The sequence below is a fragment of the Somniosus microcephalus genome, chromosome 14 (genome assembly GCF_052327205.1).
Source record: "Somniosus microcephalus isolate GS21.2 chromosome 14, FLI_Smic_1.0, whole genome shotgun sequence".
Lineage (NCBI taxonomy): Eukaryota > Metazoa > Chordata > Chondrichthyes > Squaliformes > Somniosidae > Somniosus > Somniosus microcephalus.
The window spans coordinates 100,302,191-100,446,369 of NC_141000.1; the positions used below are offsets into that span (position 1 = coordinate 100,302,191).

The window sequence follows — 144,179 nt, forward strand, 5'->3', positions numbered from 1 at the left end:
GGAGATGAGGGCCACTCCCATGGGTGTAGAGGGGCATGTGGTGGTGCATTTTGGACCTTCTGGCATCCTGTGCAGCTCTTTGTCAGGTCCTCGATTTGCTGATTGATCCCCGGCCACCACACATAAGCCCTAGCAAGGCTTTTCATTTTCACCCCTCCCAGATGACCTTCGTGAAGCTCATTGAGCACTCTTTCCCTTAACTTGGGTGGAATTACCACTCGGGATCCACACATCAAGGTCCCCTGGCATACTGACAGCTGTTCTCTTCTGGATGAGAATGCTGGCAACAGTGAGTCGCCATGTGCTGGCCATCCCTTCACCGTCAAATCATATACCCGAGACAGTGTCGGGTCATTTCGGGTCTCCTTCTCTATACCAGCGTTAGTTACTGGCAAGCATTCAATTATAGTCGAATGAAATATTTCGACAGGATCCACTGCTGGTGCTTCCTCCGCAGTAGGCAGTGGCAGGCGTGATAGCCCATCAGCATTTCCATGCTGTTTCGTGCTCTTATACTCGATTTCATATTGGTGCGCCCCTAGAAAAAGGGGCCATCTTTGTAGCCGTTCCACAGTCATCACCGGAACGCCCTTCTTTGGATTAAAGATGGAGACAAGTGGTTGGTGGTCAGTCAGCAAGGTGAACTTCTGCCCGTGCAGATAGTGATTGAACTTTTTCACTCCCCACACTAGGCTGAGGGCCTCCCTGTCAATCTGGGCGTAGTTACGCTCGGCTGACGTTAGTGGCCGAGACGCAAAGGCTACTGGCCTCTCCGAGCCGTCCGGGAATTTGTGCGACAGCACCGCTCCAATGCCATAGGGTGATGCATCACACGCCAACCGAATTGGTAGTGCTGGGTTGAAATGAGCCAACACCTCTTTTGATGTGATCAATGCTTTGCTCTTCTGGAAAGCTCGTTTACATTCGTCACTCCACTTCCATGGTACCCCGTTTGCAGTAGGGTGTTCAGTGGGTGTAGTACGGTAGACAAATTCGGCAAGAACTTATGGTAGTAGTTCACCAGCCCGAGGAACGACCTCAGTTGTGACACATTTTCCGGTGCTGGAGCGTTGACTACTGCCTCAATCTTCAATGGAGGCTTATGTAACCCCTCTTTATCAATAACGCGGCCACAATACGAGATCTGCTCCTGGAAAAACTCGCATTTGTGGCGATTAGCTCGGAGCCCATATTCCTTCAATCTAGTGAGCACCTGCTCCAGGTTGGCGAGGTGATCACTGTCATTTTCGCCCGTGACCAGGATGTCGTCCAAATAACACTGGGTCCCTGGAATCCCTTGCAGGACTTGTTCCATTGCCCTTTGCCAAATAGCCGGAACTGATGCTACCCCGAACACCAGCCGGTTGTATTGGTAGAGACCTTTATGAGTGTTGAATGTGAGGTACTGTTTTGAGGCTTTTTCTACCTCCATTTGCAGGTACGCCTGGGCCAGATCAATCTTAGTGAAGCGTTTCCCTCCAGATAGCGAGGCGAAAATATCTTCAATCCACGGAAGCGGATATTGTACAGTGTGAAGGACTGGGTTCACTGTCACCTTAAAGTCCCCACAGATGCGAACCTTCTTTGGTTACCCAGGCGTATTACTCAACGACCTCTTCATTACAGGAATGATGGGTGTAGCCCACTCGCTCCAGTCCACTTTGGACAGTACTCCTGAACGTTCCATACCTTCCAGCTCTGCTTCGACGGCTGGGCGGATCACATAAGGTACCGGTCTGGCCTTAAAAAACTTTGGGCTTGCATTATCCTCTATTTTGATTGTCGCTGTTATGCCTTTTAGTGTTCCGAGTCCCTGCTGGAACACTTCTTGTGCGTCAGTTAGCATTTTTGACAGTCGTCCAGGTGTGACGTCGTCATCCTTTTTGGCAGCTACAGTCAGTGCTTGTATGGAATGCCAATCTAGCTGTATCTTCTGGATCCATTCACGTCCTAGTAGTGGTGGTCCTCCATCTGGCAATACATATAGGTCCATTTTTGGTGTTTCCTTGCCGTTATATATAACGTTCACCCTTATTTTTCCTTTGGGGTAGACTTTTTGCCCCGTGTACGTCTTCAAGACAATCTTTGTATCTCTCAAGGGTATATGTGAGAATAGCCGCTTGTCGTCCCTTCGGTTTATGACTGTTAGGGCTGATCCTGTGTCCAATTCCATTTTCACTTGGACTCCTGCTACCTTGAGCGTGACCCAGATAGTTTGGTGATCCTCCATTTTGATCACATTATGTAGTTTCAGACAACCCAGCTCCTTGCTTCCGGAGTCTGTATCACTCTTCTGTTCGTCTGAACTACTTTCCGTCACCTTATGTACCTTTTTGTACTTCTCCTGTGGAGATTTCTTGCTGCTGGTTTTCTTTCCCGACCTGCAGACTCTTGCTATGTGTCCTACTTTTCCACACTGTCTGCACACTTTGTCCTTGAACTAGCAATCATTATGGTTGTGTGTTGTTCTGCCGCGGCGATAGCACTTCACTGTTCCGTATGACATTTCATTTGTGCCATGTTCTTGCGGTCTTCGTTGTATCTCTGCCGCGCCCCGTGCTGCTGCTTCGTGTGATACTGCAATGCTGAAAACCTTGTCCAGCGTAAGATCCTTTTCTGATAGAAGCCGTTTCTGGGTTCCTTCACTTTGAAGCCCACACACAAACTTGTCCCTTAAAGTATCTGCTAGTCCCGTTCCAAACTGGCAGTGTTTCGATAGCTTGCGCAGTTCCGTTAAATACTCAGCATTACTTTCATCTTTATGCTGGTTCCTTTTGTGAAACTTAAATCTTTCTGCTATCAGCAGCGGTGTGGGGTTTAATTGGTCCTGTAGGATTGACACTATGTTTTCAAAATCCTTTTCTGCTGGTTTCTCTGGGGTTACTAGGTTTCGTAGTAAGCCATACGTTTTTGCACCCATTGAATTCAACAATACCAGCGCTTTCTTGTCATCTGGCACTTCATTCGCCTTGCAGTATACTTCTATGCGTTCGACATATGTCGTCCAATCTTCGACTTCATTGTCGAACGCTGTGATACTGCCACTCTTCGGCATTTTTGGGTGTGGTTAGACTGGCTTAAAATGGCGTCTCCCGCGCTTTCCTTTCTTCCCCTCTGCGGCTTAAAATGGCGTCTCCCGTGCTGCTGCCAACGCCGCTCTCGGCGGTCCTCGTGGCAAATGGCGACGCCCTGTGGGTTTCGTGCGCTGCTCCTGCGCTGCTGCCAATGCCGCTCTCTGCGTCCTCGTGGCAATGGCAGCGCCTCACATTTTCCTGTGCGCCTCTCTCCCCCGTTGACGCTGCTCGGCCCTTGAACACCAGCTGCGCTCTGCTCTCTCTCGCCTCTCTCCCTCGTTGACGCCACTCGGTCCTGAACACCGGCTGCACCCTGTGCGCTCTGCCCTCTCTCTCTCCCCCGTCGATGCTGCTCGGCCTTTTTCTGTGCCGCTCGGTTGGGCTCTAGCCCATCGCTGTCTGGGAAGTGTCTGCGCAGTACCTGTTGCCAGCCCGTTTTGCTGGACCACCGTGACTGGAAAGCCAAGCCTGGCTCTCGACAGCCTCCCCTGCGATGCTCAAATCTCTGCTGGATGACTGGGCGGTTGCCCGTGGTCGACGCCCGTGCTTCTGGACTCGACCTTCTTCCACTGTTCTCCAGGAGCGAATCCCTGGGAGGTGATGCAGAGTTGCAGGTAGGTTCAAACTTGCTCGTCGCCACTGTTACGTCCGTGTAATAATAAGAAAAGGACTGCAGAGAACGGTACAACAGGTGTTTACTCAACGTGGTTCAAACTGCAACTGAAACAACAGATTACTACTCAGCATTATATACAGGTGTGGTCACTGCCGGTACTACAGTATACATTAGCTGTAGAAAGTAGTTCCCCCCTTAAAGGTACATACATTACAGTGGCGACCTCTTGTAGTTTGCTGCGGACTGCTGTATCAGGGAGGTGACCAAGGCTCGATATCACATTCCCAATGAACAGAGCAAAGCAAAATGAGAGAGCACTAGACTTCGCCCACATTGTAGGTTTCCCCAGGGTTCAATGTGTCATAGACTGCAATTGCCCTGAGTGATTGTTGGAGAGTTAAGAGTTAATAATCAAACTGAACTGTGACATAATAAAACTCACTACGCACTTGGTTTGAGTATAAAGCAAGGCTTTAATCAACTTGTTTCAGAACATGGAGGTCTAGTTGTACTTCACTAGTTCCTGCCTTACAAAATGTCCCTGGCAAGCTGGGCCCGCGCCCGAGTATTTATACTCCTTGGACGGCGCCACCAGCTGGCCGTCCAATGTTATTTCATGAGTAGTTTCTTTATGATGATGAGATTTATGACAAACTGTATAACTGATCATGCAGCAACAGGCTTTCTAGGGATAACAGGAGAACAATGGCGTACCTATGAGCATTCTGTTCTGCTCCAGATCTCCCTTATCATCGACAAGGAACGGCTATGCAAGGAGATACATGACTGGAACATCAAACATGATTAATATATAACTTTAGTGATTAGTGTAATAAGCATAGCCAGAGGGATTAATTAACCATAGTATAGAATGGATGTCTGTTACAATTTAAGGAAATAAGCTGGCCTGGGGAAGGTCTGAAGAACAGATAAATCATAATGTCTTACCAGTGAAATACACTTTTGAAGTGAACAATTAGGATATAAGGAGGATTTCCAGGGCTAAGTTAAATAGTTGGAGCGAGAGGAACCCAAATTGCTACCCTTTGTACTGTATAGACTGATCACCTATGCTGCATGAATAAAGTTTGTTCCATAAACTTAACTGTGTCGTGAACGTCTTACTCAAAGTGTGTTTCTGTGGACCACAGCTGGAGAGAGGTTGACTCAACAATTGGTGCCATGAACTCGTCCAATAAATATGCAAACGGTGAGTATAATTTAATGTCGACAGTGGGTATAACTAGTTCCTGGGAACCACGGTCTAAGGAATAGGATGGAATCAGACAAGATACAGGAAACTCTTTTTTATCCGGCACCGACGGGACCGCTGTGCTGCCGGTTGATCAAAAAGTCCGGATTACAGAGAGGTATACTTACTAAGGTACGAGAGCCCCGTATACGGCCACAGATCCAGGCGTCCCTGTTGCATGGCAACAGGTGCGGGAACCCCTGTTACACGGCCACAGATCCAGGAGCCCCGGTTACACGGCCACTAATATGAAGTAAAACTTACCTGAACCTACTCCTGAATTTTGCCGGTTAAGAGAGATTTCCGGTTATTTAGGTGCCGGTAAAAAGAGAGTTTCCTGTAGAAGGTTTCTTGACCAAAGTGGCCCAGTTAAAAAATTTCAGACCGGTTTAGAGGAAAAGGGGGACCCTACTGGTTTATCAAAGAGATTCTTAAAGGGTGCTGGGAGGAGATAGAAAAGGCGCTGGAAGAAGTGCGCCAGCAGAACCAAAAAGTCCGTAGCCCCTGGAATGAAAAAGAAACCAGCAAGATGTTTTTTAGAGTGCGTGGCTCACTTCTGTGCGCAGAGAAGTGAGACCAAAGTAGGTGATCTAATAAAAGAAGATGAACAGTCTGAGGTGTTGTTCATGGATTCCGTAAAGGAAGCCGAGGATGAGAAACTGATGCAGACACGGTTAGAGATGAAAGTAATGGGAGCAGCTTGCTTATAAGCACTTAACATTTCTGTAGGAATGGGCTGTCTCAAAACTGATAAGATGTGAGAGTTGTAAACATGGTCTAAAGGGATACGGAATTGGAGTTGGAATGTTGAAACCAGCAGTGGGAGAAGCAGTCATACTGGTTCCAGAGGGTGAACTGAGAAAATGACTGGGACTCTTGACTGGACCCTCAGTGTCCCTTCCCCCTTTGCTCTATGTCAGTACACACATAGATACATAGAAGATAGGAGCAGGAGTAGGCCATTCGGCCCTTCGTGCCTGCTCCGCCATTCGATGAGATCATGGCTGATCCTTTAATTCAGTATCCCGTCCCCGCCTTCTCTCCGTAACCCTTAACCCCTTTTGCCCGTAGAAATATATCTAATTCCCTCTTAAATATATTTAATGAGCTGGCGTACACTGCCCTCTGTGGCAATGAGTTCCACAGGTTCACCACTCTCTGAGTGAAGAAATTCCCCCTCATCTCTGTCCTAAATGGTTTAGCCCTTATCCTTAAATTATGTCCTCTAGTTCTGTTCTCACCCGCCAAGGGAAACATTCCTTCTGCATCCAGTCTGTCTAGACCTGTCAGAATTTTATACACTTCTATGAGGTCCCCTCTCAATCTTCTAAACTCCAGTGTGTACATCCCTAAACTACATAGTCTCTCCTCATAGGTCATTCCCGCCATTCCTGGTATCAGCCTGGTGAATCGCCGCTGCACCCCCTCCATGGCAAGAACATCCTTCCTCAGATGAGGCGACCAAAACTGTACACAGTACTCGAGGTGTGGTCTCACCAGTGCCCTGTACAGCTGCAGCAAGGTATCCCTGTTCCTGTATTCTAACCCTTTTGCTATGAAGGCCAGCATACCGTTTGCCTTCTTGACCGCCTGTTGCACCTGCATGCTCGCCTTCAGTGACTGGTGTACAAGAACACCCAGGTCTCTCTGTACTTCCCCCTCTCCCAATCTATTGCCATTTAAATAATAATTTGCCCTCCCGTTCCTGCACCCAAGGTGGATAACTTCGCACTTGTCCACATTATAGTGCATCTGCCATTTATCCGCCCAATCGCCCAGTCTGTCCAAATCGCTCTGGAGCTTCCTGGTCTCTTCCTCTGAGCCCACCCCCCCTCCTAGTTTAGTGTCGTCTGCAAATTTGGAAATGCTGCATCCGACTCCCTGATCCAGGTCATTAATGTAAATTGTGAACAGCTGGGGGCCCAGGACAGATCCCTGTGGTACCCCACTTGTTACTGCCTGCCATTCAGAAAATGAGCCGTTTATTCCAACTCTCTGTTTTCTATCTGACAGCCAGTTCCCTATCCACGCCAAAACTTTCCCCTTTATCCCATGAGCCTCAATTTTCCATGCTAATCTTTTATGTGGGACCTTATCGAAGGCCTTTTGGAAGTCCAGGTACACCACATCTACTGGCTCTCCCCCATCTATTCTACCAGTTACTCCCTCAAAAAATTCCAATAGATTAGTCAAGCACGATTTACCCTTTGTAAATCCATGTTGACTCTGTCCTATCCTGTCCCCATTTGCTAAGTGCTCCGCTATTTCATCCTTAATGATGGACTCCAGCATTTTGCCCACAACTGATGTAAGGCTTACAGGTCTGTAATTACCTGCTTTTTCCCTACCCCCCTTTTTGAATAGTGGGGTAACGTTAGCTACCCTCCAATCCATCGGTACTGTTCCCGAGTCTAATGAATTCTGAAAAATCATCCTTAGTGCATCCGCTTTCATATACCAACAGAGAAAAGCATTAAGAATTGTGCAGGAAGTAACAGGCTTGGGTGAGGACATGGACTGTGAGCTTGAGACTTTGGGGTCGATTTTCTGCCAGCCGTCGGGCGGCTTTCCAGGCGGCCGGGGGCCGAAAATTGCCGAGAAAGCGGGTCGCGAGCCCCTCCCGCCTGATTCCCTGCCCCGTCCGACTTTTGGACCGCCGTTTCTCCACGACCCGCTTCAGTCCCGGCTGCCGCTGACGGGACTGGTCGTCGGAGCACTAATGACCAATTATTACCTTGTTGAAGTAGATTTTCCGGGGCCATTGCGAATTTGGGGCTTTCCCCACCTGACGACACTAAACTAGGAGGAGGGGTGGGCTCTGATGAGGATGTCAGGAGGCTACAGTGCGATTTGGACAGGTTGGGGGAATGGGCAGATACGTGGCAGATGCACTATAATGTGGATAAATGCGAGGTTATCCACTTTGGGGGTAAAAACAGGAGGGTAGATTATTATCTAAATGGCAATAGATTGGGAGATGGGGAAGTGCAGAGGGACCTGGGTGTTCTTGTGCACCAGTCACTGAAGGAGAGCATGCAGGTGCAACAGGCGATCAAGAAGGCAAATGGTATGTTGGCCTTCATATCAAGGGGGTTCGAGTATAGGAATAGGGATACCTTACTACAGCTGTACAAGGTGCTGGTGAGACCGCATCTGGAGTATTGTGTACAGTTTTGGTCGCCCCATCTGCGGAAGGATGTTCTTGCCATGGAGGGAGTGCAACGGCGATTCACCAGGCTGATACCTGGAATGGCGGGAATGACCTACGAAGAGAGATTAAATAGTTTGGGCTTGTACTCACTGGAGTTTAGAAGATTGAGAGGGGATCTCATCGAAACATATAAAATTATGGCAGGCCTGGACAGGCTGAATTCAGAGAGAATGTTTCCAATGGCCGGGGAGCACAGAACCAGGGGCCACAGTCTAAAAATAGCGGGCAAATCATTTAAAACAGAGATGAGGAAGAATTTCTTCACTCAAAGAGTGGTGAGCCTGTGGAATTCCCTGCCACAGAGGGCTGTGAAGGCTAATTCAATAAATATTTTCAAGAGAGAATTGGATATATTTCTGAAGGCTAAGGGGATTAAGGGTTACGGAGAAAAGGCGGGGACGGGGTACTGAACTGGTAAGATCAGCTATGATCTCAGACGAAGATCAGCCATGATCTCATTGAATGGCGGAGCAGGCTCGAAGGGCCGAATGGCCTACTCCTGTTCCTATCTCTATGTTTCTATGTTTCTCTATGAAACACGCCTGCGGGGAACCCTGCTGATGAGACCTGGCGTGAAAACAGTTGGCTTGCTTGCTTGCAGCTGCAGGTCAATCGGAGAAGCTGTGATTTAAAGGGACAGCACTTGTATGTTGAAGGACCTTGTTGTTGCAGGTTTGGGGCTACTTCTTCAAGGCTTAGGCACAGCTGTGGAAGGTTGGAGTCTCACACACTTCTCCAATGCGATCTCCTGGGAAGCCCCTCTCGCCACCCTCACTCAGCGCTTCCTCAGCGGAGGCATCTACGAGAAGCATGGGACGCCTTTTTTTCCTTCCCTTCTTGCCATTAGAGGATCTCCAGCAGCAGAGGCAGCAGCCACAGAACCAGGAACAGCAGGATCAGCAACAGGAGCACCAGGCTGCTGCTCACTCACCTGAAGCTGCACAGGCCAGAAGGGGCCTGTAGTGTATGTAATCTGTACCACCTTAAGAGACTACCTTAAGGTGATGGACTACTTTCTGATGGCTCCTGTATATTGTAGTACCGGTGGTGACCACACCGGTATATAAACCCTGTGGAGCAAAGTGTATTCAGTTCAGCCCTGACCCTCAGTTACTAAAGACCTGTTTAAGTATTCTGTTGTCTGTGTCCAGTTATTCAGCATAACTACATTTGAAAGCACAGACTCAACAGTGGCGACGAGTCTGATCGTACCTAGCGGCAGTTTTGCATCCAAGGAAGCTTCGTCCTCAGAACGGGCGTCGAAAAGGGGCATCCGCCCTCAACATCCTGCTGAGCACTGCATCGCACGGGAGGCCATCGGGAACCCGGGTTGGTTTGCTGGCCACGAAGTCCACCATAAGCAACAGGCAGTGATCATCCCTTCTACGACAGCGGCGGGTAAGCCCGATCGAGCGGCACGGAGGGGAAGTCGGCCGAGTTGTCAGTGGGAGAAGGGGAGGGGAAACGAAGAAAAGGGCGGAGAACACGACCGCAGCCGGTGTCAGGGGCCGGACTGCAATCGGGGCAGAGACGCGCAGCAGCCAGAAAAGCGTTGATGTCCACGAGGACCGCGGGAGCAGCGGGGAACAAGAGCAGCAGCATCGGGGGAAATAAAGGACCGCTGGGAGGCGAGAACGGCAACAGCACGGTAATCGCCATTTTAGTCGGCGGGGGAAGAAGACAAGCGCGGGAAAAGCCGCCAAGCGCAGGAAGCCGCCATTTTGAAAAATAAAATAAAATAAAGGAAACTCAACAAGGATGCCAAAAACGGGTAACATCACTGCTTTTGATAGCGATGTAGAAGATTGGGCTACTTATGTGGAACGCGTTGAAGTTTACTGTACAGCGAATGAGGTACCGGTGGATAAGAAAGCACTAACCCTATTAAACTCGATGGGTGCGAAGACGTACGGGTTATTAAGGCACCTTGTAACACCAGATAAACTGGTAGGAAAGAGTTTCGCGGATATTGTTACTATCCTGCAAGAGCATTTAAACCCCACGCCGCTGCTGATAGCGGAACAATTTAAATTTTACAAAAGAATTCAGCTTAAAGAGGAAAGCAACGCTGAATTCTTAATCGAACTGCGCAAGTTATCAAAGTACTGTCAGTTCGGTACAGGACTAGCAGACGCTCTGAGAGATAAGTTTGTGTGTGGGCTACTAAAGGAAGGAACCCAGAAGCGACTGCTAGAGGAAAAGGATCTTACGCTGGACAAAGCTTTCAGCATTGCAGCATTGCACGAGGCAGCAGCACGAGGCACTGCAGAAATGCAGCAAAGGCCATCGGAATTCAGCACCAATGAAATGGCATTGGGCGCAGTAAAGTGCTATCGTTGCAGAAGGACAACGCATGACCAGAACCAGTGCTGGTTCAAAGATAAGGAATGCAGGCAATGTGGCAAACTTGGTCACATAGCGAGAGTATGCCGGTCAGGAAAGAAGACCAGCAACAAAAAGTCGCCGCAGGAGAAGTACAAAAAAGTACACAAGGTGACAGAGAACAGTTCGGATGAACAGAAGACGGATTCAGACTCCAGCAGTAAGGAACTGGGTTGTCTAAAAATACATAATGTGGGTAACACAGCAGACCACCAAACTATCTGGGTCATGCTTCGGATAGCAGGAGTCCAAGTGAAGATGGAATTGGACACTGGATCGGCATTGACAGTCATGAAGGTTATTCTCACACATTCCCCTGAGGGATACGGAGATTGTATTGAAAACATACACGGGACAAAGAGTATACCCCATCAGAAAGATAAAGGTAAAGGTGGTCTACAATGGTAAAGAAAGTCAGGGAATGGACTTGTATGTGTTACCTGAGGGAGGTCCGCCACTACTGGGACGGGAATGGATCCGGAGAATAAATGTGGACTGGCATTCCTTACAAGCACTAACTGTAGATTCCTGTAAAGAGGACGACGTCAAACCTAAACGACTGTCCAAAATATTGGACGATGCTAAGGAGGTGTTCCAACAGGGACTGCGAACACTGAAAGGAATTACGGCAAACATCAAGGTTGAAGAACATGCAAACCCAAAATTTTTCAACGCCAAACCGGTACCTTATGCGATACGACCTGCTGTGGAAGCAGAGCTGGAAGGGCTAGAACGTTCAGGAGTACTGTCAAAGGTGGACTGGAGCGAATGGGTGACACCCATTGTTCCCGTCATGAAGCGTTCGTTGAGCAACAAGCCGGGGGAACCTGGGAAGGTTCGCATCTGTGGCGATTTCAAGATCACTGTTAATCCGGTTCTTCACACGGTGCAATATCCGCTTCTGCGGATTGAGGATATCTTCGCTTCGCTGTCTGGCGGGAAACACTTCACCAAGATAGACCTGGCGCAGGCGTACCTACAGATGGAAGTTGATGAAGCGTCACACCAGTATCTCACGATCAACACACATAAGGGCTTATATCGGTATAATAGACTGGTTTTTGGAGTGGCATCGGCTCCAGCGATTTGGCAAAGGGCCATGGAGCAGGTATTACAGGGAATTCCAGGCACACAATGCTACCTGGACGACATTCTGATTACAGGAGATGATGATGAGGAACACCTCGCGAATTTGGAGCAGGTGCTCACCAGATTGAAAGAATATGGACTCAGAGTTAATCGCCAGAAATGTGAGTTCTTTCAGAAGCGAATCTCGTACTGCAGCCACATCATTGACCAGGAGGGGCTTCATAAGTCACCTGACAAGATCGAAGCTGTTGTGAAAGCTCCCGCTCCGGAAAATGTATCCCAGTTGAGGTCGTTCCTTGGGTTGATTAACTATTACCACAAGTTTCTTCCAAATTTATCCACGGTGTTACACCCGCTGAACACTCTTTTGCAAATGGGAGTACCATGGAAGTGGAGCGAGGACTGTAAGCGGGCTTTTCAAAAAAGCAAGGCACTGATCACCTCTAAGGAAGTGTTGGCTCACTTTAACCCAACGCTGCCTATTCGTTTAGCTTGTGATGCTTCTCCATATGGTATCGGGGCAGAGCTCTCACATAAGTTGCCAAATGGCTTGGAAAGGCCAGTCGCGTTCGCATCCAGATCATTGACCTCCGCAGAGCGCAACTATGCTCAGATAGATAGGGAGGCTCTCAGCCTCATGTGGGGAGTTAAGAAATTTAACCATTACCTGCAAGGCCAAAAGTTTACGCTGCTGACAGATCACCAGCCGTTGGTTTCCATTTTTAACCCTAAGAAGGGTGTTCCGGTTATGAAGGCGCAGAGGCTTCAGAGATGGTCCCTTTTCCTAGGGGCACATCAATATGATATCGAATTCAAAGGTACAAAGCAACATGGTAATGCTGATGGGCTGTCGCGCCTGCCACTACCTACAGCGGAAGAGGCACCGGCAGTTGACCCTGTCGAGATATTTCACTCGACCATCATCGAATGCTTACCAGTCACCAATGCGAGTATTGAGAGAGAGACCCGAAACGACCCGACACTGTCTCGGGTCTACGATTTGACAGTGAAGGGATGGCCAGCACATGGCGAACCACTGTTACCTGCATTCTCAGCCAGACGAGAACAGTTGTCCGTCTGTCAAGGAACATTGATGTATGGAACAAGGGTGATTATTCCTCCTAAATTAAGGGAGAGAGTTCTGAAGGAACTGCATGAAGGTCATCTGGGGGGAGTCAAGATGAAAGGCCTTGCTAGGGCTTATGTATGGTGGCCAGGTATCGACAAACAAATAGAGGATCTGACTAAAAGCTGCTCAGGGTGCCAAAAAGTTCAAAACGCACCTCCAATTGCACCGCTGCATCCGTGGGAATGGCCTTCAACCCCATGGCAACGTGTGCATATCAACTTTGCAGGTCCATTCATGGATTCCATGTTTTTGATAGCAGTAGACGCACATTCTAAATGGCCAGAAGTGATTAAGATGTCGACCACTACCTCTGAAAAGACGATCGCAGTTCTAAGAACCATATTTGCAAGGAATGGGTTGCCGGAACAAATATGTTCAGACAACGGACCACAGTTCGTGTCAGAAGAATTCCAGAAATTCATGAAAAAGAATGGGGTGAAACACTATACATCTGCCCCATATCATCCGGCTGCCAATGGGTTGGCCGAGAGATTTGTACAAACATTCAAAAAGGCGATAAAGGCCATGAGCGAAGACCATATTCCACTACAACACAAGGTGGACAATTTCCTGATGGCATATCGAAACGCCACGCATGCAGTGACAAATCAAAGCCCTGCCATAATGTTCTATAACAGGAGGTTGCGGTCCCGGTTGGATTTGTTAAAACCCAATGTGTGTAGGGAAGTCGAAAACAAACAATTCCAGCACGTAAATAACAAGGCCACTCGGAGTTTCGAAATAGGACAACCAGTGTTGGCCAGGGACTATAGGAATGATAAATGGCAATCCGGAACAATTCGTGCCCGACAAGGACCCTTGATGTACACGGTAGACATTGGTGAGAACGTAATACGACATCATGCTGACCAACTTGTGGAATCGAGAACAAGGGTCGACCCCATGTCTACAGCAGAGACACCAGTTGAAGAAGTTATTGAGCCTGTAGCATCTACCTCAGACTCGAACGTACATGATGATGTTCAATCCATAAGAGATGAAATGGATGAGTCACCCCAGCAACGAGAACCAGAGACCCCTGAAAGGCGTTATCCGGCCCGGATCAGGAGGCCTCCTCAGAGACTGAGGCCCCGATTTTCGGGCAGCTGTCGGGCGGCTTTTCATGCGGCCGTGGTCCGAAAATCGCCGAAAAGGCGGGTCGGGACCCCCCCGTCTGATTCCCCGCCCCGTCCGACTTTCGGACCGCCGTTTCCGCGCACCCCACTTCTGTCCCGCCCGCCGCTGGCGGGACTGGTCGTCGGAGCACTAACAAGCAATTATCTGCTTGTTGAAGTGGATTTTCCCGTGCCGTTGCGAATTTGGGGCTTTCCCCACCTGAAACCCGCCTGCGGAGAACCCCGCCGATGAGAGCTGGCGTGAAAACAGCTGGCTTGCTTGCTTGCAGCAGCAGGTCGCTGAGGGCTGAAGATATTTAAAGAGGCAGCATTTGCAGGCTGCAGGACCTTGTTGATTAAGGCTTGGGGGAACTATTTGAAGCCTTAGGAGCAGCTGCAGAAAGTTGGAGCCTCACACACTTCTTCAGTGTGAGCTCCTGGGAAGCCCCTCTCACCACCCTAACTCAGGACCTCCTCAACCGAAGCATCTGCTAGAAGCATGGGAGACCTTTGGCACCTTCCCTTCCTGGCATTAGAGGATCTCCAACAGCAGAGGTGGCAGCAGCAGAACCAGGAACAGCAGGATGAGCACCAGGAGCACCAAGCTGCTGCTCACTCACCTGAAGCTGCACAAGCCAGAAGGGGCCAGCGCTTGGAAGTGGCTTGAGAGCACCTTGCTGCGCTTTAGGGGGCCAGTGGGACCCGTTTCTGCACTGGCAGTCCTACTCAGAAGGACTTCCATGAAGATCTGGTTTCTCTGTTCAACAGATGGCCAACGCTCCTCAAGAAATGTCATTCTCTTATGAGCACTCACCATGTTTTCCGTACCCTGGCGACTTATCTCCTCCATGGAGGTTGCCAACCTTTCCATGGTGCTGCGTTCATGCACCAATGACTCCACAAAGGCTCTGCTCATGGTCGCTATGGACTCCTCCATTCGCTCCACACTCGCAGCGACCCTGGAGACAAAACCTGCCAGAGACTCCTGCATCTGTGCATGGAGATCCATCACCTCTTCTCTTGCGGATGGACCCAGAGGCAGAGGGTCGAGATGCAGCGCAGCTGAACTGAGCTGGCAGAGCCCTGCGCCCTCCGACGAGGACTCTCCACTGCTGTCCCTGTCTCCAGAATCTGCTGAGGCTCACTTGTCAGCTGTGAAACACCAGGTGACAACATTACTCTATGTCCCAAAGGTCCCCCCGAGGTGTGAGTGTCTGCGCTGGTGCTGGGTGCGCTTACTTCTGCTGACGCTGCACCCTCAGAGGTTGGAGCTTCCTCTGAGGAGTCTGGCTGCACAGCCTCTTCCTCCTCCACAGTGAGGACGGGGGCTCTGGATGGTACTGTGGGAGAGTAAAGGAAGGAGTTAGAGATGTAATGCCAAGGTTCCTCTGGTGACTCCCAGCGAGTTGGCATCTGCTGACACCTGCATCCATGCAGCATTGGTCTCAGTGGGAGGCCTCTTTCTCCCTGACCTAGGGAAGAGGACCTCCCTGTGGGCCCTAACCCCATCCAATAATGCCTGCAGTGAAGCCTCGTCGAATTTGAAGGCAGCTCGGCCTCTGCCACTGGCAGCAGCTGGTGCAGGCTCCTCTGCCATTGTGTATGGTTCGTTTGGAAGCCTTCAGAGGATGCAGTGCTTGCTGTGGACCTTGAAAGCACCACGAATGATGACATCATATTGTGGGGAATTCTGACTCGAATTGGACAATTAGCAAGGCTGTCCACAGGCTGGGAATTAATTGGCCACTTGAGGGAAAATTGCGTGGAGCTGGCTGACACTTTTTTGTGTGTCAGAAACCCCACATTTGGGGAAACCCGACGATTTCCCACACAAGCCCAAAATCGGGGCCTTTGAATCAGTACAGAATGGGTTTAAGTAGCAAACTTCAGAAATTGAAAATTGGTTTAAGTGAAATAGGATAAATGAGTCTATGATGGTGTAAAGAAAGAGGCTGGGTAAGGTCCTCTCACTGTTCTACGGAAGTTCTTTCGCTCTCAGCATACTGTCTCTTTAAAAAGCCTGTGTGAATGTTTTGGTGCCACTGCTGTGCCTCCGCCCTCTTTCTCCCTTTTGTGTAAGAATGTTACAAACATTTTGTTTAACTGTGAAGGCTAACTATTTGTGATCGGAGAACAATATTTTGTTATCTGGGGGAACTGGTTCAATACGAGGCATCAACTTTGACCTGGTTTGGTGCCTCTAAAGTTTTGGGACATTTGAGGTGGTCCTGCTTGTTTAATCATCTTGGTTGTACTGGAATGTGCTAGCTGTTCGCAAACTGACAGCACCCTTTGACAGCATCTTGCGATTGACTGTGGTCGACACAAAATGATCAGGAGAAAAAAATAATGATTAAAGGATCTACTGTTATCTCTATGACAGCAATCTGAAGACATTGGGCCTGAAATTGCGATCGGAGGCTTCCGATTTTATTTTTCTATTTTTTAAAACTCTTATGCTGGTAAAAGCGGGCTATTTCCAGGCATAAGAATTCCACGGCCTTTCAGCGGGTGGAAGTTGGGCAAATAGCACAACTCTCCACCCGTGGAGGCCCTTTTCCCGGGGATGCGGAGGATCTGTCAAGAAGATTCTTGACAGATCACAAGTGCCAGGTTTCAATGCATGCGCTTCGCATGCCTAAACCCGGCACTTGCGCAGCCTCTACGGGCACGTGCGCACCTCGTATACACCCGCATGGGTCGCAAAACATGGCCCATTATGTAGTTGGATTGTACTACAGAATTGTTCTACAGAATGTTTAAGTCAGAGTAGAGAAATTTATTTTATTATTGTATTGGGGTCTTTGCGCAAGTTTTAAATGCAGAAAATCTATATTAAAAAAAGTAAAATGGAGTTTGCTTCTTTCTGATTTGGCAAAAAAAAATTCAAGTTTGCTTGAAAGCTGTGTGATGCCACCTGACGCTGACTGATGATGTCTGGGTCCATCTTCTTTTTACTGCAAGGTTGTGGGTTCACAGTCCCACTCCAGGGACTTGAGCACATAAAGCTAGGCTGAAACTCCAGGGTAGTACTGAGGGAGTGCTGCACTGTCGGAGGTGCCGCCTTTCGGCTGAGATGTTAAACCAAAGCCCCGTCTGTTCTCTCCGGTGGACGTAAAAGATCCCAGGGCACGACTTCAAAGAAGAGCAGGAGAGTTATCCCCAGTGTCCTGGCCAATACTTATCCCTCAATCAACATCACAAAAACAGATTATCTGGTCATTATCACATTGCTGTTTGTGGGACCTTGCTCTGCGCAAATTGGCTGCCGCGTTGCCCACATTACAACAGTGACTCCACTTCAAAAGTACGTCATTCTCTGTAAAGAGCTTTGAGACATCCAGTGGTCGTGAAAGGCACTATATAAATGCAAGTCTTTCTTTCTTTTTGCAAAGAAGTTAGCCCTTCTACAGGATTTAAATTTTTCTAGTATCAAGTTAACTCTGCTTAAATCTTCACTAAAACAACATTTGCATTGCTGAATGTAAACATATATCATTATTAAATTTAAGTTTCTTAATTTGAGTGGCTATTTCCCCACGGCGACAGAAGGAAATCAAGAATTGACAAATGCACTTTATGCAATTAACCCATTGGTCTTTTAAGAAGAGCCACAATAGATTTTCCTTTTTTTTTCTTTTACACAGGTGAACACGATAGTTTTTCGGACCGCATGAGTGCTGATGGTGCAGGAGTACCACAAGCGGTTCTTTTACATAAAAGTGGTTTCACCGAGATACAGAGCAACCTTTGCTGGAAAAGTGTTGGTGCAGGATAAGATCCAGTAGTGTTAAAAATTTAAGAGCTTGGGCTAGAAATTACGTAGCACCCCAGTTGCTAACTTTTGAAAAGTAGAAAAAGTAGCACCAGGCGCTAATGATTCTCTCCTGCCGGGAAATTGAGCTTTAGCGCTCCAAGAGGGAAGTGGAGCGCTAAATCAAGCACTAACCATTTCTCTTAGGGCGCTAAAGTCCGTGAGCGGGGCAGTAGCGGCAGAGCGCTGAACAATATGGAGCGCATTGCTAATGGCATCAGAGGCTGTTTCCCGCGTTTAAAGGGAAGGGCCAATGATGATGCAAAACCTACTTGTCGGCAGCTCTGCATTGCAAGGCGACTTGGGCGACTGCCATTACAGCCCCAAACACTCTCACAAAGTGGAGGGCTTGAACATCTTGCAGCAATGAAACATCAAAAACTTTGAGCAGGCACCAGATTGGTGCAAATAATAAAGTTTGGCCAACCTGAAAACCATTCCCTTTAATTAGCGCTCCCTAAGCGGCCAGCCGAGTTGACAACGTCTCCTCTTCCTGCCGTTGTTCCGGGGCGATAACGGGGCGCTGCGTGCTTTATGACATCACGATCTGTGAGGCGCTAGAGGCCCAGGCGGCAAACTGGCACTGAAGCTCGTGAGCATCGCTGCATTCACCGCACCCGGTCGCTAACCTTAGTGCCCCATTAGCGCTCCCCCAGGCGCTAATAGGAGGCACTAACCAACTAAATTTCTCCCCCCTTATCTGCAGATATTGGTAGTGTAGTGTCCGAGGATCAATAATACTCAGACTGCAGGAGAACAATAAAACAGGTATTTACTGAACAGAGAGTAATTCAAGACTGAAATACAGAAGCCTGCTATGGCTTTATATACAGGGGTGGTCACTGCCGGTACTGCAGTATAGAATCAGTTCTTCTCTTAAAGGCACATACACAACAATTCCTCCCCTTTTAGATAAACAGTACATAACATTCATTTAACAACTAAATAATAACTAATTACAATTACAATTTTCTCTGTACTATATACATCAACTGAAATAATAATTTATAAGTTCAGTCTTTGAGGAGGCTTCCTGATCCTGACTGGATAGCGCCTTTCTCGAGTATCCTGTTCTTGCGGCGGAGTTGATTCTGGCTCATTGTCATTGGTTGGCTCGTCAGCTTCCAATACCACTGCTTCTGAGGTAGACGCAATCTGTACTTCGGGTTGATTACCAGGTGCACCTGCTCGTGGTATGGGTTTGGCTTGTTCCTGTGACTCTAGAATCTGGTCAGCATGGCGTCTCACGATGCTCTCTCCAACGTCCACTGTGTACATTAGTGGTCCCTGCTGTGTGCATATCGTTCCTGGCTGCCATTTTTCTGTTCGGTAGTCGCGGGCCAAGACTGGTTGCCCTATCTTGAAGCTCCTGGTTGGCTTCTCATTTATGTGCTGGAATTGCTTATCCTCAACATCTCGTCTTATGTTTGGTTTGAGCAAATCCAGGCGACATCTTAGCCTTCGGTTGAAGAACATTATGGCTGGAGCTTGGTTGGTGACTGCATGTGTCGCATTCCGGTAAGAAAACAAGAAATTATCCACCTTGTGTTGCAGTGGTATGTCGTCATTATGCATTGCATTTATGGCCTTTTTAAAGGTCTGAACAAACCTCTCAGCCAATCCATTTGTGGCTGGATGATATGGGGCAGATGTGTAATGCTTCACCCCATTATTCCTCAGAAACCTCCGGAAATCCTCTGACACAAACTGTGGCCCATTGTCGGAGCAAATCTGTTCTGGCAAGCCATTCCTGGCAAAGATGGTCCGTAGGACTGCAATAGTTTTCTCCGTGGTGGTGGAGGACATTTTGATGACCTCTGGCCATTTCGAATGGGCATCCACAGCGATTGGGAACATTGAGTCCATAAATGGACCAGCAAAATCAATGTGTACCCGTTGCCATGGAGATGAGGGCCACTCCCATGGATGTAGCGGGCCTGTGGTGGAGCGTTTTGGACCTTCTGGCATCCTGTGCATCTCTTGGTCATATCCTCGATTTCTTTATCGATTCCCGGCCACCACACAAACGCCCTGGCTAGGCTCTTCATTTTTACCCCTCCCAGATGACCCTCATGAAGCTCATTAAGCACTCTATCTCTCAACTTGGGTGGAATTACCACTCGGGATCCACACATCAAGGTCCCCCGGCACACTGACAGCTGTTCTCTCCTTGGCGAGAATGCTGGCAACAGTGAGTCACCATGTGCTGGCCATCCCTTCACTGTCAAATCATAGACCCGAGAGAGTGTCGGGTCATTTCGGGTTTCCTTCTCTATACTTGAGTTTGTAACAGGTAGACATTCGACTATGGTCGCATGGAATATCTCCACAGGGTCCACTGCAGGTGCTTCCTCTACCGTACGCAACGGTAGGCGCAACAGCCCATCAGCATTTCCATGCTGTTTCGTACCCTTGTACTCTATGTCGTACTGATGTGCCCCTAGAAAAAGTGACCATCTTTGCAGCCGTTGCGCTGTCATCACCGGAACGCCCTTCTTTGGGTTAAAAATGGAGACCAGGGGCTGATGATCAGTCAGTAGGGTGAATTTCTGCCCGTGCAGATAGTGATTGAACTTCTTCACCCCCCACACCAGGCTGAGGGCCTCCCTGTCAATCTGGGCGTAGTTACGCTCGGCTGAGGTTAACGAGCGCGAAGCAAAGGCTATTGGCCTCTCTGAACCATCAGGGAATTTGTGTGACAGCACCGCTCCGATGCCGTAGGGAGACGCATCACATGCTAACCGAATCGGTAGTGTTGGATTGTAGTGGGCCAATACTTCTTTTGAAGTGATTAGGCATTTACATTTCTGAAAGGCACGCTTACACTCATCACTCCATTTCCATGTTACTCCAGTTTGCAGTAGGGCATTCAGTGGGTGCAGAATTGTAGATAAATTCGGCAAGAACCTATGGTAGTAGTTCACCAACCCGAGGAACGACCTCAGTTGCGACACATTTTCCGGTGCTGGAGCCTTGACTACAGCCTCAATCTTGTCCGGCGACTTATGCAACCCTTCCTCATCAATCATGTGGCCACATTACGAGGTTTGTCTCCTGAAGAACTCGCATTTGGGGCGGTTGGCTCGTAGCCCATATTCCTGTAATCTCGTGAGCACCTGCTCCAGGTTGGCAAGGTGTTCACTGTCATTTTCGCCCGTAACCAGGATGTCGTCCAAATAACACTGGGTCCCCGGGATCCCTTGCAGGACTTGTTCCATCGCCCTCTGCCAAATAGCCGGGGCTGATGCTACACCGAATACCAGTCGATTGTACTGGTAAAGGCCTTTGTGAGTGTTTATCGTGAGGTATTTCCTAGATGCTTCTTCCACCTCCATTTGTAGATATGCTTGGGCCAGATCAATCTTTGTAAAGCGTTTCCCTCCAGATAGTGAGGCGAAAATATCTTCTATCCGTGGAAGTGGATATTGTACTGTGTGCAGGACTGGGTTCACAGTTACCTTGAAGTCCCCACAGATGCGAACCTTCTTCGGTTCCCCAGGCGTGCTGCTCAATGATTTCTTCATTACAGGAACGATGGGTGTGGCCCACTCGCTCCAGTCCACCTTGGACAGCACACCCAAATGCTCCAGACTCTCCAGCTCTGCTTGAACGGCTGGGCGGATCGCGTAAGGTACCGGTCTGGCCTTAAAACATTTTGGGTTTGCGTTATCTTCGATTTTTATTGTTGCCGTTACTCCTTTTAGAGTCCCAAGTCCTTGCTGGAACACCTCTTTCGCGTCAGTTAGAATTTTTGACAGTCGTCCAGGTGTGACGTCATCATCCTTTTTATCAGTCACAGTTAGCGCCTGAATGGAATGCCAATCCAATTGTATTTTTTGGATCCATTCACATCCCAATAATGGTGGTCCTCCATCTGGTAGTATATATAGATACAGTTTCTGTGTTTCCTTGCCGTTGTATTCAACTGGCACCCTTATTTTTCCTCTGGGGTAGACTTTTTGCCCCGTGTATGTCTTCAATACAATGGACGTGTCCTTCAAGGGTATGTGTGAGAATTGCCGCTCATAGTCTCGTCGATTCATGACAGTTAGGGCTGATCCTGTATCCAATTCCATCTTTACTTGGGACCCTGCTATCATGAGGGTGACCCAAATGGTTCGGTGATCCTCCTTTGCGATCACGTTGTGTAACTTTAGACAACTTAGTCTCCTGCTCCCGGAGTCATTATCACTCTCCTGATCTTCCGAACTACTGTCTGTCATTTTTTTTACTTTCTTGTACTTTTCCTTAGGAGTTCTTGTAGTGTTGGTTTTCTTTCCCGACCTGCAGACTCTTGCTATATGTCCCATTTTCCCGCATTGTCTGCATACTTTGTCCTTAACGCAGCAGTCCTTCTGTGATAGTAGATTGGCGGTTAGGATCAGATCAGCCATGATCTTATTAAAGGGTGGAGCAGGCTCGAGGGGCCGATTGGCCTACTCCTGCTCCTATTTCTTATGTTCTTATGTTCTTATGATCATGGGTTGTTCTGCCGCAGCGATAGCACTTTTCTGCTCCATACGCCATTTCGTTAGCGCTGTATTCTTGTGGTTTCTGTTGTATTTCCGCAGCTCCCTGTGCTGCTGCTTCGTAGGATACTGCCACGCTGAAAGCCTGTTCTAGCGTCAGGTCCTTTTCCGAAAGTAGTCGTTTCTGGGTTCCTTCACTCTGGAGCCCGCAGACAAACTTATCCCGTAAGGTGTCTGCCAGTCCTGCTCCGAATTGGCAGTGCTTCGATAACTTGCGTAGTTCCGTAAGATAGTCAGCATTGTTCTCATCTTTGTGCTGGTTTCTTTTATGGAACTTGAATCTTTCTGCTATCAGCAACGGTGTAGGGTTTAGGTGTTCCTGTAAGATATTAACAATCTCTTCAAAACTTTTCTCCATTGGTTTAGCTGGGGTAATTAAATTCCGCAATAGGCCGTACGTTCTCGCGCCCATCAACTTTAATAATACCGACGCCTTCTTTCCATTGGCCACCTCATTGGCATTGCAGTACACTTCAATTCTTTCTACATACGTGGTCCAGTCTTCTACCTCATTGTCGAAAGCAGTGATACTGCCACTCTTTGGCATCTTGGGTAATTTAAAATGGCGCCTCCCGCGCTTTTTTTTCTTCCCCAATGTAATAAAATGGCACCTCCTGCACTTTTCCTTCTTCCCCAATGGAATAAAATAGCGCCTCCCACGCTTTTCCTTCTTCCCCTTGCTGCCACGCTGCTCCTAGCGTTCTACAGGGTAATGGTGGCGACCCGCGGCTTCGGCGCATCTCACTTTTCCTTCCCCGCGTTCTATCCTCTCCACGCTGCCCGGTTCTTGAGCAGCGACCGCGCCCTGTGCGCTCCACCCTCTCTCCCTCTCTTTTCCTCCCGACGACGCTGCACGGCCCCTTTGCAGAGCCGCTCGATCGAGCCCGAGCCCGCCGCAGTCCGGAAGGGTCAGCGCACTACCTGCTACCAGCACGACTTGCTGGAACACCTCGACTGGGGAGCCAGGCCCAGCTCTCCACAGCCTCCCCTGCAACTCTCCGATGGATCCGTGGGCGGTTGCCCGCGGTCAACGCCCGCCGTTCTGACTTCGACCTCCAAGAAGCTTCTCTTCAGGGAAAAGATCCCCGTGAGGTGAGGCAGTACTGCAGGTGAGTTCAAACCTGCCCGTCGCCAGTGTAGTGTCCGAGGATCAATAATACTCAGACTGCAGGAAAACAATAAAACAGGTATTTACTGAACAGAGAGTAATTCAAGACTGAAATACAGAAGCCTGCTATGGCTTTATATACAGGGGTGGTCACTGCCGGTACTGCAGTATAGAATCAGTTCTTCTCTTAAAGGCACATACACAACAGGTAGAATGGTAACAAATTGGACAAAGAGCAACAAGGCTCAGCTTTAACCCATTCAATGTCATTCCTTATCTTCCGAGACAGGTTGCTTGGGGGGGGGGGGGGGGGCTGGTGCTGTAATATAAGAGTTACATCCAAAAATAAGTACAACACTTCTGTCGTCTTGGTAAAATCACCAAGCCTGGGCATAATTTGTTTGTGAAATTGAAATTGAAAAGATAAATTGATGTGGGATGCTGTCCCAGCACTCGAGAAGGGGAAAATTGTCTGAACTTTAAGGAAATAATCACATTTTATTTTCTAAAAATAGTCCAGTCTATGTGGTTCCTGCCCAATGCTGTGTATCAAGGAAGAAAGATTTGGGGGAGGAAATAAAATTGAACAATTATCAGTCCAATAATACCAGTCTAGTTTGAGCCTATTCCTGATGTTGAAGAGCGAGACTTGTATTAAAGGTAACTAACATCTCTCTCTTGCAGACTGGATTGCTCTCTGGAATTGGGATCATTTTGAAAAGATAAAATGGACTCAGGCACAATATAGCGGGATTTTTTTGGCGGGGAAAGAGGTCCAAGGAAAGTTTAAGTAAATTAAACAAAAACGTGTTGATAACTTGGACCAAGTTGGGATCTTTTTTAAGTGGTAATAATAATATTGTATTGGAGAGTAAAGTTGCTGTGGGACTCATGAATGAGATGGTAATAAAATGGGATGTGTAAAATTGGATGAGATAAAGTGATTGAGGATACAAGACAGAAACAAAGAAATGGCACCACCAAATGGGAATTTTTCTACAGTAATTTTCTTAGGTGATTATGGGTGAATTGGAACTAAAAGGGTTAGGGAAAGATGTGTGAGTGCATCCATGAGTAACATAAATCACCTGGACTAACAAAACGATACCAAAGTACATTCGAATTAACATCAGGAAAATATAGGTGAGAATGGCTGATTGATAGAATTCTCTAGGAGGCATTTGTGTCCTTGCCTATACAGAACAATGAGGAAAATGCATTTGATAGAACGGCCACTCCCCGAGACATTGGGACCATGCAGAGGAGCTAAGCAAAGACCTCCCCAATCTTTTGATAAGATAACCTGAAAGCCCAGAAATGGCTTGTATCTGGTGTCACATGTGTCATGATCTTGGGATACCGTGTGTGTGCAAATGTGATAGGCTGCGCATGGGGCAACTAGTAAATGGAATGCATGATGAGGGTGGATAATGGTAAAAGGAGGGCTGGAGTACCTTTTAAGTCCATGATTTCTTGATCATGTGGTACACTGTAGCTTTGTGTACGATATATTATGATTTTCTTTGTCTGTATTATGATATATAATGGCCCAGAAATTCGGGTTGGGGGCTTCCCGCGGGTGCAAGCCCCCGATCTGCACTTACCTTGCGCGCCGGCCGTTGAGCTCTGGGCCCCCGTGGAATTCCGATCCGGGGCCTGGTCCAGCTGCCGGCGTGCAGTGCTTGCGTATCCCAGGGGCGTAGTTAGTTCGATACGTCCCCTAGGATCACGTGGGCCATGGGGAGCCAATCGGAGCAGGGAATGCTCCATTCATAAGTCTGACAGGAGGTGCTGTCAAGACTTATAAATACTACGGCCCCAAAATAGCACTAAATCTTCAACAACAACAAAAAATCACATTTTTTAAATAAACTATAAATTACATGAAATAACTATTTTAAACAATAATTTAAATTTAAAAAAATAATAATTTTATTTTCTAACGGGGCTAAAAATAAACTTACCTTGCTTTAAAGTATTTAAAAATAATGAACCTGTGGAAAAGATGTTTTAATTTTAATTAATTTACCACTTACTTTGTGAAAAGCAGGCCTTACACCTGCTTTTTACATTTCTAACTTTTGCAGGCTTACCCTCCCGGGAAAACCTGGAAAAAAAAACAAAGTTCGATGCGCACGCACAGCCTCCCCCGCACACGCGTTCGACCTCTGAACCCCTTCGTTCAGAGGAACGGAAGTGCCGGTTTCCCGCGCATGCGCAATGCATGCAGGAAACCGGCACTTCCATTGGGCCTACGGGTGAGTACCCCGTGCGTACTCACCCGTGGAGACCCGAAGTTCTGGGCCAATATTAACTCAATGAAACTTAGATGGGAAGATCAAATGGCTTGTGATAGGTATGTGATGCTAACGAGATGAGGTCCTGAGATAAGCCCATGCGGGGGTCACTAGGAGCTGCTGGAGATCAAGACTGAGAAGAACCATTTCCTTGGATTACTTCTGTGTTTTAAAAACCCGAACATTAAATGACTGACAATGTATATGAAACAATGTAATGCTGACATTGAAAAGGGGACATCTACCCTTAGGAATCATGAAAGGTGGGAGACACTTTACAACATAGGTCAGCACCCATGGACTAGAATAAAACTGTATATGCAATCCACCTCACTATAGGAGAATACATAAGAAGAAATAAAAAGTGGTGGATATGTTGGACACATTGGAGAGTTAGGCCGTAATTTTCTGCAGGTAGGCGAGTTGGGGGCAGGGGGGCCTCCAAGGTGGGTGGGAATTCCAGGAGGCCGGGTTTCCCGCAGGCCTAGCCGACTTTACCGGCAGGGCCTGATTTGCATAGGAGGCCTCGGATTCCTGCCCGCAGCCAGCCAGATTGAGAAGCTGGAGAAGGAGCGAGGGTTCGGTCCGGGGGAGGGATCGCGGGGTCGGCATGGTCCGGGATTGGTTGCGGGGGGTGGGTCGGCACTGTCGGGGATCTGGGGAAGGTCAGGGGTCAGGGATTGGGGGGGCGCTGGACATGGTTGGGGACCGTGGGGGGATGGGGTTGGGGATCAGGGGGTTGGAGAAGCGGCGGGGGTAGGGGGGAGGCCGGTGACCATGGGGGGGTCACAGATCACAGGGGGTCGACAGGGTGGGGGGGTTGGCAGAGGATTGGTAAAGATCGGGGCCAGCCACCGTAGGATTGTGGCCAGCCTCAGCATCATTGGTGGGGTGGGATGGGGGAGGCCTCCTCGTGGGGATCAGAGGCCTGGGAAGGTAATCGGAGGCCTCGTGAGGAGGTCGCCAATCGCGGTGGGTGGCGGGGTTATGTAGGTCCCTGAATCCAGGAGGTTGGTATAAAGACACTTACCTCCTGAATGCAGCAGTCCCCACCTCGGTTTAACTGCCGTGTTTCACAAATTGTGTGAAACCCGTTCCCAGGCAGTTAAAAACAAAATGGAAGGGAAAATAGAATCTTCCAGCCTCATTACAATATTTAAAGTGAGGTAACGCCCCCTGAGAGAGGGTTGGTCGACCGCCCTGCCCCCATCCCACTCCAGTAAAACCGGAAGTGGGCAGGTTTGAGGCGGGATCAGTTCGGAAATCCCACTTTTAACACTTTAACTGCCCTCACACTCCAAACCCACCTATTCTTTTAGGGGAAAATCACGTCCGAAGAATTAATAATCAAACTGAACTGTATAACTATAGCTGGTCATGGAACAACAGGCTTTCTAGGGATAACAGAAGAACAGTGGGGTACCTGTGAGCAAGAGCTGGATGAGTTCTGTTCCACTGCCGATGTCTCTTATCATCTGCAAGGCATGCCTGTGCAAGGAGATACATGACAGGAACAACATCAAGCATGGTTAACGTATAACGTTAGTGATTAGTGTAATAAACATAGGCAGAGGGATCAATTAACCATGGTATAGAATGGATGTCAGTTAAAATTTAGGGAAATAAATTGCGGAAGCTCCGAAGAACAGATAAATCCTAAAGGTCGGAATTTTATTTACCCGGGTGGGTCGGGTGCGGCCGGTCGCCATGGCGGGCCTCGATCCCGTTGCTTCAATCCCGCTGCAGAAATCGACTTTGCGCTAATGGGGCCTATTAAGGCCGCCCTGCGTTGTACCCGGCCCTATTAAATGGTGCGGGTCTGATGATGTCATCCATGATGTGTTTTCAGCCAGGATATTTAAAGGAGCCATGGCCACATTGCATTTGAAGGTTCAACTAGGAGTGTGCCGGCAGCACACTGAAGGTTTTCATTGCTCCAAACAGTTGGAGAGGTGGCTGCACAGAGGCAGAGGGCTGCATCTAGGTTCTCCAATGAGTCCCTCCATATGCCTGTGGAGGACGCAGGGAGGTCCTCTTCCCTTCCAATGGGCAGAAGAGACCTCCCCAGGAGACAAAAAGAGCCTGTCTCCAAATTGCAGAGGAGGTCAACAGCAGGGATCTGCTCAGGAGGACCTGGGTGCAGTGCTATAAATGTTTCAATGATCTCATGAGATCAGGAAAGGTGAGTACAAAGCCACACTCAACTTCATCCTGCTGTGCCTCTCATCACATCCCCATCACTCTGCCTTCCCAACCCTACTCCTGCACATCCTTACTCACACCATCATACCTTGCACGTCCACCCATCCCTCTCTCTCTATCTACATTATCACATCCCCATCTGACTAGCCACCCCTCACACTCACTCTCATCCTAATGCAATCATACCAACTACCAACACACAAGGAGTCACTTGGCTTTGCCGCCCCACTCCATCATTGTCTCCCTTTAAAGATGTAAAGCATCAATTCCTTACACTCATTCCATCCCTCTCACTCAACCTTTTCTTCTTTCCCTCCTTGCAGGAGAAGAGAGTGCACAATAAGAGGGAGAGGGACAGAACTGGAGGTGGTGCGTGATCATTTGCCATGCTCACAACAGCAGAGGAGGCTGCGTTGGAAGTATCGGGAGTGGCCGAGCAGCTGGAGGTTGGAGACGGAGAGAGGGGGACATCTCAGCAACCTGGTGATTGAATTACATATCATACAACTACATGGCATACATCAGTCTCCGATATGGGGACTGATGTCAGCAGCCACTGAATGGTCATCATGTGCATAATGGTATGTGTACCCATTCTTCATATGACATATCTAACTCATCTCTTTACTCTCCCACAGATCCATCAAGAGCCCCGCCCACACTGTCCAGGAGGAAGAGGAAGATGACTCCTCAGAGGAGCCTCCAGAGACTGAGAGCGCAGCGTCACCAGACATGATCGCACCCAGCACCAGTGCAGAGACGCTCACCTCGGTGGGTCCTACACGAGGTAGAGCAGTGTTGTCACTGGGCCCGTCACAAGTGAGCAAGAGAAGATGGTGGAGAAAGGGACAGCAGTGGAGACTCCTCGCTGGAGGGCACAGAACGCTCCCAGCTGTGCTCAGCTGCATGCAGATGCTGAGCCTTGGGGGCCATCGAGAAAGTGGGCGATCCTGGAGGTGCAGGAAGAAGTGCAGGAGGCTCTGACAGGTTTTGCGACCACGATGTCTGCAAATATTCAAAGAATGGAGGAGTCTATCTCCAACATGAGCACTAACGTGTCGTAGGTGATGGTGACTATAGGCTCTTCCATGGAAAGGATGGCCACCTGCATGGAGCACATAGTCTCTATGGAGAATAGATGGCTATCTATGGAGCATAGATGGCAGAGGCTTATAGACCTCCTCTCTAGGAGGCATGTCAGCGTAGACGTGGGTCCTCATGGCCTCACTGATGTGCAGCAAGGTGCTCCCCAGCTCCTTGCTAGCAGGGAAATGCGGGTGGCCCATGAGAGGGATGACGGTGAGAGGGGAGAGGGAAGTGGAGGCTCTTCTCAAAGTGCTCACACTTCTCCCCCGTTGCCACCTGCTCAGTCAGAAGCCCCGCTGGCTCTTCGGATCGCAATGTCCGAATCTGTCCCTGCACAGTCGCAAGTGGAGCAGACTTTGGCGGGGCCATCACAGGCTCCAAAACCCAGATAACATCAGCCAAGAGTGTCTAAGCAGTCACAGCAGGGAAGCGAGCAGGCTGCCTCTACCTTGGCTGAAGCCATAGGGGTAGCATCTCGTAGAAGCACGCGTAAGAGAAAGATGACACACAAGTAGATTCACAAGGGTAGCCAGTTGCGTGTTTTAGTCAATGTTAATGTCAAGTTTCCATTAATGTATTGCCAACCATAAAAATCTTTATTTTCACTCCTTTCCTGTCTTGGACACATTTGTGTGCACCTTTGGAAGTGTATAGTGAGTTACAGTGAATGGTGAGACATAACGAAAGTGTGAAAGGAATGACTTGGTCATTGTAGGGATCCTACATGTGGCTGTCATATGGGTGTACTGCGTAAAGTTAAGTAAATCTGGCCATGATGAGGCCTGGCCTCCCGGGCAGCAATGTGCTCGGGTGCTGGTGGGATCTGCACTGTAGGTTCCTCCAGCTCCTGCACCTCATCTTCTAGCTGATGCTCCTCCTCATCCTCCTCATGCAGCGCTAATCCTCGCTGCTGCACTATGTTGTGCAGGGCGCAGCAGGGCACGGCCATTCTGGAGAATCTGGCTGGTGTGTGCTGAAGGGCTCCTCCAGATCTGCCAAGGCATCCGAAGCGCATTTTCAGCATGGCTAGTGTCTGCTCTATGACACATCTGGTGGAAATGTGGCTTTCATTCTATCTCTCCTGGGCCTCAGTACTTGGCCTCCTCACGGGTTTAATGAGCCACCTCTTCAGTGGATAGCCCTTGTTTCCAAGCAGCCAGCCAGTAAATCTGTTTGGAAGAGCGAAGAACTGAGGGAGGGTGGACTGGCGCAGCACGAAAGAGTCATGTCAGCTGCCAGGGAATTTGGCACACACATGCAGGATCATCTTTTTATGGTTGCAGACGAGCTGCACATTGAGGGAGTGGAAGCCCTTGCAGTTCACAAGCACTTCTGAGTGATGTGGGGGTGCCTTGATGGCCACATGAGTGCACTAACTTCATCAGTGGCAAAGTTGATATAATTGGCTGAATTGTCAAACAGGGCATCGGTGACCTGTGTGATGCATCTGTGGGCGGCCGACTGTGAGATGCCGCAAATGTCTGCTGCAGATCCCTGGAAGAAGCCTGAGGCGAAGAAGTTGAGGGCGCTGGTGACTTTAACAGCCACTGGTAAGACGTGTCCACCCGCTCCTCTGGGCTGCAGGTCTTGCTCCAGCAATCTGCAAATGTCTGCGACGACCTGGCGCGATAACCTGAGCCTCCTTTGGCACTGCTGCTCAGCCATGTTGAGGAAGCTCATCCTCTGCCTGTGTACCCTGTATTGGGGGTATCGCCTCCGGCGCGGTGCAGCCCTGCACTGATGTCCTCTGACCTGTGCAGCATCAGGTGGTTGAGGAGAAGGTTGGTGGTATTGTTGTTGGTGCTGCTGGTGTGCCTGGTGCTGCTGGTTTTGGGGCTAATCGTGGTCCGATTCTGAGGACCAAGGCGACATAGTATAACCGGCACCCATGCTGATGGAATAGATGGCAGGTCAAGTAGAAATCAGAGGAGTAAGCTGTCAATGGTGTGATAGGTTGTAACAATGAGGTGAGACTGGATGGCGACTTTGCTGGAAGCACTTTCAGCCAGTAGAAAACTAAATGTGTGCTGGGAATGCAGTCAGCAACAGCTTCTGCCTGAGGAAAGTGACCAGCTGTGAGGTGGGAGGTTTGAAAGTACATTTCATGCTGTCATCTAATGGCCACTCAACTCCCACCTCAGGCTGACAGACGTGGTTCCCGAGCTGCGTGAATCCCGTGGGCAGCCAGAGAAATTCAAAATGTAGGCTGAAAAAGGCGCTTAATGGTCTGACAAGTACCTGTTAATGAACCTGAGGGACAGGTGTGTGGGGGTGGGATGACACCGGGTGCCTGACCCGCTGCACCTCTTTCAAAATTTTCCACCTGACCTGCCTCCAATCGCGCCCGCATGGACCCCAGAAAATTCCAGCCAAAGTCTTACCTGTAAAATGTATTTTTGAAGTAATCAACTAGGATATAAGAAGGTGTGGCGGAGCCACTGAATGACTCTGGGCAACTGTATATAATTCCTTTTAATGGTGTTCTAACACCAGCCTAAGCCAGTACCATTGTGTTAGACATTACTGTGTTTTGTATATAGTGTTTGTATGTACGGGGCGTGGCCCCTTTAAGAGCACGGGAAAACGTGGGCAAACGCGATGACGTCACGTTGCAAACCACGTGTCTGCCCAGGCAGTCCTCGTGGAATCTCCATCTTGTTAAGACCTGTTCTCGTGGTTCTCCTGTATCGATCTCAACAAACGGCTCAAACTCGTTTAGTCTTACATTAAAGACCTGTTTGTTTGATCTCCTGAGTCGACCTCAGTTATTAGTTAGGAATTCGACGATTCCTACAAAGGAGGGTTTCCAGGACTAAGTTAGGTAGTTGGAGCGAGAGGAACCCGAATTGTTACTCTTTGTACTATAGAGACTGATCACCTATGCTGTATGAATAAAGTCTGTTCCGTATACTCAGCTGTGTCCTGAACATCTTACTGGAAGCGCGTTACTGTGAACCATAGAAGGAAGGAGATTGACTCAAAAGTGATCCCCAGCACAAGCCTGATATCTTGCTGAATAGAAAAGGATACCACTCCCTGAAAGTGCAACTTGTTTGTCACCACTGGCAGCGCATCATGCAGGTCTGTGCTCAGATTCCTGGCAGCAGTCCTGATTCGTTCCTGCTGTGCTAGCTCTCTGTGCTGCTTTTATTCCGCCCAGTCCGTCAGGTCACAGGCTGGCTACTTAGCGACAAGGACTATCCCCTTCAGACATGGCTCATCAGGAACATAGTGGTTATGTTACTGGACCAGTAATCCCGAGGCCTGGACTAATGATCCAGAAATGTGAGTTTAAATCCCACCATGGTAGCTGGGGAATTTTAATTCAATTAAATAAATCTGGAATTTAAAAACTACTGTCAGTAATGGTGACCATGAAACTATTGGATTGTCATAAAAACACACCTGATTCGCTTATGTAGGAAATCTGCTGTCCTTATCTGATCTGGCCTATATGTGACTCCAGACCCACAGCAATGTGGTTGACTCTTAACTGCCCTCTGTGGCTCAAGAAGGTGGCTCACTACCACCTTCTCAAGGGCAATTAGGGATGGGCAATAAATGTTGGCCTTGCCAGTGATGCCCACATCCCATGAACAAATATTTAAAAAATCAGGAAACTAGGCACAGAGCATGCCGTCACCAGAAATATTATAGAACAGACCATTGGCGTGTTCAAGCAATGCTTCCACTGCCTAGGCCATTCGGGAGAAGCTCTGCAGTACATCCCTGTTTCCAGATTTAAGGTCCTGTGAAATGGTTCTCTTTGTTTGATCCCTCATGATGAACAGCCTCTTGGAAACTGAGCCCAAAAGCCTGGACATTCCATGGGGGTTTGTCCAATCTCCTAGAATCATAGAATGATGCAACAGAGAAGGAGGCCATTTGGCCCATAGTGGTGGTTCTTTGAAATAGATATCCAATTAGTCCCTTTCCCCATAGACCTGCATATTTTCCCCTTCAAGTATTTATCCAATTCCCTTTTGAAAGTTATTATTGAATCTCCTTCCACCGCCCTTTCAGTGCATTCCAGATCACAACAACTCACTGCGTAAAAACAAATTCTCCTCATCTCCCCTCTGTTTTGTTTGCCAATTACCTTAAATCTGTGTCCTCTGGTTACTGATCCTTCGGCCACTGGAAATAGTTTCTCCTTATTTACTCTATCTAAACCCTTCATGATTTTGAACAGCTCTATTCAATTTCCCTTAATCTTCTCTGCTCTAAGGAGAACAACCCCAGTTTCTCCAGTCTCTCCATGTAACTGAAGGTCCACATCCCTGGTACCATTCTAGTAAATCTCCTCTGCACCCTCTCTAAGGTCTTGACACCCTTCCTAAAGTGTGGTGCCCAGAATTGGCCACAGTACTCCACTGCGGCCTAACTAGTGATTTATAAAGATTTAGCATAACTTCCTTGCTTTTTTACTCCATACCTCTATTAATAGTATGCCTTTTTTCTAACATCCTGTTATAGCTTCAGTGAGGAACCAGCAAAACCCCCAGAGAATAGGCATAGGTAGCCACTTCTGCTATTTCTCTGGGGAGGTTCTGTCAATCTTCTGCTGAAGGCACAACAGGAGATCAGGAGAAACTTCCCGGAATTTCAAGATCTAGATCCAAAAGAATAGCATCAAAATTCATGAGAGATTGCCCCACTCTGCGAAGCAACTATGTCACTCAAGGCTCCGATGTCCCTGAAATTGCCACATGCCCCACGTTGGACTGCATTTTAGATAATCAGTCACACACAACTGTGCAGATACGGATACGTGGCTCTGCCACAGTCACCGGCACACCTTCTAATGGCAGAAAAAAAACATTGGGGCTCATATAGCATCCTTCCTCTAAAGAGAAGCCCCAACAGGCCCAATCTCAGTATTCTACAGCTAAGGAAGGATGTGACCTTGTCCCCTGACCTGCAGGTTCCTGCTCCTCCTCTCCCATCACCACTCCTCACTGATGCTCTATGCATCACCTAATGTACCCACCTCAAGTTGACTATGTAAATCACAGATAACAACAGAAAACGCTGGAAAAACTCAGCAGGCCAGGGAAGCATCCGTGGAGAGAGAAACAGAGTCAACGGCCCCGATTTTCTGGCTGCCGTCGGGCGGCTTTTCATGCGGCCGGGGGCCGAAAATCAGGGAAAAAGCAGGTCGGGACCCTCCCCCCCCGCCTGATTCCCCGCCCCGTCCGACTTTTGGACTGCCGTTTCCGCGCGCCCCGCTTCAGTCCCGGCCGCCGCTGGCGGGACTGGTCGTCGGAGCACTAACAAGCAATTATCTGCTTGTTGAAGTGGATTTTCCCGTGCCATTGCAACTTTGGGGCTTTCCCCACCTGAAACCCACCTGCGGGGAACCCCGCTGCTGAGAGCTGGTGTGAAAACAGCTGGCTTGCTTGCTTGCAGCAGCAGGTCGCTGAGGGCTGAAGAGATTTAAATAGGCAGCATTTGCAGGCTGCAGGACCTTGTTGATCAAGGCTTGGGGGAACTTTTTGAAGCCTTAGGAGCAGTTGTAGAAAGTTGGAGCCTCACACACTTCTCCAGTGTGAGCTCCTGGGAAGCCCCTCTCACCACCCTAACTCAGCGCCCCCTCAATGGAGGCATCTGCCAGAAGCATGGGAGGCCTTTGGGACGTTCCCTTCCTGACATTAGAGGATCTCCAACAGCAGAGGCGGCAGCAGCAGAACCAGGAACAGCAGGATGAGCACCAGGAGCACCAGGCTGCTGCTCACTTACCTGAAGCTGCACAAGCCAGAAGGGGCCAGCGCTTGGAAGTGGCTTGAGAGCACCTTGCTGCGCTTTAGGGGGCCAATGGGACCCGTTTCTGCACTGGCAGTCCTACTCAGAAGGACTTCCATGAAGATCTGGTTTCTCTGTTCAACAGATGGCCAACGCTCCTCAAGAGATGCCATTCTCTTATGAGCACTCACCATGTTTTCCGTACCCTGGCGAGCTATCTCCTGCATGGAGGTTGCCAACCTTTCCATGGTGATGCGTTCATGCATCAATGACTCCACAAAGGCTCTGCTCATGGTCGCTATGGACTCCTCCATTTGCTCAGCACTCGCAGCGACCCTGGAGACAAAACCTGCCAGAGACTCCTGCATCTGTGCATGGAGATCCATCACCTCTTCTCTTGCGGATGGACCCAGAGGCAGAGGGTCGTCATGCAGCACAGCTGAGCTGAGCTGAGCTGGCAGAGTCCTGCGCCCTCCAACAAGGACTCTCCACTGCTGCCCCTGTCTCCAGAATCTGCTGAGGCTCACTTGTGAGCTGTGAAACACCAGGTGACAACACTACTCTATGTCCCGAAGGTCCCCCCGAGGTGTGAGTGTCTGCGCTGGTGCTGGGTGCGCTTACTTCTGCTGATGCTGCGCCCTCAGAGGTTGGAGCTTCCTCTGAGGAGTCTGGCTGCACAGCCTCTTCCTCCTCCACAGTGAGGATGGGGGCTCTGGATGGTACTGTGGGGGAGTAAAGGAAGGAGATAGAGATGTAATGCCAAGGTTCTTCTGGTGACTCCCAGCGAGTTGGCATCTGCTGACACCTGCATCCATGCAGCATTGGTCTCAGTGGGAGGCCTCTTCCTCCCTGACCTAGGGAAGAGGACCTCCCTGTGGGCCCTAACCCCATCCAATAATGCCTGCAGTGAAGCCTCGTCGAATTTGAAGGCAGCTCAGCCTCTGCCGCTGGCAGCAGCTGGTGCAGGCTCCTCTGCCATTGTGCAAGAGTGGTTGAGAAGCCTACAGAGGTGGAGAAGCTTGCTGGACACTTTGAAAGCACCATGAATTATGACATCATAGTGTGGGGATTTCTGACTCGAATTGGACAATTAGCAAGGCTTCCCACATGCTGGGAATTAATTGGCCACTTGAGGGAAAATTGCGTGGAGCTGGATGACACTTTTTTATGTGTGTCAGAAACCCCACATTCGGGGAAATCCGACCATTCCCCACACAAGCCGAAAATCGGGGCCAACGTTTCAGGTCAATGACCTTTCGTCAGAACTGGAAAAAAGCAGGAAATGGAAAGCAGGTTTAGGGGCTGGGAAAAGGGGGAGTGGATGAAAGAACAAAAGGGAAGGTCAGTGATAGGATAGAAAGCAGGAGAGAGTAAGAGACATTGAGAGACATTAAGAGATATTCAAGGCGAGAGGAGATGGTAATGGGACAGATGAAGGAACAAAGGATGGCTCTAGATGGGGTGTGAATTGCGCTGGCAGAATGAAGGACAACTGCCATGTGGGAGGGAGGAAGAAAAAAGGGGGTCAAACAAAAATTGTGGATAAAAAAAAGAAGAAAATACATATATGTGATAGGGGCCGAGGTTATGATCTGAAATTGTTGAACTCTATGTTGAGACCAGAGGGCTGTAGAGTGCCTAATTGAAAGATGAGGTGCTGTTCCTCGAGCTTACGCTGAGCTTCCGTGCAAGAGGCCGAGGACGGTGAGGTCTGAGTGGGAATGGAGCGGTGAATTAAAGTGACAGGCCACCGGGAGCTCGGGGTCCTCCTTACGGACTGAACGGAGGTGTTCCGCAAAGCAGTCACCCAATCTGCGTTTGGTCTCCCCAATGTAGAGGAGACCACATCATGAGCAGCGAATACAGTATACTAGATTGCAAGAAGTACAAGTAAATTGCTGTTTCACCTGGAAGGGGTGTTTGGGGCCCTGGGCAGTGGGAAGGGGGGGAGGTGTAAGGGCATATGTTGCATCTCCTGTGCTTGCATGGGCAGGTGCCGGGCGAAGGGGAAGGGGTGCTGGGTGTGGTAGAGGAGTGGACTAGGGTGTCGCAGAGGGAGCAGTCCCTACGGAATGCTGAAAGGGAAGGTGAGAGGAAGATGAGTTTGGTGGTGGGATCACGTTGGAGGTGGCGGAAATGGCGGAGGATGATCCGTTGAATGTGGAGACTGGTGGGGTGAAAGGTGAGGACAAGGGGAACTCTATCGTGGTTCCGGGAGGGAGGGGCAGGGGTAAGGGCAGAAGTGCAGTAGATAGAACAGACACGGTCGAGGGCCATGTCAACCACAGTAGAGGGGAGTCCTCGGTTGAGGAAAAAGGAAGACATGTCGGAAGCACTGGTATGGAAGGTGGCATCGTCGGAGCAGATGCGGCGGAGATTGAGAAACTGGGAGAATGGAATAGAGTCCTTACATGGTGGATACACCTGTGCTTGTCCCTGCTATGGAATAGAGTGAGTAATGCAGGAGGTACTGGCTTCATGGGAGCTACTGGTACCTGCAGCTGGTCATTGAGGGATGCATATTATAGGAACATGGGAACAGGAGTAGGCCATTCAGCCCTTCCAGCCTATTCCGTCATTCAACTAGATCATGGCTGATCTGTACTTCAGCTCCATTTACCTGCCTTTGCTCCATAGCCCTTAATACCCTTACCTAACAAAAATCTATCTATCTCAGTTGACTTAGCCTCAACAGCTTTTTGAGGGAGAGAGTTTTGGTTTCCATTGCCCTTTGCGTGAAGAAAAGTCAAATTCCCTGACCGGGAACTCAGGCCACAGTGGTGGAAGTGCCAAATCCTTGGTATATCGAAACGGAAGATGAAATATAGATTAGTGTGCTGGCTGCAAAACCCTCATTCAAACAGACCTTTGCAGCTAATAGTGTGTGACGTAAGAAAACTACTAGGCACTTGGTCTGTGTATTAAACAAGGCTTTAATCAACTGTTTTTCAACATGGAGATCTAGTTGTGTCCTTCACTAGTTCCTGTTAAAGAATGTCCTGAGCAAGCTGGGCCCATGCCCGAGTATTTATACTCTCCCTGGACAGCGCCACCAGCAGGCCGCCCAGTATCATTTCATAAGTCATTTCCACACGAATGACAAGATTCATGTCAGTGTGTGTCATGGTGTTGCACTGGAATGTATGCACGTGAGTTAGTGAGTGGGTGCATCAGTGAGTCAGTGGGGGCGCTTTTCTGACGATTATGGAACAACAGTTACATATTTAAATAATAAAATGCGGCCTCCTAAAATATTGCAATTTATATGAAACTTGGAAAAAGCTGCTCTTTGAAGGTTTAGCATGCAGCCCCTGTCATGATTTAACATGGTGAGAGGAAACTCATTGTGGCGTGCACAATTCTGCCATCTACTCGGTATAATAAATTTGGCTAGCCTTGCCGTAACAAATTGGTTGAAGCAATTAACCGACTCACCTGCTGCCATATATTTGGCTCTTTGATGCAGCATCTACTATGTCCACCATCTGCTGCTGAGTGCCATCCTGTGATTTACATCATCTGTGAGCAGGGTGCCTTGGGGCCCAAAGTGGTTAACCCTCTCTTTTGCTGCAGTTCTTGCAGAAGTACCTCTAAAGCAGCATCTGAAAATGAAGATGCCCTGCTTCGTTGGAAATAATAGTTGCAGCATTTAAGGGCTGCCGCTGCATACAATTTCCTGCCTGCCCCCTCCACGTGCTGATTGTGGGCTCCCACAAGCAAGTTCAGTCTGGAACAGGAGTTCACTGTGAATAAATAATGGAGCCAACCTCAGGAAATGTCTCAAGGTCATCCCAACCTTGTTGGTAGGTGCTAGCCTCATGCTCTCTAGTCTCATTGCTTCAATGTCAGGAGTGGAAAATTTAGCAACATGTTTTGCCTACATAACTTTGCTCACCTCTGTATTTACCTCAGCTCGTCTACCACTGAAACCCTCATCCGTGCCTTAGGTATTTCAAAACTCAACTATCCCAATGCTCTCCTAAACAGCCTCCCATCCTCCGCCTTCCGTAAACTTTAGCACATCCAGAACTCTGCTGCCATATTCTATCCTCCACTAGGTTCCGCTTGCCCACCACCCATAACCTCACTGACCTCATTGGCTCCTGGTCCCCAATGCCTCAAATTTCAAATTCTCATCCTCGTGTTTAAATCCTACATGGCCCTTTCCCATCTCTCTAACCTCCTCCTCCCAAACTCTCCGTTCTTCTGACTGTCGCCTCTGGTGCACTCCGCCACCGCTTTGCCCTGTCATTGGCAGCCGTGCCCTCAGCCACCTACATCCCATATTCTAGAATTCCCTCCCAAGAAGCCCCCGCCTATCCACCTCCCTCTTCTCCTTTAAGACCCTCCTTAAAACCCACCCCCTTGTCCCTTCTTCTTTGGTTTGGGGCCCATTATTTTTCCTTACGCTTCTGTGAGGCACCTTGGGACGTATTTCTATGTTAATGGCATGATATAAACATGAATTGTTGGTGTTGTAGCAGTAGCAGTATAAAAGCTGTGTCACTAGACCAGATTCTCCTGTAGGCCAGGACGGAAGATTGAACAGGGAGCCATTCTGCTCACAACCCACTGCCACTTTCAGGATTTCCCCCGTTGAATGCTTCCACCTTAATATGCGCAGACATATTCAATTCACAAGCTACAGACCAGGAAACGTCGTACGACGCATTTCCTGTCATTAGCAGGAGCACCAGAATCGCTGGCTTTTTAAAATGAGAGGTATTCAGTTGCTTTTTGTTGGAGTCTGCTTCTAAGGTCACTTCTGAGAATTCAGTAAAATGAAAAAGCAATAAGCAGAAAGGGCAGCCTGCGAAGATAAAGAGGAGGGTGCAAACGAGAGAGAGATTTAGTAAGAAGCCAGATGCATGTAGGCGAGGAACATACTGTGAGAAAGACAGACTATGGGTGGGCAGAAAGTCAGCCAGTCTCAGCAACAGGGGGCTGGTGAATGCATAGTAGTGATTGATAATAGTTCTGGTTGGGCCACTTGAGTACAGTAAACCACAGAATGTAAACCACTGCCGATAACCTCACTCAAATGGTCTCAGTAAAGGTATATTAAAACACAAAAGTGAAAGGAATTTGCATGAGGTTATTGTACATATCAGTTGAGCTTTTTTTTAATGAGTAGAGGTAACGGTAATCGAGTACTCGGATTAATAATGACAATCTGGTACTACTGTGAGCACTGCAATCTGTACAGTAGCCAAGTGCATCAAGCAGAAAGTTTGCACATCCATCTGTGACTGGTTTCAGTGTGGCCCCTTAGCACGCCTGAGAAAAGGTCGCCTGCCTGTATGCTCAGCACGGCAAGCAACAAGGAAGAGGAGAATATTTTAGATAAAAGTGGGAGGCTCAGATTTTTTTTTAATGAAATGCATAACTAGAAACCGTAAAGCCTAGAGATTGATTTGTTTCTGCTGAGTGAGTGCATCATCAAATTAGGGGTCGGCTAAAGGTTTACATCCTGAGTCAAGTCCTGCTAATGATCAGTCACTGTGATTTGGCCACCCTCAGCTTAACTCAACCTGTAAAGTTGAAAATCTGGCAGACAGGCCTTAAAATTCAAGGGCCTAGAAATTCAGTTGCGTTAGCGCCCACTTAGGGGCGAAAGAGTGGGTTGCGCTGGAATTTTTTTAGCACCCGAAATTAGGTGGGCCCTAACATCGGCGTTAGCCGGTAGCGCTGCGCCGGCACCGATGACGTCATCGGTGTGCGCAGTGCCCCGGTACCGCCCGAAACCACGCCAATCCCCATCTTCAGTAGCGGCCGCCTCTTCCGTGGTGGCCGCTAACAACATCGGGAGACCGTGTCCTTACAGCAGCCTTAGCGGGGCGCTTTAAGGCGGAGGTGCGGCCGGCCGCTTTTTCGGCGGCCGCCTGCCCGCACCTCCTTCCCCGGCCTCCTCCACCCCGCGGCATTGCCGGCTGGTTTCCGTGGAGCCCGGCACTTCTCCGTTGTGCCGGGCTCTTTTGCCGGCACTTGCAATCGGGGCTCCGGCCGTTGCAGGCACCTCCCCCTTAAGAGAAGGGGGAGGCCTGCAGTACAGCAGCCTGCCGCACCGCATCGGGTGGCGCAGCGGGACCAGGAGCGCTGAAATTCACTTTCAGCGCCCCAAGCGGGGCGGCCACACCCTGGAACAGCGCCCGGTTCCGCTTTGGGGCACTGAAAGTGAATATGGGGCGGGCACAACTGGCTCCGCGGCGGGCGCAAAATTTTCGGCGCAAACGAGCTGGCGGGGCTATACCCAATTTCTAGGCCAAGGATGTTTAATTTCACCATGACTATTTCACTAATCTAATATTTTCATTATTATTTACATGCTTCTAAAGAAATGAATGCATTGTTATGGTTTCCATAAATACAAATTGAGATTTTGGGCCAGTATGTGCTTAACTTGTCCTTTTTAATCAGAAGGATTAACACATTATTTTATTTTGATACTGAACAGTCTAAGCCTTGAAATTACATTAATTATAATAAATACAATAGGTGCTAATCTATCTAAGAAGTATGAAAAGACAATTTAAGCATTTCAGCCTTGCTTCATCACTGACTTGTATAACTTCATAAAGAAGTTTTAGGGCCTACAGTCGTTGAGTTAGAAGCCATTCTAAAATTCAGGAATTCTAGTTCAATGTCAGGACAGTGGGGCAAGATTGAAATTCACCCGTAAATCAAATATTCTAGGGCATTTGATCGATTCTATTACAGTAAATAAGCTGTGGGGTGTGCGCAACCAACTAAAGGGATTGTGATCGGGAAAGTCCACTCCAAATGATTCCGATGTGTTATCCTGCAGTAGGTCCCAATATGTGGAATGCTCATTTCTCCACTGAGACGGCAATAGCTCTGATCTAACTAAATTTGAATGTGACACATTCCACCAAATGTACATTGCTGTCACAATAAGGATCTTATCCAGTTGAAAAAAAAACAATACCCTTTGGCCTTTTTGGATTTCAGACATTTTCCACCAATGTACTGGTTGCCCCAGAAACCAGTGTGGTGCTGTGGGTTCTAGCCCAATTTAAATGTTACATAAAAAAGATTCTTTATTTCATTTCAGAACTCGTGCTCATTATAAAGTGCGTGGTGATCTTTATATACACTTCCGCTTGTAGAAGAGCACGAATGGCAAGAAACTCATTTCAATATGTTAATGTGTGGGTGAGACAGCTTTCATTGACATAAAACTTGTCTAACCACACATGCACGCGTCAGCTTTGCTGAAATCACCACCTTAGTTTTACTGTTTCAGTGCACCACTGCGATCACATCAGCATGACTTGTGTAGTTAAAGTGGTAATGTTCAAGTTATGTCTCTTGTTTTTTAAAGGTGAGTGATCATTTTGTTTCTCAAAAGTTGGGATTGTTTTCCGTGGAGGAGAGAATGTTAAGGGGAGATTTGATAGAGTGTTCAAAACCATGAAGAGTCTTGATAGAGTAAATGAGGAGAAACTGTTTCCACTGGCAGGAGGGTCGGTAACCAGAGGACACAGATTCGAGATAATTGGCAAAAGAACCAGAGGGGAGGTGAGGAGAGTTTTTTTTATGCAGCCAGTTGTTAGGATCTGGAATTCATTGCCTGAAAGGATGGTGGAAGCAGATTAAGTAGTAACTTACAAAAGGGAATTGGACCTATAGTTGAAAAGGAAATATTTGCAGGGCTATGGGGAAAGAGCAGGGGAGTGGGACTGATTGGATGGCTCTTTCAAAGAGCTGGCGTGGACAAGATGGGTCAAATGACCTTCTTCTGTGCTGTATGATTCTATGATTCTATCTTATTGGAGTTATGTTATCATCGTTCCTTACCGTGTACAGTCACAATGTCAGTTAGCAAGCTTCAACCCACTATACGATATGAATCCAAGTTCTATTGTACTTATTGCTGCTTGAGGCAAAATGTAGCATTCTTGGATTGTATTACTTCATCTACCACTGTTGTAATCTATTATGACTGAACAACCTTTTAGCCATAATGATTCAATGCAACATAGACAATTTCCGAATTTAGCTACAGCTAGTGCCATTGTGTTTTTTGTTTCTTTCTGCAGATCAGATTGTGGCTCTGTCGCAGCATAGTGAAATAGTAGAACAAATCAATGCCACCATTGGAGAAAGTGTGTTATTTTCTGCAAACTGTACATTTGGTTTGAATCGGTCAGTGGAATGGAAGTACAACTGTGGGGCAAGTCAAACCAGTATCGTATCGCTTCCTTTGGGCGAACAGGATTTCAATGTCTTTCAAGGTTACAAGAGTCGAGTGGAAGCTTTTAAAAATGGCTCATTCTTATTGTCAAACGTTCAACTGAACGATACAGGATGTTATACAGTGACATTGGTAGATACTGCTGGGACAGAGGTGACAGTAAAAAAAATGTTGTCAGTCTTTGGTAAGTTCTCCAGGTGTTTGGAAAGAAATCAAAATGGAAGCTTTGTTTTTCCTGGGTATTCCTCATAACAGAATTCTGTATCCTATTTTAGAAACAGAAATAAGGGGCAAAAATGAATCAAAAAGAAATACTGAGAAGAAGCAAAACTGGACACTTATTGGTAAGTTTGTAGCATTGTTTATTCAATCTGATCAGGGCCACGCTTTGAATGCTTCTGAACCAAGTTCACCACAATGATATCAGGGCTTAAAGGGTTAGGTTACAAAGACAGGTTGTACAAGCTTAGCTTGTATTCGAGTTTAGAAGGTCGGGGGATGATTTAATTGAGGTGTTTAAAATGATATAAAGGATTCGATAGGGTAGATGCAGAGAAGCTATTTCCTCTGCTGGGGGAATCAAGAAGGGGGCACAATCTTAAAATTAGATCTAGGTCATTCAGGAGTGAAATCAGGAAGCACCTTTTTGCACAAAGGGTAGTGGAAATCTGCAATTCTCTCCCCAAAAGGCTGTGGATGCTGGGTCAATTGAATTTTTCAAGACTGTGATCGGCAGATTTTTATTAGTTAAGGTTATCAATGACAGGTAATTTGAGTTGAGGTACAGGTCAGCCATGATCAAATTGAATGGTGGGCTAGGATTAAGGATCTGAATAGCATACTCCTGTTCCTATGTTTATATGTAAGTCAGTTGACTCATATCTGATATTGAACGGTATGTTTCATTGTTTCCCCGACACTATTATGCTGTTGGCTGCATAAGCTGTACACCCACCGATTCAGTGTAAAGGTCAATGACAAAGTTGCTGTTCTACAGCACGATGTATTTGAAAACTATCAATGCAATCCGACAGAATAAGGAAGAGAATTTTAAAGTTTAATGGGTACATTTCCATGTAGATTCCAGGTGAAAATATAACGAAGTCTGCTTAGACCAACGCAGGGTTTACCGCATAATATGAACGTAAGACGTTAATGATGGATGAAGGCCACTTGAACCACCAAAGCCTGTCCTTTGGGTGTTCTAGTGCCTCTAAGCTCAACAGCTTTACTATTTCGTCCGTCAGATTATTCCAAGCAATTATATAAACAAATAGCATCCATTTAAAGTTTACTAATAATACCAGAAACATTCAGGTCTTCAAAAGGGCGTGATGCATGTGCTAATGTAGAGGAAATAATATTGCATTCAATGTCAGAAATTAGAGTTATGAGTAGGGTTAATATTTTCAGTGAAGAAAGCTATTGTATTGTCAAATAATAGTTTAATGACTTATAGGCTCAGGTTTAATATCAAGCACCCTGTTTGACAGCCAGAAGTCACAGCAAACATTCCCTATACTTAATTTTTTTGTTTACTTGGTGAATGGCAAAGCTTCCACATGGTTCTGTTCCAGTTCATGGAACAGTAGTAACTTTGTTTTAGTATTTCAAATTGCAATGGCGCTACATTGCTATCAATTTCATATTTAGGAATTCTTGATGAGCAGTGATGTGAACGGTGAGCCAAATTTTCACCGCCCGCTCAAAATCATTGTGAAATTGGGCAAGTCCGAACTCTACATCTGTATGGAGCACTTGTCGGCAGCTTCTAAGCAGCAGAGGTTTTTTTTTTTAAAAGACTTTTAGCAGTTCAGCAATTTTGGCTTATGGCACATTGATTATATTACGTTGGTTTTAAGATAGATAGAATGAGGATCTTAAAGTTTTCTACATATCATCCCACTGTGTATTCAGGATTGAAAGGGTCAGGGTCTTTCCTTGTTAGAGGGGTTTTAGTTTCGGTAAGGATGGTGGGTCAGCTAAGCTTTTGTAGCCTCTCCGAGTGCTGACACAGCAGGAGGAAGCTAGGTTCCCCTAGCAATGAACATGTGAACAAAGCAGTTGTATCTGCCAATCTAAGTGACACAGGATGTATATAGGAATGGGAGACATCATTTGAGGTGAACCTGGGCCTTCTTCCTGCAGGCCCACCCCACTGATTTTTAATGACTGAAAGAGCTGATGAGCTTGCTAGCTCTTTTCCGTCATTAAATTTCGTGGAGAGACTAGAGAAGCTGGGATTGTTCTTCTTAGAGCAGAGAAGGTGAAGGGGAGATCTAATGGAGGTATTTAAAATTATGAAGGTTTTTGATAGAGTAAAGAAGGAGAAACTGTTTCCTCTAGTAGGAGGATCAGTAACCAGAGGATACAGTTTTAATGTAGTTGGCAAAAGAACCAGAGGGGAGTTGAGGAGAATTTATTTTACGCAGCGTGTTGTTGTGATCAGGAATGCACCGCCTGAAAGGGTGGTGGAAGCAAATTCAATAGTAACTTTCAAAAGGAAATTGGATATATAGTTGAAAAGGAAACATTTGCAGGGCTATGGGGAAAGTGCAAGGGAGCGGGACTAATTGGATAGCTCTTTCACAGGCACGATGGGCTGAATGGCCTCCTGTGCTGTGCGATTCTATGAAATTGCTAATGATAGTGCACTAGGTTGTCAATGTTTGCTTTTACTTTTAAAAATACATCTTTGGGGGCAAGGCTGCACATCAGCTACTTCCCTACTACAAATGTTGTGCATCATTACTAGTGTGAGACCATTTCCTCACTACATCACATCAATGCACATTTGGCTCTTTTATGCTGCACATCTGGCAACAGATCAATAACCAGGATGTGGCAATGATGTCAAAAACATAAATATAAAAGTAGCCTTAAATAACTACAAGTAAAAACACAAAATGCTGCAAATGCACAGCAGATTGATCAGCATTTCAAAGAGAAAGATAGGTTAAGATTTTGAGTATTATCCTAACCAGCATGTACAAAATACCAACAGTTTTTTATTAATGATCTGTCCTACTAGACCATGCTGTCAAAGTGTAAAACCAAAGTACAACCATTTTCTATTTCTATTCTTATGAGTAGTCACATGAAAATTAGAGGCAAAGGGGGGAAAAATTCAGTATCGCCCCTTTTGGGGCGCCATTATCGGCTGTGCGCAAAGTTTAGCGCCTGGCTCTAATTATTGCCTCCGACAGCAAACTTGGCTTTTATCGCCCCTGGAGGTGATTGGAGCGCTAAATCAAGCGCTTCACACCTGTCTTAAGGCGCAAAGGCTGAGGAGCGTGGCGCTACCTCAGAGCGCTGGCGAAGCTCATGTGATGTCAGTCAGCAATGGAACACAGACACACTGGCACCGGCCAGTTCTTAAAGGGGAGTTCTGATGAAAGGTCATCGACCTGAAACGTTAGCTCTGTTTCTGTCTTCACAGATGCTACTTGACCTGCTGAGTTTCTCCAGCATTTTCTGTTTTTATCTTAAAGGGGATGGTTGATTTTGCTCTCCATCCACATCCTGCTCATTGCAGCCTTGAATCTTGGCCTGGAGAGACTTGTACATCAAATTTGCTGGAAAGAACAATGGAGAGACCCAGGGAAAGAGCTCAGAGTGCAGCCCCCACAGTCTCTTCTAAATCGATACAAGGAAGGGCAAATCAAAATGAACCTGCAAAGTGCTGCTCAGTATCCAAAACTCCTTCACATAACGTTGAATCTCTCCAGAAGTCTCTCTCTCTCTCTCTCTCAGAATGTGTGGTGCAGAAATGCCACCAACAAAAAAAGGCAGGAGGCGGTTGCCTTTAAATAGCGCTCCCTCAGTCCCTTTCTGACTGCAACCGTCAACCTGTCATTACTAGCAGCAGGTGGTAAGGCACTCAATATCCGGTCCGGGGCGCTACTGGGGCGTTGCGCACTCGACTGACGTCACGATCTGCCGGCGCAGGAGATCATGGTGGTAGTGTTTAGCGCCGCCGCAAAATGTCTAGTTAATTTCACGAGCAGCGCAAACATTGCCGCGCCCGGGCGCTAGTTGCTTTGCGCCCCATTAACGCCCTCTTAAGGCACTAACGGTAGGCGCAAACCAACTGAATTTTTCCCCCAAAGTCTTTTACATTTTAAAGTGACACCACAGTGAGTTTGGTTACATGACATTCTGAAATGGTCGTTTTCTTCAGTATAATGGATTCTCCTCACTGTTGTAGAGAAGGTAAATACTGTTAACGTCCCCATAACAGTTGCTGTTATGTATAATTTTCGTTTAAACTTAGAATCTTGCCCAAAGAAAAGATAAACTACAAGCAGACGGACTTAGGAAGATAGGAGCAGGAGTCGGCCATTCAGCCCCTCAAGCCTGTTCCACCATTCAATTAGATCGTGGCTGATCTGTACCTCAACTCCATTTACCCGTTAAATTTAAACACATTTCATAAATTAAATTTAGATGAATGGGATGGTGGGTGTTAAGAATTTTATCTTATGAGAAAACATTTCTCACCCTTTCATTTTCAGTCAGTGAGCTCATTTCAATGGGCGGAAAACTGCACAGCGGTGATTCAGGCAATATGATTAATTATTATATATATTAGTATATATATATTCTCTTATGACTTGATAACCTTGTGCTGGATTCCTGATGTAACAGTCTTTCATTTTTTTCCTTTCTGTCACTATTTCCATTAATGTCTAAAATAATGATATCAATTACTTAATACTGTAGTATTTGTTATAGAAACAAGACAAAATTTCCCCTTTGTAAGCTGCAAATGTACTGAAAGGCTCTAGTTATGATTCCCAAGTCCTGCACTCTGTAGATTTATGTTTGACATTTGCTTTTTGTGTATTGCTTGGCAATTGCTATTTTATTCTTAATTGACATTTGTTTCACTGAGAAGTGGGATTGCCTTAAAACTATATTGTTTGCAAAGAGAAATGGCTGTCGGTACAAGTCACCAAGCTAGAAAGGGGCTTTGCACGTTCTGAAGAAGGTGCAGAGAAGAGCAACATAAATGAGTCTAAATGGAAGGGGAATGAGAAAGGTTAAAAAGCTCAATCTCTGCACTCTAGAGAGATGACAGATAAGGTCGGACTTCATTGAAGTATACAAAATACCAAATGACTTAGTTCAGGTAACTCCTGAATATTACTTCCAAATAAGACAGGATAATAAGACAAGAGGCCATTAATATAAACTAAGAAGTAAATTTGGATCAGAAGGAAGTTCTTGATTCAGAGGATGTTAAATGCCTGAAATAATGTACCAGGCTGAATAACAGAGATACAAGAATTCAAAATGCAGTTGGATGCTATTCTGAAAGTTACAATGCTAGGCCAAGATTTGCTGAGATGGCTTTTTCCCATCCTTGACTTCTCTAATGTCCTAAGTGTTTGTCTATATTTATCTATATAGATATATAAATAAAACAACTTTACCTATGTGCACTATATTGTTTAAAATAAATTTCAAAATGTAACAGTTTCTCATTATAACAAACTACTTAATCCTGTCAGAAGCAGTGGAAGATCTCAAATAAGGTGTAGCCTGAAGAACTAATCCTCTAGCCCCAACAATTTGTAACAACAAAGTTTGACTATAGGTTTTATCCTATGTGGAGTTGGATTTCAGCTCTGCTCCAGACTGCTCTTCTATGTGGAACTTTCTTAGGATTTTATGACAATTTATCTTCAGTTTTCCTTGGCTTTCTACTGAGGCAATCAGTTAAAATATTGCAGAAGAATTTTCCAACAATGTTAAAAGATAAGAATAAGCTAGAAATCCAATTATATTAAATTATATACATAACCCAATGCTTAACTGTATAATGTAGCCAACTATAATCATCAGTGTACCAAGAAGTTCTTTTCATATTTCGGGGAAATCTGTTTACCGTCACTTTGGACTTCCTATGCTAGTAATGAATGATAAGTATCTATAAAGATTTAGATACATAAAATATAGTTAATGGGGGACCCACGGCAGAATTGATTTCACTGGTGAGGAAGGCAGTTCAACAGTGCAATTATGCTGTGCAAATTTTGAAAAGTTCATGAAGAAGAGCATGGGACTGCCGCTGCATCTCTCCAGGGGGGAAACAATTGCTGCAGTTAGCTAGGTGTAGCGATATCATAACTGCATTTGTGAAAACGTTGTCTGTTTGGGATTTCCAACAAAATTGGACCAGAATGAGTTTACGGTTTGACTAGAAGTGACGATCAGGAGAAAATCTTCATGCAAGCACCTACAGCGTTGCTGCAACGAGTGACCAGAGGCATTCTTAATCTGTCACCATTTAAGTCCACAATCATCTGCCTGCTGCTTTAGTGTAAGCTTGTATCTCTCAACATGAAATGGATAAAGAATCCATCCGGTTTTTTATACGTTATTAAGATCTTCCTCAAAAATCTGAACAAATTTCCATTGACTATTTTTCTCCTATAAACTTTTTTTTGTCCCTAGTGTACTGATGGTCAAAGATTGTTCAAATCAAGTAAACGAATTAATAATCTTTTGTGGGGACAGTGGGGGGGAGGGGTTAATGACAATAGCTGAATAACTCAATAGATATTCAGCAGAATCCTGAAAGTTCAAAATAAGTGACTTTGCCTAAAATTCAGGCTACAAATAATTGGACATAGACATGAGCCTAAAAAAATTATAAACATTTACATGGATCCAATTAATAATTCCATGTGCTGAATTTCTGGCCTAGGATAATTCAACCAAGCCCAAAATTCACATAGGCAAAATTCAGGATTATCTAACAGTTTAACAAAAAGCAGCAGTTTAAAAAGTGACTTGGTCCCATTCATACTATTGTAATTGAGTCAGTGTCGCAGAATTTTACCCAAGGGCTCTGTCCTGGCTAAGATCAGTCCTACAATTTGCCCACAACTGCTCAGCTTTAATCAGTATAGTAATGTTCAGGCAGCATCTGAGAAGAGAGAAACAGTTAACGTTTCAGATCAATGGCCTTTCGTCAGAACTGACGAAATGTCATCGACCTGAAACGTTAACTCTTGTTTCTCTCTCCACAGATGCTGCCTGACCTGCTGAGTATTTCCAGCATTTTCTGTTTTTATTTCAGATTTCCAGCATCCGCAGTATTTTGCCTTTGTAGTAATTTTCAGTCCTCAATGTTGTGGACAAATTGAATTCCAAAGTTTGTATTTATTCAGGGAGGGTAATTTTGACTTTTTTCAATAGTGTAAAAGAGGTGATAGCAAATCGGCAGCCCGTTTTGCCTCTCTTCCAGTTTTATTTACATTTGGAAATAAAAATCAAGGGAAATGTACAATGGGCTGTGGATTCGCTATCAGCCCTTTAACACTATCGCACAAAGTCAAAATTACCCCCCAGTGTGTGATATGTCTGGGGAGTGGAGTGGTGGTGGGGGGTGGGGGGGTGGCGGGGGGCGAGTAGAGGTCTTGTGCCATTGATTGTTTTCTCCACAAATGAAGCCAAGAATAAAAACAATTATTTGTGTGTTGTAAGTCCTGATTCGCACGCACCACTGAGCTCATTATCATAGATAGATCCTGTACCCTGTTCACCACAGAGTAAGTGAAAGTCACAAATATAAGTATGGATGAGCAAGGCCATTCAGTCAGTCCAGCTCCTCCCTCCTTAGAAACCCACCATCTGACCAGCACCACTTCCAGCGAATCCAGAGTTTTGTCTCCACTACCCTACCCAGGAAAACCATTGCAAGTATTAACCATTCTATGTGTGCAGAGGAGTTTCCTGACATCAGCCTTGAGCTAGCCTAAATCAATTATTGTTTCCAATTAAAACATTATGTACCGTCTAAGCCTCTTACAACAGAAGCAGAACAGTTTTTAGTTAGTCAGCCACACCAGCAGTGGGCAGAATGTTTATGCAGAGGATGCAATTAAAATTCTAAAATCACCATTCTGAGTGAGTGTAACAGGGGCTTTCCGATACTGTAATGGATAATCACAGCATTAATGTGGCTTCCAAACCGCTAGAAATGGCCTCACTCTGTGCTTTGCCTCATGCCAAAACAGATTCATGTAAGCCCAAGATAAAATATGCCTTTGGAGTTCATGGTTGTATTCTTGGGCACTTGTAGGTATTGCTAAACAGATATAATTTAAATATAATTATTTTTGTTTGTTTTAACATTTCATAGAATCAAAGAATGGTTTCAGAACAGAAGGAGGCCATTCAGCCCGTCGAGCCCGTGCCGGCTCTCTGCAAGAGCCCTTCAGCTAGTCCCACTCCCCCGCCCTGTCCCCATAGCCCTGCAAATTGTTTTCCTTCAGGTACTTATCCAATTCCCTTTTGAAAGCCACAATTGAATCTGCCTCCACCGCCCTCTCAGGCAGTGCATTCCAGATCCTAACCACTCGCTGCGTAAAAAAGCTTTTCCTTATATCGCCTTTGGTTCTTTTGCCAATCACCTTAAATCTGTGTCCTCTGGTTCTGGACCCTTCCACCAATGGGAACAGTTTCTCTCTATCTATTCTGTCTAGACCCCTCATGATTTTGAACACCTCTATCAAATCTCCCCTCAACCATCTCTGCTCCAAGGAGAACAACCCCAGCTTCTCATGGGTACAATAAATATATATAATAATAACTGGGCATTTATATTTTTACAGAAAATGAAAAAAAAAGCCTTTGCTCTCTTTAAATATGAGCAAACATTTCCTCTTAAACTACTTTGCACATTATTTCCATTTTGCTGCTGGGATGCTATTAATAACTGCCCCACTTAAACCTACTTAGTTCCTTGGATGTTGTTTAGTGGGAACTCCTGAAACTTGAAACTGACTTCAGATTAACACTGGTTGCTAGAAAAGCATTGCTGGAGTTTCAAATTTAGTAATAAACCCTGCCCCTAAATGACTGAGAGGCACTTCATTCTCTGCCACTTTTCTTTACATTGAGTCTGCATTTTATTTCCCCCCATAGGCATGACCATTGGTGTCGCTCTGTTTGGAACGTGCGTAATCTGTGCTGGAGTTGTATATTTCATAAGGAAAAGGCAGCAGGAAAGTACAGGGACTGGTAAGTGAGATTCTTGTCTTTCTGAAGATACTATAATAGAAAGACACTTTGGTATATTAATTCACTTTTATTGAAATACATTTAGTTGCACTGACAGTGTAAGAAACTTTTTTTTAAATCCTTAAATCAGATTTTATGCAAATATGCAGTGAGTGAAGAGCATGCTACATTCCTGTGCAAATTTCATGGAGTTTTGGGGAAATAGGAAGAGTACGTTACTTCCTTTCTTCCCTTGTAATACCACTGACTAGCCATCAATCTGTAGATAGAAAGATGCATAAATATCATATGTAAGTTCAGTGAGTGGGTTACCTTTCAAGCTAACTGACTAAACTAAAATGCAGTATCATTTCAGCAAATGTATAAAAGACTGTGAATAAATGATTGAAATCAATTTCAGATATCTCTTCATGAATTTCACAAAGCGCTTCATGCAATCATCAAATGTCAAACTAGACAGCAGACTTCTGAATTCAAATAACAGGTTCCTAAAAGGGGGGGGAAATGTTTTAAGGAAAGCATTGTAAGCCCTCTGATGGCTCACTGGGTAAATGGTGAAGTACTGAGCTGTACAGATCAGGTAGCTTCCAAGTTTGATTCTCAGGTTAGCTGATCTCAGCCCAGGTAGCGATTGAGGTACCATAATAGGTTTCCATTCCCCTGGGCTAAGTTGGGAGGGGGGAAGAAATCAACCAGCTTTCCTACTTCTATTAACTGTTTAATTGGCTGCCCGTGTCCTAACTCACACCAAGTCCTGTTCACCCATCACCCCTGTGTTCACTGACCTACATTGGCTCCCGGTTAAGCAGCGCCTCGATTTTAAAATTCTCACCCTTGTTTTCAAATCCCTCCATGGCTCGCCCCTCCCTATCTCTGTAATCTCCTCCAGCAGCCACCCCCCTCCCCCCAAGATATCTGCGCTCCTCTAATTCTGGCGTCTTGAGCATCCCTGATTATAATTGCTTTATCAATTGGTGGCCGTGCCTTCAGCTGCCTAGGCCCTAAGCTCTGGAATTCCCTGCCTAAACCTCTCCACCTCTCTACCTCTCTTTCCTCCTTTAAGATGCTCCTTAAAACCTACCTCATCTGCACTAATTTAACCTTATGTGGTTTCATGTCAAATTTTGTTCTATAACACTCCAGTGAAGCGCCTTGGGACATTTTACTACGTTAAAGGCGCTATATAAATATATAAGTTGTTGTTGTTGTTTGATTACCCCCCAACTGGAAAATGCACGTGTGGAGGAGTCAGAATCGAGCCTGGCTGTGATATCCTTTACAGTCAAATAGTCTATTGACTTTCTCTGTCTGGGCTCACAAATGAAGATTGGCCAGTTAGGTAAGGTACTAGAGGGCTGGCACTGTACCCCAACAAGACTCAGTGCATCAGGGAGAGAAGAGACAATAAAGCACAGAGCATTGTACAAACTGAACAGCAACATAAGGCAAAAGTAAATGTCACATCTTTTTCCACTTTTTGTTTTTGCGTTAAAAGCTGCTAAAAATTGTAGGCAACACGGGAGCAGCGCCTCGATTTTAAAATTCTCACCCTTGTTTTCAAATCCCTCCATGGCTCGCCCCTCCCTATCTCTGTAATCTCCTCCAGCAGCCACCCCCCCCCCCCCCCCCCCGATAGATCAAGAAATAGAACAACATGCAATTCAAGCCATGGCAGTGGAGTGCCTTTGAATTACAGAGAAGGAGATTGCCCTGACTGATTAACTTTTACAAAAGGCTCTCATGGGATATGTTTTTCATTACCCGATCAGACGTCATAATTTTTTTTTATATATAAGGACCAGAACATAATGATTTATGACAATATCTTTTCTGCCTTTTACATAAAAATGGATTGTTAGTGGAGAATTTCAACATACTGTAGGATTTCCCCTAAAGATATTCACAGTCTTTGAGGTTCACTGTAGTACATTTGGCCAAGTTGGTATTGAATACTGGCAGTCCATTTATCTAACAAAGGCACTGCCCATTAAATTGTGATGCGGGCTGATTTTAACTTTCACTGGTGGCTGCCTGATTGAATTCAGTGGAAAGGAAAATTGGGCGGGTTATATAACGGGCAGCTGAGCCACTACCGCCCGTTTTCAGCCACCTCTATAAGTTAAAATCAGCTCGCATAGGACATAATCCTGGTGTCTAAATCAGTGCTTTTTCAAGAAAACCCACTCTTCACCCTACTTCTCCCGGCCTCCATATAAATGAGGGCAACAATCACATTTATTAAAATTCAAGTAAATGCATCAATAATGAATCAGATCTCACTGTTCAATAGCTACCAGGGTCCCAAAGCACTCTTATTATAAATGTAAGACTACAATTATCAAAAAGGTTTTCAACATTATGAAGAGGTTTGATATTATTATTCTCATAAATGGAGAGTTCAAAAACAGAGAACTTCATTTAAAATTAGCAGTATGTAGGAAATTCAGCCAGAATTCACAAACGGTAATAGATATGTGGAATAACTTGCCATGTTAAAGCCATTGAATAAATTAGTATAAGTGAATACAAGAGACCATGGGCTAGATTTTCAGTTGATAGCGCCAGCAGTTAGCGCCTTAAGAGAAGTGATTTTCGGGCGCTATGCGTGTAGCGCCCGTGCGCAGCGCAGTTTGCGCCCCGCCCCAAATTAAGTTGCCCGTTAGCGCCGGCGCAAAGTTTAGCGCCCGCCCGGATGCGCGCGCAGAAAATGACGTCACATCCTTGTGCAACGCCCTTTGTGCGCCCCGATTCCAAACTTCAGTCGGACCACCCCATTGTGCGGCTGGCGGCCGGAGCGTTTGGAAAAAGGAACGCAACACAACCAGCGCGGGCCCCGGGGGGCGCAAATTAAAGGGGACGTGCTCTCCAGTATAAAGGCCAGCCTTTTTTCAGAAAACACTCTTGTGCAACGCATTTCTGGAGACACAACAAGGAGGATAGCTAACTGGTTTCAAGCAGCAAGAGCTCAGGTATTTTTGGACTCAGGCCAGAGCGCTGCAAGTGGCCTTTTGGAAATTTGAGTGTTTGCCAGGATTTGATGGGGGTTGCATGGGGTGCCAACACGGAGCTGCAGCTCCATGTCCGTAGGGCTCGCAGACGCATTGTGAGAGGGGCAGCCCTGGCTAGAGGCAGAGGGGGCTACAGGCGTCGGCCACGTAGGCCTTACCCAGTCAGGCTATACCGCCAGCAGTGCTCCTACCTAAACATGAGTGCCGCGTGATGTGTTAAAAGGCTCCGATTCCGAAAGGAGGTGATTGCAGAGATCTGCCACCTGCTTCGCCGAGATCTGCGGCCAAAGCTCAGGTGCAGGACGTCTCTGTCAGTGGAAGTGAAGGTGACGGTGGCATTGAACTTCTATGCCACCGGCTCCTTCCAATACGCTGCTGGGGACATAGCAAACATCTCCCAGTACGGCGCGCATCGCTGCATCCGCCAGGTGACCGAAGCACTGTTCAGAAGGAGAAGCCAATTCATCTCCTTCCCCATGGCCCTGGAGAGCCAGCATCAGCGCGCATTGGGATTTTCCAGACTCGGGGAATTCCCCTTGGTGCAGGGCGCCATTGACTGTACGCATGTGGCTTTGCGGGCCCCTCTGGAGCATGGCGAGCAGTATCGCAACAGGAAGGGCTACCATTCTCTGAATGTGCAGCTGGTGTGTGACCACAAGCAGCGCATCATGGCAGTCAATGCCAGCTTCCCAGGCAGCAGCCACGATGCCTTTATCCTGCGGCAGAGTACTGTGCATGACATGTTCCAGGCACAGCCTCCCCCAAGAGGATGGCTACTCGGGGACAAAGGCTATCCTTTGTGCACCTGGCTCATGACCCCGCTCCGCGCGCCCAGGACCGCTGCTGAAGAGGCCTACAACGAGAGCCATCAAACCACCCGCAACATCATCGAGCTAACTATTGGGGTCCTCAAGCAGCGGTTCCGCTGCCTTGATCGCTCCGGAGGAGCTCTCCAGTATTCGCCGGACCGGGTCTCCCAATTTGTGGTGGTTTGCTGCATGCTACACAACCTGGCTATCCGCAGGACTCAGGCACAGCCACCTGACGTTGGACCAGCACCTCAGGAGGAGGAGCAGGAGGAGCATGAGGAGGAGCAGGAGGAGGAGCAGGAGTACGTTCCCAGGAGGGAGCGACCAGGGCCAAGGGCCGCACGACACCACCTTATTACACGGTACTTCTAAGCCCCCTGTCAGGGAATGGCCAGGGGCCATGAGGGAAGATGAATGCAGCCGCTCCGCAAGCCCTCAGCCGGCGAAGCCAACAAACACTAAGAAGAACAACCATGGAGACTGCATGAATAAAGATAATTTTTTATTACACAAAAATGAAAAGCCCTTCCCACATGAATCCCCAAAAACAATAAACGGGCCCCACAAAAAGCCCAACAAACGACTCACTCCCACAAACTGGGGAGGAGTCACTCCACCTTTCTTCAAACCGGGCCTCAACGTCGGCCTAACGCAAAAAATAAGCCCTCCAACAACACAACCATGGGCAAAATAAAGATGGCCACCGCCATATAAAAGGAAAGCTGGCCACACCCTCTACTGAGTGGCCCGCGAGGGCGAGACCTTGCCCAGCCTTTTGCCTCCCCTGCCCGGCCTGCTGCTCCTTCGCAAGCTCTGCCCAGTGGCTGGTGCGAGGCTGGGGGAAGGCGCCTGAGGCTCAGATGCCCTTCCGCCAGATGCCGCTGGGGGGCGGCCTACACGGCGTTTGGGCCTCGAGGGGCCGTCTGCTGAGTGGCGCACCTGAGCCTGGCCACCATCAGCTGCAGCCGCTTGCCCTTGACGCCCCAGTGGGGGAATGGCGGCGACGGATGGCGCAATGTGGGCCAGCTGGCGTCTGGGATGCGCTGGCTGGTGCTGTGGCGCGGTGGCACTCGGCCGGGCCCGCACTGCAGGATCCGCAACAATCAGCCGAGGGGCGGCTTGCTGGGATGGTCCAGCGCGGCGGCTGCCCTGGCGATGCCTGCCTGAGACAGCGCGTGTGGCAGCAGTGAGTGCCCCTGTTGTCCTGGTGTGCGCCCGCATCACATCCGCCAGGGTCTTGACGGCATCAGTCAGCATGCGGCCACTCGCGGCAGTTGCTGCCCCGAACTCGCACACACTGGTCGCCAGCGACTCGATGGCCTCAGGCATGCGCCCCACCACGCTCATGAGCTCCGTGTGGCGCCGGTCCGAATCCTCGGCCATCTTATCCAGCTTCCGCACCTCCTCCGAGGTGAAGGTGTCCGGACTGGAGTCGCGACTCTCCCGCTGGGGAGGAGGGGGCTGAACTAAGGGACCCTTGCCACGTTGGTGGCGGCGAGTGTGCCGATCAGCAGCACTCCCCTCTGATCCTTCCCCCCTTTGGGGGGAAGGCCGTGGGCCACGCGCACGGCTCCTGGGTGGCTGGACGCCACTGGTCCCAGAAGCTGCATTGCCCTGCGACAGTTCCTCCAGGCACTCGTCCAGTGAGGAGGTGTCAAGCATTTCCTCCTCTCCTGCGGGACGTGACTGTTCCCCCGATGGTCCGGCTTGCTCCTCCTCCTCCTCCTGCTCGGAGGTGCTGTCACTGGCAGCTTCAGGGTCCTGGTCATCACCAGCTGAAAGCAGGAATGCACAAGAGTAGCTTCAGAGTGAGGAGACGGCGTCAGCGAGGGAGTTAGGACTGGTGGCATTCAGCGCATTGGTGGGACAGTGGCAAAGGAGGTAGCTCGGATGGGCCAGTGCGACGCGAGAGGGCCAAAAGGCGAGGTCCTTACCATTGCCGGGCAGTGGAGGGTCGGATACTCCGCACGCTGTGGGGACGATCACATGGGCTCCCATGAGCACACACACGCGCTCCTCCAGCCGAGTGAGCTTCTGCAGCTTGGCGCGGCCACCCCTGGCACGGGCCTGGTGATTAAAGGCTACTTTAGCCTGCAAGAGAAAGGACGGGCTGTAAGTGCGCAGTGTAGCCCTGATGTAGTGTGCACTGCCTCCCATGGTGGAATAGCTTGGCCAGAGTGAAGCCCTGATGTAGTGTGCACTGCCTCCCATGGTGGAATAGCTTGGCCAGAGTGAAGCCCTGATGTAGTGTGCACAGCCTCCCATGGTGGAATAGCTTGGCCAGAGTGAAGCCCTGATGTAGTGTGCACTGCCTCCCATGGTGGAATAGCTTGTCCAGAGTGAAGCCCTGATGTAGTGTGCACAGCCTCCCATGGTGGAATAGCTTGGCCAGAGTGAAGCCCTGATGTAGTGTGCACAGCCTCCCATGGTGGAATAGCTTGGCCAAAGTGTAGAGTGCCGAATGGCCATTTGATGCTCATGACTGTCCCAATGCTGCTGGCTGAGGGCTGGCCAATAGGACTTTCAGCTCCCTTTGCCCATCATGTCAGGTGTACATGCAAGAATGAGGAGGAGACTGGAAAGGCTACTCACCTTGACAATCCTGGTCAGGTCGTTGTATTTTTTACGACATTGTTTGTGGGTCCTGGGGGCATCGCCGGTGAACGTCACCCTCTGGGCGATCTGCTTCCAGGCTTTGGTGTAGTCATGGTGGGTTGGATTCCTCCCACTCTCTGGGAACAAGATCTTGCGCCTCACCTCCAGAGCTGTGACCATTATGTCCAGATCACCCTCTGAGAAGCGCAGGGCACGCTGACGGGCCTTCTCTGGCGTTGCCATGACTCCCTGGGGCTGAGCAGCAGTGTTGAGGCCTCTTTGCAAGGCTGCAGTGTGCAGGGCGTGGCAGCAGACCAATTCGTCCCTTCCCCCTTTAAGAGCTGGTCGGCGCCACGGGGTCTGCTGTCAGTCCAAAAATGACCGCACCCGCGCTGCGCCCCGCCTGGGCGCTATCCCTCTGGACCGCCGGCTTAACGCCTAAAGATAGTAGTGGAACGCCTCTTTTAGCGCTCCACCAACCTCTTAGGGCGAAGCCACTGAATTCCCGGCAACGGGGCGCTACTTTGGGGCGGGCGCTAACTTCGGGCGGGCGCTAAGGTTAGCGCCCCAAAACTGTCTATACTGAAAATCTAGCCCAATGAGTATGTTTCTAGGGAGAGAAGAGATTGATGGATGTGGTGAGAAGGTTTGGCTGAGATCAACCAAAAAGGCACGGACTTGGTTTAAATGGCTTTTCCTATTCCTAACATTTCCTAAATTGCTAAATACATTTGTTCTACAACGGCCAATAGAAGAATAATTTCTTTTCAGTTTGTAATCTAGATATGGAGATTGTGAACACAATACTGACAATGAAAATTACTAATATTGTCATTTTTATTACAGGGGTCCCAGGTGTGAAGAGCAATGAGAATTTAAATAGCAACGCTCCAATGGTCGTTTATTCAACTTATGTAGGTACATTTGCTAACTATGGAAAGTCGTGTCAAACTTTAGATCAAACTTGACAAGGGTTTTGCTGTGCAATGTGTTTGATAAACTCATCTATGTTATTTAAAAAAGTACAGTGGAACCTCATTTATCTGCACTCCCATTATCCACCTTCTTGATTAATCACAAGAATTTTTGGCAAGGTCAGATGCCATTCAGGCAGCTACAACACGAGCTCAAATTTCCCCCCTGCACCCATCTGCTGGCGGACCCATCATAGCCCCAAGAGAACATAAGAACATAATAAGAACATAAGAAATAGGAGCAGGAGTAGGCCATTCGGCCCCTCGAGCCTGCTCCGCCATTCAGTAAGATCATGGCTGATCTGGTCTTGGCCTCAACTCCATTTTCCTGCCCGCTCCCCATAACCCTTGACTCCCTTATCGTTCAAAAATCTGTCTATCTCCACCTTAAATATATTCACTGACCCAGCCTCCACAGCTCTCTGGGTAGAGAATTTCACAGATTCACGACCCTCTGAGAGAAAAAATTCCTCCTCATCTCCGTCTTAAATGGGCGACCCCTTATTCTGAAACTATGCCCCCTAGTTCTACATTCCCCCACAAGGGGAAACATCCTCCCTGCATCTACCCTGTCAAGCCCCCTCAGAATCCTATATGTTTCAATAAGATCACCTCTCATTCTTCTAAACTCCAATGAGTATAGGCCCAACCTGCTCAACCTTACTTCATAAGACAACCCCTTCATCTCAGGAATCAACCTAGTGAACCTTCACTGAACTGCCTCCAATGCAAGTATATCCCTCCTTAAATAAGGAGACCAAAACTGTATGCAGTACTCCAGGTGTGGTCTCACCAACGCCCTGTACAATTGTAGCAAGACTTCCCTACTTTTATACATCCCCTTGCAATAAAGGCCAACATTCCATTTGCCTTCCTAATTACTTGCTGTACCTGCATGCTAACTTTTTGTGTTTCATGTACAAGGACCCTCAGATCCCTCTGTACCGCAGCATTATGTAGTCTCTCTCCATTTAAATAATAATTAGCTTTTTTATTTTTCCTACCAAAGTGGATAACCTCACATTTTCCCAAATTATACTCCATCTGCCAAATTTTTGCCCACTCACTTAACCTATCTATATCCCTTTACAGATTCTTTGAGTCCTCTTCACAACTTGCTTTCCCACCTATCTTTGTATCATCAGCAAATTTGGTTACATTACACTCGGTCCCTTCATCCAAGTCATTAATATAGAGTGTAAACAGCTGAGGCCTCAGCACTGATCCCTGTGGCACCCCACTAGTTACAGTTTGCCAACCTGAAAATGACCCATTTATCCCAACTCTCTGTTTCCTGTTAGTTAGCCAATCCTCTATCAATGCTAATATATTACCCCCAACCCCATGAGCTCTTATCTTGTGCAGTAACCTTTTATGTGGCACCTTATCGAATGCCTTCTGGCAATCCAAATACACTACATCTACTGGTCCCCCTTTATCCACCCTGCTCATTACATCCTCAAAGAACTCTAGCAAATTTTTCAAACATGATTTTCCTTTCATAAAACCACACTGACTCTGCTTGACTGTATTATGATTTTCTAAATGTCCTGCTACTACTTCCTTAATAATGGACTCCAGCATTATCCCAATGACAGATGTTAGGCTAACTGGCCTATAGTTTCCTGCTTTCTGTCTCCCTCCTTTCTTGAATAGGGGTGTTACATTTGCAGTTTTCCAATCCGCTGGGACCTCTCCAGAATCCAGGGAATTTTGGTAGATTGCAACCAATGCATCCACTATCTCTGGAGCCACTTCTTTTAAGACCCTAGGATGCATGCCATCAGGTCCAGGGGACTTGTCCACCTTTAGTCCCATAAGTTTGCCTAGTACTTTTTCTCCAGTGATAGTGATTGTTTTAAGTTCCCCCTCCCTATAGCCCTTTGATTATCTATTATTATTGGGATGCTTTTAGTGTCTTCTACCATGAAGACCGATACAAAATATTTGTTCAAAGTCTCTGCCATTTCCGTTTCCCATTATTAATTCCCCAGTCTAGAGAGATAACTAATGCTTCTCAGACATGGAGCTTCTCAGCCACAAAGCCACAAGGTGCCTGGTAAATGTACCACATTCTTATCTTCAGCAATTCCATTGGCAATATCCACAGCACTGAGCTTAGTAGAGCTTGCCCGTTTAAATGGGCCTGTGTTCAACTGGGCTCCTGTGCTGGTGAGCAGACCACACACTGGGGTTAATTTGTACTTAACCCAACCAGTAGGAAACTGACACGATCAGATCGGCCACCCGTTTTACACCCGGCCATGAAGTCAATGGCAAGTGAAGTCGGGCGGTGTGTAAAACGAGTGGCCGATCTGACCACCTCAGTTTCCCTCCAGGCGGGTTGAGTTAAGATTACCCCCTGTTGAAACTAACACTACCCGATACAGTAACCAGCTGGCGTTATGTCCAACGTGCCCTCCACACGCCAGCACACAAGTCCATTTAAACAGGCAGGTTGTGCATTGATTTCAAAGCTGTCGGCTCCACACTGCTGATTTTAGTGGGGGGGGGAGGGCACGATTGCCCGAGGCTGCCTCAAATGCTTGCCCCTGTAGCTAGCAGGCCTGTGATTAGCACGTGTGGGATATATTTTTTTCGGTAACTGGTGGATCCGGCAGCTGGAGTTGCAAAATGGGTGTGGAGAGGGGGCGGGGGAGGGAATTCGAGCTGGTGATCTGTTGATTAACTGTTTCAGTGCCAGCTAATCTTACAAAGTAATGAAGGGGAATGCTTTTCTGGAGGTCTCTGGTCAACTAGTAGGAAGAAACAACGCATTCAAAATTCAAATCAGCTGTTAATTTGTGGACTATGTTAATTTCTAATACCGACCACAGCAGGGTCCCTTATAGCAGATACTCAAGCATTTGCATACTTTCATTGTAACAATATATTGCACATTATTAAAAAGAAAGTGTTTCTTAAATCAACCAGATTTACAGAACTGATAAGGAAGTTTACTGATATTTTGACCTATTTTAGTTTGTGCGTACTGGATTGAAGAAGTCTTGTGATTGTCTTGGCATCAAGGTGATTCTGGCCTTGGACCTGCTGCCTGAATCTGTTATTCCTTATAACAGACTTTCCAAGTTGTGGTATCTAATTATTCTGTGAGATTCAAGTGCCTTAAAATTGGGCTCTATGGATATTAGCATAGAGATGCTCAACACGTTGATGTGAAATTCTTTTGTCAGCTATTTTAGTGGAGGAATTAACCATTTTATTTTAGACAGTTTAGTGACTGTTTAAAGTACTGACAAAGGAATTTCGTACAAGCATGTTAAGCCTCTGCATACTAAAATGCCAAGACCCCAATTTCAAGGAAAAGGTCTATTAACCAATTCTGTGATTTCTGTTGGTTTTCTGATACTGTAAAACGTTTGTCTTTGTGAAATTGAAAGTGTCACTCTTTGTTTTTAATGTACAGTTTGGTCTACTAATCTTTCACATCTTATTGAATTGTTAATATATTTGTGTTCAATAAAACCTGAACAATTCTGGTAGAAAGTAAACCCTCCCTTTGTATGTTTTACTGCCAGAGTACAATATTAACAGAGGTCAAAAATTCCCTGTGGGACACAGACTATTTCTTAGATTTTTTGATTGCATTTTGTTGATTTGGGATTTTCTAATTTGATTCCATTTAATTAAAGCTATGCTATTTATATATAAATTAAATTAAATTGTTTTGATTTTGACGCACATTAACTGGTATTTAATAAACTGAACCCTTTCCTGATTGCAATGACCCATGCTGATGTTACATTAAAGGAATTAAATCGATCTGGGGACATGATACAGATGTATAGTATTGTCTTATTGTAGTAGTTAAATAAACCGTTGGTGTATTAAATACACTGTTGGTGTAAGGCAGCAAGCAAAATAAAAAATGACAATGTGTAAAATGAATACATTGTACACACTATAATATTTAAATGTTTAAGTGTCAGCTGTGGCTCAGTGGGTAGCACTCTCGAGTTAGAAGGTTGTGGGTTCAAGTCCCACTCCAGAGACTTGAGCACAAAAATCTAAGCTGACACTCCAGTGCAGTGCTGAGGGAGTGCTGCACTGTCGGAGGTGCCATCTTTCAGATGGGACTTTAAACCGAGTCCCCGTCTGCTCTCAGGTGGACGTAAAAGATCCCATGGCACTATTTCGAAGAAGAGCAGGGAAGTTATCCCCGGTATCCTGGCCAATATTTATCCCTCAATCAACATCACAAAAACAGATTATCTGGTCATTATCACATTGCTGTTTGTGGGACCTTGCTGTGCGCAAAAACGTCTTGTGGTCATGAAAGGTGCTATATAAATGCAAGTCTTTTTTTCTTTCTTTTAACTATGCATGCAAGAAAAAGTTTTGACAACATTTCCAAGCTGTGAACAAGATTTACATAGCAAAAACAGCTATTTTCACCTTTTTACTAGCTGTATATTGCTAGCTGTTGGTGCACCAAATACGTTGTGTTGATACATTAAATGACAACCAAAACTGTACTTAGGTTAACACCTTCCAGATTATAATTTGGTCAGAAAGCATAAGGGAACTTCATTAACATACACAATTGCAGCTAAAGAACCTTGACTATTTTGCATCTGTCAAAAGTATCTCTAGTCTCTCATGCTCCCAGGTTCAGTAGCTCTCCTAAGACAACATGCTCAATGACCTCAATAAGAATCATATTAAATTAAAAAAATTTAAAAACAAAAATTAACAGAAAAACAGAAAAAAACAAACATGGGTGTTATGGTTAATATACGTCGCTTCTGTTTAATCTGTAGAAAGGGTGTGAATATGATTTCTACTCTTTAACATCTCTTATGTCCCCTTCCTGTTAAAGAACCCTTTCAAGTAAGGCAGTTTTGAAATATGCTGGGCTGCCACTTACAATAGATTCCACAGCACAGATAGCAACACAGAGGCTACATTGATTATCCCCCCAACCCCCTTCCTGGGTACAATTCAGGCAGCGCACACCCAAAGTATAGGAATGTCCCTCGGCAGGACCTTGTATCTGGAAGGGGACGAGGCCGGCAACAGTAATATGGCCACCAGCTGTGGAACCTTCTGGCTGCTGTTCAGAAGGCCTCCAGCCGCTAATATTCCGTGCTACATCTGGATGGCAAATAAAACAATCTGTATTCATCCTCCAGGAACTTGCTCCCAGTCCCTTCTCAGATCTTACAATCTGAATATAGTAATCTGGGATGTTATGCTTAAGGTTATCCACCAGGTGGTGCTGTAGCTAGTGCTGCTACTGGTTAAGGAGGGAAGGTCAGCGAAGGTGGAATGGAAGGATGCAGACCTGTATATTTGTTACGCAGTTGTTTAATAAAGTACACGGACTAATTCTAATATCTCGCCTTTTCGAGTTCCTTGTTTCACTACATGGATTTATCACACTGAGCGAATGGGCACAAGCAGTCATTCCCACCAGGTTAGAGGTAGTTGAAGGAAAGGAGAATAAAGGGATATGGGAACCGAGCCGGCACATGGAACTAGAACTACTGCTCACATGGAGGATAAATGCCAATACAGGCTGGTTGGGCCTGTTACTGTGTTGTCATTTCAAGTAATTCTGTGAGAAAACATCCAACTAGCAGAGACACAGTAAAATGAGGTATCATGAGACCGAATAATTTCAATGTTTGTGTCTGTTGCATGCGCAAACACTCTGAAACGCATTGTAGCTTCACTCTGAGAAGCCCATAGTAGTACAAGGAGAGGTAGAGACTCAGGGCTAGATTTTCAGTATAGACAGTTTTGGGGCGCTAACCTTAGCGCCCGCCCGAAGTTAGCGCCCGCCCCAAAGTAGCGCCCCGTTGCCAGAAATTCAGTGGCTTCGCCCTAAGAGAGTGGTGGAGCGCTAAAAGAGGCGTTCCACTCCTACCTTTAGGCGCTAAGCCGGCGGTCCAGAGGGATAGCGCCCAGGCGGGGCGCAGCGCGGGTGCGGTCATTTTTGCACTGACAGCAGACCCCGTGGTGCCGACCAGCTGTTAAAGGGGGAAGGGACGAATTGGTCTGTTGCCACGCCCTGCACACTGCAGCCTTGCAAAGAGGCCTCAACACTGCTGCTCAGCCCCAGGGAGTCATGGCAACGCCAGAGAAGGCCCGTCAGCGTGCCCTGCGCTTCTCAGAGGGTGATCTGGACATAATGGTCACAGCTCTGGAGGTGAGGCGCAAGATCTTGTTTCCAGAGAGTGGGAGGAATCCAACCCACCATGACTACACCAAAGCCTGGAAGCAGATCGCCCAGAGGGTGACGTTCACCGGCGAGGCCCCCAGGACCCACAAACAATGTCGTAAAAAATACAACGATCTGACCAGGATTGTGAAGGTGAGTAGCCTTTCCAGTCTCCTCCTCATTCTTGCATGTACACCTGACATGATGGGCTAAGGGAGCTGAAAGTCCTATTGGCCAGCCCTCAGCCAGCAGCATTGGGACAGTCATGAGCATCAAATGGCCATTCGGCACTCTACACTTTGGCCAAGCTATTCCACCATGGGAGGCAGTGCACAGTACATCAGGGCTTCACTCTGTCCAAGCTATTCCACCATGGGAGGCAGTGCACAGTACATCAGGGCTTCACTCTGTCCAAGCTATTCCACCATGGGAGGCAGTGCACAGTACATCAGGGCTTCACTCTGTCCAAGCTATTCCACCATGGGAGGCGGTGCACACTACATCAGGGCTTCACTCTGTCCAAGCTATTCCACCATGGGAGGCAGTGCACACTACATCAGGGCTTCACTGCGCACTTACAGACCGTCCTTTCTCTTGCAGGCTAAAGTAGCGTTTAATCGCCAGGCCCGTGCCAGGGGTGGCCGCGCCAAGCTGCAGAAGCTCACTCGGCTGGAGGAGCGCGTGTGTGCTCATGGGAGCCCGTGTGATTGTCCCCACAGCGTGCGGTGTATCCGACCCTCCACTGCCCAGCAATGGTAAGGACCTCGCCTTTTGGCCCTCTCGCGTCGCACTGGCCCATCCGAGCTACCTCCTTTGCCACTGTCCCACCAATGCGCTGAATCCCACCAGTCCTAACTCCCTCGCTGATGCCGTCTCCTCACTCTGAAGCTACTCTTGTGCATTCCTGCTTTCAGCTGGTGACGACCAGGACCCTGAAGCTGCCAGTGACAGCACCTCCGACCAGGAGGAGGAGGAGGAGCAAGCCGGACCTTCGGGGGAACAGTCACGTCCCGCAGGAGAGGAGGAAATGCTCGACACCTCCTCACTGGACGAGTGCCTGGAGGAACTGTCGCAGGGCAATGCAGCTTCTGGGACCAGTGGCGTCCAGCCACCCAGCAGCCGTGCGCGTGGCCCGCGGCCTTCCCCCCAAAGGGGGGAAGGATCAGAGGGGAGTGCTGCTGCTCGGCACACTCGCCGTCACCAACGCGGCATGGGTCCCCTAGTTCGGCCCCCTCCTCCCCAGCGGGAGAGTCGCGACTCCAGTCCGGACACCTTCACTTCGGAGGAGGTGCGGAAGCTGGATAAGATGGCCGACGACTCGGACCGGCGACACACGGAGCTCATGAGCGTGGTGGGGCGCATGCCTGAGGCCATCGAGTCGCTGGTGACCAGTGTGCGCGAGTTCGGGGCAGCAACTGCCGCGAGTGGCCGCATGCTGACTGATGCCATCAAGACCCTGGCGGATGTGATGCGCGCGCACACCAGGACCACAGGGGCACTCACTGCTGCCACACGCGCTGTCTCAGCCAGGCATCGCCAGGGCAGCCGCCGCGCTGGACCATCCCAGCAAGCCGCCCCTCGGCTGATTGCTGCGGATCCTGCAGTGCGGGCCCGGCCGAGTGCCACCGCGCCACAGCACCAGCCAGCGCATCCCAGACGCCAGCTGGCCCACATTGCGCCATCCGTCACCGCCATTCCCCCTCTGGGGCGTCAAGGGCAAGCGGCTGCAGCTGATGGTGGCCAGGCTCAGGTGCGCCACTCAGCAGACGGCCCCTCGAGGCCCAAACGCCGTGTAGGCCGCCCCCCAGCGGCATCTGGCGGAAGGGCATCTGAGCCTCAGGCGCCTTCCCCCAGCCTCGCAGCAGCCACTGGGCAGAGCTTGCGAAGGAGCAGCAGGCTGGGCAGGGGAGGCAAAAGGCTGGCCAAGGTCTCGCCCTCGCGGGCCACTCAGTAGAGGGTGTGGGCAGCTTTCCTTTTATATGGCGGTGGCCATCTTTATTTTGCCCATGGTTGTGCTTTTGGAGGGCTTATTTTTTGCGTTAGGCCGACGTTGAGGCCCGGTTTGAAGAAAGGTGGAGTGACTCCTCCCCAGTTTGTGGGAGTGAGTCGTTTGTTGGGCTTTTTGTGGGGCCCGTTTATTGTTTTTGGGGATTCATGTGGGAAGGGCTTTTCATTTTTGTGCAATAAAAAATTATCTTTATTCATGCAGTCTCCATGGTTGTTCTTCTTAGTGTTGGCTCTCGAGGGCCATGGGGAAGGAGATGAATTGGCTTCTCCTTCTGAACAGTGCTTCGGTCACGTGGCGGATGCAGCGATGCGCGCCATACTGGGAGATGTTTGCTGTGTCCCCAGCAGCGTATTGGAAGGAGCCGGTGGCATAGAGGTTCAATGCCACCGTCACCTTCACTTCCACCGACAGAGACGTCCTGCACCTGAGCTTTGGCCGCAGATCTCGGCGAAGCAGGTGGCAGATCTCTGCAATCACCTCCTTTCGGAATTGGAGCCTTCTAACACATCGCGCGGCACTCATGTTTAGGTAGGAGCACTGCTGGCGGTATAGCCTGACTGGGTAAGGCCTACGTGGCCGACGCCTGTAGCCCCCTCTGCCTCTAGCCAGGGCTGCCCCTCTCACAATGCGTCTGCGAGCCCTACGGACATGGCGCTGCAGCTCCGCGTTGGCACCCCATGCAGCCCCCATCAAATCCTGGCAAACAGTCTAATTTCCAAATGGCCACTTGCAGCGCTATGGCCTGAGTCCAAAAATACCTGGCTCTTGCTGCTTGAAACCAGTTAGCTATCCTCCTTGTTGTGTCTCCAGAAATGCGTTGCACAAGACTGTTTTCTGAAAAAAGGCTGGCCTTTATACTGGAGAGGACGTTCCCTTTAATTAGCGCCCCCCGGGGCCCGCGCTGGTTGTGTTGCGTTCCTTTTTCCAAACGCTCCGGCCGCCCGCCGCACAATGGGGCGGTCCGACTGAAGTTTGCAATCGGGGCGGCCAAAGGGCGTTGCACGAGGATGTGACGTCATTTTCTGCGCGCGCATCCGGGCGGGCGCTAAACTTTGCGCCGGCGCTAACGGGCAACTTAATTTGGGGCGGGGCGCAAGCTGCGCTGCGCCCGGGCGCTACACGCATAGCGCCCGGAAATCACTTCTCTTAAGGCGCTAACTGCTGGCGCAAGCGACTGAAAATCTAGCCCTCAGTGTCATGGATCGCTAACCCTTTTAAAATAATTTGTTCTTGATATGTGAGCAACACCAGCAAGGCAACAACTCTATAGTCAACCATATAGTGTGGGACTGGAGCCATTGGTAGGCCAGGCCAGGGGGAGGTGGCAGGTTCCTCTCTGTGAAGGACACTAATGAACCAATTGGGTTATTACAGGTTTACCTAGGACTAACCCACTAGATTTATTCAATTCAATTTTTAAATTCAGTAAGTTGCTGTGGTGGGATTTGTACTCAAGGCCTCTGGGCTACTCGTCTAGTACCATAACCACTAGGCAACTGTAGCCTGTTCCCTAAGCACAAAGCAGAGGATAACTGGCCTTTTTATGTTTCAAGGTCATTTCTGGCTCCTGCCAGACCTCTCCTGGTAGCTGCCAACGTGAAAACCATTTGGACTAGTTCTATCCACTTCAGACAGCCAAAGCACTGCCTTATTTACATTACAGCACTGTCACTCAAGGAGAAGCTGCTGTCTGCAACAACACATGTTAAGGGGGTGCTATTTTTAATCTCTGATGTCACAAAACCTGAAACAATGTTGGTACACAGCTGTGGTGGTGACTCAGGAGATGTAACTCTCACAGAATAATTGCCAGGTTGGTAACCAGTGATGCAATCAGTGATAGTACACATCTGATTGCAAACAAAAAAATTATTTTATTTATGAAATAATTTAGAATGACCTGAAAATCAATGACAAAGCATCATAACATCTGCTACAGTGGGAGCATTCCCACAGGCCAAGGTTTTGCCACTATTGTGGAGTAATTCTCTCAGGATACTTTCCAGCTTTGCCACAAATGGAATCGATTTGAAAAGTCCCCAGAAAAGGGCAAGGTTTGCTTCTTTAGGATTTGTCTATTTTGGATGGAATTTATCAGAACAAACAGTTTTTTACATTTACAACAACAACAACTATATTTGGGTCTAGTCTCCAGCATTTACTTGCTTAGTTGCTTTCTGGATTCAGTTTTAACCACTAATATGGGCACCAGATGTGTGCTTCCAGGTTATTTTTTAAATGAAGAAGCCTAGGTGAAGAACCAAGGCCCATAGTGTAGCACGCTAAGAGGGTTAAAACGAGTAGGTGAGGCAATTGGATAAATCACAAATTAGTGGTCAGATGGCATCAAGCTTGGGTTTAAATGGCTGTAGAATGTAAGATGAAGGGAAAACTGAGGGATATAATGAGTTTCAAGGTTTTGAGGTAAGGCAGATTATGAAGATGGAGGAATCCTATTCTTCATAGAATCATAAAATGATACAGCACAGGAGGAAGTAATTTTGCCGCCTCTTTGAAAGAGCTATCCAATTAGTCCCACTCCCCTGCTCTTTCCCCAGAGCCCTGCATATTTCCCCCCTTCGAGTATTTGTCCAATTCCCTTATGATAGTTACTACTGAATCTGCTCCCACCGCCCTTTCAGGCAGTGCATTCCAGATCACAACAACTCGCTGTGCAAAAAAAAAAATCCTCATGTTGCCTTTGGTTCTTTTGTCATTTACCTTAAATCTGTGTCATCTGGTTACTGACCCTTCTGCCACTGGAAACAGTTTCTCCTTATTTACTCTTCAAAACCCTTCATGATTTTGAACACCTCTATCAAATCTCAGCCTCAGGATACAGGGTAGGACATTTAGGACTGAGATGAAGAGAAGTTTCTTCACTCAGAGGGTGGTGAACCTGTGGAATTCTCTATGACAGAAGGCTGTGGAGGCCAATTCATTAAATATATTCAAGAAGGAGATAAATAGATTTCTAGATGCAAAAGGCGTCAAGGGGTATGGGGAGAGAGCAGGAATATGGTATTGAGATAGAGGATCAGCCATGATCATATTGAATGGCGGAGCAGACTTGAAGGGCCGAATGGCCTACTCCTGCGCCTATGTTTCTATGTTTCTCCCCTTAATCTATGCTCTAAGTAGGACAACCCCAGTTTCTCTAGTCCCTCCACTTAACTGAAGGCACACCTCTCTTTTACCATTCTAGTAAAGCTCCTCTGAACCTTCTCCAAGGCCTTGACATCCTTCCTAAAGTGTGGTGCCCAGAATTGGCCACAATACTCCAGCTAGGGCCCAACTAGTGTTTTATAAAGGTTTAGCATGACTTCCTTGTTTTTGTACTCTGAGGCCGGAATTTTCCGGGATGATAGTGGGTGCGATCAGTGGCGGGTCGGGTGGGAAAGTTGTTATTTTTGACAGCAGATCAGGAACCCGTTGTCGACTCGCTGCCATGCACCTTCCCCCCAGGTGCATCTGTCAACGCGGAGCCGACCCAACCGGCAGCGCTGGGCGACCCAATTGAAAGCATTATCAGGTAGTTTACAGAGACTTAAGAGCCTTTTTCCTCTTACTTTTTAAACTTGCCTGCATGGCCGCGGGATTCACACTGCTCGGGAACCAGGTCTGTCAACCTGAGGCGGGAGTTCAGTGACCATTGCTCCAACTGATTACTTGACAGCATCAAATGTTCAATGAAAGCTCCCACCTGACAGATGATCACTTTCCTCAGGCAGAAGCTGTTGCTCAGCCCATTCTGCAGGCTGCAAGTGTTTCCAGCAAAGTCTCAATCCAGTGTCACCTCATTGGAAGAACTCTCTCACCATTGACAGAATGTTTCTGTCATCTACTTCACCTGCCATCTATTTCATCAACATGGGTGCCATTTATACTGTCTCAGCTTGGTCCTCAGAATCTGACCATTTATACTGTCTCAGCTTGGTCCTCAGAATCTGACCACGATGAACTCCAACACCAACAGCACCAGGCACGCCAGCAGCACCAACAACAACACCAACCTTCTCTGCAATCACCTGATGCTGCACAGGACACAGGGCATCAGCACCCAACCACATTGCTGCCCGGGAGGACAGGGATGGCCTCACCATGGCCAGATTTAGTTAACTTTACGCTGTACACCCATATGGCTGCCACATGATGTGCCAGGTTGGCACTACCCCACACCAACACCATAAAGCATCCCTACAATGACCAGGCCATTCCTTTCACAATCATCACCATTGCGAGAGGTACTGTTATGTCTCAACATTCACTGCAACTCACTAAGCCACTTCCAAAGTTGCACACAAATCTGTCCAAGACCGGAAAGTGTTGAAAATAAAGATTTTTATATTTGACACCACATAAACAGAAACTTTACATAAACATTGGATAAAACACTCAAGTGGCTACTCTTGTGTGTTGTTAGTTGGTATGATTGCACTAGGGTGAGGGTGAGGGTGAGGGGTGGCTAGTGAGACAGGGAAGTGATAATGTAGATAGAGAGGGATGGGTGGAGGTGCAAGGTAAGTTGGTGTGAGTAAGGATGTTCAAGGGTAGGGTAGGGAAGGCAGAGTGATGGGGATGTGATGAGAGGCACAGCAGGATGCAGCTGTGGCTTTGTACTAACGTTTCATAATCTAATGAGATATTTGAAAGGTTGGCAACACTGCACCCAGCAGAAGCTAAAATAGACAGTCAGAAGATAAAAGTTTTGTAGAAATTTTCCAAAAACACAATGCTCATCGTTTCTGCATACCTTTGAAATCCGACTACTGCTCCCATCCAGTTGAGTGGAATTTGTAAATGAGATTAAAGTGACACATTTTGGTAAAACCATAATTGAAATGTATCATCACTCTCTTTCTGAGATGTCCAAAAGGAGCAAATGAATTGCCAGTCATTTTCAAACTAGTTAAGCTTTGAACATTGTTTCCCCTCCCCCTCGTTTATTAAAATATATAGTATTGAAACCTTTTGCGGTATTAATATATATTTTTTTAAGTCTACATTTTATCCCCACAAAATGCTTAAAATGGAGTTTCTATATGACGTGCACCCAGCCAGAGATCCCACAATACTTCTTTAAAATCTATTGCACCATAAAGTAATGAGAACAGAAACATGCAAAATTTAGAACTTGGTCCGTCACATCACGTGACACCATTACAGCTGGAACCGCAAGTCCCCTGTTGGTGAAACTTACTACATGTTTCCCCTCATGGGGGAATCTAGAACTAGGGAGCATCGTTTCAGAATAAGGGGTCACCCATTTAAAACTGAGATGAGGAGGAACTTCTTCTCTCAGAGGGTCGTAAATCTGTGGGATTCTCTGCCCCAGAGAGCTGTGGAGGCTGGGTCTTTGAATATATTTAAGGTGGAGATAGACAGATTTTTGAACAATAGGGGAGTGGAGGGTTATGGGGAGCGGGCAGGGAAATGGAGCTGATCAGGTCAGCCATGATCTCATTAAATGGCGGCGCAGGCTCGAGGGGCCAAATGGCCTACTCCTGCTCCTATTTCTTATGTTCTTGTGTTCTTATTACATTCAGGGACCTCCTCCCCTGCAGGGCACAGTCAACATGTGCTGCAGTTGAGTACACTAAGACTGGCTCCCTTTTCCAGCCCTAACCTCCTCCATATTCAGCAAGTTGGCCATAACTCCCTCATCATCCAAATCATGCCATCAAGTAGCATGAATGCTAAAATGCCTACTTTCTTTGCACCCATCTACAGTATGTCATATTTTGGCCAGGGCTACTGCTACCATCCAAGATCCATAAATGCAGGCAATCCTATTTTTTATATACTGATCATCCCACAGCGGATATGGTTGTATTAGATTAATTCCACACCTGCATTGCACGAGCTTTCTATTGGGTATTCATTCACTGTGACTAGAAGTAGGACACCAGATTCAGTGCATCTTAGATGAACACGTGTAATCAAACTTCCTGATTGCACCAGTCAGATGATTTACGGCTTTGCGCCCCAATTTATTGCATCTTTAACATTTAACTTCCCTTGAATCATGCCTCTGATCTGCTTGGCTATACTGGCACATAATTAGTGTGCAGGCTAATCACCTGGCTCTGAGTTTCTCACTGGTCAGTTGGTGGCAGTATTGGTTTCCCCAACCCTCACTGGTTTCCTTGCACTTCTGGAACCCACAAAATGATTGGCCCACTGGACCAGCTGACTCAGGGTTGTGCAACAACTGCTGCACGTAACAGGATCATGTGAAGCAGCCATATCCTTAAAACTGTTTCCAGAAATAATCTATTAATATTAATTGAGCTTATTCATTGTAACATATTGGCCCTGAATTTCCGATCGGAGGCTTCCTGCGGGCGAATGCCTCCGATTGGAAAAAATCTACGCACTTACCTGCTGGCTCCGTAGATCCTGAGACTTGCGATCCTGGGCCTCTCCACTACGAAATGCACAGAGGCCCAGGTATCCCAGGGGCGCAGGCGGTTCGCAGGCGTCCCTGGTATCATGTGGACCATGGGGAACCAATCAAAGAAGGGAATAACAACAGGAAACTCTGGAAAAACTCAGCAGGCCAGGCAGCATCAGTGGAGAGAGAAACAGAGTTAACGTTTCAGGTCGATAACCTTTCGTCAGAAGGGAATCCCCCTTCACACTTTTAGCAGGTCTCTACGCATAGATCTGTCAAAAGTATGAATGGGGATCACTTAAAAAAACAGTTAAACATTAAATACATTTTTTAAATCACTTATTTAAAATTAGTTAAAATTACATTAAATTAAACATTTTAAACAAAAATTTAATTTTTTGAAAAAAATAATTGAAGTTTTTTACGGGGCTAAAAATAAACTTACCTTTTTAAAAGTATTTTAAAATTATAAATGTGCGAAAAAAAAATTGTTTTAAACTCTTATGCTGGTAAAAGCAGGCCTTACGCCTTTTACCAGGCATAATATTTTAAAGGTTTTCAGTGGGCGGAGGTTGTGCAGAAAGTGGAACTCTCCACCCGCAGAGACCCTTCTTCAGGGGAGGCGGAGGATCTGTCAAGAGGATTCTTGAGAGATCGGAAGTGCCGGATTTTAGCGCATGCAATTCACATGCCTAAACCCGGCACTTGTGCGGCCCTTATGTGTGCATACACACCTCGTACACACCCGTGGGAGTCGGAAAATCTGGCCTATTACTTTTTCCCCTTCTAACTACAATTTCCAAATTCCATTCAGTGCCTTTAGGACATGGGATCATAGCCCACCATACATGGGAACGGGAGTAGGCCATTCATCCCTTCAAGCCTGTTCTGCCCTTCTAACAGATCATGGCTGATCTGTACCTCAACTCCATTTACCCACCAGATTTCATCTACCCTTTGTGTGAAAAAGTGCTTCTTGATTTCACTGCTAAATAGCCTAGCTCTAATTTTAAGATTATGCCTCCTTGTTCTGGATTCCCCCACCAGAGGAAATAGTTTTCCTGTATCTTCCCTACCAAATCCCTTTATCATTTTAAACTTCTCAATTAGATCACCCACCAACTTCTGAACTCAAGGGAAGACAAACCAAGTTTCTGCAATCTGTCCACATATTTTATCCATTAAAGCCCCAGTATCAGTCTGGTGAGTCTGCACTGTACCAAGGCCAATATATCCTTCCTGGGTGCATTGCCCAAATCTGAGCACCTTACTCCAGCTGGGGTCTGACCAAGGCTCCATACAGCTGAAGCATCACTTCCTCACTTTTGTATTCCTGCCCCCTTGAAATAAAAGCTAACACTCCATTAGCCTTTTTGATTGCTTTTTGTACCTGTGCACTAGCTTTTAGTGATTTGTGTACATGGACACCCAATTCCTTTTGCTCTTCCACAGTTCCTAATCTCTCACCATTAAGAAAATATTCTGATTCCTCTTTTTCAGATCCAAAGTAGATGAACTCGCACTTTCTCACATTGATCGCCATCTGCCACAGTTTTGCCCACTGATTTAGTCTGCCTGTGTCTCATTGTAACTTCCGGTTCCCATCTACACAACTTACTGTGCCTCCTAACATAGTGTATTCTTGAAACTTGGATAAACAACTCTCTATTCCTTTATCCAAGTCATTGACATATCTCTCTTCTTCTTCTTAGGCAGTCCCGTGGAACCGAGGATGACTTGCTTCCACATTAAAAATGAGTTCGCAGGTGACTGATGAGTCCAATGCGGGACCTACAGTTTCTGTCATAGGTGGGGCAGACGGTGGTTGAAGGGGCGGGTGGGTGGGGTGCTTGGGTTGACGTGCGCTCCTTGCGCTGCCTGCTCTTGGCTTCCGCTTGCTCCCAGCGAAGATATTGACATATCTGGTGGAAAGCTGAAGCCCAAGTACAGATCCCTGGGGAGCAATTCTTTTCACATCCCACCCCAGAACATCCCCTTCATCCCTACTCTTTGTCTACAATACACATATACGCTGCATTGCAATGTAGCTCTGATGAATTCACTGGCTTCCCTCCTGGTGGGCTGGCCAGTACCTGTTGTCTGTGATACTTGTTAATCAATCCACCTCATCGGAATCAGACAACCCCTTCTGTAGTGGCATTAGCACATTGGGCAAGATGTATATATCCCCCAATACTGAGAAATAAACTGTCCTTCCAAAAAGAAAAAAAACATATTTTAAACTTGTCACAATACTGGTTATGCTACAAGTTTCTGTGAAGAAATATAAAATTATAGAGTCGCTTATGAAATTAAACAATACATCATGAAGTGCCAACATTTGGGAACCCAAGAAGTAACTAATCTGTCACAATTCATATCAAGATTATCTCTCTGTCAATAAACAGACATGACAGGGCAAATGACCTCTGTCTGTATTGTAACTCTTACTGGTTCTATGGTCGAAACCAGTAAGTAGTTCATTTAGGACCAGTAACTCGGACTTCTTCCCATTTGGCCGACAAGTTGCTCTGCAAGGTTTGGCAATCAGCATGAAGGACCAGGCTGCCCAGCCACTATCGTGCCCATGGTGCAAAGAAACTGACAGTGAGCCTCTGGAGTCCCACCCCCTGCTCCTAACACTCCCCACCACAGAGCCATGCTGGGCACTTACTGGCCAACAAGTGTATCCTGAACAAGGCTGAACACATAGCATAAGAAATAAAACAAGTGAATTAGAAGCACAAATTCAGCTTATGACGTAGTGGCCATCACTGAGGCCTGGCTACAAGCTGGGCAAGATTGGGAGATAACTATTCCAGGTTCTAAGGTCTTTTGAAAGGACTGGGTAATCGGAAAAGGAGGAGGAGCAGTAATATTGGCAAGGGACACTATTATAGCAGTAGAAAGAGGGGGTATCAGTAAAGGTCAACAGGCAATAGAAGCGCTGTGGGTAGAATTGAGGAATAGAAAAGGATGCAAGGCTTTGCTGGGAGCTGTTTATAGACCTCCAGATAGCAGTGATACAGTAGCAGAGATCAGTAAAGCTTGTTGCAAAAACAGAGTATTTATAATGGGAGACTTTAATTTTCACATAGACTTGGGGAAGCAGAACAGCTCGATTCCCAAAGGCAGCAAATTTCTTGAGTGTATTGGGGACAGTTTACTGGAACAATGTGGCCGGAAGTTTGCCAGTGCTCAGTGGATGGGATCGGCGGCAGGTCGAGAGTTAAAAGTTGAAGTAATTGACCCGCTGTCAAACCGCACCCATGCACCTTTCCCAATGTCGGGTCTGTCAACGCTGAGCAGACCCGAGCGGCAGCGTTGGGGGACCTAATTAAAATGATGAGCATTTAGTTGCCAGATGCTTAACCGCCTTTTTTCACTTACCTTTTGTCTTTAACTTCATGACCATGGGATTCCCGCTTTGTGCAAACCACGGCTGTCAAGCTGAGGCATGAGTTCAATGGCTATTGCTCCAGCTGATTACTTGACAGCTTCAAATGTACAGTAAAACCTTCCACCTGACATATTCACTTTTCTCAGGCAGAAGCTTTTTCTTACTTCATTTCCAGCACAGATTCTGCAGGCTTTCCACTTTCCGCTCTCCAACCGCTCTCACCTCATTGGAAAAACACACTCACCATTGACAAAATCTCTACTTCACCTGCCATCTATTCCATCAACATGGGTGCCCTTTATACTCTCTCACCTTGGTCCTCAGAATCCCACCATGATCAGCTCCAACATCAGCAGCACCAGGCACTCCAGCAGCACCAACAACAACACCAACTTTTTCCGCAATCAACTGATGCTGCCTCAGGGCATCAGCGCCCAACCAGATTGCTGCCCAGAAGGCCAGGGATGGCCTCACCATGCCCAGATTTACTTCACTTGATGCTGTACACCCTGGCTGCCACATGGTGCACCAGGTTGGCACCACCCCACGCCAACACCATAAAGCATCACTACAATGCCCAAGCCATTCCTTTCACACTCATGACCATTGCGAGGAGCACCGTCAAGACTCACCATTCACTGCAACTCACTAAACATCTTCCAAAGGTGCACATAAATCCATCCAAGACCGGAAAGTGTTGAAAATGAAGGTTTCAATGTTTGACACCACACTAACAGAAACTTTACATGAACATTGCATAAAACACCCAAGTGGCTACCCTTGTGTTGTTAGTTGGTATGATTGCACTATGATGAGGGTGAGTGTGAGGGGTGGCTAATGAGATGGGGATGTGATAATATAGATAGAGAGGGATGGGTGGAGGTCCAAGGTAAATTGGTGTGAGTAAGGATGTGCAGGAGTAGGGTAAGGAAGGCAGAGTGATGGACTCAACATCGGGTTCAACAATTTCAGACCATAACCTCTGCCCTGATTTTTTCACATGGCAGCTGTTGATGATTCTGCCATTCCCATTTACACCTCATCTAGACTCATCTTTTGTTTCTTTACTTGTTCCATTACCATCTCCTTTTGCTTTGTACTATCATATCTTTTTGTCATTTAATCACTCCTGCCTTCCACCCTATCACAGACCTTCCCTTTTGTTCTTTCCCCCCCCTCCCCCCCTTTCCCTGCCCCTGCACTTGCTTAAAATCTGTTACATCTCTAACTTTTTCCAGTGCTGACAAAAGATAATCGACCTGAAACGTTGGGCTGAATTTTGCCAACGCTCAGAGTGCAGGTTTGGAGGTGGGTCCACTGTCAAAATTGAAATAATTGACAGCGGGTTGGGAACCCACTGTGAACCTGCCTCCATGAAGTTTCCAAAGTGTCGGGTCTGCGATTTCAGAACAGAACTGACACCAAATGGCGGGGGAGGCATTTAAGATACATAACTGCTTGTTAAGTGCTTGTTTACTACTATTTTGCCAGCCATTTTCTATTTTACCACATTTTTAATGGGGTTCATGTCGTTCAGAGATCCCATCAGGTAAGTAGGTCGGGTTCTCTATGTCTCCCCATTGCTGTGAATAGGTGACAACTGCAAAAGTGGTATGAAAGCTACCATTTCACAGCTGGTCATTGTCCAATGTCAGAAGCTTGAGCCTTCAGGACTTGGAAGACACTTTTGAGCTGTATGCATTCCTACAATGCCCAAGCCATTCCTTTCACACTCATCACCATTACGGGGGGATACCGTTATGTCTCACCATTCACTGCAGCTCACTAAGACACTTCCAAAGGTCCACACAAATCTGGCCTAGAACACAAAGTGCTGAAAATAAAGGTTTCAATGCTTGACAGCACATTACCAGAAACTTCACATGAACATTGGCTAAACCACCCAAGTGCCTACCCTTGTGTGCTGTTAGTTGGTATGATTGCAGTAGGATGAGGGTGAGTGTGAGGGGTGGCTAGTGAGATGGGGAAGTGATAATATAGATAGAGAGGGATGGGTGGAGGTGCAAAGTAAGTTGGTGTGAGTAAGGATGTGCAGGAGTAGGGTAGGGAAGGCAGAGTGATGGAGATGTGATGAGTGGCATAGCAGGATGAGGTTGAATTTGGCTTTGCAGTAATGTTTCGTGATCTACTGAGATCATTGAAAGGTTTGCACCACTGCAGCCAGGTACTCCTGACGACATCCCTGCTTTTGCCCTCCTGTGCAATGTGCAACCAGGCTGTGTTGGTGTCCTGGGGAGGTGTCTTCCACCCTTGGAAGGGAAGAGAACCTCATGGAAGAGCCTTGGTTCAGCCGTGCACCTCTGTGCAGTGCTGGTCAGTGTTTGCAGCTCCTCAATGCTGCAGAACACTGACAGCACAAATGTCAAAATGAATGCAGCCACGGTCCCTTTAAGGAAACCGGCTGATGATGCGTCATCAAATGACGTCATCAGACCCGCTGCCTTTTAATTGGCCAGGAACCATGCAATGCGGGCTTAACAAGCTCTATTAACGGAAAATTGTTTTTACAGAGCAGCTGTAGCCGGGAACAGGACTGGAAGCTGCCAACCACCTCTCCCACCGTCATCCCACCTCCGCTGGTGAAATCATGGCCGTTAACTCTGTTTCTCTCTCCACAGATGCTGCCTGACCTGTTCAATACTTCCAGCAGTTTCTGTTTTTATTTCAGATGAACAGTGAGAGTTGTTCAAAAAGTATTTGGTAGAATACAAGACGTGCACATATCCCTAAGGGACAAGAGCTCTACTTCTGTAATTAAACAACCTTGAACAACAAGGGAAGTGAGAGGGGGGAAAAAACTAAAAGAAAGGGCTTATACGAAGGCAAAGAACAGTAGAGATTCTGTGGACTGGGAGAGATATAAAGAACAGCAAAGGGATACAAAGAGTGAGGTAAGAGCTGAAAAAGGTGAATACGAGAAAAAGCTTGCAAGCGATATTAAGGACAACACTAAAGGTTTTTAGAAATATATTAAGAGAAAGAATGTGGCTAAGAGTGATGTGGGACCCTCCATGTTGGCACAGATTATATTGTAATTGAAAATTTCTTTCAGTCTTCACAGAACAGAATGCAGATAAAATACCAGAGATACAAGGAAAAATAAAAATAAATCAAGTGGAGGAACTTAACTAGATTCAATAGAAGTAAAAAAAAAAAGTGATGAATAAATTAATGAGCTTAAAGGTAGACAAATCTCCAGTACCTGGTGGTTTCCACCCCAGGGTAATAAAAGAAGTAGGTGAGCAAATTGTAGATACGTTAGTCATGAACTTTCGAAACACTCTCGATTCATGAATTGTCCCCTTGGATTGGAAAATTGCCAATGTCATTCCATTATCCCCCATACAATAATCATGGGGGACTTTAATCTTCATATAGACTGGGCAAATCAAATTGCAAAGGTAGTCTGGAGAACGAGTTCATGGAATGCATGCGAGACAGTTTTCCTAGAACAGTACGCCATGGAACCAACCAGGGACCAGGCTATTTTAGATCTTGTATTGTGTAATGAGACAGGGTTGAATAGTAATCTCATAGTAAAGGATCCTATGGGGAAGAGTGATCATAATATGATAGAATTTTACATTGAGTTTGAGAGTGAAATACTTACATGAGAAATGAGAGTCTTAAACTTAAATAAAGCCAATTACATAGGTATGAGGGGCGAGTTGGCTATGGTAGATTGGGAAATTAGATTAAAAGGTATGATGGTAGCTAAGCAGTGGCAGACATTTAAAGAAATATTCCAAAATTCTCAATGAATATACATTCTATATTGAGAAATAAAAGCTCCATGGGAAAAGTGATCCATCCGTGGTTAACTAAAAAAGTTAAGGAAAGTATTAGATTAAACGAAGAGGCTTATAATGTTGTGAATAATAGTAGTAAGCTTGAGGATTGGGAGAGCTTTAGAAACCAGCAAAGGATGGCCAAAAATTGATAAAAAGGAAAAAAATAGAATGAGAGTAAACGCAAGAAATATAAAAACAGATTGTAAGAGCTTCTACAAGTATGTAAAAAGGAAGAGAGTAGCAAAAGTAAGTGTTGGCCGCTTAGAGGCTGAGACAGGTGAAATTATATTGAGGAATAAGGAAATTGCAGAGACTTTAAACAAACATTTTGTATCTGTCTTCACAGGAGAAATCATAAAAAAATACCAAAAATATTGGGGAACCAAGGAGCTAATAAGAGTGAGGAACTTAAAGAAATTAATATCAGTAGAGAAAAAGTACTTGAGAAACTAATGAGACTAAAAGCCGACAAATTCTCTGAACTTGATGTCCTATATCCTAGGGTTCTAAAAGAGATGGCTGCAGAGATAGTGGATGCATTGGTTGTGATCTTTCAAAATTCCCTAGATTCTAGAATGGTCCCCATGGATTGGAAGGTAGCAAATGTAAACCCGCTATTCAAGAAAGGAGGGAGGGAGAAAATAGGGAACTTCAGGCCAGTTAGCCTGACATCAGTTGTCGGGAAAATGCTAGAATCCATTATTAAGGAAGCAGTAACAGGGCACTTAGAAAATCATAATGTGATTAGGCAGAGTCAACATGGTTTTATGAAAGAGAAATCGTGTTTAACAAATTTATTAGTGATTTTTGAGGGTGTAATTAGCAGGGTAGATAAAGGGGAACCAATGGATGTAGTATATTTGGATTTCCAAAAGGCATTCGATAAGGTGCCACAAAAAAGGTTGCTATGCAAGATAAGGGCTCATGGGGTTGGGGGTAATATATTAGCATGGATAGAGGATTGGTTAATGGACAGAAAACAGAGTAGAGATAAATGGGTCATTTTCCAGTTGGCAGGCTGTAACTAGTGGGGTGCTGCAAGGATCAGTGCTTGGGCCTCAGTTATTTACAATCTATATTCATGGCTTAGATGAAGGGATTGAGTGCAATGTATCCAAGTTTTCTGATGATACAAAGCTAGGTGGGAAGGTAAGCTGTGAGGAGGAAACAAAGAGCCTGCAAAGGGATATAGACAGGTTAAGTGAGTGGGCAATAAGGTGGCAAATGGAGTATAATGTGAAGAAATGTGATGCTATTCACTTTGGTAGGAAGAATAGAAAAACAGAATATTTTTTAAATGATTAGAATGTAGGAACGGAGGTTCCTAACGAAAAGACTGAGTTCAACTCAGGCAATTAAAACAACGAACTTTAATGGAACAAAACAGGTTTAAACTGGAAACTGCTGGAATACATCAAATACAGGTCTGTTCTCTCTGAAGACTCCACGAGGACTGCTGGGCTGGTCCGATGGCTAACGTCATGACGTCATCACGTTCTTCCCGCCATTGGGGATCACGTGACGAACGGCATGACGTCATCACGTTAAAACCACGCTGTAAAGGTAACTAGACATAGCACAGTTAAACAGTGTAATTAAAGGTACAGACACAGGCTATAACTACATTGCTGTTAAAGGAATTATGTACAACCGCTCTGAGTCCTTTGGTGGCTCCGCCACATGCGCTCCCCCAGAATTGTCTTTAACAGAAAAAGTGAGCCGAGGCGGAGGTCTGACCAGTCTGTCCGATCGACTTCGATAGCCTTGTAAGGGTTGGGGGCTTCTTTAAACTGGTTTAAAGTAATTTTCCTGGTCTTGCAGCCTTTGCCTGCACTCAGACCAATTCCAATAAAACCAATTTTAAAACAGCGGTTCCGAATCGCTACCCCTCCTTTAGTTCTGAGTGGAGGAACTTATCATTAATGATATTAAAACGGAACAAGTGGTTTGGATGAGAGAAAAAAATCACGTTTTATTACCTAAATAAACTACAATCAAAAGAATACCACACGAACACAGTAATTACAGTAAAACTATATAACAGGGGGTTGCAGACAGCGAAAACGAGGGATACAATGGCTACAATGTTATTTAAACAATCTTAGCAATACCCTTAAATCACCACCCCTTAACTCCTGCTAGGTTGCCTTGTTGAGGAGTCAGAACACTCTGCTCACCTGTGGTCCAGCGAAGTAAGAGAGCGAGATAGCTTCACAGCATCTATCTTTATACCTGGTGAGGCCCCTGCCGTTCTGCCTTGAAAGGGCTGTGTGCAAAATTCCCCGCCCAAAGGGTCCAATACACAAGAGAAAGCTGTGATTGGCCATCTCAGAGTGGTTGGACCGGATTAATGTGTCTTCCGGAGCTCCCTGGGCTGAAACAAAGGGGAAATACAACTGCTCTGTTGTCCAGAATGCTAGGTGATTTAGACCCATTCAATTGTTAAACGTTTCCCATTCAAGGTACAAAAGTCTCTTCTGCAGTTTAGATGTATCCACTCGATATACAAACAAATGCTAATAGCATTCAATTGCTTTGTAAACAAAGCATTGTCCTTTGTCTTCGGTCATGTGGTGACAGCCATTTTTATCCCTGGAAATTTAAAAGCACAACGCCCAGGGATTCTTTCATCAAAAATTGATCTTCAGAACTGTAAATTATTGCGAATTCTTACAGCCTGGCAGAGGAAGTTGAGGACCAGTGGTCGAGCTAGCAGGCGACTGTGGCTGGACAGGTGCGGCGGGTGTAGTCGAACTGGCAGGTGGCTGTGGTTGAACCGGCACGGCGGCTGCGGGCGGACGGCCACGTTTCGGTGCTGAGCGATGACGACTGGGCTATCCAAGTCCAAATGAGCTGGCTTCAAGCGGTCCACCGAAATGTGATCCGCTTCCCTCCGACGTCGACCGCAAAGGACTTGTCTCCTGGTTCGATGACTCGGAAGGGACCGGTGTAAGGAGGCCTGAGCGGGTCCCGGTGAGCATCATGCCGGATGAAGATGTACTTGGCGCTCTTCAGCTCAACCGGTACGTGAGAGTTCTGCAGGCTGTGGTTGGGTGTAGGCACCGGGACGAAACACTTGGCCGCTTCCTGGTGGCTGACGAGTTGCTGGGAGGCAGACCATGGCTCTGTGGGAGAAGGGAGAAAATCACCAGGAACTCGGAGTGGCTGGCCGTAAACAAGCTCTGCTGAAGAAGATTGCAGGTCGTCCTTGGGAGCCGTGCGAAGACCCAACAGGACCCAAGGGAGCCTGTCCACCCAGCCCGCACTGTAGTGTCCGCACCTTAATAATACACGGACTGCAGGAAAACAATAAAACAGGTATTTACTGAACAGGGGGGTAACTCTTTTGTTTGTACCCAAAAAAAAAACCAAATTGACTGTAAACAAAAGTTCAACTAAACTTAACAAATCAAATTAAAATTTGGTTTTCCGGGTTGATGATGCACTCCAGTCCCCGCGGCGCCCACCGGTCGCGGAAATACTCAAGCACACCGGCGGACACCGCGTGCTCCATCTCCAGGGCCACCCGGGCGCGAACATGGCCGCGGAAGAGAGGCAGGCAATCCGGCTGGATGACCCCCTTGACCGCCCGCTGCCTGGACCAATTGATGGCTCTTTTAGCCAGGCCCAGGAGCAGGCCCACAAGGAGGGCCTCCAACCTGTCCGCTCCCCTCCGCACCGGGTGACCATAGATCAAGAGCGTGGGACTGAAGTGCAACCAAAAATCGAGGAGCAGCCCCTTCAAGTAGTGAAAGAGGGGCTGCAACCTCTCACACTCCATATAAATGTGAAACACGGACTCCTCCAGGCCGCAAAAAATGCAGGCGGACTGGGAGTCTGTGAACTTACTTAAAACCTTATTGCACGGGACCGCTCCGTGCAACACCCTCCAGGCCAAGTCCCCGATGGAACAAGGGAGGACTCCCACGTAGAGAGCCCTCCATTGGGGACCTCCGCCACCACCAGTCGGCAAGACGCCACGCCAAGGCGTGTCCGGACGGTAGGCGAAGATGGCAAAGTGGAGAGTGTGCAGGAGCAGCCCGTGCAGGAAACCCCTCTGCGCGGAATGAAAAGGCATGGAGGGTATTTCCTCGAGACGGCTTAAGTTGTGAGGCACCGGTTCCCGAGGGGAGTTTCGGGGCCGGGCGCCGATGAGGAATTCCGTCCGAACGGGGATAAGCTCGGACGGGATCGCCCCACGTGCTTGAGCCGCCTCGATACACCTAGTGGAGTCGGGGCCCAGTGCCGCTTTCACCGATTCGATGGCTTCGACCGCGAGCCGGACGTTGGCCCAGGACAGGCGCCGCGCCAGCTCCTCCGGCGCCATCCAGCCCGCTCCTCCGCCATCGAGCAGGTCCCCAACTCTGGTCACCTTGCCAAGCACAGCCCTGCCCTCCGCCAGCCGCCCGAACCTGCATTCATGGAGGTGCGGATTCCTGAGCAGCGGCTCCCAAAGGAGAGCCGCCGCTCCTGACGGGGGAGAGCTCCGCCTGGAAGCGACGTAGTTCCAAACCCATAGCAGTTCCTGGTAGAAGACAGGCAGCCCCCGCAGGCCGGCACGCCTGCCGCCCACTTTCGCGAACAGGAGCTGCGTGTCGTAATTGAGGCCGTGCAGCTGGCGGAAGAAAAACGTCGCCAGCGCACACCATCTCGGAGGATTCTCGACGTACAGGCATCTCTGCAGCGTCTGAAGACGGAAAGTCGCAGCCTGGGTGCGAAGGCACACCAGCGCCTGACCGCCCTACCTAAGCAGGAGACACAGAACTGCGGCAGAGACCCAGTGCTTCCTTTTGTCCCAGAAGAAGTCGATGAGTTTCTTCTGCATCTTGGCGACAAACGCAGAGGGAGGGATCAAAGTGACCAACCGGTACCACAACATGGCAGCCACCAGCTGGTTTATGACCAGCGCTCGACCCCTGTAGGACAACACTCGGAGCAGTCCTGTCCAGCGTCCTAGGCGAGCGGTGGCTTTGGCCTCCAGCTCTTGCCAGTTCGTCGGCTATGCGTCCTCGGCAGGGCTAAGGTAGACTCCCAAATAGAGGAGGTGCGTGGTGCTCCAGGCAAAAGGCCTGAACTCCTCCGGCAGGGAGTCCACCCGCCACTGACCCACCAGGGGTCCGGAACATTTCTCCCAGTTGATCTTGGCGGAGGATGCGTCCGAGTAAATCTGCTGGCATTCCCGCATCCTCCGCAAGTCAGCGGGATCCGTGACCGTGAGGAGCACATCATCGGCGTAAGCCGAGAGGACCACCTCCACGCCCGGCCCTTGCAGAGCCAGTCCTGTCAACCTCTTCCGCAAGAGGCGCAGGAATGGCTCCACGCAAACGGCGTATAACTGACCGGACATGGGGCATCCCTGACGCACCCCCCTCCCGAAGTGAAGGGGCGCCGTCAAGGACCCGTTAACTTTAATCAAACACTCCGTGGCGGCGTACAGAAGTCGGATCCGGGCGACGAAATGCGTCCCGAACCCAAATGCGCGCAGAGTCCCGAAGAGATACTCGTGATCCACCTTGTCGAACGCCTTCTCCTGATCCAGGGAAAGGAAGGCGACCGACAGACCAGGCCTCTGGGAGTGGTGGACCAGGTCCCGGAACAGATGGATGTTATCGTGGATGGTCCGGCCCAGGACCGTGTAGGACTGGTCGGGACGGCAGCATCTGGCTTTCGCGCCAAAACGGGCATGGTAGCAGCACCAGCCCGCCGCCTGAGGAGCTGGAGACGCGTCTGTGGGGGTTGGGTGCCTCGTGGCCGCGCAGCACTGTTGGGTTACCGTGAATATCTTATCCGCCTCTGCCACGAGTTCAGCACAGTCTGTGATCACAGAGCTGGCTAAGGCAGTTTGCACTGGTTCTGGGAGCTGGCAGAGAAACAATTCCCTAAAAAGGAAACATTCCGGTTCGGCACCCAAGAGCGTGAGCATTTGGCTCATGAGCTCAGACGGTTTGGAGTCCCCGAGGCCGGGCATAACGAGAAGTCTGCGAGCGCGTTCCGATTTCGAGAGGCCGAAGACCTGGAGCAACCGCGCCTTTAAAGTATCGTACTTGCCATCATCCGGTGGGCTACCGAGGAGGCTGACGATCCGCGAGGCTGTGGCGCTGTCGAGGGCGGAGACCACGTAATAGTAACGGGTCGAATCCACGACGATGTTCCGGATGGCAAATTGAGCTTCAGCCTGGATAAACCACACGGCTGGTTGTTGCTCCCAGAATTGTGGCAGTTTCAGGGTCACGGCGTTCATATCCATGATCAATATCTTCCACGAAAACCGATCGTAGAAGTCGGGGTCACCAATGTAGGAATGGAGGTTCCTAACGAAAAGACTGAGTTCAACTCAGGCAATTAAAACAATGAACTTTAATGGAACAAAACAGGTTTAAACTGGAAACTGCTGGAATACATTGAATACAGGTCTGTTCTCTCTGAGGGCCCCACGAGGACTGCTGGGCTGGTCCGATGGCTGACGTCATGACGTCATCACGTTCTTCCCGCCATTGGGGGATCACGTGAAGAACGGCATGGCGCCATCATGTTAAAACCATGCTGTAAAGGTAACTAGACATAGTACAGTTAAACAGTGTAATTAAAGGTACATGATGCGCCTCAATAACTTCAAGGCTCAAAGTTAACTGGATAAAACAAGGCTTTTATTAGCAAAGAAAGGTGCCTGTGTCTTCACCTAGCTTCACCTAGCATTCTGCTGTTCTGCTGCAAGACAAGCCTGGGCTTGTCTTAAGTAGGGCCAGGTATGGGCGGAGCCGACACACCCAATGGGGAGAAAGGGGGCGGTGCACTATATACAATACAAGGTAAAACACAGGAGCAGGCAATACAAACACAGGAGCAGGCAATACAATATATGTAGTTAAATACAGAGTCTGATGAATGACATATTTCATCACATTCACCCCTTCTACAGATTTAGTCTGTCCGGGGGTGTGATAGTCCTCTGTGACCAACGTAACGGTTGCGGTGCCGCGGGTGCCGGCTGGGTGTCCCAGGTGACCTCCTGGGTCTCTGCCGGGGGCGCCACCGGGGTTGTTGAAGGAGTAGGTGGTGGGGGTACCGTTGGCTGGTGTTCTTCCGGGGGTGATGAAAGAATAGTGGGTGGAGTGGGTGGGTAATAGTTGTTGTGGTTGTTGTCGTTGTTGCTGTTGTTGTTGTAGTCGTTGTCGTTGTTGCTGTTGTTACCGGCTGGGGCGAGGTCTTTTATGGACACAGTGTCCTCCCGTCCGTCGGCGTGCCGGACAAACGCATATTGTGGGTTGGCGTGGAGCAGGTGCACTGGCTCCACGAGAGGGTCCGTCTTGTGGCCCCTCACATGCTTCCGCAAAAGTACCGGACCTGGGGTGGAGAGCCATGACGGTATGGATACGCCTGAGGTGGATTTCCGGGGAAACACAAACATTAGCTCATGAGGCGTGGCATTAGTGGCAGTACACAATAGTGACCGTATTGAGTGGAGCACATCTGGGAGGACTTCCTGCCAGCGGGAGATAGGGAGGCCCTTGGTCCTTAGAGTTAGAGTGACTGCCCTCCATACTGTCCCGTTCTCTCGCTCCACCTGACCGTTACCCCGGGGGTTGTAGCTGGTGGTACGGCTCGTGGCAATCCCCTTGGACAGCATGTACTGGCGTAGCTCTTCACTCATGAAGGACGCCCCCCTATCCGTGTGGATATAGCTTGGCATTCCGAACAGGCAGAACAGGCTGTTGAGGCATTTAATGACCGTGGCGCTGGTCATGTCTGGGCAGGGGAAGGCGAATGGGAAACGGGAGTATTCGTCCACAATGTTCAGGAAGTAAACATTGCGGTCGACGGACGGGAGGGGGCCCTTGAAATCTAAGCTAAGCCGCTCAAAGGGCCGTGTAGCTTTGATTAGGTGGGCTCTATCAGGGCGGTACAACCGAGGCTTGCACTCAGCGCAAGTGCGGCAGTTCCTGGTCAGAGACCGGACTTCCTCAATCGAGTAGGGTAAGTTGCAGGACTTTATGAAGTGGAACAGCCGTGTGACCCCTGTGTGGCAGAGGTCGTTGTGGAGGGTCTGTAGCCGATCCCCGGTGGCGTTGGCACACATCCCTCGTGAGAGGGCGTCGGGGGATTCGTTAAGGGCCCCCGGCCGGTATATGATGTCGTACTCGAAGGTGGAGAACTCGATCCACCACCTAAGAATCTTATCATTTTTAATCTTCCCCCTCTGTTTATTATTGAACATAAAAGCTACCGACCGCTGGGCGGTAAGTAGGGTGAAGCGTTTGCCGGCTAGGTAGTGCCGCCAGTGGCGCACTGCCTCCACGATGGCTTGGGCCTCCTTTTCCACGGAGGAGTGTCTGATCTCGGGCCCCTGGAGGGTCCTCGAGAAGAAAGCTACGGGCCGCCCCGCCTGGTTGAGGGTGGCCGCCAAGGCAAAGTCAGACGCATCACTTTCCACTTGAAAGGGAGTGTTCTCGTCCACTGCCTGTAGCGTGGCCCGCTCAATATCCTGCTTAATGCTTTTGAAGACAGCATGGGCCTCAGCAGAGAGCGGGAAAGAGGATGCTTTCAAGAGGGGGCGGGCTTTATCGGAGTAGTTAGGGACCCATTGGGCATAATACGAGAATAACCCCAGGCACCTTTTCAGGGCTTTGGGAGTGTTGGGCAGGGGCAGCTACCGTCGGGGGCGCAATCGGTCGGGGTCTGGTCCGATTTCCCCATTCTCCACCACACTGCCTAGTATGCAGAGGCGCGTGGTGTTGAAAATGCACTTGTCCTCGTTGTAAGTGAGGTTGAGTTTTTGTGCGGTTTTCAGAAACCTCGCGAGGTTTGAGTCGTGGTCCTGTTGGTTGTGGCCGCAGATGGTGACGTTGTCGAGATAGGGGAAGGTTGCCTGCAAGTGGTGGTCATCGACCATGCGGTCCATCTCCCTCTGAAAGACCGAGACCCCAGTCGTCACCCCAAAGGGGACTCTGAGGAACTGGTAGAGGCGTCCATTTGCCTCAAAGGCGGTGTACGAACAGTCCTCTGGTCTGATAGGGAGCTGGTGGTACGCTGACTTGAGGTCGATAGTGGAGAACACCCGGTATTGGGCGATTTGGTTCACCATCTCGGATATGCGGGGTAGCGGGTAGGCGTCTAGTTGGGTATAGATGTTGACTGCTTGACTATAGTCAATCACCATCCGCTTCTTCTCGCTACCCCTCACCACCACCACTTGGGCGCGCCATGGGCTGTTGCTGCGTTCAATAATGCGCTCCCTCAGGAGCCTGTCTACCTCGGTCGCGATAAACCGCCTGCCCTCCCAGCTGTACCTCCTGCTTTTGGTCGCTATTGGCCGGCAGTTAGGGGTAAGGTTCGCGAATAGCGAAGGCGGCTTTACCTTCAGGGTAGCCAGACCGCACACTGTGAGGGGCGGCTGGGTCCCACCGAAATTGAACGTGATGCTTTGGTGGTGGCACTGAAAATCCAGGCCCAAGATCACGCTCACACATAAATCCTTCATAATTAACAGTTTAAAATTATTATATACAGTGCCTTTAACGGACAATCGTACCGCGCAGTAACCCGCAATAGACGATATCTGGGTTTTGTCGGCCATAGAGATCGTGCCCTGAGTAGGGACTATAGTTAGAGAGAGTCATTGTACCAGACCAGGGTGAATGAAGCTCTCCGTGCTCCCGCTGTCAATTAAACATTTAACCTTGCACCCGTTTACCTCGATGTCCACCATCGATTTGGATAGTGGGTGCGGTCTGGACTGGTCCACTGTGATCGACGCCACTGTAGGGCCCTGATCGGGACAAGATGGTGGGCCACACGAGGCCGGGTAAGATGGCGTCCACGATGTCTGCTCGCGAGATGGCGGACCCCACGAGGTCGGACAAGATGGCATCCCAGATGGCCGCTCCCACGGCGCGCACGCGGCGGTGGCGGGTTTGCCTGCGGGGTTCCCTCTGCACACCTTCCCAAAGTGCCCCTTCTTACCGCACTTATAGCAGGTGGTGCCTTTCGCCGGGCACAGGTTCCTGGTGTGCTTCGGCTGCCCGCAGAAGTAGCATTTGGGGCCCTGATGCGTCGCGGCGGTCGTAGGGCTTCTGGGGGGAGAGCAGGGCCCCGACGGTGTTGGGCTACCGGGCGGGGAAGATGTCTTCCAACATGGCGGCGCCCTTGGTGCGTACGAGGCGGCGTGGGCCGCGCGGCCTGAAGAGTAGGAGTCAGAGTTCTTCTGAGCCACATCCAGCGATCGCGCTGTGTCCACAGCCTGTGTCAGATCTAGGCCCGTTTTCTCTAGCAGTCTCTGCCGGATGTAATTAGAGCTAAGGCCTGCGATAAAGGCATCCCGAATAAGCTCGTCTGTGTACACCGTGGCTTTCACGTCTTTGCATTTGCAGTCTTTGCCAAGCACTTTTAGGGTGGCTAGAAAGTCCTCTAGCGACTCTCCGGGTCGCTGTGTGCAGGTAGCAAGCAGATGCCTGGCGTACACCTCGTTGGTAGGCCGCTGATAGTGGGCCTTTAGAATGTTGCAGGCATCCAGGTAGGTGGCGGCGTCTTGGATGAGTGGAAAAACCCGGTGGCTTACCCGATTCTGCAGGATCCTGAGTTTCACATCTCCAGTGGCTTTAGAGGCTGTGACGGCTTCGGAGTTGGCCATAAAAAATTCCAAGCACTGGAACCAGTGTCCAAACCGTGCCGATGCATCCGAAGCATGCGGGTCCAAATCCAAGCGTTCCGGTTTCAAAAGTTGATCCATCGTTGAAAGTTTGCTAATAAAATTGATGCGCCTCAATAACTTCAAGGCTCAAAGTTAACTGGATAAAACAAGGCTTTTATTAGCAAAGGAAGATGCCTGTGTCTTCACCTAGCTTCACCTAGCATTCTGCTGTTCTGCTGCAAGACAAGCCTGGGCTTGTCTTAAGTAGGGCCAGGTATGGGCGGAGCCGACACACCCAATGGGGAGAAAGGGGGCGGTGCACTATATACAATACAAGGTAAAACACAGGAGCAGGCAATACAAACACAGGAGCAGGCAATACAATATATGTAGTTAAATACAGAGTCTGATGAATGACATATTTCATGACAGTACAGACACAGGCTATAACTACATTGCTGTTAAAGGAATTATGTACAACCGCTCTGCGTCCTTTGGTGGCTCCGCCACAAGAAACTATTAAATGTTGGTGTTCAGAAAGATTTAGATGTCCTCATACAGGAAACACAGAAAGTTAGCATGCAGGTACAGCAAGCAATTAGGAAGGTAAATGGCATGTTGGCCTTTACTGCAAGTGGGTTGGAGTACACGATTAAGGAAGACTTACTACAATTGTACAGGGCTTTGGTGAGACCACATCTGGAGTACTGTGCACAGTTTTGGTCTCCTTCTCTGAGAGAGGACATACATGTCTTAGAGGCAGTGCAACAAAGATTCACTAGATTGATCCCTAGGATTAGAGGGTTGTCCTATGAGGGGAGATTGTGTAGAATGGGCCTACACTCTCTGGAGTTTAGAAGAATGAGAGGTAATCTCATTGAAACATATAAGATTCTGAAGGGGATTGACAGGGTAGATGCTGAGAGGTTGTTTCCCCTGGCTGGAGAGTCTAGAACTCGGGGGCATAGTCTCAGGATAAGGGGTCAGCCATGACATGAGGAGGAATTTCTTCACTCAGAGGGTTGTGAATCTTTGCAATTCTTTCCCCCAGGGGGCTGTGGATGCTGAGTTTTTGAGCATATTCAAGGCTGAGATAGATAGATTTTTGGACTCTAGGGGAATCAAGGGATATGGGGATCAGGTGGGAAAGTGGAGTTGAGGTAGAAGATCAGCCATGATCTTAATGAATACCGGAGCAGGCTCGAAGGGTCGTATGGCCTACTCCTGCTCCTAATTCTTATGTTCTTATATAAGAAAGTTGAACTAGGAAATTATAGGCCTATTAGTTTAACGTTTGTTGTGGGGAGGTTACTGGAGACAGGATGACTGAGCATTTGGACAAAAATGAGCTGATCAGAGACAGCCAGCATGGATTTGTAAAGGGAAAGTCACATCTAACAAGCCCAGTTGAATTTTTTGAGGAGTTAACTATCGTGGTAGATAGGGGAGTTTCTATAGATGTCGTTTATGTGGACTTCCAGAAGGCATTCAACAAGGTTCCACACAAGAGCACATGGAATTGGAGGCAACCTATTGACTTGGATAGGGAATTGGTTGGGAGGTAGGTGACCGAGAGTAGGGATAATGGATATGCACTGAAATTGACAGGATGTGACAAATGGTTTCCCCCAGGAATCTGTACTGGGGCCTCAGCTTTTCATCATATTTATCACTGACTTGGATGATGAATAGAGAGTTGTATATCCAAGTTTGTGGATGACACTAAGTTAGGAGGCACATTAAGTTGTGAGATAGGAGCAGAAAGTTGCAAAGGGACAATTATAGATTAAGTGAGTGGTTAAAACTGTGGCAGAATGGAGTTCAGTGTGGGAAAGTGTGAGGTCATCCACTTTGAACCTAAGAAAGATAGATCAGAGTATTTTCTAAATGGCGAGAAACTGGGAACTGTGGAGGAGCAGAGCGATTTAGGGGTCCAAGTAGAGAAATCACTAAAAGCTAGTGGACAGGTACAAAAATAATTTAAAAGGCTAATGGAATGTTGGCCTTTATCTCAAGAGGGCTGGAATACAAAGGGGTGGAAGTTATGCTCCAGCTATTCAGAGCCCTGGTTAGACCCCACCTGGCATATTGCATTCAGTCCTGGGCACCGCAGCTCAGGAAGGATGTACTGGCCTTGGAGGGGATGCAGCGCAGGTTCACCAGAATGATACCGGGATAAAAGAGTTAAATTATAAGGACAGGTCGCTTAGACTAGGCTTGTATTCCCTTGAATTTAGAAGATTAAGGGATGATCTAATTGAGGTGTTTAATACAGGTTGGACCCCGGTAATCCGGCACCCTCGGGACCAGGCCGGTGCCGGATCATTGAAAATTCCGAACCACTGAAGGTGGTCCAAAACTCCAAAAATTCCGAACCATTGGAGGCGATGAAACACTCGCTCCCTTTGCACGTACTGAGATGTTGGCAAACGTGTCCCAGAAGCTGTGGAACTGCGGGATGCATTTCTCGCAGATCCGCACTGGCCGTGCGTTCCTCGCCACGCAGTTCACCAGAGCGGCGCTGCTCCCGCCGAACTCACCACAAACACCGCCACCACCTGCTCCTCTTCCTGCTGCTGCCCTCCCTGTGCCGCCGCCGACCCCGCCGCCCACGGGCTGCTCGGGCTCGGGCTCGGGCTCCATCACTCCGCCGAGCCGTCGGTGATGCTGCGCGGTCCAGGCGCTGATCCTGACCTGGCGGCGGTCCCGGGACCCGAGCCGGAAGGGAATGTGACAGCAGGACCTTCCTCGTGCCGAACCACTGAAGGTGCCGGACCATCGGGTGCCGGACTACCGGTGCTCAACCTGTATGATCAAAGGAGTTGATAGCGTAGTTAGAGAGAAACTATTTCCTCTGGTGGGAGAGTCCAGAACAAGGGGGCATAACTTTAAAATTAGAGCTAGGCTGTTCGCGGTTGATGTCAGAAAGCATCTCTTCGCACGAAGGGTAGTGGAAATCAGGAACTCGCTCCCCAAAAAGCTGATGAGGTGAGGTCAAGTGAAATTTTCAAAACTGAGATTGATAGATTTTTGTTAGGAAAGGGTATTAAGGTATGGAACGTGGGCGGGTAAATGGAGTTAAGATACAGATCAGCTATGATCAACCAGAGGTGTTTCCTTTAATGTCCTGTGAACTTATACCCCCAAATCTCTCTGGTCTTCTACAGCACCGAGTCTACTTCCAGTCAGAATATAATTACCGTAGCTATTTTTTTTACAAAATGTTTCGCCTCACACTTACTGAAATTGAATTCCATCTGCCACATTTTAGCCCATTCCCCCATCTTATCAATATCCCACTGCAGCTTCCTTGGCCTTCTAAACGGTAACTGTACCTCCTACTTTGGTATCATCTGAAAATTTGATACCACTCCCTCTAGGCATATATCCAAATCATTGATATATACAGTGAACTGAACCCTGTGGGACCAGTACCCATTTGCAACCACCGTGAAAAACTCCCCTTAACTTCTACTCTCTCATTTCTCTCTTTTAACCAATTTTCAATCAAATATGCTATCCTTCTCCTAATTCCATACCCTTTAATCTTCTCTAATAATCTCCCATGTGGTACTTTGTCAAAGGCTTTCCCTAAAGTGCATATACACTACATCCACCGTATTCTCCCCTTCTACCAGGTCCATTACCACCTCAAAGAATTCACTGAGGGTTGTCAAGCACATTTGTACCTTTTGAAATCCATGCTGGTTACTTCCAACTATTTTCTCATTTATCTAGATACCTAGTAACTTCATCTTTAATTAAAGACACTTAAAATTTTCCTTACCAGATGTTTAAATGGTGAAAAACTATTAACAGTGGAGGTCCAAAGAGATTTAGAGGTCCATGTACACAGTTTACTAAATTGTAGTAGTCAGGTACAAAAAATAATCAAAAAGGCTAATGGAATGTTAGCCTTTATAACTAGAGGGCTAAATATAATGGGGAGGAAGTGTTTCTATAGTTATAGAAAGCCCTGGTTTGACCACACCTGCAGTACTGTGTACAGTTCTAGGCACCACATCTTAGGAAGGATATATTGGCTTTGGAAGGAGTGCAGCGCAGATTCACCAGACTGTTAGCAGGACTCCAAGGGTTAGATTATGAGGAGAGATTATATGGACTAGGCTTGTATTCCCTGGAATATATAAGGTTAAGGGGTGATTTAATTGAGGTTTTTAGGATTTTGAAAGGAATTGACAGGGTACACAGAGAGAAACATTTTGCGCTGGTGTCAGAATCTAGGACAAGGGGACATAACCTTAAAATAAGAGTTAGACCATGCAGGAGAGAAGTTAGGAAACACTTCGCCATGTGAAAGGTGGTAGAAGTGTGGCACTCTCTCTGACAAAAAGCAATAGATGTTAGCTCAGTTAATCATTTTAAATCTGAGATCGATAGATTTTTGCGAGTCCAGGGTATAAAAGGATATGGAGCCAAGGCAGGTGGATGGAGTAAAGCTATAGATTGGCCGTGATCTCATTGAATGGCGGAACAGGCTCGAGGGGCTGAATGGCCTACTCCTGTTCCTACGTTACGCTAACTGGTCTGCAATTACCTGGATTAGATCGGTCTCCCCTTTTAACAATGGGTACTGCATTAGGCTCTCTGTAGTCTATCAGGCTTGGCTGAATTTGAACCTTGGTGCTAGAGCTGAAAAGACAGTGTTTAACCTACATCATCAAGTTACTGCAATTTTATTGAGAAATAATTGGCAGCTGATTACCAGGAAATTGTATGGCCGTCATATATTATGCAACATAACTAGGCTGTAGTCTATTAATAGTGCAATACAGTCATAACCATGGAAAGAATGCCCTGAAAAAAAATCCAACTGAAATGGCACTGTGCTGACATTTGATGATTAGTCACACTTATTACATTTTTACAGTTTGAAAATGACCATAGTTCATCTTATTTTAGGTTAAAACTAATTTGCACTTGATGTAATATCGAAGTTGTGATATATGACTCAGGACTGAAGATGAGGCCTAACACATCTGATTTAATTTTGTTCTGAGTACTATTGCTAGCCCCAATATTATACTGAAAATGCAACGACAACACGTGCTGTGATTGAGTACCGGACTAACTAAGAATTGCTACTTTTGTGGTTATGATTGAAGGAGAAGGTTGCCAATTGGTAAATGACTGAGATGCATCCAGTCAGACCACATTTAAATTAGCAGCGATGATTGAAAGAATGCCTCTTACCATGTCTGTCTGCCAGTGCATATTGGCAATAAGAAGGCAGAATAAAATTCTTGAACTCTGTACTTGCACGTTATAACATTATCGAATTGGATTACTGCCCTGTAATAACTCTCGCCTAGTCATTATTTTCTAGCTAGTCAGTATTTTCCGACTATTCACTATGTCTTGGCTAGTCATTATTTTCGCTCTACTTACTATTTCCTATTTATTTCAATGGATGTATAACAGCTCAAATGTGAGTGTACCTGGAGGTCACAAGTCACTATACTAGTCAATAATCTTTTCCGTTTACATTGGTGATTTCTTCTGTAGTTCTTAATCTCAATAGATATGTCTATTTTGGTTTTGACAGAAATAACTTGGAAATGACTTTCATCTGGAAATGTGAAAAGAAATAAAACATTATACTAACTAGCAATCCTGTGTGTGAATCTTTTTTATATCTTGCAACAAATTGTAAGATGATTCAGATGGTGACGTGGAAATCCACTCTCTGGAGCTCCTCATTCTTAAATCAGTCTCTGCACATCCACCAATTTATTATGATCACATCACAGGAGGAGGAGTGCATTAATGCCTGTCCATCCATCCAAATCTGAAGAGACCAACACAAGCAATGAGAAACCAAAGCCACAAGGTGGTGCATCACGTCCAGCGCCTCAGTGGGGCCAGTCTGAAAAAGGAAGAAGTCACCTTTAGGACAATTTGTGAGGAACTACCTTTCAAATTCCCCCAATAGTTGGAAGCAAAGGTTTAAATTTCTGTGGACAAAAATGTGGAGATTGCCTGCTTTTCTGCATAATTAATGAAATGCAAACAAAATCATATTCTCAAAAATTTCATGTTGAACATCTGGCCTTCCTGTGATTTCATGAGCAGGTTGCTAATTACAGGGAGAAAAGGTGTTCTTCCATTTTTCATTAAAAAGGTAATATCAACCCTAAGATGTTAGGAAGTGCATTGAGATCTCCAGGTACTTATTTCTAATTATTTTCAGTGCTGCGATATCTGACAAAAATATGTATAAAACGAGCATTATACAGTGTGCATGATCTTCTTCCAACCAGTGTTGGTAGGTGTTTATTCATGAAACTGCTGTAAAGGAAATAATAATATTCAGATATTAATTACTGGGAAGAAAGCAAAGTAATCTGAGGGTATTGTTATACTACAGGTACCGATTTGAGGCTAGTACCTGTTCGGAAGGATGTTGGGCCAGCATACCTGTGTTATGTCATTAGTTCCACGTTGTTCCCTGGCCACTTCATACCAGTTGCAATTATACTGCAAATGTTACAAAATGGAACTGGTGTAGCACTATCTCATTCAGAAGGTCTTACACTATTAGTCTAACTCCAATTCAACAATCTCGCACTGAATTACAATACAGAATTTACGTCAATGTGAAGCTGAACCTGCTTTATATCGACACAAATGGTATTACAGCTAGCACATTGATATTTTCCCAATTATTCAATTTGTATTGTGGAGGTTTTCTTTTTTCAAAATTAACTTAATTCACTATAACAGCCCAGAAATGAAGTTAATTTATGACATTGAAAATCATACAATCTGGGCAAGGGGGAGGAATTTGGGACAGGAGCTGGAGACACCAGGTCTCCGCCACAGGTGGGCATGGGTGTTTGCTGTGCCTACCTTCCTCCCATGTGATAATGACACTGGAAGAAGCAGGCACAAGTCAGGAGTGTGATTGAATACTCTCCACTTGCCTGGATGAGTGCAGCACTCAAGAAGCTCGACACCATCCAGGACAAAGCAGCCCGCTTGATTGACAACCCATCCACCACCTTAAACATTCACTCCCTGCACCACCAGCGCACCATGTCTGCAGTGTGTACCATCTACAAGATGTACAGCAGCAACTCACCAACGCTTCTTCGACAGCACCTCTCAAACCCGCGATCTCTACCACTTAGAAGGATAAGGGCAGCAGTCGCATGGGAACACCACCACCTCCAAGTTCCCCTCCAAGTCACACACTATCCTGAGTTGGAAATATATCACCGTTCCTTCATTGTCATTGGGTCAAAATCCTGGAAGCCTTTACCTAACAGCACTGTGGGAGTACCTTCACCGCACAGACTGCGGCGGTTCAAGAAGGCGGCTCACCACCACCTTCTCTGGGGCAATTAGGGATGGGCAATAAATGCTGGCCTTGCCAGCGACACCCCACATCCTGTGAATGAATTTAAAAAAGCGACCGGCTGGGTCACATCAGGTTTCCTCAGTTCCGCGAGTTCTGCCTCAGTTGGCCTGTTTCACTGTACCATTCTGCAGAGGTGGGGGTCCCGCAGTTTATTTTATAAAATGGTTTCCGCACTGCAATTGATTACAGTGTGATTCACACCGCTCAGCGGCACTATCCAACCTTATGCAAGACAGAGTTCATTACAGGCATGCTCAGCAGCACCAACAAATGGCTTAACAGCTTTATTATGACTGGCTCTTAATTTCATCGTAGGTTTAACAAACCCAAACTCATTGGAAGTGCAGAGTGTAAAGTTGGGAGAGTGAGCTAAACAATAATGCATTCTCTGTACACTAAGAGCAATCTCACTCCCTCAGTCATCTACTGCGTTGGTTGACGTCTACCTTTTTTTTTAAAAAGCAAGCAGCTTTAAAGGAAACAGAAATAATTGGTGCGAGAAGGAGATGAAAAATACAAGTAGAGATGCATGCACAGAGTTAGCCATTTAAAAATAAAACTTTGCATTTATTTGAAATGGTACATGTAATGTGATAAAAGTGAGCAAGAAGCTTGACATTCTAAACTTGACTTTTTATGCCTGGCAAGAAGAAGTTATGCAATGCGTCATAATTTTATTATCTTAACCTAGATCTAGGCTTATACCATTCAATTTCCTCTTCAAATCATCCTTTAAACAAGTCTACAGATTCCGGATTCATTGCTTTCGATGGTAATTTATTCCATTTGTTTATAACCCTGTCTGAGAAAGTGCTGCATCTTAACTTTAAACAAAAGTTTCCTAATATTAAGGTCACTGTCTCTTTTCCAGCATTTGGGGTTACCTTTGTGGTAAAGGTACCTTTTCGGTAGAGGTAAAAACAACCAACTGGAAAATTGGCATATTAACTTTTGGAAGAGCTTCAACAAAAATTTGAAGATGGGTAAGCAGTACTGGTTTACATTAATTTTAAAAGAAATAAAATTAAATCAACTGATGGAACTGATAAATGTTCACTGACACTTTACCCTTCAAGCCTCTACATCTTGTTAAGAATAAAGCTGGGTCGAAATTTATGTCTAAGTGTTGTTCGCACACAGAAAGTAGGTGAACATTCTCTCCAGAGATGCCTCACCATAGATCACTCTCCTTTCTAATACCAGAATTTTGCTGCGTGATTTCTTTTGCTCATACAGTACAATAATTACCCCTCTATGAAGCCCATTTTCCTGCGAGATGTGATAAGGCAGTATAAAGGTGCAAGATCTTTCTTTCCCTTTTCTGTGGAGAGAGAATTGTTCTCGTCTTCTCGACTTTGAAAGCATATACAAAAAGAACGTGTTTACAATTTCACCAGAAGTTGGGAGGCCGAAACTGAGTTCAGGTTGGGGATTCATTTAATTTTTACCGGCGATCTGCGGCTACCAAACGGGTGTTCCACAGCAGCTCGCTAATTTGGTGTGGCGGAAAAATCGGCTGGCCTGTGCGGGGGTGGGGGAACGGATCCCAGGCAGCAGGCCGGAAGATTTTTGTTGGGTCAGGAACAGAATACATGCTCCTCCTGGCTGTGTTGTCTGTTATCCCCACAATTTTTTTTAATAAAAACAAAAACTTACCTTTTCTGAGCAGCCTTCAGCGATCCCTTTAAGGGCTGCTGTTTAGGCCACTCAATGCCCGGGGAAACTGGGACTAGTGTGCACTTTGCACACTCCACCCATTTCTCCATGAAAGTTACAACTGGAATAAGACCCCAATCGGCTTATTAAACTGCCTCTGATTTGCTTGGGGCAGGAGTGCTGGGCATTCAGTTAAAGGCCTGCCTGCAAATTGAAACAGGCAGGCAAATTTGTGTCCAATGTCCCCACCAGATTTTCCTCTGCTGGTTATCCTTTTCCAAGGTGAAAAACAGACAATTGGCCATTGACTCCCACCCCCCCACTCTCAAAGAGTGCAACCACACATGACGCTGGAAGGATGAGTTCATCAGAATGGTCACTCTGAGAACATTCGATCCAGCTGTAATTTGGGTGGAGAGAGAATGAATTGTGATCAGGAGCTAAAGGCAGCACACGATGGAAACTGAACACTTCTGGAGCTGATCGTAGAGTTTTCAGTTCAGGTAATGTTTTATTTTGGTTGATAATGATGGCCTGTCATTCTCCAACCATTTTATCTCCCCTTCTTGATATAGCTAACAGGTACCGAAATATCTCTATGTTCTTAGCTTGTACTGAAATATTAGTGTGCAAATAATCTTATTTTTCTCAATAAAAAACTCGTTCACTTTGAAATATTCCTTCTCTCCACTTGAGTTGGTGCACAAACATTCAATGTGGCCTGTTCTCGAAGTAGTTTTTAAATTCATGTATCATTTCCTGTTAAGACAACAATGAATCATTGGAACAGTCAGGCAATTATTCCGCTAACACAAGAAATAAACCTAGTTCAATAAATGCGCAATCTGTAGGAACATTCAAAATAGTTTAAAGGGACACATGACCTCATGAAAAATGTTTGGCAAACTTTTTTTGGGCGGAGGGAGAAGGCCTAGAAAAACAATCGATTATTTTCATTAAAATAATTTGAAAACACGTGTCTTTGTCAGGATTTATATTATCACACTATGGCCGGAATTTTAATTTGGAGGTGGAGAGAGAACTGGGGGGGCTGCAATGCGGTCGGGAAACCCGGGAGAATGGGTTTCCTGCAGGCCCTGCCGAATTTAACGGCAGGACCTGATTAGCATTTAGAATCACTGTTTCCCACCGCAGCCAGCCAGATGGAGAGGCTGTCCAGCTGTCGGGCGGGTAGGCCTGCGGCATCAGGCCGCAGAGGGGAGAGAGGAAGGGATTGGGGGTGGGGTCAGAGGCCAGAGGGGGACCGGGGGCCGAAGAGGGGAGGTTGGAAGGCCAGAGGGGTGATCAGAGGCCGGGGTGTGACTGAGGGCCAGAGAGGGGAGGTCGGAAGGCTAGAGGGGGGGATCAGAGGCCAGGGGCTGAGAATCGAAGGCCGAAGGGGAGATTAGAGATCAGAGGCCTTGTGGGGGTGGGGGGGTTCAAAGGCCTCATGGCGGGGGTGGGTCAGGGGGAGATCGGAAGGGTCGCAGGCATGTCCAATCGTGGGGGGTTGACGAGGCAGGAATGCTGGATCCAGCAGGTAAGTGGAAAGGCACTTACCTGCTGGATCCAGCAGGCCTCTCCTCCCTTTAGCTGGCGGGTTCCCCGAGGCCAGTTAAATTTAAAATGGTGATCACCACGAGGCAAGCAGCCTCCTTATAATATTTAAAGTGCCAACCTACCTCCTGGGAGCAGGTTGGCTGCCCGACCCCCATCCTGCCTCCATTAAAACCGAAAGTGGGCAGTTTGGAAGCGGGTTGGGGTTGGGATTCAGATCGCTAACTCTTTAACCTCCCACACGACCCCAACCCACCCATTTTTGGGGAGTTAAAATTCCCCCTTATGTTTTTGTGAACAAAAAATTAAATTGTTTTGGACGATGGTCCTTTTAAAGGTTCCCAACTCAAAACCTACAACTCTCCTAAATCGTCTACCACTCCATTAATCTCTGTTCTATGAAGCGCCTCGAGACATGTTATTACACTAATGGCACTGTACAGATACAAGTTACTGTTAAGGAGACTATGCTGTGAGGTCATTCTCTGTGTAAAACTTTCACTTTTTGTCGAGATTGTTCACATATGACATGCTTCTATCTTACGCTGGCATTCCTCACCCTTAATATGAGCAAATTTGTCCCAGAAAAGAGTGGGAAAGAGAGTTCTCGGGACTGCTGACATCTTTCTTCTTCCAATTGTACAGGAAAAGATAATTCTGTGTCAAACTTATGCAAAACTATATGTAGGTAGAACCTCTGAACTCTGGGATTTGAACATCAGCCCACGTCATATAAGCTAAAATGGCACACAAGCTAAATCCTGCTGACTGCACCACTTTCTTTGAAGGGTGGCCCCCTTTAGTCAGTGGTTTGCACTGATGCTGAGTTCCTTCTCACAATCTGCACTAATTATATTCCCATGCAAAGCAATCTTGCCTATTCAATTCAACTGAAACGTCACACACTCAATAATTGTTTCGGTGGTAACTGCTAATATGTGCTGCACTGGCCACACATACAGCTGCATAGTTAAACTTTGCTGTGTAGGCATACACAGACCCTTAATTCTTAATTTTGATATATATTGAAATGCTTTGCCAGGCCAAAAGGTTTTTTTCAAAGTGAAATATAAATTTGTAACAGTCTTTCACTGATAAGGGGCTTTGATGTGCTTTCCAAAAAGGCAGCAAACCTGGTTGTGACAGCAGGGGGTAGTCATAGACAACAGAGATAAACAAACCCCCTCAAATTTGCAGACATCACGGGCTGGATTTTAATTCAGGGGCGGGTTGAGATTGTGTAATCCACATTTCGTGTTAGCCACACGAATCTAAATCGATGTGGGAGATTGATGCGATTTTAACTTAATTGACCAATTAATTTCCAGCGTGTGGGAACCCATGGCAAATGAGTTTTTCCAGTCTGAAAGTCGCCTCCGATGATGTCATCATTACTGCTGCATTTAAGGTCTGCAAGAAGCCTTGCTTCTTCTGCAGGCTGCCAACCTTTTGGCCTTTCAAGCTACAGGGACCTGGAGGCAGAATGGCCAGAGAAAGACCGAGGTCTGCTCCAAGGTTTGACGACGTTGCCCTGCAGGCTTTAGTGGAGGGAGCAAGAGCTCATAAAAAGGTGCTCTTCCCTTCTTCAGGGAGGAAGAAGCCTCCCCAGCAGACCAAGGCTGTGTGGCTGCAATTGTCAGAGGATGTCAACTCCTTATCAGTTACCCGCAGAACGTGGATTCAGTGCAAGAAGAGATTTCATGACCTTCAGCGCACTGGAAAAGTGAGTATGAATTTCCCATCACCCTCAAACTGAACCCCATTGCCTTTCCTCACCAGCACTCTGCTTTAGCAACCTCTTCCTCCACATCCCACTTGACACTGACATCCATGCACCCTTATCCATTTCCTTTCTCTCTATAGTCACATTCACCTAACTATTCGACTATGCAGCCCTCACACTCCCTATCACTGTGATGCTATGAAAACAACTGACAACACACAGGGAAGGCCCTTGGTCTTGCCACCTCACTCCATCTTTGTCTCCTTCTAAGTATCTATGCTATGGAATCTCTACACTCACTCCTTCATTCTCACTCAACCTCCACTTATCTCCCTCATTGCAGGAAAAGAGAGCTCACAATAAGCGAGAAAGAGCGAGGACAGGAGGACCACCCTCAGTATCCCACCTCACCCCCTGGTAAACTCTTGAGATTTAACTGTCCTGCAGATCGTAGGAGTGGAGGAAGATGCGCAAGTGGGGGATGGACAGACGGATGCATCACAGCAAGCTGGTGACAGAATAGTTTTCCATCTCTCTCATTGACATTGCATGAGTCGCTGATAATGATTCTGAAGCTCTAGCATGCAATGTGCATGTAACCTTGGCCTCACATCTCTGACTCTTTCCTTTACTCCCCCACAGGACCATCACAAGCACCCATCCCCACTAGCCAGGAGGAATAGCATGAGCCTCCAGACTCCACAGAGGAAGCTGCAACCTCTGAGGGCGCAGCATCAGCAGAATTAAGCGCACCCAGCACCAGCGCAGACACTCACACCATGGTGGGACCATCGGGACATAGAGTAGTGTTGTCACCTGGGGTATCACAGCTCACAAGTGAGCATCAGCAGATTGTGGAGACAGGGACAGCAGTGGAGAGTCCTAGTCGGAGGGCGCAGGACTCTGCCAGCTCGGCTCAGCTGCATGTCGACCCTCTGCCTCTGGGTCCATCCACAAGATCAGCGGTGCTGGAACTCCAGGAACAGATGCAGGAGTCTCTGGCAGGTTTTGTCTCCAGGGTCGCTGCGAGTGTGGAGCGAATGGAGGAGTCCATTGCGAACATGAGCAGAGCCTTTGTGGAATCATTGGCACATGAATGCATCACCATGGAAAGGTTGGCAACCTCCATGGAGGTGATAAGTCGCCAGAGTGCAGAAAACATGGCGAGTGTTCAGAATAGAATGACATCTCTGGAGGAGCGATGGTCATCTATTGAACAGAGAAACCAGAGCTTCATGGAAGTCCTTCTGAGTAGGACTGCCAGTGCAGATACGAGTCCCCATGGCCCCCCTGATGTGCAGCAAGGTGCTCTCAAGCCACTTGCAAGCGCTGAGGGGGACCTGACCCAGGAGAGGGAAGTTGGTGGCAGACATCAAGGAAATGGAGGCTCCTCTCCAAGCACCCACACTTCCATGCCACTGCAGAGCCCTCGGTCAGAGCACCACCAGAGCCCACACCCAACTGAGATCGGCGTGTCAACTCCCTGCACAGCCGCAGGAGCAGCAGACTGTTGACGAGCCCTCACAGGTTCGCAACCCCAGAGGATGCCCGCCAAAGGTGTCGAGACAGGAGCAGCAGGAAAGTGAGCAAGGGGTCTCCACATCTGCTGAAGCCACAGGGGAAGCACCACGTAGGAGCACGCGTAAAAGAAAGATACTGCACAAATAGTCACAAGGGTAGTCACGTGGGTGAAATTTGATGTTTTCTGTGAAAAAGCCATCAGATGAATAATGTAAATAAAAAATCTGATGGCTACTGCTGTAGTTGTGCCGTGTGTCATTTCGCGAACGTGACTTCCACATTGAGGGCTTAGGATTACTTGCAATTGTCAGTATGGTGGTCAAATTGCTAGGAATCCGCTGGTCTTTGGCCATTGTCGATGCTCAGGTAAGAAGCTGCGAGGCAAAAGTGCTTGATTGGCTAGGCTAAGCAAATCTGGCCAAGATGAGTGTGTTCCTTGCATCCCAGGCAGCAATGTGGTTGCGCGCTGGCGCCTGCTGGCCTGTGCAGCTTCAGGTGGGTGAGCAGCAGCTTGGCACTCCTGCTGTTGCTGCTGCTGTTGGTGCTGCTGTTGTTCATGGTTCTGCTGCTGCCACGGCTAGTCTTCGTCCGAATCTGATGTCCAGGAGGAAAGGAAATAAATGGTTCCCATGCTTCTGGTATATGCCTCAGTTGAGGAAGCGCTGTGAAGATGGCAAGAGGGGTTTTCCAGGAGGTCACACTGGAGATGGGTGTCAGGCTCCAAACTTCCACAGCTGTGGTTATGCCTTCTAAAAGTTCCCCCAGACCTGAGACTACAAAGTCCTGCCACCTGCAAATGATGGCTGATCAAATCTCATCTTTAATGGTTGACCTGCAGCTGATAGTCAGCAATCCAATTGTGCTCCCGCCAGGTTTCACCGTCGTGTTTCAGAACAGGCGTGTTTCATGTGGGAAAAGGGTTAAAATCGCAAAGGCCTTTCAAAATGGCATTATAGAGGCAATTTAGTGCTTCTTAAGGGCCTTAACGGCCTATCCCACCTCTTGGAGGCGGGACGGAGACAGGACCATTAGACACGGATTAATGAAAATTGCGTGGAGGCGGGATGGAGGCGGGGTCGGGCCCGCCCGCCAGTTTTTGCAATTTTAACCCCCCACACACCTCCAGTCCTGCCTCCACGGCCCAATGAAAATCCTGCCCCACATCTCTAATGATTTTTTTGGTGGCTAAAGGGGAGAAGTCAAACCTTTGAAGTTTTGAAATGCAGAATACGACGTAACACATGAACTGTAACCAAGTGATTTTCTGCCACTTTGGTAAACTTTAGGAGTGAATGAACAATGTTTGGCTTTGATAAAGACAACTATTGGATAGCCACACAGGATGTGTGAGTGTGAACGTTTGACAGCTCAAACAGCTCAGATCGAACATTAAAGGAACATTTCACTATCTCTGAATGATTGATTTACTGCAAAAGGCAAGGAAAACTGCATAAAACACAGCGGCTAAAGAATATCGGCACTGCAGTCGGAAGAAGGTGGTTTGGCCAGTCATCTCGCCTACGAGGATCAGGCTACAGTCGGAAGGAGGGGCCTGGCCAGTCTTTTCGCTTACGAGAACCTACAATCAACGCTGGATTGATCATCCGTGGGTGGTTGTATGTATGATTTCCTGTAATATTATTGGTATACTGCTTAAATAGTGGTTGGAGTTTTGAATCTGTCTTAGGAACAATAAAAGGTTAAAGACAGAATCGGTGTGTCTGGTGTAATTTCTCATAAGTCTCAAGTCCGAACTCTATAACCTGTTGGACGGGGCGAGGGGTAATTCCGCATGTCTTACAGCTGTCACGATTTTATTGGAGAGGTTTTAGATTTAATTATGATTAGCCATTCAATATACAAGCTCCAACATTTGAATGCAGAAAAATTGCCTTCAATTTAAACGTATTTCTGAGCTTGTAGTTAATGTTGCCTGTAATTTTTTTTTGTACGCGGGCCCTTTAACTGGCTGCACAGCCCCTTCAAATCTTCGCACATGCACAGGTATTCCCATTGAAAAGTCAGTGAGTGGCCTGTGCGGGACCTCCAGACTGCAGCCATTCAGATTAATGGGAACTCTGGTTAATGGCCTTTCAATCTTAATTGTGATCCTCTACACTGCCAGTAGGTCATAGATTCATAGAATAGTTACAACACAGAAGGAGGCCATTCGGCCCGTCAAGCCCGTGCCGGCTCTCTGCAAGAGCACTTTAGCTTGTCCCATTCCCCCGACCTTTCCCCGTAGCCCTGCAAATTTTTTTCCTTCAGGTGCTTATCCAATTTCCTTTTGAAAGCCGTGATTAAATCTGCCTCGACCACCCTTTCAGGCAGTGCATTCCAGATCCTAACCACTTGTTGCGTAAAAAAGTTTTTCCTCATGTCACCTTTGGTTCTTTTGCCAGTCACTTGAATCTGTGTCCTCTAGTTCTCAACCCTTCCACCAATGGGAACAGTTTCTCCCTATCTACTCTATCTAGATCCCTCATGATTTTGAACACCTCTATCAAATCTCCTCTCAACCTTCTCTGTTCTAAGGAGAACAACCCCAGCTTCTCCAGTCTATCCATGTAACTGAGTCCCTCATCTCTGGAATCATTCTTGTAAATTTTTTATGCACCCTCTGTAAGGCCTTCACATCCTTCCTAAAGTGCAGTGCTCAGAATTAGACACAATACACCAGTTGAGGTCGGACCAGTGTTTTATAAAGGTTCATCATAACTTCCTTGCTTTTGTATTCTATGGGCAGGATTTTCATTGGGCCATGGAGGCGGGATTGGAGGCGTGTAATCTGGGGGCATGAACCCATCCTGCCCCCAACCTGCCACCATGCCAGTTTCAAAGGAGGCGGGTACCTGACCCGTGCTGGGACCCGCCTCCCCAAGGCGGGAAGGGGATTAGTGCCAATTAACTGCCTGTTAACAGGCAGTTTTTAGCCTAATCCCTATTTTTATTGGTGAAGTGTGGGATTCCTGATGGCTCCAAACAACGCCAAGTTAGCGAGGCGGGCTGTCGGGATGAAGGGCTTGGAGGGGTCGAGATGACCGATGTTCAGGTGAGTGATGGGTGCATGAGTGCAGAGGTAAGTGTGTTTGGTGTGTGTAAAGTGTTTAAAAAAGTTTTACTTACATGTACTTACCTTTACAGCCTTCCTTCCTTCAGGTCTCGGGAGTCCCTCATCTCACCGGCACAGAAAGCAGAATGGCCGCGATCTGTCAAAATCTGCAACATTCAGCTTTCTGTTCCGGAGTGATCTCTAAATCATCCTGAGAGGAAGGAATTAAATTAGAGTACAGATTGTCAGTGTTTGACAGCTTCAAACAGCTGTGAAACGCTGATATTTCATCTGTCAAAAGCTCTTGACAGATGAAATGTCAATCTGTGACGTCACCTGTTGCCGGGTGGCCCTTAATTGGCCTGCTGAGCCCGCTGGGCGGGCTCAACAAGGTCAATCAAATGAAAATCGCGTGGGTTGGCCACAACTCGATGGAGGCGGGACGACAACCCCAAAAGTTGTAGTCCCGCCTCCTACACGCCTCCTCAATGAAAATCCAGCCATAAGCCTCTATTTATGAAGCCCAGGATCTCGTATGCTTTTTTAACCACTTTCTCAACCTGCCCTGCCACCTTCAACGATTTGTGCATATATACCCCTAGGTCTCTCTGTTCCCTTTAGAATTGTACCCTTTAGTTTATATTGCCTCTCCTCGTTCTTCATACCAAAATGTATCACTTCGCACCACCTGAGGAGGAGGAGGAAGAGGGAGAGGCGGAGGAGGAGGACGAAGAGGAGGATCAGCAGCACCAACGTGGGAGGGAGGCGCACAATGTTGCCACTGAAAGGGCCGTCCATGAATGCCGGATAAGACAACGATTCTAAGCCCTTACTGAGAAGATGGCTTCTGGGATGAAGAAGCACATCATAGAAAGCATCCCACAGCCCCTATTGCCAGGCAAAGCTGCAATGAGTCAAATGGCCAAATATGTAAAGTTCGAATTAAAAAATGTATTTATATTACAAACTCACAGGGCCCGATTTTCGGCTTGTGTGGGAAATGGTCGGATTTCCCCGAATGTGGGGTTTCTGACACACATAAAAAAGTGTCAGCCAGCCCCACGCAATTTTCCCTCAATTGGCCAATTAATTCCCAGCATGTGGGAAGTCTTGCTAATTGTCTAAATCGAGTCAGAAATCCCCACAGTATGATGTCATCATTCGTGGTGCTTTCAAGGTCCATGGCAAGCACTGCATCCTCTGAAGGCTTCCAAATGAACCATACAGGATGGCATAAGGAGCCTGCAGCAGCTGTGGCCAGTGCCAGACCCCGAGCTGCCTTCAAATTCGACGAGGCTTCACTGCAGGCATTATTGGATGGGGTTAGGGCCCACAGGGAGGTCCTCTTCCCTAGGTCAGGGAGGAAGAGGCCTCCCACTGAGACCAATGCTGCATGGATGCAGGTGTCAGCAGATGCCAACCCGCTGGGAGTCACCAGAGGAACCTTGGCATTATATCTCTAACTCCTTCCTTTACTCCCCCACAGTACCATCCAGAGCCCCCGTCCTCACTGTGGAGGAGGAAGAGGCTGTGCAGCCAGACTCCTCAGAGGAAGCTCCAACCTCTGAGGGTGCAGCATCAGCAGAAGTAAGCGCACCCAGCACCAGCGCAGACACTCACACCTCGGGGGGACCTTTGGGACATAGAGTAGTGTTGTCACGTGGTGTTTCACAGCTGACAAGTGAGCCTCAGCAGATTCTGGAGACAGGGACAGCAGTGGAGAGTCCTCGTCAGAGGGCGCAGGGCTCTGCCAGCTCAGCTCAGCTGCGCTGCATCTTGACCCTCTGCCTCTGGGTCCATCCGCAAGAGAAGAGGTGATGGATCTCCATGCACAGATGCAGGAGTCTCTGGCAGGTTTTGTCTCCAGGGTCGCTGCGAGTGTGGAGCGAATGGAGGAGTCCATAGTGACCATGAGCAGAGCCTTTGTGGAGTCATTGGTGCATGAACGCATCACCATGGAAAGGTTGGCAACCTCCATGGAGGAGATAACTCGCCAGCATACGGAAAACATGGTGGGTGCTCATAAGAGAATGACATCTCTTGAGGAGTGTTGGCCATCTGTTGAACAGAGAAACCAGATCTTCATGGAAGTCCTTCTGAGTAGGACTGCCAGTGCAGAAACGGGTCCCACTGGCCCCCTAAAGCACAGCAAGGTGCTCTCAAGCCACTTCCAAGCGCTGGCCCCTTCTGGCTTGTGCAGCCTCAGGTGAGTGAGCAGCAGCCTGGTGCTCCTGGTAATCATCCTGCTGTTCCTGGTTCTGCTGCTGCCACCTCTGCTGTTGGAGATCCTCTAATGCCAGGAAGGGAAGGTGCCAAAGGCCTCCCATGCTTCTAGCAGATGCCTCGGTTGAGGAGGCCCTGAGTTAGGGTGGTGAGAGGGGCTTCCCAGGAGCTCACACTGGAGAAGTGTGTGAGGCTCCAACTTTCTGCAGCTGCTCCTAAGGCTTCAAATAGTTCCCCCAAGCCTTGATCAACAAGGTCCTGCAGCCTGCAAATGCTGCCTCTTTAAATATCTTCAGCCCTCAGCGACCTGCTGCTGCAAGCAAGCAAGCCAGCTGTTTTCACACCAGCTCTCATCGGCGGGGTTCCCCGCAGGCGGGTTTCAGGTGGGGAAAGCCCCAAAGTCGCAACGGCACGGGAAAATCCACTTCAACAAGCAGATAATTGCTTGTTAGTGCTCCGACGACCAGTCCCGCCAGCGGCGGGCGGGACTGAAGCGGGGCGCGTGAAAACGGCAGTCCGAAAGTCGGACAGGGCGGGGAATCAGGCGGGGGGGGTCCCGACCCGCTTTTTCTGTGATTTTCGGACCACGGCCGCATGAAAAGCCGCCCGACAGCTGCCCGAAAATCGGGGCCTGTGTGTCATTTATTCAGGACGAACAATTAGAAACAAACCCAACAATTCATGAATTAACAAAACTCGTTCTCACAACATGGAGATAAACGGCAAAACACTAAACAAATATAATAACAAGAACCTCGAACGTTTCCACAAACATTCCCCCCTTTTATTTACACATCCTTCTGTTGGGCCTTCCAGGGTGATCTCCAGCCCCTGCACACTTCCCCCGCCCCCCCCCCCCGGGCTACCCTACTGCTCCTCCGTAATGTGGCCCCAGTGGCTGCAGCAAGGCTGAATGTCAGATCCTGAGACTACAGATGGCATTGAAGGATGCCCTCGACCAGCTCTGGGCCTGGAGGGCCCGACTGCAGACTGCACCAACTCTACATGGGTGGCAGCAGTCTGGGCTGGCTATGTTGCAGGTCGTGCCAAGTGCAATGGGGAAGTGGCAGTGGTGGGAGCAGGAATGCTGTCATCCTGAGAGAGGACAGCACCTTCCTGCTCGACTGACACACTGCCACTCCCCCGGGGCAGTACCTCAGTGTCCGGAGCAATCTGCTTACCACAGATTGCTGGCCTGCTGCAGTACCGTCAGATCCCCGAGGGACTGTGGGCGACCCAGTGAGGATGGCATCAGTCAGTGCTTGCGTGACATCAATCTGAGACTGAATGAGAGCAGTCTGAGACTGCACGGCACCAGCCAATGGCTCAATTGCAGCACTAAGCCGTTGCGTTGCATCGGCCTGTTCTGCAATGGATCCTGCCACCTCACCCATTACACGCAGCATGGGCTCTGGGTCCCCACGGTCTCCCTGCAATTCCACCATCCTCTGCAATGAGGCAAGGATGGGTTCAAGGGTTTGTGCACAGATGACAGCTGTGCTAGCGACGGACTCCTCCACACTCCTAGCCAATCCATCTATGCTGTCGGGCACCCTTGCAATTACACCCATGAGCTCAGTGTGCATGCTCAAGGCCTGGGTATTCATGGCCACGATGTCGAGGTCCTCATCCGAGTCCTGTGCAGCAGAACTCACGCATCTACTCACCCTCTGGGGAGCTGGCCCCCGAGCTTCCCTATCCCCATGGTGATGCTGCAGCCCGCTGGGTCCAGGAGCTTCGCCCTTATCAGACCTGTTGTGTTTGTACCACTATACACAACTACATAAAATAATAAAGCAGCAGAGACTGAGAGTAACTTCAAGTGATCTTTACTGGGTAACTGGAACTTCGGCACTGACTATACAAATCAATACACGTCTGTTATATACGCTCGCAACTAAGGATGTACATCCGCAAAACAAAGTAGTCCCTTCAATGTTGTATACATTACACTTCCTTCCCCTTTAGTTTAATAGTATATTAACGCAAAATTTCTATAATTAACATACAGAGCCTATCTTTACAGTAACAAAATTCAAATTCCAACATAACATTTTATTTTGTCAACAGCCCTTTTACAAGTCAAGTCTCTGGGGAGGCCTCCTCTGCCTCTCTGGGTAACATCTCTCCAGACTCTTTTGCTCTCCACCTTCAATGTTCTGTTGGTAATTACGTGGTGGCCCTCGGCGGCGAGGGTTGTAGCGGCGGTAACGATTTTGGTCCGCGGCATATCGGCTTCCTTGAACTGGAACTCCACCTGGACCAGTGACGTTTGCTGCCTCTGCACCCTTTTCACCTTCCACTACGTCAAACTCCACAGTTTCACCGTCTCCAACACTGTGTAGATATTTTCGTGGGTTATTCTTCTTTATGGCAGTCTGATGTACAAATACATCTTCCTTTGTATCATTCCTGTTGATGAATCCATAGCCATTTCGTACGTTGAACCACTTTACTGTTCCAAGAACCTTTGTTGCGATGACTTTCTTCTCCCCAGGGGATTTGGGCTTGTCGGGCTGTGGCTGCTGCTGCTGTTCGGGTTGCTGCTCAACTATTGTGTGAAATACCTTGGCTGAGTCAACTGTTGTCGTTCTCTCTGAGGTCGGCAGTGGTAAACGTGACAAACCATCGGCGTTGCCATGTTGCTTGGTCCCCTTGTATTCAATGTCATACAGGTGAGCCCCTAGGAAGAGTGACCATCGCTGTAGCCGTTGTGCCGTCATCACTGGAACGCCCTTCCTTGGGTTGAAGATTGAAACGAGAGGCTGGTGGTCAGTTAACAGTGTAAACTGTTGACCATACAAGTAGTGGTTGAATTTCTTGACTCCCCACACAAGGCTGAGGGCCTCTCGGTCAATCTGTGCATAATTGCGTTCAGCTGTCGTCAATGATCTTGAAGCAAAGGCTATTGGACTCTCTGAGCCGTCTAGGAACTTATGTGACAACACGGCACCAATGCCATAGGGTGAAGCATCACATGCCAGTCGAATAGGTAAGGATGGGTCAAAGTGAGCTAGCACCTCTTCTGAAGTAATGAGTCTTTTGCTCTCTTGAAAAGCTTGTTCACAGCTGTCACTCCACTTCCATTGTGACCCTGTCTGTAGCAGTGCATTTAGTGGATGTAACACTGTGGATAGGTTGGGCAAGAACTTGTGATAGTAGTTCACCAGTCCAAGATATGATCTCAACTGAGACACATTTTCAGGTGTTGGTGCATTAATCACAGCTTCAATCTTGTCTGGAGACTTGTGTAAACCGTCCTTGTCAATCACATGTCCACAGTATGAGATTTCCTTTTTGAAAAACTCACACTTGTCTCGGTTCGCTCAGAGCCCATACTCCCGTAACCTGATGAGCACCTGTTCGAGGTTGGAAAGGTGGTCGTTGTCATTCTTGCCAGTAATGATGATGTCATCAAGATAACACTGAGTACCTGGAATCCCCTGCAGGACTTGGTCCATTGCCCTTTGCCAGATTGCAGGAGCTGATGCTATTCCGAATACCAGCCGATTGTACTGGTAAAGGCCTTTGTGCGTATTTATTGTCAGGTACTTCTTTGATGCATCATCAATTTCCATTTGGAGATAGGCCTGGGCCAAGTCAATCTTTGTGAAGCGTTCCCCTCTTGACAGGGAAGCAAAGATGTCCTCAATGCGAGGCAATGGGTACTGTACTGTGTGGAGGACTGGGTTAACAGTCACCTTAAAGTCTCCACAGATGCGCACTTTTCTTGGCTTTCCTGGTTTTGTGCTGGAGGTTTTTTTCATCACTGGAACTATAGGTGTGGCCCATTCACTCCAATCCACCTTGGACAGGACCCCTAACTGCTCCAAGTTCTCCAGCTCTGCTTCTACTGAAGGGCGAATTGCATAAGGCACTGGCCTGGCCTTGTGGAACTTTGGATTTGCGTTCTCCTCAATCTTAATTTTTGCTTTCATGCCCTTAAGTGTTCCTATTCCCTTCTTGAACAGTTCCTGAGAGTCAGAGAGTATTTGTGACAGTCTCTCAGGAGTGGCGTTGCTGTCCTCCTTTGCTGACACAAACAGTGCTTGGATGGTGTGCCAATCCAACTGTTATTTTCCTGAGCCATTCGCGTCCCAGCAATGGTGGTCCTCCATTTTCCACTACATAGAGGTTCAATTGCGGTATTTTTTTTCTTTGTATGTCGCTGTCACTTTTATTTTACCTTTGGGGCACACTCTTTGTCCTGTGTATGTCTTTAACAGTACTTTAGTTGGCCTTAGCGGTATGTGTGAAAACAGTCGTTTGTAGTCATGTACAGAGATCACTGTTAAAGCTGAGCCTGTGTCCAACTCCATTTTTAGCCTAACTCCTGCCACTTCTGGAGTAACCCATATTATTCTGTGATCCTGTTTCTTTCACACTGTGTAGTTTTAGACAAGCCAGATCCTCTTCCTCTGAGTCTGTGTCACTTTTTTCTTTATCTGAACTGTCTCCAGTCACGTAGTGTACCTTCTTGTATCTATCTTTGAAAGGTTTCTTGTTTTCAGTCACTTGGTGTGCCTTTGTATTAGTTTTCTGCTTCTTTGCTTTGCAGACCCTTTCAATGTGCCCTCGTTTGCCACATTGTCTGTAATCTTTGTCTTTAAACCAACAGTCATTGTGGTCATGTGAAATTTTACCACAGCGATAGCATTTCTTTTCTTGTTTCAGTGACATTTTGTTAGTGGAATATTCCAGGGATTTTTGTTGAATTTCTAAAGCGCCACGTGCTGCTGCTTCCATTGAAATTGCAATACTTAGAGCTTTCTCCAAGGTGAGATCTTTTTCAGACAAGAGCTTCTTTTGTGTGCTTTCATTTTGCATGCCACACACAAACCTGTCTCTCAATGCGTCTGATAAGCCCACTCCAAATTGGCAATGTTCTGATAATTTGCGCAACTTTGCCAAATATTCAGAAATACTTTCATTTTTGCTCTGGTTCCGTTTATGGAATTTAAATCTTCGGCTATGAGCAGTGGTCTGGGGCTTAAATGGTCTTGGAGTGTGTCCACTATTTGTTTGAATGTTTTGTTTGCTGGCTTTTCAGGGGTTAATAAACTACGTAGTAGCCCATATGTCTTCGCGCCCATAACACTCAGCAAAACAGTGGCTTTCTTTTCTACCTCCACTCCGTTAGCCTCACAGTACAACTCCACTCTTTCAATGTAAGTTGCCCAGTCTTCAATGCTGCTATCAAATGCTGCAATAGTGCCAATCATCGCCATTTTTTTTTCCAAACCCGTTTTTCTTTCTTTACTAGTTAGCTAGCGTCATGCAAGTCCTGTGCACTTTTCACTTGACTTACGTATCCCCTGCCTAGCTTAGCAAGCGTACTCCGTTTTCTCTGCCTTCTCGCTCCTTTCTTCCAAGTTTCAGTGTCCTCTGGATGCGATGCCAGAATAGGAAGACGTAGGTTCATAATTCTCATCGCCAATTTTTTTGTGTTTGTACCGCTATACACAACTACATAAAATAATAAAGTAGCAGAGACTGAGAGTAACTTCAAGTGATCTTTACTGGTTAACTGGAACTTCGGCACTGACTGTACAAATCGATACGCGTCTGTTATATACGCTCGCAACTAAGGATATACATCTGCAATACAAAGTAGTCCCTTCAATGTTGTATACATTACAAGACCCTAACCCCACTGCTCCCTTCCAGGGCAGGTGTGGCCCCAGTGTCTAAATTATCATTCCCGGGAGATGCAGGCGGTGAGGCTCCGGCTTTCTCTTCCTCCTCGTCTGGGGCGTCGCTGCCACTGGCAGGTTGAGGGACAGGCTGGTCAGCTGGTGGTTCGCTATCTGAAAGCAGGAAGGTACAAGAGCGGCTTTAATGTGAGGGCAGGGGGGCAGGAAGGGAGCAAGGACTGGAGACAGTTAGTTGGATTGAAAGTGTAAAAGGCTGGTGTTGTGAGGGGCAAGTGGTATGAGAGAGGAGAGAAAGCTGATGAACATACCGTTGCTGTCCCCAATGGGGTCGGACTCTCCAGCGGCCACAGCACCTATGAACTGCTGGCAATGATCCTGTGCACTCTCGCCTCCAAATCGGTCAGGGGTTGTAGGTCAGCTGGTTCTCCTCCCGTGCGTTGCTGCTCCCGCCTGTTATGAGAGAGCTTCGCCTGCAAGAAAAAGGACTGCATCTGAGTGACTGTGCAGCCAGGTGTTTGCCTGATCTGCCTCCCATAGTTGAATAGCCCTTAATGTGAACAGCCATGTGTTTGCCTGATGCGCCTCCCATAGTTGAATAGCCCTCCATGTGTGCAGCCTTGTATTTGCCTGATGTGCCTCACATAGTTGAATAGTCCTTCATGTGTGTTGCATGATGTGCCTCCCATAGTTGAAAAGCCCTTAATGTGTGCAAGGTGTGGAATGTGCATGTGTCTTCTATGAGATGGCCATAGGTCTTGGATGAGTGTTGGGCATGTGGGTTTTTAAATACTCTGGGCACAGAGTGAAGTTGTGATGGAGGGATGTAGAGGTATTGAAAAGCAGCCACTCACCCTGACCACCCGAGTGAGGTCATTGAACCTCTTCCTACACTGAGTGTGTCTCCTCGGCACCAGGCTCCTTGAGGACACGTGCTGAGCCACCTCCCTCCACACTCTTCGGTACTCCCGGGGCAATGGCCTCCTGCCACTCTCTGGGTACAGCACTGCCCTTCGCCACTCGACAGCGCCAACCAGAGCCACCAAGGCCTGGTCGCTAAAGCGACGAGCTCTCTCCCTGGGCCTATCCATCACTCCTCTCAGCACAATGGTGGTAGGTCTTTCCAGCACCAGAGTCAACGCTGCAATGAAAAGGGTGTGGCTGGCTAGCGAGATGGACCCTCCCCTTTAAGAACTAGCTGGTGCCAGTCTGTCTAATTGACATTGCCTGAGGTCCGGTAGCGTTTTGAGCTAGCGCCTCACTCCCCAATGTTAGCGCCTTAAGAGGTGTGTAGCACTTGATTTACCACTCAAATCACCTCCAGGGGTGATAGAGGCGAATTTTGCTGTCAGAGGTGATAATTAGCGCTGGGCACTAAACATTAAGCCCGGCCGATATTAGCACTCCAAAATGGTCGATACCCAATTTCTCCCCCCTTGACTATAAAAAGGCTGGAAACACTCAGCAGATCAGGCAGCATCTGTAGAAAAACAACAGTCAATATTTCAAACCGTTGCCCAGATTTCCAGCATCTGCAGTATTAAAATCCTTGAGTTGGTAATGCTAAAACACTCCTGAAATCAATGAGTAAAGTTGCAACAGTAATGGTAATGTCTGTTATGTGTACTTGCTCCAGCCTGTTTTATCAGCCTCTCTGTATTTGACATGGTCGGCTTCAATTTTCACCCAATCTTTAGCCTTTCCTCCACCTCATCATTGTCACCTGCCTCGCTCTTTAACCATTTGCTGGCCTCTCCTCTCTCAAACTAACCATGAGCAATACCGTGGGAGATTCACCGCTATATTCACAGAATCAGTAGAAGGAGCTAGGGAGAAAATTTTTTTTAAGTTTATTCTTTTTTTCAAATTTACTCAATTTTTCACGGCTTTTCTCTTGAAAGTCATGACTTATCCTAAGGTATAATTTTACAAGTGCTGTCCAGCCCAACAGCACCTTAGCCTAGTGACCTAGTGTCAGCTGTGGCTCAGTGGGCAGCACACTCGCCTCTGAGTCAGAAGGTAGTGGGTTCGACGTTCCCACTCCAGAGACTTGAGCACATAAAGCTAGGCTGACACTCCAATGCAGTGCTGAGGGAGTGCTGCATTGTCGGAGGTGCTGCCTTTTGGATGAGACGTTAAACTGAGGCCCTGTCTGCTCTCTCAGGTGGACATGGCACTGTTTCAAAGAAGAGCAGGAGAGTTATCCCTGGTGTCCTGGCCAATATTTATCCCTCAATCAACATCACTAAAACCCAAGCTTCCGGTCGCCTGTCATTTTAATTCACCGCCCCATTCCCACTCAGACCTCACCGTACTCGGGCTTTTGCATTGTTCCATGGAAGCTCAGCGTAAACTCAAGGAACAGCACCTCATCTTCCGATTAGGCACTTTACAGCCTTCCGGACTCAATATCGAGTTCAACAATTTCAGACCATAACCTCGGCCCCCATTACATTTTTACTTATATTCTTTATCCACACCTTTGTTTTGGCCCCCCCTTTTTTTTCTCTCCCACATGGCAGCTGTCTCTCATTCTGCCAGCGCATTTCACACCTAATCTGTAGCCGTCTTTTGTCTTCACTAGTCCTATCACCATCTTGTCTCGTTTTGAGTACCTCTTAATGTCTCTTCACTTCTCTTTTGTTCTCTCCCAGCCTCCAAACTGGCCTTTTAATTTGTTTCATTTCCTGTGCTTTTTCAGTCTTGACAAAGGGTTTTGACCTGAAACGTTGACTCTATTTCTCTCTCCACGGATGTTGCCTGGCCTGCTGAGTTTTTCCAGCATTTTCTGTTCTTATTTCACTAAAACAGATTATCCGGTCATTATCACATTGCTGTTTGTGGGAGCTTGCTGTGTGCAAATTGGCTGCCGCGTTTCCCATATTACAACAGTGACTGCACTCCAAAAGTACTTAATTGGCTGTAAAGCGCTTTGAGACGTCCGGTGCTCGTGAAAGGCGCTATATAAATGCAAGTCTTTCTTTCTTTTCATTCCCCATGTGTAAGCATAGGCAATATGTGTTAGCAGGTTATTGAACTGAGAATCACTCCGGAGCCCAACTCTATTCTGATTCGATATCCATGCCTGTGCCCTTTTCAGCAAAGACCACTGCAATCAGGAGCACAAATCCCAGCTGATTAGGATGCTTCCTACCCCAAGGACACTAATGTCAATTACACTGCTACCATTATCCCAGCTTAGTTCAGATAACACAGCGTAGACCAGGGATTGAATCAGTGCAGTACCACAGTCCCGCTCTCCATGGAGCCCTCAGGAGGAGCTTCATTGATTATCTATTAATTGTTTAATTTTTAAAAGAATTGCTAACAGTGACCTGTTGTTTTGAGACCCATGCCTTTTCAAGAGTGCTCACCACCACCCACCCTCTTCCAGACAACAGTGAGAAGGCCCAACACATAGGGAGTGAAATTGGTCTTCACCAGTAGGATGAAACAGGCTCATAGCAAATTGGCAGCCCATTTTACACCACACCCCTTGTTCTTTTCCACTGATGTCAATGAAGAAAATCGGGCGCCGTGTAAAGCAGTCTGCTGATTCGCTATCGCTCGTTTCACACTACTGGTGAAGACCAATTTCACCTCCACAGGTCCTTCCATAACTAACCACTGTGACACTTTATTATTGGCTAACCAAACAATAGGTGCAGATTCAATCTCACACAGTACTGCAATGCAAGAAATATTGAAATGTTCAGAATTATTTTGCAGTTCGGTACATTTAGAGTCATCAGCAAAGATCTTACAGAAATCATTCTGATAGCTGTTTAGCGTTAGAAATTATGCAGCTTGAAGAAACCCAATGGAATTAAGTATTGAAACGGTTGTACATTTTTTTTAACAAATAATATAATTCTGGTGGGCAAGAGGGACTGTTTATTAATTCATCAAAAGAGAAATCTTAAAATTTCACCTGCAGTGCGTATCAGTGTACAGGTAATCATCACTCTACTCCTTGAAGCTTAATCAAGTCAATGTTGGTTATTAAAAATACTTTTTTCTTCACGTTGTTGATATTTGTTGACTTCAACTGCACATTCTTCTGCTGCTGTATACTATTAAAATTCATATTCTGCTATGATTGCAACGTCTTCCTTTCAATAGCTGACGCTGTCTTTCAGAAGTTAGGACAGGGAGATCTCCAAGAGTGTGTCAATGTTTGCAAAGGGTTCCAGGGAGTGTGACAATAGGGTTTCCCTCACTGCCTTAAAGCATTTGTACTGTTTGTAGTCTTTCTGTTCCCATACTAAACAAAAATAAATAAATAAAACGCATCTTAGTACCAGCTGATAAAAAAAAAACAGACAACTTGCATTTCTATAGTGCCTTTCATGACCTCAGGGTGTCCCAAAGCGCTTCACAACCAGTGAAGTACTTTTTGAAGTGGAGTCACTGTTGTAATGTGAGAAACGCAGCAGCCAATTTGTGCACAGCAAGCTCCCACAAACAGCAATGTGATAATGACCAGATAATCTGTTTTAGTGATGTTGGTTAAGAGGTCGGTATTGGCTAGGACACTATTATATTATGCCAATATGGCACTACACTTGGCATTGGGAAGTAAACTGTGTGTTCTTGGGGCTCATGGTTTGCATATTTCCCAACGGCGCTCGGTGGTTTCTTTTGCTGTAAACCGCCACTCGCCTTTATTCGTCAATTATTTCACACATACGATTGTTATCTTATGCATGTCTGCATTTCATCTGCAAGGGAGGAGCCATGCAGCCTGACAAGCAACATTTAGTGTTAGACAGCCAGTAGGAAGTTGTGGCGCAAAAATACCAAGCAAGCAAACCGCAAATATCTCTGAATTATTGTCTGCAGAAGTTGCTTCACTACAGGAAGTGCCCCCCATTTCATAACCTGCCTCGTACCACCACCACCCCCTCCTCTCCTTTAAAAATAACAGCTAACATAAAATGGATTTGCCTCTGAAAGAACACATTCCAGACACACTCAGAGATTGTTTTATTAAACAGCTGAAAGATTATTGAAACCAAACAAATTGGTTTGTATAAATCAAATGGTAACTCCCGTGTTGTGACAGTAACACGCAGGGATTATTTTACTAATTCATGGACAATCTGTCAAACTTTTCAGCAGTGTGGTCAGCTTCTGGCAAATTAAACATATTCTATATAAATATATTGGTTGAGAAACACAGACGTGGACTATTTAAATTCAAAAGTATTTAAAGTCTTTGCTATTCCTTTTTTTAAGATGAAGGAAGTACTTCCAAAGCAGCTTGATGCTATGACTAAATCGATACAGAAGCATTTACTATTCATTTATGTTTTTAATTTATGTACTCACCCAGTGTCTCGATAACCTCTATAGAAAGTCAAGGACATATTTTATATTTCTAAAGGAAACAGTAAAATAGAATGAACCTGTTTTGTGCATATTACATCTATATATATAAATCGGTCGATCTGTCTGTCTGTCCTTCTGCCTGTCCTTCTGTCTGTCCGTCTGTCTGTCTGTCTGTCCTCACGTGTGCGTCTGTCGGGCTATGCGCTCGAAAGTTACAGAGCGTACCTATGCGTGCGTTACGTCGAAAGAAAACTTACCTTTCCAAAACGGTCTTAAGCGTATTTACGTTTCGGCCGGGCTAAAATCGCGCCCGCGGTATCCGAAAAACCTTCAACATTCCGCTCATTAGCATCTCATTATCCGCTCATTAGCGACAGAGTGACCTCGAGGTCGACCAATCGTACGTCGGGTTGCTGCCGCGTGCGGCCGGGCCCTCCTACGGTCGAGTGATGGGACGATTGACCAATCCTACGCTTTGGTCACCTGACGGTCGACCAATCGGTGCGTGTGTGGGCGGGCCTTATCGTTCTGAACCGAGGTGAGTAGCCGCCATCTTGCTTCCATTCTTTTTCCTGCTTTCGGCGTCTTTCTTTTCAAATATACATTTCCAGCAAAATAAAATTGAATTTATTAAATTGTTTTAAAAAAAACTTCATTCATTTGTAAATATTTTCTCTAACCTGAAGATTCTTTTTCCTACCTTTCCCCGTTTTTGTTAGGCCTGAAAGCCTGGGTGTTTCTTGCCCAGCCAGGCCCGACCTAGGTAATTCTCCCACGGCTTCTGCTAAGCTCCTCACCCACCCCCCCCGTGTCACGTTACTCGGGGCAACGGCGTCAGCCACGAGGGTCAGGGTGCGTGCGCAGCAGGAGCAGCTGAGACGCGGCGTCTCTCTCTGTTCTGCGCTCGGCTCGGCGTGGGGGGGGCGGGGCTCTCGGGAGTGCGGATCTCGGCTGGGGCTTGGTGAGCGGGAAGGGTTACCCCGGCAACCGGGCCCGCCGGCCGTCTCGCACAGCCGCAATCGGCGGACTTCAAGCCGGCTTGGCCGGGGGGGCGGGGCTCGGAGAGCGGGGCTCTCGGGAGTGCGGGGCGGGCGGGGCTCTCGGGAGTGCTGGGCGGGGCGGGGTGGGGCTCGGAGAGCGGGGCTCTCGGGACTGCGGGGCGGGCGGGGCTCGGAGAGCGGGGCTCTCGGGAGTGCGGGGCTCGGAGAGCGGGGCTCTCGGGAGTGGAGTGCGGGGCGGGGTGACGCGGCCGGTGCTCAGGAGGACGGGGGCTCGGAAGGGGGGGAAGGGTTACCCCGGCAACCGGGCGCGGCCGTCTCTCAGCCTCAAGCCGGCTCACGCCTGTTCTCGGGGCTTGGCTCCATTTGCGGCCGCGGGTCACTCGCCCTCTCTCTCTCCTTCCCTCTGTCTCTCTCCCCCCCTCCTCACCTCCCCCCTCCCCGCCCTCCTCCGCACCCCCTCCCCCCCTCCCCTCCTCCCCGCCCTCCACCCCTCCCCCCTCCCCCCCCCACCCTCCCCCACTCCCCCCTCCCCGCCCTCCACCCCCACCCTCCCCCACTCCCCCCTCCCCGCCCTCCCCCCCTCCCCTCCCCCCCTCCCCTCCCCCCTGCCCTCCCCCCTCCCCCCCTGCCCTCCCCCCCTCCCCTCCCCCCCTCCCCTCCCCTCCTCCCCCCCTCACCCCCCTCCCCGCCCTCCCCCCTCCCCGCCCTCCCCTCTCCCTCCCCCCTCCCCGCCCTCCCCTCTCCCTCCCCGCCCTCTCTTCCCCCCAGTCACTCTCTCTCTTCCCCCCAGTCGCTCTCTCTCTTCCCCCCAGTCGCTCTCTCTCTTCCCCCAGTCGCTCTCTCGCTTCCCCCAGTCGCTCTCTCTCGCTCTTCCAACAACAACATGCCCTCGAAAAAGCCTCAGCACCGCCGGGCACTCCAGCTAGTATCTATATATATACTAGCTGGGGGAGCCCGGCGTTGCATAAGGCGCGAACAATTTTCGTCCGACCAAAAAGTAAATACACTTACCACCGTCCCGGAACCGTAAGCTTTCTTTGGAGGTAACGCAGCGCGTAGGTACGCTCTATAACTTTCGAGCGCATAGCCGGACAGACGCACACGTGAGGACAGACTGAAGGATAGACAGACAGATCGATTCCTTTATATATATAGACTAGCTGGAGTGCCCGGCGGTGCCGAGGCTTTTTCGAGGGCATGTTGTTGTTGGAAGAGAGAGAGCGACTGGGGGGAAGAGAGAGAGCGACTGGGGGGAAGAGAGAGAGCGACTGGGGGGAAGAGAGAGAGCAACTGGGGGAAGAGAGAGAGCGACTGGGGGGAAGAGAGGGCGGGGAGGGAGAGGGCGGGGAGGGAGAGGGCGGGGAGGGGAGGAGGGAGAGGGCGGAGAGGGCGGGGAGGGGGAGAGGGGAGGGGTGGAGGGGAGGGGGAGGGAGGAGGGCGGGGAGGGGTGGAGGGGAGGGGGGAGGGAGGAGGGCGGGGAGGGGAGTGGGGAGGGCGGGGAGGGGAGGGGGGAGGGCGGGGAGGGGGAGGGGGGGAGGGTGGGCGGTGGGGGCGGGTTGGGGTGCGAGGGGGGGAGGGCGGGGAGGGGGGCGGGCTGGGGGGGGAGGAGGGCGGGGAGGAGGGGGGAGGGAGGGGAGGGGGGGCGGAGGGCGGGGAGGAGGGCGGGGAGGGGGGGCGGAGGGCGGGGAGGGGAGGAGGGGGGAGAGGAGGGGGGTGAGGAGGGGGGGGAGAGAGACAGAGGGAAGGAGAGAGAAAGGGCGAGTGGCCCGCGGCCGCAAATGGAGCCAAGCCCCGAGAACAGGCGTGAGCCGGCTTGAGGCTGAGAGACGGCCACGCCCGGTTGCCGGGGTAACCCTTCCCCCCCTTCCGAGCCCCCATCCTCCTGAGCACCGGCCGCGTCGCCCCACCCCGCACTCCACTCCCGAGAGCCCCGCTCTCCGAGCCCCGCCCACCCCGCAGTCCCGAGAGCCCCGCTCTCCGAGCCCCACCCCACCCCGCCCCGCACTCCCGAGAGCCCCGCTCTCCGAGCCCCGCCCCCCCGGCCGAGCCGGCTTGAAGTCCGCCGATTGCGGCTGTGCGAGACGGCCGGCGGGCCCGGTTGCCGGGGTAACCCTTCCCGCTCACCAAGCCCCGGCACACTCCCGAGAGCCCCGCACCCCCCCCGCCCGAGCCGAGCGCGGAACAGAGAGAGACGCCGCGTCTCAGCTGCTCCTGCTGCGCGTGCACCCTGACCCTCGTGGCTGACGCCGTTGCCCCGGGTAACGTGACACGGGGGGGTGCGGTGAGGAGCTTAGCAGAAGCCGTGGGAGAATTACCTAGGTCGGGCCTGGCTGGGCAAGAAACACCCAGGCTTTCAGGCTAACAAAAATGGGGAAAGGTAGGAAAAAGAATCTTCAGGTTAGAGAAAATATTTACAAATGAATGAAGTTTTTTTTAAAACAATTTAATAAATTCAATTTTATTTTGCTGGAAATGTATATTTGAAAAGAAAGACGCAGAAAGCAGGAAAAAGAATGGAAGCAAGATGGCGGCTACTCACCTCGGTTCAGAACGATAAGGCCCGCCCACACATGCACCGATTGGTCGACCGTCAGGTGACCAAAGCGTAGGATTGGTCAATCGTCCCGTCACTCGACCGTAGGAGGGCCCGGCCGCACGCGGCAGCAACCCGGCGTACGATTGGTCGACATCGAGGTCACTCTGTCGCTAATGAGCGGATAATGAGATGCTAATGAGCGGAATGTTGAAGGTTTTTCGGATACCGCAGGTGCGATTTTAGCCCGGCCAAAACGTAAATATGCTTAAGACTGTTTTGGAAAGGTAAGCTTTCTTTCGACGTAACGCACGCGTAGGTACGCTCTGTAACTTTCGAGCACATAGCCCGACAGACGCACACGTGAGGACAGACAGACAGACAGAAGGACAGACAGAAGGACAGACAGACAGATCGACCGATTTATATATATAGATAATATATATATATGGCCCAACAACAGGATGTAGACTTACAAATCAACAGATTTCAAAATAATTTGATTGTGGTGATTTCTGGAAGTACAGCAAGGCAAAATCAAGCTGGAAAATGTACAGGTTGAGCGTCCTGAATCCGGCAACCTCGGGACCGAGGCCGAGCCGGTTTTCGTGTTTTTCCGGACTTCGGAACATGTTTCTGATGTCTGAAGTCTGGAAATATCGCAACCTGGACTCGGGCGTTTCTGGACTTCGGACATCAGAAACACGTTCCGAGTCCGGAAATGCCTGGGCCGCTCCGCGTAGCGCTGACGCTTTTCTCCACCCCATTCCTTCTGTTAAAGGGGAGGGACGCTGCGAGCTCTGCAGAGCATCCGATGGCCCACACTAGGCCACCAGGGTGGCGTGGGGCCGTGGCCGCAGCCTGGCAGAAACACTTAGTGGAGCTGTGCAGATTAAGGAGGATAAAACACAACGCTAAAGTTTTATTGCATCACTTGCATTTTTCATAGATTTTCAAAAAAAAGACAACAAAAGTGAATGGCTTTTTACAGGTTGAGCGTCCAAAATCGGAGTTCCGGATTCCGGATGACCCTGCCACCAATCAGCCCGGAGTCTGGATTCTGGCACATTCCGAATACCGGAACTCCGGATTTTGGATGCTCAACCTGTACCAAGGTGCCAATGGGTAACAGATGTGACATAACCTAATGCAAGCTCCAGTGAACCCGATTCCCAAAGGCTGGACACATTGACTGAAGAAGAAGCCCCTGATGGCCATTCCTTGTGATGATTCAGATGGAAGACTAAGGTTAGGTAATTGTATTTATGTCTTGTTGATTGCATAATATAACTGCTTTCAAAATCTATTCCGTACTTTAAGGATTTTGCTGAAAGAGTGAAAACAGTTGCCAAGATTCATGGGCTAGCTGGCTCAAGCCTTCCTGATTCCACCCTAATTATTATGGGGTGCTTTTCTTCCGTATGATACCGTAAAATTCTTATTAAAACTTGAAATCCAAGACTGAGTGGAAAAGGAATCATTTTGTTACGGTTCAATTCAATGTTTAGGAGGGTAATCTATGATTCCATGCTCCCAGTGGGGAGCCTCACCTAATGGGAGCACGTATCACAAATGATGAGAGGGTGAAATTCAGCTTCGGTCGGGGCACAAAACAGACCGGTAGCGGTTCAATGGAAAGAAAAAATCGGGCAGGGTTTATAACGGGAGGCCGATCTGCTACCACATGTTTTGCTCCAAAGTTGAAATTTACACCCATGCACACGTGGTAGACAAGAATCTCTACCAGAAGCACAGACTCACAAAATTACCATCGATATATATCCGCTACCAAGACTCCTGATTCAGTCTGGATAAAGCCAGTTGCCTAGTTGTTACATTGTCAGATACTAAGGGAGTTAGATATATTTCTTAAGGCTAAAGGGATCAAGGGGTATGGGGAAAAAGCAGGGACAGGGTACTGAATTTGGATGATCAGCCATGATCTAATTAAATGGCGGAACAGGCTCGAGGGGCCGAATGGCCTACTCCTGCTCCTATTTTCTATGTTTCTATGTTTCTATGTTTCTAACAACAATGACTTGCATTTATAAAACACCTTTAACGTAGTAAAATATCCCAAAGTGCCCCCATAGAAGCGTAATCAGACAAGAATCGGCAGAGCCAAAGAAGGAGATAATAGGAGGGATAATTAAAACTTTAGTCAGATGTGGATTTTAACTAGTGTCTTAAAGGAGGAGAGAGAGGTGGAGAGGTTTAGGGAAGAAATTCCAGAGCTTAGGGTCTAGAATGCTGAAGGCATGGCTGCCAATGGTTGAGTGGCAGGAGTGGGGGATGAACAAGGGGTCAGAGTTGGGGGAACGCAGAGTTAAGGGGCAACTATCTTCATGGAAAATGATTAATGCAATGATATGCATTAAAGTATTGTGTATTGTGTTGTATTGTATTGTGTGCAGTTTTGGTCACCTTCTCTGAGGAAGGATGTTCTTGCCATGGAGGGAGTGCAGCGAAGATTCACCAGGCTGATACCTGGGATGGCAGGAATGACGTATGAGGAGAGACTGGGTCGATTAGGCTTATATTCGCTAGAGTTTAGAAGAATGAAAGGGGATCTCATTGAAACTTATAAAATTCTAACAGGACGAGACAGACTAGAAGCAGGAAGGCTGTTCCCGATGGCGGGGGAGTCCAGAACCAGGGGGTCACAGTCTAAGGATAAGGGGTAAGCCATTTAGGACAGAGATGAGGAGGAATTTCTTCACCCAGAGAGTGGTGAACCTGTGGAATTCTCTACCACAGAGGGCGGTGGAGGCCAATTCATTAAATATATTCAAGAAGGAGTTAGATATATTTCTTAAGGCTAAAGGGATCAAGGGATATGGGGAGAAGGCAGGGACAGGGTACTGAGTTTGGATGATCAGCCATGATCTCATTGAATGGCGGAGCAGGCTCGAGGGGCCGAATGGCCAACTCCTGCTCCTATCTTCTACGTAAGTGGCAGACAATGTCACATCATGGTCTCCTGGTTCCTCTCCTTCCCCCTATAAAATGTTTATCATACACTTCTTCATGAAGACAGTGTCCTTTAAGTTATGAGTTCATCCCAATGATTTCACACATGGGGTTTTTAGCACACTGGTTAAAGGTAAGGATTTTCCTGTTACTGCACCTTGGGATAGTAGATCACGTGGGTGGAACAAATAGAGGAAAACTGGGCACAAATGACCCAATACTCTCAGAAGCAAGAACAGGAAAATCTTCCCAAATCTGTTTGCACTTAATTCCTGTCTATGATACTTTAACACAAAGCTGGATTTTCCCGGGTCCCACTTGCACGGGGCGGGGGGACCCGAGAGATGGCGGGAAACCCGGAAGTTCAGGTTTCCCAGCACGCTGTGGAGGTAGCTCCACAGCATGCGTGCAATGTAAGGGGGGGTTCCCCGCCCGGAAGTCAGCCTGATTGACAGGACACAGGACAAGATAAGTGCTGGGCCCAGAGTGTAAAGTCCGCGCCTCAATAATACACGGACTTCGGGAGAACAGTTTAACAGGTACTTTACTGAACAGGAGGTAGCGTCAGACTGAAACTACAGAAGCCTGCTAGGGCCTTTTATACAGGGGTGGTCACTGCCGGTACTGCAGTCTAAGACCAGTTATTCCCTTAAAGGTACATACACAACAATTCCTCCCCTTTTAGATAAACAGTACATAACATTCATTTAACAACTAAATAATAACTAATTACAATTACAATTTTCTCAGTAATATATACATCAACTGAAATAGTCATTTATAAGTTCAGTCTTTGAGGAGGCTTCCTGATCCTGACTGGATAGCGCCTTTCTCGAGTATCCTGTTCTGGCGGTGGAGTCAATTCTGGCTCATTGTCATTGGTTGGTTCGTCAGCTTCCAATACCACTGCTTCTGAGGTAGACGCAATCTGTACTTTGGGCTCATTACCAGGTGCACATGCTTGTGGTATAGGTTTGGCTTGTTCCTGTGACTCTAGAATCTGGTCAGCATGGCGTCTCACGATGCTCTCTCCAACGTCCACTGTGTACATTAGTGGTCCCTGCTGTGTGCATATCGTTCCTGGCTGCCATTTTTCTGTTCGGTAGTCGCGGGCCAAGACTGGTTGCCCTATCTTGAAGCTCCTGGTTGGCTTCTCATTTATGTGCTGGAACTGCTTATCCTCAACATCTCGTCTTATGTTTGGTTTGAGCAAATCCAAGCGACATCTCAGTCTCCGGTTGAAAAACAGTACGGCTGGAGTTTGGTTGGTTACTGCATGTGTCGCATTCCGGTAAGCAAACAAGAAGTTATCCACCTTGTGTTGCAGTGGTATGTCGTCATTACACATTGCCTTTATGGCCTTTTTAAAGGTCTGAACAAACCTCTCAGCCAATCCATTTGTGGCTGGATGATATGGGGCAGATGTGTAATGTTCCACCCCATTATTCTTCAGGAACCTCCGGAAATCCTCAGACACAAACTGTGGGCCATTGTCGGAACAAATCTGTTCTGGCAACCCATTCCTGGCGAAGATGGTCCTTAGGACTGCAATAGTTTTCTCCGTGGTGGTGGAGGACATTTTAATGACCTCTGGCCATTTCGAATGGGCGTCCACAGCGATTAGAAACATTGAGTCCATAAATGGACCAGTGAAATGAATGTGTACCCGTTGCCATGGAGATGAGGGCCACGCCCATGGATGTAGCGGGGCCTGTGGTGGAGCGTTTTGGACCTTCTGGCATCCTGTGCATCTCTTGGTCATATCCTCGATTTCTTTATCGATTCCCGGCCACCACACAAATGCCCTGGCTAGGCTCTTCATTTTTACCCCTCCCAGATGACCCTCGTGAAGCTCATTGAGCACTCTATCTCTCAACTTGGGTGGAATTACCACTCGGGATCCACACATCAAGGTTCCCCGGCACACTGACAGCTGTTCTCTCCTTGGCGAGAATACTGGCAACAGTGAGTCGCCATATGCTGGTCATCCCTTCACCGTCAAATCATAGACCCAAGAGAGTGTCGGGTCATTTCGGGTTTCCTTCTCAATACTTGCGTTTGTAACAGGCAAACATTCGACTATGGTCGCATGGAATATCTCCACAGGGTCCACTGCAGGTGCTTCTTCCGCCGTAGGCAACGGTAGGCGCGACAGCCCATCAGCGTTTCCATGTTGTTTCGTACCTTTGTACTCTATGTCATACTGATGTGCCCCTAGAAAAAGTGACCATCTTTGCAGCCGTTGCGCCGTCATCACCGGAACGCCCTTCTTTGGGTTAAAAATTGAGACCAGGGGTTGATGATCAGTCAGTAGGGTGAATTTCTGCCCGTGCAGATAGTGATTGAACTTTTTCACCCCCCACACCAGGCTGAGGGCCTCCCTATCAATCTGGGCGTAGTTACGCTCGGCTGAGGTTAGCGAGCGCGATGCAAAGGTTATTGGCCTCTCTGAACCGTCACGGAATTTGTGTGACAGCACCGCTCCAATGCCGTAAGGTGACGCATCACATGCCAACCGAATCGGTAGTGTTGGGTTGTAGTGGGCCAATACTTCTTTTGAAGTGATTTGGCATTTACATTCCTGAAAGGCACGCTTACACTCATCACTCCATTTCCGTGTTACACCAGTTTGAAGCAGGGCGTTCAGTGGGTGCAGAATTGTGGATAAATTCGGCAAGAACTTATGGTAGTAGTTCACCAACCCGAGGAACGACCTCAGTTGCGACACATTTTCCGGTGCTGGAGCCTTGACTACAGCCTCAATCTTGTCCGGCGACTTATGCAACCCTTCCTCATCAATCATGTGGCCACAATACGAGATTTGTCTCCTGAAGAACTCGCATTTGGGACGGTTGGCTCGTAGTCCATATTCCTGCAATCTCGTGAGCACCTGTTCCAGGTTGGCAAGGTGTTCATTGTCATTTTCGCCCGTAACCAGGATGTCGTCCAAATAACACTGGGTCCCCGGGATCCCTTGCAGGACTTGTTCCATTGCCCTCTGCCAAATAGCCGGGGCCGATGCTACCCCGAATACCAGTCGATTGTACTGGTAAAGGCCTTTGTGAGTGTTTATCGTGAGGTATTTCCTAGATGCTTCTTCCACCTCCATTTGTAGATACGCTTGAGCCAGGTCAATCTTCGTAAAACGTTTCCCTCCAGATAGTGAGGCGAAAATATCTTCTATCCGCGGAAGCGGATACTGTACTGTGTGCAGGATTGAGTTCACAGTCACCTTGAAGTCCCCACAGATGCGAACCTTCCTTGGCTCCCCAGGCGTGCTGCTCAATGCTTTCTTCATTACAGGAACGATGGGTGTGGCCCACTCGCTCCAGTCCACCTTAGACAGCACCCGCGAACGCTCCAGACTCTCCAGTTCAGCTTCCACAGCTGGGCGGATCGCGTATGGCACCGGTCTGGCCTTGAAAAATTTTGGGGTTGCGTTATCCTCAATCTTTATGGTTCCGTTTACTCCTTTTAGAGTCCCAAGTCCTTGTTGGAACACCTCTTCCGCGTCAGATAGAATTTGCGACAGACGTCCAGGTGCGACGTCATCATCTTTTTTGTCAGTCACAGATAGTGCCAGAATGGAATGCCAATCCAATTGTAGTTTTCGGATCCATTCACGTCCCAATAATGGTGGTCCTCCATCTTGTAGTATATACATGTATAGTTTCTGTGTTTCCTTTCCGTTATATTCAACTGGCACCCTTATTTTTCCTCTGGGGTAGACCTTTTGCCCCGTGTATGTCTTCAATACAATGGACGTGTCCTTTAAGGGTATGTGTGAGAATAGCCTCTCATAGTTTCGTCGATTCATGACAGTTAGGGCTGATCCTGTATCCAATTCCATCTTTACTGGGGACCCTGCTATCATGAGGGTGACCCAAATGGTTCGGTGATCTTCCGTTGCGATCACGTTGTGCAACTTTAAACAACTTAGTCTCCTGCTCCCGGAGTCCTTATCACTCTCCTGATCTTCTGAACTACTATCTGTCAGTTTCTTTACTTTCCTGTACTGTTCCTTAGAAGTTCTTGTCGTGTTGGTCTTCTTTCCCGACCTGCAGACTCTTGCTATATGTTCCATTTTTCCGCATTGCCTGCATATTTTGTCTTTAAACCAGCAGTCCTTCTGCTCATGGGTTGTTCTGCCGCAGCGATAGCACTTTTCGGCTCCATACGCCATTTCGTTAGCGCTGTATTCTTGTGGTTTCTGTTGTGTTTCCGCAGCTCCCCGTGCTGCTGCTTCGTAGGATACTGCCACGCTGAAAGCCTGATCTAGCGTCAGGTCCTTTTTTGAAAGTAGTCGTTTCTGGGTTCCTTCACTCTGGAGCCCGCAGACAAACTTATCCCGTAAGGTGTCTGCCAGTCCTGCTCCGAACTGGCAGTGCTTTGATAACTTGCGTAGTTCCGTAAGATAGTCAGCATTGCTCTCATCTTTGTGCTGGTTTCTTTTATGGAACTTGAATCTTTCTGCTATCAGCAGTGGTGTAGGGCTTAGGTGTTCCTGTAAGATATGAACAATCTCCTCAAAACTTTTCTCCATTGGTTTAGCTGGGGTAATTAAATTCCGCAATAGGCCGTACGTACTCGCACCCATCAGATTTAATAATACCGACGCCCTCTTTCCATCGGCCACCTCATTTGCCTTGCAGTACACTTCAATTCTTTCCACATACGTGGTCCAGTCTTCTACCTCGTTGTCGAAAGCAGTGATACTGCCACTTTTCGGCATCTTGGGTGATTTAAAATGGCGCCTCCTGCGCTTTTGCTTCTTCCCCAATGGAATAAAATGGCGCCTCCCGCGCTTTTGCTTCTTCCCCAACGGGATAAAATGGCGCCTCCCGCGCTTTTGCTTCTTCCCCTTACTGCCACGCTGCTCCTAGCATTCTATGGGGTAATGGCGGCGACCCGCAGCTTCGGCGCATTTCGCTTTCCTTCCCCCCTGTTTAATTTCTCTCCGCTGTCCTGTTCTTGAGCACCAACCGCGCCCTGTGCGCTCCACCCTCTCTCTCTTGTTTTCTTTTCCCGGCGACGCTGCGCGGCCCGTTTTGTAGAGCCGCTTGATCGAGCTTGAGCCCGCCGCAGTCCGGAAGGGTCAGCGCGCTACCTGCTACCAGCGCGATTCGCTGGAACCACAGTCTCTCCCGCAATTCTCCGAACACCGATGAATTCTTTGGGCGGTTGCCCTCGGTCGACGCCCGTTGCTCAGACTACGACCTTCCAGGACCCTCCTCTCAGGCGAGATCCCCGTGAGATAGTGCCACACTGCAGGTGAGTTCGAACTTACTCGTTGCCACTGTAAAGTCCACGCCTCAATAATACACGGACTTCGGGAGGACAGTTTAACAGGTACTTTACTGAACAGGAGGCAGCGTCAGACTGAAAATACAGAAGCCTGCGAGGGCCTTTTATACAGGGGTGGTCACTGCCGGTACTGCAGTCTAAGACCAGTTATTCCCTTAAAGGTACATACACAACACAGAGGGGTTGGGGGGGGGAGCGGTTCCAAGGCCAGGGGGTGGGTTCCCATCCCCCGAGGGTGTCCGATCCCTGACCCCAGGACTCATTCGTGATCCGCAGGGGGGGCCTGATCCCCGACCCCAGGACTGAGTCGCGATCTTGGGGTGGGGGGGTCCGAACCCCAACCCCGGGGGGTGCGGGCTGCTGGTGGGGGAGCTTGGGGGGCCGGGAGGAAACATTCCAGGACGTGCCTCCAGGATGGTATGTTGCCTCCTGGTGCCAGGGTCAAGGATGTCACTGAGTGGCTGTAGGACACTCTGGCGGGGGAGGGTGAACAGCCAGAGGTCATTGTCCATATCGGTACCAACAACATAGGCAGAAAGAGGGATGAGGTCCTGCAGGCAGACTACAGGGAGCTAGGAAAGAGATTAAAAAGCAGGACCTCAAAAGTAGTAATCTCTGGATTACTCCCGGTGCCACGTGCTAGTAAGTACAGGAATAGGAGGATAGAACAGAAGAATGCGTGGCTGAAGAGATGGTGCAGGAGGGAGGGCTTTAGATTCCTGAGGCATTGGGACCATTTCTGGGGAAGGTGGGATCTGTATAAGCCAGACGGGTTACACCTCAACAAAGCCGGGACCAATATTCTCATGTGGAGGCTTGCTAGTGTTGTTGGGGAGGGTTTAAACTAGCTTGGCAGGGGGATGGGAACCAGCATGTAGGAGTAGAGAGGAGGAATGGGGTGTATGGAAGAGTGAGTGTGTTGGATGGTACTGGAGGGGAAGGTAATGCTGGAGCGCAAGTAGTACCATATTAGATAGGAGCAGACTAACAAAGTCTACGAAAAATTCAAAAATGGGTTTAGAATGCATGTGGTTAGAGTTGAGGAGCAAAAAGGGTATGGTCACGCTATTGGGGGTATTCTATAGGTCTCCAAATAGTGAGAGGGAGGTAGAGGAGCAAATCTGCAGGGAAATTGCAGAGGTATGCAAGAGCTTTAACGTGGTGATATTGGGGGACTTTAATTTCCCAAATATCGATTGGGATAATGCTAGGGTAAAGGGAAAGGAGAGGGAGGAATTTCTGAAATGTATTCAGGAGAATTTCCTTGACCAATATGTTCTTGGCCCAACTAAGAAGGAGGCATTGCTGGAACTGGTGCTGGGGAATGAGGTGGGCCAGGTCGACCAAGTGTCTGTGGGAGAACACTTGGGTATGAGTGATCATCGTATCATAAGATTTAGATTAGCAATGGAGAGGAGCAAGGAACAATCTAGAGTGGAACTTCTAAACTGGAATAGGGCTAACTTCAATGGGATGTGAAAGGATCTAGCCAGGGTAAAATGGAACCAAAGATTGACAGAAAAAACTAACGGAACAATGGGTGATCTTTGAGGAGGAGATGTTCCAAGTACAGGCTAGGTACATTCCAACAAGAGGGAAGGGTAAGGGAACCAAATCAAGGGCTCCTTGGATGACGAGGGAGATAGAGAAGATGATGAAACAAAAAAGAGGGTGTATGATGAATGTCAGGTGAATTCTTCAAGGGAGAACCAGACCAAATACAATAAGTTGAGAGGGGAAGTGAAGATGAAAATAAGATTGGCAAAGAGAGAACATGAGAGTAGAATGGTGGTTAACATACTAGAGAACCCCAAAATCTTCTACCGGCATGTAAACAGTAAGCGGGTAGTAAGAGGCGGGGTGGGGCCTATTAGGGACAAAGAAGGTGATATATGCTTAGAGGCGCAGGGCAAGGCTAGAATACTCAATGAGTACTTTGCATCGGTGTTTACTAAGGAGGCGGATGCCGACAAAATATCAGTAGAAGTAGAAAAGGGAGAAGCAATGGAAGGGGTGAAAATTGATCAACAGGATGTACTAAAAAGGCCGGGTATGCTTAGAGTGGATAGGTCACCTGGTCCAGATGGCTTGCATCCCAGGTTGCTAAGGGAATTGGGGGAGGAAATAACAGAAGGGCTTGCCATAATTTTCCAATCTTCCCTAGATGCGGGGGAGGTGCCTGAGGATTGGAAACTGGCAAATGTGACACCAATCTTCAAGAAAGGGTGTAAGGACAATCCTAGTAACTACAGGCCAGTCAGTTTAACATCAGTGGTGGGTGAAGTAAGTAGGCATTTGGCCTAAGTGTTAAACAAAGTTTTAATCAAATGTTTTACAACATGGAGGTCTAGTTGTGTCCTTCACTAGTTCCTGTTAAGAATGTCCTGTGCAAGCTGGGCCCATGCCCGAGTATTTATACTCTTCCTGGACAGCGCCACCTGCAGGCCGCTCACTATTATTTCATAAGTCTTTCTTTCATGAATGACTGATTCATGTCAGTGGGTAAAGTTTTAGAAACAATAATCAAGGAAAAAATTAATGGGCACTTGTAGAGTTTTAAGCTAATTAAGGAGAGCCAACACAGATTTGTAAAAGGCAGATCGTGTTTGACTAATCTAATTGAATTTTTTGATGAAGTAACAGGGAGGATTGATGAAGGGAATGCAATGGATGTTGTCTATATGGATTTTAGGAAGGCGTTTGACAAAGTACCACATAGGAAGCTGGTTAACAAAATTGAGGCTCATGGAATAGGTGAGTCAGTGGCAGCTTGGATCAGGAATTGGCTTAATGACAGAAAACAGCGAGGTGTAGTAAATGGCTGTTTTTCAGACTGGAGGATGACAGACAGTGGTGTTCCCCAAGGGACAGTGTTGGGGCCACTGCTTTTTTGATATATATAAAGGACCTGGATATTGGAATACAGAGTAGAATTTTTTAACTTTTCCGATGACACCAAACTTGGGGGTTTGGCAAACAGTGAGGATGATACCAACCGACTGCAACAGGACATAGAAAGGCTAGCAGAATGGGCAGACAAGTGGCAGATGGAATTTAATACAGAGAAGTGTGAGGTGATGCATTTTGGCAGAAGAAACAGGGAGAGGCAATATACACTTAATGGCACACTTTGAAAGAGTGTACAGGGACAGCAGGACCTGAGAGTTAATGTGCATAGGTCCCTGAAGGTGGCAGGACATATTGAGAGAGTGGTTAGCAAAGCATATAGGATCTTGGGCTTCATAAATAGAGGTATTGAGTACAAAAGTAGAGAAGTTATGCTGAACCTTTATAAAGTGCTGGTTAGGCTACAACTGGAGTATTGCGTCCAGTTCTGGTCACCACAGTTTAGAAAGGATGTGAAGGCACTTGAGAGGATGCAGAGGAGATTTACCAGAATGGTTCCGGGGATGGGGAATCTTAGCTACAAGGACAGGTTGGAGAAGTTGGATTTGTTTTCATTAGAGCAAAGGAGGCTGAGGGGTGATTTGATAGAGGTGTACAAGATTATGACGGGTTTGGATAGGCTAGACGGGGAAAGGGTGTTCCCACTAGTTGATGGTACAAGGACTAGGGGACACAGATTTAAAGTTTTGGGCAAGAGATACAGGGGGATGTGAGGAAAAACCTTTTTACGCAGCGAGTGGTGAGGGCCTGAAACTCGCTGCCGATGGAAGTGGTGGAAGCGGAGACACGAAGGGCTGGATTTTTGCTCAGGGACCCGATTCCTAGCAGCGGGAAGAGGATTATAGCCACTTAACTGCCTGTTAACAGGTAGTTAACAGGCAGTTAAGAGGCTTTTTCCCAATTTGCGACTTCTGCTGCGGGTTTCCCAACATCGGGGAACCCCGCCAGGGTAAGTGAGGCATGCTGTGGGTCTGTTGTAATGTTTCTGTATAGATGACAGCTGCAGGAGTGGTGTGAAGGATGCAATGGGACACTGGTGCGTATCAGAGGTAAGGAAATGTTGGGAAAGTCATTTTTAATGTGTTTAGATTTTTCTGTAGATGACAAGCTTTGAAGTATTTGTGTGGCCTCACCTCATTGGGAGAAGTGACAGATCGCTTCTGCATCCTCACCTGCAGCTACCATCTGTTTTATCCTAAAGAGAGAGTCATTGGAGAGCCTGGGTACAAGGGCTCACCTTTGTACAGTGATTGTCAGTGTTTGCCAGCACCTCAATGCTGTCAAACACTGTCAGTTCATCTGTCAAAAATAAATGTTTCATGTCCCTTTAAGAAAACCAGCAGATGAAGCATCATCAACTGACATCATCTGACACCGGCTTTCCCTTAATTGGCCAGCAACCCCGCAGGGCAGGCTTAACAAGGCCAATCAGGGGAAAATAGCATCTGTGCGTCGGACGTCACTTGGGGGTGGGACTAGAACCCGGAAGGCAGCAGTCCCGCCCCCAACTCATCTCGGTAAGTAAACTCCAGCCCTCAATGTTTTCAAGGGGAGACTGGACAGGCACTTGAGGGAAATAAACTTGCAGGGCTACGGGGATAGAGCGGGGGAATGGGACTGACTGGATTGCTCTACAGAGAGCCAGCACGGACTCGATGGGCCGAAAGGCCTCCTTCTGTGCGGTTATGACTCTATGGGCTGGATTTTGATACTGGGGCGGGCTGGGGTGGTGCAATCTGCATTTTGTGTTAGCCACCTGATTCTAAATCAATGTGGGAAAATGATGCCATTTTAACTTAATTGGCCAATGGAGTTCCAACATGTGGGAACCCATGGCCAATGAGTTTTTCCAGTCTGAAAGTCGCCTCCGATGATGTCATAATTGCTGCTGCATTTAAGATCTGCAACAAACCTTGCTTCTTCTGCAGGCTGCCAAGCTTTTGGCCTTTGCAGTGAGAGGCACCTGCAGGAAGAATGGCCAGCCAGAGACCTAGGTCTGCACCCTGCTTTGATGACGTTGCCCTGCAGGCTTTAGTAGAGGGAGCAAGAGCAAATAAAGAGGTGCTCTTCCCTTCTTCAGGGAGGAAGAAGCCTCCCCAGCAAACCAAGGCTGTGTGGATCCAGGTGGCAGAATAGGTCAACTCTTTGTCAATAACCCGCAGAACCTGGCTTCAGTGCAGGAAGAGGTTTCATGACCTTCTGCGCATTGGAAAAGTGAGTATGAATTTCCCATTACCCTCAATCTGATCCCCATTGCCTTTCCTCACCAGCACTCAGCTTTAGCAATCTCTTCCTCCACATCCCACTTGACACTGACATCCATGCACCCTTACCCATTCCCTCTCTCTCTATGGTCACATTCACCTAACTATTCAGCTATGCAGCCCTCACACTCCCTATCACTGTGATACAATTACAACTTACAACACACAGGGAGGGCCCTTGATCTTGCCACCTCACTCCATCTTTGTCTCCTTCTAAGCATCTATGCTGTGGATTCTCCACACTCACTCTATCATTCTCACTCAAACTCCACTTGTCTCCCTCATTGCAGGAAAAGAGAGCTCACAATAAGAGGGAAAGAGTGAGGACAGGAGGAGGGTCACCCTCAGTAGCCCAGCTCACCACCTGGGTGGAGGCGGTCCTGGAGATCGTGGGAGTGGAGGAAGATTCCTAAGTGTCTTGACACCTTTGGCGGGCGTCCTCTGGGGTTGCGAACCTGTGAGGGCTCGCCAACAGTCTGCTGCTCCTGCAGCTGTGCAGGGGTTGAGACGGCGATCTCAGTTGGGTGTGGACTCTGGTGGTGCTCTGACTGAGGGCTCTGCAGTGGCATGGAAGTGTGAGCGCTTGGAGAGGAGCCCCCACTTCCTTGATGTCTGCCACCAACTTCCCTCTCATGGTTTAGATCCCCCTCAGTGTTTGCAAGTGGCTGGAGAGCACCTTGCTGCACATCAGGGGGGCCATGGGGACCCGTATCTGTACTGGCAGTTCTACTCAGAAGGACTTCCATGAAGCTCTGGTTTCTCTGTTCAATAGATGACCATCGCTCCTCCAGAGATGTCATTCTATTCAGAATACTCACCATGTTTTCTGCACTCTGGCGACTTATCACCTCCATGGAGGTTGCCATCCTTTCCATGGTGATGCGTTCATGTGCCAATGACTCCAAAAAGGCTCTGCTCCTGTTCACAATGGACTCCTCCATTCGCTCCACACTTGCAGCGACCCTGGAGACAAAACCTGCCAGAGACTCCTGCATCTGTTCCTGGAGTTCCAGCACCGCTGATCTTATGGACAGACCCAGAGGCAGAGGGTCGACATGCAGCTGAGCCGAGCTGGCAGAGCCCTGCGCCCTCCGACTAGGACTCTCCACTGCTGTCCCTGTCTCGACAATCTGCTGATGCTCACTTGTGAGCTGTGATACACCAGGTGACAACACTACTCTATCTCGCGATGTTCCCTCCGAGGTGTGAGTGTCTGCACTGGTGCTGGGTGCGGTGAATTCTGCTGACGCTGCGCCCTCAGAGGTTGCAGCTTCCTCTGAGGAACCTTGAGGCTCATGCTCTTCCTCCTGGATAGGGGGGATGGATGCTTGCGATGGTCCTGTGGGGGGGTAAAGGAAAGAGTCAGAGATGTGAGGCCAAGGTTACATGCACATTGCATATTGCAGATGATCATAAGTTCATCTGTTAGAGCTTCAGAATCATCATCAGCGACTCATGCAATGTCATTGAGAGAGATGGAAAACTATTCTGTCACCAGCTTGCTGTGATGCGCCAGTCTGTCCGTCCCCAGGAGCAGCAAGAAAGTGAGCAAAGGGCCTCCACATCTGCTGAAGCCATAGGGGAAGCACCACGTAGGAGCACGCGTAAAAGAAAGATACTGCACAAATAGTCACAAGGGTAGTCTCTTGGGTGAAATTTGATGTTTTATGTTAAAAAGGCATCAGGTGATTACTATAAATAAAAAATCTGATAGCTACTACTGTAGTTGTGGCATTTGTCATTTCACAAAGGGACTTCCACATTGAGGGCTTAGGATTACTTGCAATTGTCAGTATGGTGGTCAAATTGCTAGGAATCCGTTGGTTCTTGGCCATTGTCGATGCTCAGTAAGAAGCTGCAAGGCAAAAGTGCTTGATTGGCAAGGCTAAGCAAATCTGGCCAAGATGAGTGCGTTCCTTGCATCCCGGGCAGCAATGTACTCACGTACTGCTGCCGCTGGTTGATGGGCCTCTGCAAGATGTTCATTTTCGCTCTCCTCCTCCTCATCTAAGGAGGATATGGGACAAGTCATTTGGTCCTCAGGAATCTGCAAGCCACGACGCTGTGCCATGTTGTGAAGTGCAAAGCAAACCACGATGATTCTGGAGACCCTGGCTGCTGAGTACTGTAGGGCTCCACCTGATCTATCCAGGCTTCTGAAGCCCATCTTCAGCAAACCGACGGTTTGCTCGTTATGGCTGTGGTGGACATGTGGCTGGAGTTGTAGCTCTCCTCAGCTTCGTTGGATGGGCTCCTCAATGGCGTCATTAGCCACGTCTTCAGGGGATAGCCCTTGTCTCCAAATAGCCATCCGTTAAGTTGGTCTGGCGGACTGAATAGCAGAGGCACACTAGACTGGCACAGTATGAAGGAGTCATGGCAACTGCCAGGGAACTTGGCACAAACATGCAAAATTTCCTTCTTGTGGTCACACACCAGCTGAACGTTAAGTGAGTGGAAGCCCTTCTGGTTGACAAAAATACCTGGATTGCGATGGGGTGCCTTAAGGGCCACATGTGTGCAGTCAACGACGCCCTGCACCCTTGGAAAGCCTGCCAGATTAGTTAATCCAACCACACGCGCCGTGACACTTGCTTGATCCTTGGTGAAATGGATGTGATTGTGCGCGATGGCAAAGAGGGCATCGGTTACCTGCGTGATGCTAGTGTGTGCGGCCACCTGGGAGATGCCGCTGATATCTGCTGCTGATCCCTAGAATGAGCCTGAGGCAAAAAAGTTGAGTGCGGTGGTGACTTTGACGGCCACTGGTAAGGGTTATCCACCTGGTCTTCTGGGCTCCAGGTCTTGTTGCAGCATTGCGTAGATGTCACCCACTACCTCTCGCGAAAGTCGGAGCCGCCTTTGGCACTGCTGCTCAGGCATGTTGAGGTAGCTGACCCTGTGTCTGTAGACCCTGTTTGGGGGGTATCTCCCGCGCCGACAGGCTTCCATGCGCTGGCCCCTTCTGGCCTGTGGGTGAGCAGCAGCTTGGCGCTCCTGTTGTTACTGCTGCTGTTGGTGCTGCTGCTGTTAGTGCTGCTGTTGTTCATGGTTCTGCTGGTGCCGCGGCTGATCTTCAGCCTCATCTGATGTCCAGAAGGGAAGGAAATAAATGGCTCCCATGCTTCTGGTATATGCCTCAGTTGAGGAAGCGCTCAGTGAAGGTGGCGAGAGGGGTTTCCCAGGAGGTCACACTGGAGATGGGTGTTGTAGTGTATGTACCTTTAAGAGGAGAACTACTTTTACAGCTCCTGTATACTGTAGTACCGGCAGTGACCACACCTGTATATAAACCCTGAGTAGGGATCTGTACTGTTAGTTTTTAGAATACCCTCCTCCAGTAAACACCTGTTGATTGTTCATCTGCAGTCTCCGTCTATTTATTGAAGAACACCATACCTCAAGATTCACGGATTTAACAGTGCCGACGAGGTAGATTCGAACCTACCTGCAACTCTGCATTTCCTCCCAGGGATTCGCTCCTGGAGGACAGTGGAAGAAAGTCGAGGCCAGAAGCACGGGCGTCGACCACGAGCAACCGCCCAGTCATCCAGCAGAGATTGAGCATCGCAGGGGAGGCTGTTGAGAGCTGGGCTTGGTTCTCCAGTCACGACGATCCAGCGCAACAGGCTGGCAACAGGTACGGCGCAGACCCTTCCCGGACAGCGGCGGCTGGAGCCGACCGACGGCACAGAAAAGGCCGAGCAGCGTCGACGGGGTAAGAGAGAGGGTAAAGCGCACAGGGCGCAGCCGGGGGTTGAAGACCGAGCGGCATCGACGGAAAACAAAAAGGGAGAGAGGGTAAAGCACAGCTGGGGTTCAGGTCCGAGCGGCGTCAACGAGAGAGGCGCGCAGGAAAACGCGCAGAGCGCAGCCAGTGCTCAAGGGCTGAGCAGCGTCCGTGGGGGAAGAAAGGAAGCGCGGGAGATGCCATTTGAGCTGCAGCGGAGAAGAAGGGAGAGCGCGGGAGACGCCATTTTTGAAGCCGCAGCAGAGAAGAAGGGAAGCGCGGGAAGAAAGGGAAGTGCGGGAGACGCCATTTTGAGCCAGCGGAGATAAGGGAGAGTGCGGGAGATGCCATTTTAGCCAGTCGAACCACACCCAGGGATGCCGAAGAGTGGCAGTGTCACAGCGTTCGACAATGAAGTCGAAGATTGGGCGACATATGTGGAATGCATTGAGGTGTACTGCAAGGCGAATGAAGTGCCAGATGCCAGGAAAGCACTGGTATTGTTGAATTCCATGGGTGCAAAAACGTATGGCTTACTGCGAAACCTAGTAACCCCAGAGAAGTCAGTGGATAAGGATTTTGAAAGCATAGTGGCAATCCTACAGGACCACTTAAACCCCACACCGCTACTGATAGTAGAAAGATTTAAGTTTCACAAAAGGAGCCAGCATAAAGACGAAAGTAATGCTGAGTATTTAACAGAACTGCGCAAGCTATCGAAACACTGCCAGTTTGGAATGGGACTAGCAGATATGTTAAGGGACAAGTTTGTGTGTGGGCTTCAAAGTGAAGGAACCCAGAAACGGCTTCTATCAGAAAAGGATCTTACGCTGGACAAGGCTTTCAGCATGGCAGTATCACACGAAGCAGCCGCACGGGGCGCTGCAGAGATACAACGGAGACCGCAAGAATATGGCACCAATGAAATGTCATATGGAGCAGTGAAGTTTTATCGCTGCGGCAGAACAACACACGACCAGAAGGATTGTTGGTTCAAGGACCAAGTGTGCAGACAGTGTGGAAAAGCAGGACACATAGCAAGAGTCTGCAGGTCGAGAAAGAAAACCAGCAGCAAGAAATCTCCACAGGAGAAGTACAAAAAGGTACATAAGGTGACGGAGAGTAGTTCAGACGAACAGAAAAGTGATACAGACTCCAGAAGAAAGGAGCTGGGTTGTGTGAAACTACATAATGTAATCAAAATGGAGGATCACCAAACTATCTGGGTCACGCTCAAGATGGACGGAGTCCAAGTGAAAATGGAATTGGACACAGGATCAGCCCTAACAGTCATAAACCGAAGGGACTACAAGCGGCTATTCTCACATATACCCTTGAGAGATACAGAGATTGTCTTGAAGACGTACACGGGGCAAAAAGTCTACCCCAAAGGAAAAATAAGGGTGAACGTGATATACAACGGCAAGGAAACACCAAAAATGGACCTATATGTATTGCCAGATGGAGGACCACCACTACTAGGACGTGAATGGATCCGGAAGATACAGTTAGATTGGCATTCCATACAAGCACTGACGGTAGAGGCCAAAAAGGATGACGATGTCACACCTGGACGACTGTCAAAAATGCTAACTGACGCACAAGAAGTGTTCCAGCAGGGACTCGGAACACTAAAAGGCATAACAGCGATGATCAAAATAGAGGATAAT

General features: G+C 48.0%; 1 protein-coding gene across 4 annotated transcripts; it reads left to right on the forward strand.

Annotated features, from left to right (window-relative positions):
- Positions 1–41,868: 41,868 nt before the first annotated feature.
- On the forward strand, positions 41,869–107,243 carry LOC147107759 (uncharacterized). 4 transcript variants are annotated; one of them, XR_015080862.1, is made up of 7 exons: positions 41,869–41,988; positions 42,707–43,045; positions 43,137–43,205; positions 51,799–51,894; positions 59,153–59,220; positions 99,958–100,069; positions 106,830–107,243. XR_015080862.1 is itself a non-coding variant. In XM_086007040.1 (6 exons), exons 1-6 carry the CDS (start codon positions 41,934–41,936, stop codon positions 62,392–62,394), a joined length of 759 nt encoding a protein of 252 aa, XP_085863166.1. In that variant the 5' UTR covers positions 41,869–41,933; the 3' UTR covers positions 62,395–62,792. The 4 variants fall into 4 exon arrangements, 3 of the variants coding, with proteins under 3 accessions (XP_085863166.1, XP_085863167.1, XP_085863168.1); XM_086007040.1 differs by lacking the exons at positions 99,958–100,069; positions 106,830–107,243 and adding an exon at positions 62,263–62,792; XM_086007041.1 differs by lacking the exons at positions 43,137–43,205; positions 99,958–100,069; positions 106,830–107,243 and adding an exon at positions 62,263–62,792.
- The last annotated feature ends 36,936 nt before the right edge of the window (positions 107,244–144,179 follow it).

What these genes read in the sequence shown, in the direction of transcription:
- LOC147107759 (XM_086007040.1), top strand. Translation starts at nt 41,934, where the DNA reads ATGACTTGTGTAGTTAAAGTGGTAATGTTCAAGTTATGTCTCTTGTTT. An exon ending in ATGTCTCTTGTTTTTTAAAG is followed by an intron (nt 41,989 to 42,706) that starts GTGAGTGATCAT and finishes TTCTTTCTGCAG; the next exon opens with ATCAGATTGTGGCTCTGTCG. An exon ending in AAAAATGTTGTCAGTCTTTG is followed by an intron (nt 43,046 to 43,136) that starts GTAAGTTCTCCA and finishes ATCCTATTTTAG; the next exon opens with AAACAGAAATAAGGGGCAAA.